General features: G+C 43.1%; 11 protein-coding genes and 2 long non-coding RNA genes across 18 annotated transcripts; 9 read left to right on the top strand and 4 right to left on the bottom strand.

Moving 5' to 3' along the window:
* Positions 1–8,776: 8,776 nt before the first annotated feature.
* LOC115404891 (Krueppel-like factor 2) lies at positions 8,777–11,235 on the top strand. The gene is made up of 3 exons (XM_030114246.1): positions 8,777–9,167; positions 9,359–10,274; positions 10,390–11,235. Exons 1-3 carry the CDS (start codon positions 9,096–9,098, stop codon positions 10,563–10,565), a joined length of 1,164 nt encoding a protein of 387 aa, XP_029970106.1. The 5' UTR covers positions 8,777–9,095; the 3' UTR covers positions 10,566–11,235.
* A 1,094-nt stretch (positions 11,236–12,329) lies between these two features.
* Positions 12,330–30,010, bottom strand: LOC115404881 (epidermal growth factor receptor substrate 15-like 1). 5 transcript variants are annotated; one of them, XM_030114227.1, is made up of 24 exons: positions 29,958–30,010; positions 28,908–28,949; positions 28,723–28,812; positions 28,587–28,634; positions 28,395–28,490; positions 28,146–28,211; positions 27,929–28,054; positions 27,773–27,832; positions 27,416–27,682; positions 25,287–25,444; positions 23,496–23,655; positions 23,225–23,287; positions 21,929–22,014; positions 21,515–21,587; positions 21,223–21,384; positions 20,842–21,039; positions 20,232–20,396; positions 20,011–20,119; positions 19,571–19,710; positions 19,202–19,256; positions 16,790–16,860; positions 16,448–16,511; positions 15,083–15,192; positions 12,330–13,982 (listed from the first exon to the last, which is right to left on the bottom strand). In XM_030114227.1, exons 1-24 carry the CDS (start codon positions 29,982–29,984, stop codon positions 13,836–13,838), a joined length of 2,583 nt encoding a protein of 860 aa, XP_029970087.1. In that variant the 5' UTR covers positions 29,985–30,010; the 3' UTR covers positions 12,330–13,835. The 5 variants fall into 5 exon arrangements, with proteins under 5 accessions (XP_029970087.1, XP_029970085.1, XP_029970088.1 ...); XM_030114225.1 differs by having other exon boundaries at positions 23,225–23,290; XM_030114229.1 differs by lacking the exon at positions 12,330–13,982 and adding an exon at positions 13,989–14,416 and having other exon boundaries at positions 23,225–23,290.
* A 3,345-nt stretch (positions 30,011–33,355) lies between these two features.
* Positions 33,356–37,062, bottom strand: LOC115404888 (calreticulin-like). The gene is made up of 9 exons (XM_030114244.1): positions 36,885–37,062; positions 36,402–36,503; positions 35,530–35,733; positions 35,342–35,436; positions 35,051–35,260; positions 34,837–34,950; positions 34,603–34,746; positions 34,425–34,517; positions 33,356–34,305 (listed from the first exon to the last, which is right to left on the bottom strand). The coding sequence occupies exons 1-9, from the start codon at positions 36,979–36,981 to the stop codon at positions 34,105–34,107; spliced, it is 1,260 nt and encodes a 419-aa protein (XP_029970104.1). The 5' UTR covers positions 36,982–37,062; the 3' UTR covers positions 33,356–34,104.
* Positions 37,063–39,832: 2,770 nt separating this feature from the next.
* On the top strand, positions 39,833–42,365 carry LOC115404890 (zinc finger protein 571-like). The gene is made up of 2 exons (XM_030114245.1): positions 39,833–40,220; positions 40,917–42,365. Exons 1-2 carry the CDS (start codon positions 40,004–40,006, stop codon positions 41,867–41,869), a joined length of 1,170 nt encoding a protein of 389 aa, XP_029970105.1. The 5' UTR covers positions 39,833–40,003; the 3' UTR covers positions 41,870–42,365.
* A 1,250-nt stretch (positions 42,366–43,615) lies between these two features.
* LOC115404882 (zinc finger protein 236-like) lies at positions 43,616–49,498 on the top strand. Of its 2 annotated transcripts, none has more exons than XM_030114231.1 (4): positions 43,616–44,123; positions 44,918–45,499; positions 46,105–46,860; positions 47,670–49,498. In XM_030114231.1, the coding sequence occupies exons 1-4, from the start codon at positions 43,889–43,891 to the stop codon at positions 48,470–48,472; spliced, it is 2,376 nt and encodes a 791-aa protein (XP_029970091.1). In that variant the 5' UTR covers positions 43,616–43,888; the 3' UTR covers positions 48,473–49,498. The 2 variants fall into 2 exon arrangements, with proteins under 2 accessions (XP_029970091.1, XP_029970092.1); XM_030114232.1 differs by having other exon boundaries at positions 46,108–46,860.
* Positions 49,499–50,177: 679 nt separating this feature from the next.
* LOC115404885 (zinc finger protein 658-like) lies at positions 50,178–52,762 on the top strand. Its single transcript, XM_030114241.1, has 4 exons — positions 50,178–50,526; positions 50,699–50,763; positions 51,365–51,458; positions 51,537–52,762. The coding sequence occupies exons 1-4, from the start codon at positions 50,325–50,327 to the stop codon at positions 52,586–52,588; spliced, it is 1,413 nt and encodes a 470-aa protein (XP_029970101.1). The 5' UTR covers positions 50,178–50,324; the 3' UTR covers positions 52,589–52,762.
* A 2,513-nt stretch (positions 52,763–55,275) lies between these two features.
* Positions 55,276–60,736, bottom strand: LOC115404897 (purine nucleoside phosphorylase-like). The gene is made up of 6 exons (XM_030114252.1): positions 60,617–60,736; positions 58,598–58,761; positions 58,361–58,464; positions 57,532–57,707; positions 56,627–56,817; positions 55,276–56,089 (listed from the first exon to the last, which is right to left on the bottom strand). The coding sequence occupies exons 1-6, from the start codon at positions 60,634–60,636 to the stop codon at positions 55,872–55,874; spliced, it is 873 nt and encodes a 290-aa protein (XP_029970112.1). The 5' UTR covers positions 60,637–60,736; the 3' UTR covers positions 55,276–55,871.
* A 6,979-nt stretch (positions 60,737–67,715) lies between these two features.
* Positions 67,716–75,556, top strand: LOC115404886 (ATP-sensitive inward rectifier potassium channel 10-like). The gene is made up of 6 exons (XM_030114242.1): positions 67,716–67,965; positions 73,100–73,445; positions 73,865–74,076; positions 74,591–74,722; positions 74,831–75,008; positions 75,097–75,556. The coding sequence occupies exons 2-6, from the start codon at positions 73,100–73,102 to the stop codon at positions 75,492–75,494; spliced, it is 1,266 nt and encodes a 421-aa protein (XP_029970102.1). The 5' UTR covers positions 67,716–67,965; the 3' UTR covers positions 75,495–75,556.
* Positions 75,557–77,703: 2,147 nt separating this feature from the next.
* On the top strand, positions 77,704–82,980 carry LOC115404896 (uncharacterized). Its single transcript, XM_030114251.1, has 6 exons — positions 77,704–77,907; positions 79,166–79,477; positions 79,573–79,845; positions 80,848–80,946; positions 81,953–81,993; positions 82,134–82,980. The coding sequence occupies exons 1-6, from the start codon at positions 77,850–77,852 to the stop codon at positions 82,326–82,328; spliced, it is 978 nt and encodes a 325-aa protein (XP_029970111.1). The 5' UTR covers positions 77,704–77,849; the 3' UTR covers positions 82,329–82,980.
* Positions 82,981–83,702: 722 nt separating this feature from the next.
* On the top strand, positions 83,703–91,640 carry LOC115404894 (SLAM family member 5-like). Its single transcript, XM_030114248.1, has 6 exons — positions 83,703–84,116; positions 84,887–85,198; positions 85,276–85,560; positions 86,683–86,796; positions 87,603–87,652; positions 90,140–91,640. Exons 1-6 carry the CDS (start codon positions 83,993–83,995, stop codon positions 90,317–90,319), a joined length of 1,065 nt encoding a protein of 354 aa, XP_029970108.1. The 5' UTR covers positions 83,703–83,992; the 3' UTR covers positions 90,320–91,640.
* A 2,120-nt stretch (positions 91,641–93,760) lies between these two features.
* LOC115404907 (uncharacterized) lies at positions 93,761–94,882 on the top strand. The gene is made up of 2 exons (XR_003933388.1): positions 93,761–93,816; positions 93,875–94,882. It is a non-coding gene; the product is annotated as an uncharacterized LOC115404907 (long non-coding RNA).
* A 5,475-nt stretch (positions 94,883–100,357) lies between these two features.
* On the top strand, positions 100,358–101,900 carry LOC115404904 (uncharacterized). Its single transcript, XR_003933385.1, has 3 exons — positions 100,358–100,454; positions 101,377–101,688; positions 101,763–101,900. It is a non-coding gene; the product is annotated as an uncharacterized LOC115404904 (long non-coding RNA).
* Positions 101,901–106,581: 4,681 nt separating this feature from the next.
* LOC115404900 (SLAM family member 5-like) lies at positions 106,582–108,942 on the bottom strand. The gene is made up of 4 exons (XM_030114258.1): positions 108,710–108,942; positions 108,006–108,317; positions 107,644–107,928; positions 106,582–107,482 (listed from the first exon to the last, which is right to left on the bottom strand). The coding sequence occupies exons 1-4, from the start codon at positions 108,753–108,755 to the stop codon at positions 107,352–107,354; spliced, it is 774 nt and encodes a 257-aa protein (XP_029970118.1). The 5' UTR covers positions 108,756–108,942; the 3' UTR covers positions 106,582–107,351.
* Positions 108,943–123,848: the final 14,906 nt, after the last annotated feature.

Here is a 123,848-nt window from a genome sequence, read left to right on the forward strand (position 1 = left end):
AAGATGAATGCAAACAAAACACTACATGAATGATAATGTTGCTCTGAACCCGGGGAAACTTTTTTTTTGTTTTTTGTTTTTAAGCATTTCCCTGCCATCCTGGATGTACTGGAGCTGTTTTCACAGACTGAGCAGCACTGCTGTAACAACGTGGGATGCGCATAAAGCAGTGAGTCGTCTACATATCGGGACATCTTTACGTTCGTCACGGAGGAATCGTGTCACGTTAAAAAAAAATAAAAAAATACTCCATCTGACTTTTTGACCCGTCGGATGAGGACACAACACTGCTTTGCGCTGGATTTCACACACAGTGACACATCAAACAGTTCGGTTTAACTTCCCTCCACGTCGTAGCCAACACCCGTTTCACTGAAAACCGCTCACCAATTAACTCCTGATCGCCTGGCTGAAAGAGTTTTGGCTTTTTTTTTTTTTTTTTTTTTTTAAGGGACTCGGGTTCTCAATGTCATCCATTTAGCAAAAACACAACACCATTCACACGTACAGGATCAATATCCTCCCTCTGAAAGAGCGCGGTTCTGTGAAAACAGACGAGTGCACTTAAGGAATGGTAACCAGGTGTAGGGGAGGAAATACCTGGAGCATTCCTCGCTCCAGGAATGTTTTTATTAGCTTTTTTTTTAACAAATGTCGCCATTTCGAGGTGTGTACACTATAAAGTGCACGGCATGGCTGGATCACTCAATCAAGCAGAGCGTGGCTTCAATGGGGAACCTGTGTCCAAGCCGGGGTTATGTTATTTGAACAGCTGGCACAGTTTAGTTCGGCATGTTCAAATGTGCACAGGTCTGAGGCCGCCGTAGCGCACGGGCCAAAAAAAAAAAAACAGAACTCCCCCAGTTTTCAGCGGCGGCGCAGACTGGACTTCATACCGTGTCATCACGCTCCGAGTGCTGATCACGCTGCTGACTTGACCTGTTGACACCAGGTGAGCTGGAAATCTGGGCCAGCAGAGCAGAAAATACAAAATAGCCTGAAATACTGACCTGAATGTGCACATTTATACACGACAGACGCAGTCGGTCCCTCTGAGGCCTCTAAGGACGCTTCAAGTGAAAACATGCTGCCTAAGAAAAGTTTTGCCTTTACACGGCAATGCCAGAAACGCTGGGAAAGATTGTCCGCTACTAGCGGATGCTGCTGTTTGTGATTTGTGACGTTTTGAAACGTTTTGCATTGTATTTAACATATTTGCAAAAGCTGTTCAAACCTGCTCAGGCTTTAGCAGAGATACTGCTGTTATTGTGGTGAGAGGCATTTCCTCTTCTGGCTCCCCACGACCCACATTATGACATATCTGTGTGGCGTACCCCATCTGTGGCTCCTCATTTTGACACAGCTTTGACGTTTCTTTTACAGATCAGCTCCTAGATTTTAATTTCTTTTCCAGCCATCATTCGATGATATTTTCTGATAGTTTTATCCACCAACGCCTCGAACATGGTCACATTTCATTTTGTGCTTGTGGAGGCCGAGCGCTCCACCCAGTCACGCCGCGCTCCACCCAATCAGTCCATGCTGAACTCATTTCACTGCGCTTGATGTCACTGATGACGTTATTCTTGTTATTCTTAGTTGATGCAAGTCGAATCTGCAATCTCTTTGTGTGAGCATGAGATCCAACACGCTTTATCCAGGAAATTAATGAATCACACCCTCGGACTTCAGCTCAGCTTTACAAACGTACATTTTTTTTACACACGAGTCATGTTCGTGAATCGAAAAAATTCTGTTCGTTTTAGTTCAAATTACAAAAACATAAACTGGATTACTGTAGCTATTCTTCTATATTTTAAATAATCACTGGTCTCTGTCGGCTCATCCATCCATCCATCTAAAGGGTTAATGGTACTCAAGCTGCTCGCTGGACGCAGGTCCATCACAGGACTAACGCATAGAGACAATCCCACCCACCGCAAATTTACAGTCGCAAATTAACCCAACGCTCATGTTTTTGGACTGTGGGGTGGAGCGAGACCACCCAGACGAAGCCCACATGCACACAGGGAGAACATGCACCCACAGCCCGGGGCCGTCTTCCTGTGAGGCGAGATAGCCGACCGCCATAACCGTATCTAATTCAACGCTTAGCAGAAATACCTATACTTTTGCAATAAAAAAAAAAAAAAAAAAAAAAAAAGTCTGAAGTGCTGTGAAACATTCCCCCAGTATTTCCTAACGTGCGTTGAGCCTGGCCTTTGTTTTGACTTGCCAATCGTCCCGAAGGTGGTCTGAAAACGTTCCAGCGCTTTCTGAGTGGTCCACTCCAGGTCCCTGAGAGGGTGCCTATTCTCATTCATCAAATAAAAAGCACCTTTCTTTGCACTTTGGAGAGAGAAAAAAAAAACAACGTTTTCACAGTCGGTGCAGCTATGTGCGTGCGTGTGTGTGTGTGTGTGTGTGTGTGGCGTGATGAGTGGGACTGGTATGATTCCTGGTGTTAACAGCTAATAAACGGGGGCCCATCCCCTCAGTGCTCTACTGGCTCAATTATATCCACATGTAGCCATTATGTTAGCATGGGTGAGCTGCGTATTTTTAAAAGGTGGGTTTCCATAACACTTGCTGAAAGCTGCACTGGTTGTCAGGACACATGTTTGGGCTCTGTGGAAGCCAGACGCTGGCTGTTTTAATGCAGAGGTGCTGGGGGACGCAGCGGGGGGGGAACCCATGCTCGCTCTTTGTTTTCAACAGTATTGCCTCTGTGAAGTGTGTGGAGGGCGATTTGCCGGCTTATTACCTGCACAGATTCTTTTTTTGAGTGAGCTATTCAGATATTTTAGCACTATTGTCTGCATGTCCTAAACACCCTGACTTACAAAGAAGTTCGTTAAAAACACCGAGCTGCTGCCGTTTGCTTGAATTCATTCACTAACGTTTTGTTGGAAGGTTCAGCTTCAGCTCGCACCGCTTAAAAGAGGTGTTGATTCTGTTTTGTGGGCATCTGTGGTGCTGGTACATGGCTTTATACTACTCTGAGTTATGTTTTTGACATCCAGGCTAACTTTGGAGCAAAGTCTTCAGTTTTGTCTGAGTTCCTGTCTTGAATTCTTGAAAAACAATGGCGGTTATGTTGCGATGGAGCGATAACAATCAGGAGGAGAAATGCATCCTCTCTGATCTCCAATAATGTAAACGGCAAGGCAGTGTCATGCAGCTCGGCATTCAAATTCAGCGCCTTTCATTCAGTCCTGACAGCTGTGTTTGGTGGCAGTTATCTCTGGCCGCGGCTCCCGGCTTCGGTTTAGTTATGCTAATTCCTGGCAGGAACCTTGGCGAGCGCGCGTGTCCGCGACTCTACCTGCGCTGGGTTCCTCTAAACAAAAGTTTGAGGTTTTTCCGAAACTGGAGCGGGACCAGAGCCAGCTCTGTGCCTGTCAAGCCGTTGGCGCGTGCCAGCCGGTTCTGCTAAACATACCTCTACGCCCCCCACCCCCCCTCCCGCCACCCTCTTGCCTGCCTCCCCCTTCTTTTTCCAGCGGGGAGGGAGGAGGGGATGGAGAGCCTCAATGCTATCTTTCTTTGATTCTGTTTGAAACTGGCTGCATGTGAGCAGGAAAAGGAGCCAAACGTGCTTCCTGAGTATTCTGAAGGGGGAAACGCTGTAATAAGCGAGGGGCGGGTGGTTAAAAATAACCGGGCTATATAAGCTGCGAGCAGGATCCCACTCACTCTCAAACTCTCCCTGACTCTCGCTCAGTCAGGACGTTCCGTGCAGGCCGGCCGCCGCCGCTCGCACGTACACACTGTTTTTCCATGTGAGCCGGCGGCGGCGGCGGCGGCGCATACGCCACACGAGGCAAAGCTCACACTTCCAAATCTTCACCGCAGTGATGAAGCACTTACAGATCTGACACAGCCATGATGCATGTCTGCATTAATGCCGCACGCTCCAACAGCGCAGTAACAAGTCCGGAGAGGCAACACGAGGTTGCATCATGGAAAACATGAGGCTTACATCTGTAGCATGAGACACTCGTCCCCTGACAGCCGATGTTTCAACAGAATTATTCAAACTTTAAGCATATTGGCTTTATTACAGACGGGTTGGACGTGGACTTATGGCTTTTAGAAGTAAGTAATCAAAAGAATGAAGCAAAAACACACTAATCACTTTGATTTACATGGACACTTCAAAACCAAGTCTCCCTTTTTTGCTTCATTTCAGATCAAATCAGTTTCTGCATGTGGGATCAATACTAAGAAAGAAAACCTGAAATGAAACTTGGACTTTAAGAAAAGCAGAAGAGAATACTTCAAATTCCCGACATCATTCATGAAGCCATCCATGGGAAAGTTGTCGTAAGGACAGGTGCATCAAGAAAACAGAATAGTGTAAAGAATTTCACGGCAAACAGCACGTCAACAGCTTCAGGACCTGCTAACAACTTGACAACTTGTTGATAAACAGGCAAACCAAAGCGAGCAGATAAGACAGCAGCACCAACAGCGAACACCTCACGGTTGTGAAACGACGCGCTTGTTGCCCAATGGTAAAACGATTGTGTAAATGGCGATTCAGGGAAGGAGATTTTGAAGATGCGTCTTTGGAAATCGTGCTAATCCACACACGCGCCGCTTGTTTCGTACGGCGAGTTTAGTGGTTCCTCTTCAAACACGCGGATTGTGAGTGGGACTAAGGTCAAGAGCATGGGCGAGACGGGGAGAGAAAAATGAGAATTGACACTGAGGACATATTTATTGGCTTCTTTGCAGTTCAGCTTCACGGGATCCTCCACTGAAATGTGTTTTTTCGCGGGCTCTTGCAGTCAGAACAGTGTCCCACCCATCATATGTAAGTCCCCAGAACATTTTCCCCTCACTGGGTATGTACACTTCTCCACAGGAAGTGACGGATCAGAGTGAAATACAAACCTGTCTCTTAAACGTCATGCGAATTACCGAGTGCTCCCACCAGACCTGCCAACTGCCTATTTTTTTTTTTTTTAGTTTTTTTCTGCCTTTCTTATGCCCTTGCAGAGCAGTCGACATGATTCTGGCCTCCTCCAGCAGAAATGTTTCAGTCATGTCTGACTGGCCGACATTTGATTCCACCAGGTGCAGAGTTGTTTACCGAAGGCTTTTTAAAGTTGGCTTTAAATTTTCCTGCTAACCAGGAAACGGTCGTATCATGATAGTCGATGGACAAACAAGACGGGCTGAAAATATGACAAGTTTCCACTGTCAGCGCTGTCGGCGGGGCAGGCATGTTTGGTTTGTAGTATTTCAGGGTCTTACAGCATGTTGGGATCAAGTTATTCAGGGTATTTCCAAAAAGAGGTTAGAAAGAAGACCAAAGAAGCTCTGGTTCTGTTTAGATCAACTGATGAGAAAAAAAAACCTTTCTGTTTGGAAATGCAGACACAGTAACACACTTTTTGTTTGCAGGTGAAGGTTCCTGGTTCAGTTTAGCTTGTTGCAGGGTCCAAAAACATGTGTGGGAACTGTTTGGTTATTGTAAACTTCATGTACATGTGAAAGCGAGTGTGTTTGTCCTGTGATGTACTGGTGACGTGCCCAGGGTGTAACCTGCCTGAGCTCATAGTCAGCTGGGATCGGCTCCGGCATCCCATGATTCCGAGTTTTATAGAAAGATATAAAAGACGGCTGGACTGATTGGTGCTGGAGAGTCAGACTTTCTCACATCAGGATCGATGCTGGATGCTTTTTTTTCCCTCAACTTCCAGTATCAGCAGAAGGTTAAAAACACCAGATCCTGTCTGTTCCTTCACACATGAGGCCCTTTAAGCTCTGGGAAATTCAAAAATCACATGAAGTTTGATTTTTATTGTCTTTATCACATCTGAAATGGTCACATGTTTCTCTTTACTGGCCGTTATTACATTACTGTTTGCGTCTAGCACCTTGGCTAGCAGAGCAACCAAAACTGGTGTTTCACAGTGGAAAAAAAAAGATGATTCATAAAAATATATAGTTTTAATTCACTGAATGACAAACTTAGGAAATGCAATCATGATTTCCAGACAAAGAATGGGAAAGAAAAGGTGTCACACAACAACAGCGGATCATAAAAATCCTATTGAAAACTGTTTTTTTATCAAAAGAAAATAAATTCCCCACCCTTCACGAAACACACTAATGTCAAGGAAAGAATATTTTTCTGATCAAATGATCAAAAGAAAATGTTTATATTTATTTATCAGAAGTTTTTCATCAAAGAAATGTGCATCTTGTCTGATGTCATTAACATACTGAGAGAAACAGTCAGTTGATCGCTTCCAAGATGGTGTCGAATATCACCAAAACCTTCCAAAATTAGGAAAAAACAGTGTTGCAGTAAATTATGAGGATATGACTGTCAGTGGGTTCAGCAGTGGACAAAGTTCCCTAAATTTCATCTTTGTCGCATTAGGAAGGCGTTGAAGGCAGCTGAGTAACAGGGGAAGTGAGACGGCGCTCACTCTCACTGCAGCAGCCGGGCCGAGCACAGCGCCGGGGTCACGGCCAGGGGTCAGCGGTTCGGACACCAGGCCCGGCTGCTCGCCGGCCGCTCCAAACACGTTTCCTCGCCGGCCGTGCCACTCTCCTACTGTGTGACGCACTTTCCACAGAACACACAGTGCCGATCAGAGATCAGGATGTGGAAAGCTCCCAGCTGCAGTCGGAGGGCTTTACTGGCGATGGGGGACGTGACAGCGTGATGAGCGGCGATGTGCCATGCCAACCCCTCCCCCGAAAAAAAAAAAAAAAAAAAGATTAACCAGGAACTGACCTGTTTTCACACGGCTCAGATCATCAACATCTTTTCACAGTGCCTGATGCAGAAAAGAGGAAGAGTTCCTATTTAGTGGTTTGAATTTGATCTCGAGATGCGTCAGTACAGTAATAGTGAAAAGTTTTTCTAACGGGCAAATATTGAGCACTTATAAAAACGTGAGAGTGTGTTGAGAGCTGGAGAATCAGATCGCAATCAGACGTTCTAGTTCAGACGAACAAAGAGAATCTTCAGGTCTGGGAAAACACTGACTAAATAAAAGTCTATAAAGTGAGTCATTGTTTTCGATACACGTCTGATAAGGAGCAAACTCAGAGAAGCAGACAGTCACCAAGTAACCTCAACCGCCTGTTTCCAAGAAGGAAAAACCCTCAGCAGGCCACAGGGAGAACATGGTACTCCCCCCTTTTGCTGGATCTTTCTCTGAATCCAAAGAGGAAACCAGTGAAACGGCCAGAAACCTGTTGAACGCCAGCGGCCTGTTATCAGTGTGGTCGTTTGAACCAAAACTACACCAGAAACTCAAATTGTGATCGAGCGCATCGACCACAAGGCTTTGTTAAAATAAAGGCAGAATAGAACTCAAATTTACATTGAAATACAGGGTGGCAATGATACTGAATAATTTCAGTTGCTTCCTGGTGCAAATGGGCTTAATTTACCCGTGAATCCCATAATTGACATCCAGGATGGCCCCAGCTCCCTGCAGCCTCACAGACAGACAGATGGATAGATGGTCCTCCTGTAGGGAGAAGGCTTGTTATTAATATCTCGACAAAATATGATGAATTTATTGTTTACAAGTCCACATACAGCTTTTGTGGCGAAATGGCTAAAGGAGCAGCGGTGGTAAAACTGGTCCGTCTGAAGCATCAATAACCACAACTCAAATAAAGATTATTCAGGACTGGAGAGCAGATAAAACAATGCATAACAGTAAGATATTCATCTTCAAAACTCAATTTCTTGATGTTTTTAGACATGTTTTTGCTTCTTCTTTTCTTTTAATCTTTTTAATTCTTTTCGAGTGATTTTATATATTTCCAGGAGCATAAAGTGGCTCAAAGTCCAGAGTGATACAGAAGCTCGGCTTCATGACCTCAGAGGAAATCCTCTGAAATGCTTTGCGAGCATTCCTGTCCAGAAAACAATGCAGCGCATCGACATGTCCGAAACCAGATCTCCCTACTGAAACCGCGACAAGCACTCGGCTCGACTTGTAATGTAAATGCGGCCCCCTGTTTACGCCCCCCCACCCACACCCCCCCTGCCCGCTATATGCATGTGAATGGGATGTTACCTTCAAGTCACGAGCGCCGGGGACGCACTAAAGAGCCGTGAGACTGTTTAAAGAAGACACCGGCGCCTGTTTGGACAAGCCTGCTGTGAGGGAATAAAACCTAAAATGTTCATTACAGGTAATAATGAGCCCCAGAGCGAAACGCAGCAAACAGGTGGATGCGGCACACGCTGCTGTCATTTTTACTCCATTAATCACTTCACATCAAAGTGAATAAAGACTTGGTTTGGGTTCGGAACACTGATTTATTATAAGGGATTCAAAAAAAATACTGTAACCACGAAGAGGAATGAGGGGGGGAGCAATGCCACATCAAAAAATCCAGTTGAATTTGATGTTTTTTTGGACATTTGGGATTCAGATTCTCTCAGATGTGTGTGCCACGAATCTCCTCTCATTAAATTCTTGTTTCTTTAACCCAGTGCTCCGAATCTAATTATATTTTATTACTATCCCTCATAAAAAAAAAAAGAAGACATATCTCTTTGGTGTCGCCGTGATTAAGAGCGGGGAGCTGCCGGAGCGGCTCGGCTTCCAGCAGTTTCTGTCATTAGACTTGTTCTTTTCAGTGAATTACGTAAGTACGGATGGTTGCTATTGCCCGTGTGTTTATTTGATTTTTTTTTTTTTTTGGGGGGGGCCGGGCTGAGCGTGGAGGGGAGTGTCCCGCGCTTAAAGGCTGCTGCGCGCTCCCCGGCCAGTCTGAGCTACACTGAGCCTGCGGACCTGAAGCAGTGGGCTTTATAAAGAGCTAAATTTACCAAATTTACGTTGTTTCCTGAGCTCTCACAATTGGTCAGGCGGGCCCGGGCTAGAGGGTTATAAGGTTTGGAGGACCTCCTACCCCTCTAAAAAGTTTGTTCATGTACTCGGGGCGCAGCTTGTGGAGAGAGGCGACAGTGAGCTGAGGCGCACGGACGGACTCGGCGCGGCTGCCGCTCGACACGACGCGACTTTGACGAGAGACGGTTGTGACATTTAAAAGAAAAAACAAAAAAACAAGCAAAAAAAAAAAAAAAAAAACAAACCAAAACGATGGCCTTAACTGGAGTGATGCTACCGTCTTTTTCGACATTCTCAAACCAAAGAGAAAAAACCTGGGAAAATGTAAGTTGTCCGATCCTGGCATTGTTTTCTGAAAAGTTTAATGGGAAACGTGATTTCTTGCATTTTCACTAGAAATGCACCACTTTTTCGCGCTGTTTTACCTGGAGTGCAAAATCAGTTGAGGAGAGTTTTGCGCATTGTTTTGTATCTTCATTCATGTCTTAATGTCTCGTGTCTCCTCACTCCTGCAGAGATGGAAAGGGGAGATGGACAAACTGGTTTCCACCAACTGCTCCATGCTTGAGATGGTACAGAACCTGGACAGTCACGGCAAAAAGGACGACGAGGATCTCAGTAATTACTTGGATCTGGATTTTATACTCTCGAACACGACCGGGTCGGACAGCGCGGCGGACTTCGTCGGCACCACCGATCCCAGCATGTACTCGACTGGAAACTCGGTGCCATCGTACCCGGCAGACGACCACCGCTCCCCGCCGCCCCCATACGGCGCCAGTCTTATGACAGAGCTCCTGCGCTCAGAAGGAACCTGCAACTATGGCATTACGCGCAACCCTGGCATTCAGGGGAGGTTTTATGTCAACACGGCGCCTTTCCCCCGCCCGGACAACATCAAAGTGGAGCCACCCATGGACAGTTACGGCCCGGTCATGGGCATGGTGCCACAGAGCTGCAGCAAGATCAAGCAGGAGGGCAACGTCTCGTGCATGATGTCCTTCGAGCAGCCGCGGGTGGCCATCTCCCCCCGGGCTGCCAGCAGCATGACCCCCCCGCTCAGCCCCGACGACCAGGGCGCGTCGGACTGCCAGACGCAGCTGTGCCAGCAGCCCATGAACTTCCAGCAGAAGTATCACGCGCCGGCGGCTTTCCAGCACCACCCTCAGGCTCACCAGATGCAGATGCCTTACCACGCTCCGCACCCGGGCTTCGGCATGTATGACGAGAGCCTCAGCCTGCAGCCGGGCGCGCAGCGCGTGATGCTCACGCCGCCCTCGTCGCCGCTCGAGCTGCTGGAGTCCAAACCAAAGAGGGGTCGGCGCACGTGGCCGCGGAAGCGCACGGCCACGCACACCTGCACCTTCGCCGGGTGCGGGAAGACGTACACCAAGAGCTCTCACCTGAAGGCACATCTCCGAACTCACACCGGTAAGTTTTCACCCACGGAAGCTGCCGCGGGCTCGTGCGTAATTACGCACGCTGTCTCCAGTCGCCTCGACTTTCTGCGCAAGCCGTTAACGAATTGCATGTGTTCTTCTTGCAGGCGAGAAGCCGTACCACTGCAGCTGGGAAGGCTGTGGATGGAAATTCGCCCGTTCGGACGAACTGACGCGCCATTTCCGAAAACACACCGGACACAGGCCCTTCCAGTGCCACCTGTGCGAGCGTGCCTTCTCCAGGTCTGACCACCTGGCGCTTCACATGAAGAGGCACATGTGAAGGAGCCCAAACAAGGACTTGGGGGTTTCATGGGTGGGGTTGTGTTATTTTTATTTCAATTCCATTGTATTTTTTTTTTTTTTATTTAAAATGTTCTCCAACATGACCAAAGTCTTTTTTTATATAATATTGAAAAAAAAGAAGTTTTAGTGTTATTTTTCTTAATAATGTAGCTGGTACTACTTTGGTTCTATGAAAGCTTTAGAAAAGCTTTGTTTGCTTTACAGCAGGCAGACCAAGAAGGGGCTGGCCCTGTATATACTACTCTTCCTTGACAGAACTGGAATGCTGTGTTTGACACAAAAGTGCCTTTCTATGACTGTGCTACTGTAAAACTCTTTGTGTGACAGAACTACGTGGCCAAAAAACTGTACATGTTCTTGTTGACAGGAGTGAAATGCACATACAGTTGCCTAACATGTGCAAAGACAATGTTTTATTTAAAACTGCCTCAGTGTCTGAACGGCCGTTTCCCAACTCTTTTGGACGCTTTCTCCCATTTGGAACTGTTATTTTCTCGGTGTGAAACTCTTGGATCCAGCCCCTCTGTACACTATCAGGGCTTGATGTCCTGTGCATTATTTTTTACTTAAATTTATATAAATAAGTACATGGATTTTATACTGTAAAATGTGTATTTATTGTAAATATTAAAAAGAATGGAACTCAACGCCGGGCGTGGGAAGTCATTTTCATGTGCTTAGTCATTTTAGGTACATGTTGTTCACACATTCAGCTTAATTGACCACATCCACCCAGCTGCAAGTTTCTTAACTGGGCTTTAAAAAAGAAAGGAAAAAAACCAAAACAAAAAAAAAAGAAGCAACGGTTGCAGCAGATCTGCACATCAGCTCCACTAAATATGTTATCCATCTCTCAAGTTTTATCCTCAGATTTTAAAACACTTGATTTCCACTGTGATGTTTTGCAGCTGCAAGACAGAGGAGGGCAGCCACTTGTGGGCTTAGCCTATAAATACAAACACTCCATTTCCATAATTACAGAGTGAGCCAGGAGACGTCTGGACAGAGGGGCACAGCAAACCCTCATCAGGGAGCCCTTAGACTCCATTTCTGATGGGTAGAAATTATAGTAGGACATCAAAGGGCCTTAATACTACAATTACACAGAGTCACTGTGCACTACAGTTTCAAAGTAGCCCAGTCCGTGCACATGATGCCTGCACGGTGTCACTGAGCATTTGTTTCTCCCGCATCAAAGGCTGCATTGAGCACACGTATCAAATCCAGATGGCATGTCAGAAAATACAGACAACCATTTTTTTCTTCATTTAACTTCAGAAAATTTGTAGTCCTCTTTATTTTCACCTCAAACTTTGAAAGTGTTGACAAAGGTTAAAAAAAAACAAAAAAAAACAGGAAGTGCACACCAGGTCAAAAATATCTTCCCTGGTAGATGCAAATGTATCACTCTCATTTCACCTTTTTTGTTCCAATATCTCTGCAGAACAGGGACAGACAAAAATAACCCATCCTGAACTCAGCTACCAAATATTCCCACACACAAAAAAAAGCTGAGAAATGGTATAAAAAATGCTATATTCATCTTTTTTTAAATCAGACATCTTGTATACCTGCTCAGTCCAAGACGTCGGAATGAAATTGGAGCTCATGCACAGGGAGAACATGCAAACTCCACACAGAAAGGCCTCGAGCACTGCTGAGATTATTCTGCAGTCAAACAAAAACACCGATTCACTTCTTTCTTTCTTTGTAACATTAAAGACAGGAGACTTACCATGTTCCAGGAATGTTAAAAAAACAAAAAAACACATTTTATTGAACTACAGCTTGTTAGTTTTTAGAGCACAAAACTCATGATTTTATTATAATCACATACATACTGTGCAGTGTAACATGTTACAGTATTGATATGTTGATAAATAAGTCGCCGTCATTCTGCACACGTCCAGGAAGCTCTGGAAAATAGAGTTCATATCATATGTGCCAAATAAACCTGATTAGTGTTGAACAATTACATAAATGCAATATTTTAAGGCGTGTGAAGAAATGCCCTCCGACTGGATCATAAGACAAAAGTCCACAGGAACTATATATTAAAAAAAAAAAAAGGAAAAAAGAAATAAGATCCAACAGTTGATTTAAGTTAAAAGAGGAAAAAGCTGGAAGCACACAGAGCTGTGCACCACTGGGAGAGTAAAAGAGGGGGGAGCAGAGTGTAACAGCACCAGTGTAAATGTAGGTTTACATGTTTTTCTCCATTTTTAGAGGCTTCACTTGTGCAACAGTCCAAGTGGGTGTTAAGAGAAGGCTACCAATCATGAAGCAAACACAAGCTGCTGACATCAGAGGGTGGTAAACGGCACCCTGGGAGGACGCAGCTCCAGCTCGGAGGGAGGAAGACCTGAATGATTATCGCGAGCAACGTCGGGCTTCCACTGTTGTCCGAAATCCCTTTCCATCCATGCACCGCAAACGGCAGAAACAGTACATAATAAGGCATAAACGTCAAAAGCACTTGTTACATTTTTTGAGATAAGAATCTAAATCATGCTACTGATGATCGGATCGCTGAGCTCCAGTCCTTTATGACAGGTTTGTTTCTACAGACAGGCTCCAAATCTCGTACGTTAAAACATCACCTAGAAATATCTACAGCGCGTGTTTGTTTAAAAAAAAAAAAAAAAAAAGACAAAAAAAAAACACAGACACATTTATTATGACACAAACTCAATCTTACGCCAACACAGTAGTTAGCCTGCGCAGTTGGACTTTCATTTTGTATTTCTGGGAGTAATTGAAGACTATATATAAAAAGTTTTGCAGTGCATTTTGCTCCATACACTCCTGACTCACTGCTCGTGTTTATAAATTAAACTGTAAAACATTCTTAAAAGTTCTCCACTCCAACAATCATGCTTTAGGATAAGGCAGGTTGATTAGATAACAAGTAGCTGGATAAAGGTTGCAGTAAAGTAAAGCCTGCAGGTTTGGGCTGCGCTGAATCACCATGTTCTTGCAGGATGAAGCGCAGGCTCAAATTAAGTGGCTCCGTATTGTCCTTGATTATAGTTGCCGTGTAGTTTTGGGAGCAATCAACCTTGACCGGTTGCTAAATGCGGAGTCGTGTGCCACGGGGTCCAGTCGGCGCTTTTCGGAGACGCCGCTCGCTTGACGCAAATTGGAAACAGGGGGCTGGCTGGTCGCGTCGGGGCCGGCGTGGTGAAGGGAGAGGACGGGAGGCTGCGTGCGGAGCGTTGGGGTGGGGGGGGGGGGGTGGCGGCCCGGCTCAGGCGTTGGGCATGTCGGCTCGGCTGAGAGCGATGGCCAGCTCCAGGTCCTGCTGCTCCTGGAGCCGCAGCCTCCTCAGCCTCTCCTGCTCCTCGCGCTCGCTCTCCCGCTTGGCCCACTCCAGCTGCTGACTCTCACTTCCAAACTGGAGCCGAGACACAAAACATCAGATGTGAACCGAGAAAAAAAAAATAGAGTGACAGTAAGAAAAACACGGCTTCCAATCACTGGGTGATGTGAAATCAAGAGTTTCTAATTAAAAAAGCTGAATTAAACAGGTGAAATGAGTTAAATTGAAAATACGGGTATCATCAGAAAACAGCTAAGAAAGCAAGAGCAGAAGTTTGGGGAAAAAAAAAAAAACGTAATCATGATACACATCAAGGCTCCAGTAGCATGAATTACTGGTCAAGTGTTTCCCCACATTGCTTGAATCGACGTCGCCGAGGGATCTTTAAGGAAAATAAGCATGCTCATGAATCACAGGATTGGGATTGTGCAGTGCGAGCGGCGTTTGTCACATGCAGGAGACTGACCACCACACCCCTCCGTACAGTCTTACCTCCACAGGTTCGGATCCTGGCAGAAAAACGAAAAATTACAACACGGGAGCTCGACACAGAGGACAATCACAAATCCGGTTTCACAGCACTCGCACTTGCACGAGGGCAACATTAAATTCAAAACCAAACGCACGGAAGCTGCCATGCATCACCTCTCCGCCGGAGAGCACACTCAGCCGGCGGCCTCGACGAGACGGCAGAGCGGCGGAAGACGGGAGACAAAGAGGCAGATTTACTCCGTGGTGTCCTGCTCGGAGGCATGTCACGCTCTGACAGCCAGTAAGCCTGGAGCTTACACCTGAGGGGTTGAGAAAGAGGCTGCCGGAGCGCTACCTGACCAGGCAGGCTCGCTAACTTACTAAATTGCCCGTAAATCCCCGCTTCCTGTCAAAAGCTGAAGCCAGAAATGACGGAACGCATGCAGAGCCCTTCATGAGGCGGACGGAGGCGACTACGACTGCGTAGAGACGGACACTGCGGGCGTCGGACATGCGGTCGAAAAAAGACCTCAGACAAGTTGTTAGTCTGCAGCGAGAGCGGACGGTCCGGCGGGTTGCCCGCGGACGCCGCCACCGTCTGAGAGCCGACGCCCGGAAGCCTTCAGCCCGGCGGCGAGAGCAGCAGCTCATGCACACAGAAGCTACTGGACCCGGCGAGAAAGCTGCCAGCGCGCTACACTTACAGAGCCAAAGTCTGCAAAACCCACAGGACAGTCTCTGGACGCTTTGGAAACAAAGGGGTCTGTGGAGCAGACGCTCTGGGGCGGCTCGGCTGCGCTCAAACCCGGCGCACCTAGTGGAGGACACGTGAATACGTCAATAAATCACCGGTTCCACTCCGGAGACAGGCGGCGTAAAGATGCTGACACCTAAAGAGTCTGATGGGAAAACAAGTTCACACTTCAAAAAGGCTCCAACGTGTATTGAGCGCCGCTAAATAGTCACAGGAAGCCGCCAGCTGTAGGCTGGTGTATGCAGAGCAGCCAGGCAGTGGAAAGCAATATTGGTTCAAAAAAAGGTGTCAACCGCATTTTTTGAGTAAAGCTCAGTGATGCATTGAAGCCTAAACATGCACAGGGTTGCTTTTTTTTTTCGAAGATGTAATTGTGGAGATGGTGATCCGCCCTTGACAGTAAGCTTTGAGTGCATTTCCCATCATGACGGCATCAGATATTTATCTCAATGCAGCAGAGAAAAAAACACTCCAACCTAGAAAGATAATTTACTCTACTAGTTTTATCTTAAAAAAAAAATAAAGACAAAGACAAGTGATAATCACTTAAAAATTTAACTAAACAGCACAAATCTAATATGCACCCCTGAAATGTAAAAGAATTGGGTTGTGCAACCATCCCTGTGAAGCAGATACTCAAAGACCAACCCATGACTTCTCACTTCCCCATCGCAGGCGAGGCATATCTCTAGAACGAGCGCGGCGGCCAACTGTGGCCACTCATCTCTACCCATTGTGTGTGGTAAAGCAAAGGGGAAGACCAACTTTCTCAGGCTGTGGCTTCTGCTAAAAAGGCTGAGAGCAAGTTCACAGCGGAAGGGCATGTGCTGGGCATGGTTCTTGGGAAACGTGTGACTTCACACACATGCACAAAACAACAGAAGAAAAAAAAAGAGAGAGAGAGCGAGAGAACACAAACAAGGCTCCATGTGAAGAAATGGAAAAAAAAAAAAAAAAAAGAAAAGTCTCATCGCACTGAAAACAGGTTTAACGTCTCCGTGCACCCATCAGGGTCTGTAGTACCACCCCGTCTGTTTACAACAAAAGAAGAAACTACTCTCTCTATATTCTCACAGCTTAATGGGGAAGTTGGGTTTTTTTCCCCCCTGAATGCCATTAAAGCATGAAATAAGACGTTCAGCTGTAATCACCTCCGTGTGTCATCTTGCTAAGTTCTAGAAAGTTGTGGTGACAACAATGGCACACTGATTAGCGCTGCTCTGAAGCTCGATTTCATGCCGATTACGAGCAATTAATGTCAAGTTGCAGGCAACAGACACACGTTCAAAGAAATGCACAGAAAATAAGAAGTTACCGTAGGGCGGCGCAGGCCGGTTAGGCACACTCTTCTTTGATGGAAGCGAAGGATTGTCCGACTTCTGTTCAACACACACACACACACACGAGGGAAAAGAACAGAAACCCTCTCAGCTATCAGGCAGAATGATGACCCAGGCATAAATGTCAGCCAGGATATAAAGCTTCTGGACCCACAAGAGAGGCCCCTTTTTCTGTAAATGTGATTGACTGTAAGAAAAATAAGAAGTCTCTCATGATGCGAGTGAAATTCACCGGCGCAGCTCCTCAATGGTTTATGTGGAAAATTATGCTTTATGGTGCAACTGATTCATAACTTTCGGGAGCCTCCGGGGCTTACCTTCGACATTTGACTGAAGTCAGCGAATCCGCCGCCCTTGCTTCCGAAGGGGTCCGCTTTCCCAAACAAATCTGCGACAGGAGGACACTGAATTGCGTTTGGAACATTTGAATGCGCCTTGCGGAAAAGAGCCAGAAGCTATAATTGATGTTCAGGCCCAAAACCGCACATTTACAGTCATCTCTGCATCTTGCTTGTTTCTGACAAAAAAAAAAAAAAAAAAAAAGGGCTGCATGCTATTTTCAGAGGAGGGAATGTGGAACGACTGTTCTATTTTCCCTGACATTTCGCAGGAGAAAAAAAAAAAAAAAACCCTGTAAAGCGGAGGTTTTGTTAAACGTGACGTATGCATCTGATGGGCTAATGAAAAGCGTCAGTCGGCGTACTGTGAACCAGAACTGTGCCGGGGCTGTTCGCGAAGCCCGGCGGCACGGCCGCTTAACGAAGAAAAACAGCAAAAACGTGCGGACGGTTACAGCGCAAAAACAAAACGCGGCAACACAATCTGTTTGTTGTGAGCCGCGCCGCCACAAAGGGGTCCATTCATGTGCGGCGCGCCGTGTTTTCCTTCACGCACAGTTACCGGGCTCAGGTCGACAGTCGCCTCTGTGTTCTTTCTTGAGCGCGTGTGTGACGCAGCGGAGCGATCGGCCAGCGGCCGGCCGCTAACTTAAACCAACTTCCGGCCCGAGAGCGAGCGAGCGAGGCTCGGCGGTTCAATGGCAAGCAGATATAAAGACGGGACAGAGGCAGGAGCTGCAGGGTTTTTGAAGGAGTGGCAGTGTGTTCTCGTGGAGAGGGCCCAGCAGTCACAGAGTTTCTGTTATGTTTGGCTCCTGCAGGCCTCCTGTTTTTCCAGGGTAAGGGGGGGCTGGGGGGGGGGGGGGGTATTTTTAGTTGGCCAGCAGTTAAATGCGTAGGTACTCGCCTAAAAATAGCTCCACGCCACAGGAAAAAGTGAAGCCGCGGCGAGTAAAAATTGTTTGCCCCTGATGCCCCTCGAAGTAAAACCTGGATCTCGCACACGTCACCTGCAGGAGGCGAGAGGGCCGCTTTCACACCGGGCTCAGAACTGGAGCTTCTCTCAGGCTCAGTTCTCTCTGATTGAGTCACCTTCTGGACGGAAACGAGACGAATTACGACTCTCTTCAAAGTGAGGTGGCACAATGTGTCAAATGGTTGCTAGTTCGAGTCCCGCTGCTGAGCCAGAGACTGTCAAGACTGTGGTGACCCCAGAAACCCGGCAAAACCACGATAAGACGATAAAAAAAAAAAAAAAAAGAGAGAAGATCTGTCAATCTGCTTCAACTCACTATGTTTGTTTTGCAAATGAGGAAATAATAATCTCGCTATTTTAAGACAGCAGCTGTGTCTTCAGCTCTTCTGTTTAGAATACCTTGACATTTGACATTAAATCTCGAAGGGTTAACAAATTCAGAAACGAAATTGTATTCTAGTGTTTCATCTTCAAGCTTCTTTACTGATCTGATATTTCTCTCTCCTTTAATGACTCACACTGGCTGGAATGATTCTTCAAGGCTTCAAGTGAGAGACGCTTTTTGTTGCCTTATTTTAACTGCAGTCTTTGTGTGTGCGTGCAGCTCTGTGGGGAATTACTGTCTTTTTTTTTTAATCTTATCATGTATTGCATGTTTTGGTACGCTGTATTTGCAAGAAAATTGCAAAGTGAACAAAGACAGTCTTTTTAAAAAAAATGATATACAATCATGAGAACAAAACCTAAAACATTCAAGTCTTCCCAAATGTCACTGCAGGACTGGCTTTCTTTAAAGTGAACGACGAAACCTAAAACTCTCCATTTATTGTGCTTTTCTGACTAAACATTGGCCATTGTTTCCAAAGTTCACTAAATACTGTGCAGAGTTTATGTTAATAGGGGAATTTACCAAATATAACGTGATCATAATCCTTGAAAATAAAAAGCATTGTTGAAAATTATGTCTGTATTCAAGATGTTTTAAAGCAAATAGCAGAGACGGGAACTGTTATTGTGGCTAGAAGACTTTCCTCAGTTGGCCCCTGCTGGTTTTATTATATTTTCTCTTATGTTCTTAAGTCTTGCCATCTTTTCTTCTACACTTCTTGATGTTTTCCCCCACTAAAGACGGATCTTCTTCTTTTTGCTGTGACTGCTGTTTGTTTACTCGCTCCACCGACACTTTTGGCTCCATGTTGTAAAAATGCCATTTTGTGGCCACTTAGCTCTTTATCCAATCTTTCCACTGCAGATTCACGTTGTAACGCATGCAAACCCCTCATTCAAATACTCATACAGTAGTTTATCATATTTTCATTCTGAATTGACCACCTGCTGACACGCACAAACACAAGCGTGCATCTCGCTGCTCTTTATGTGTAATCTCAGTGTATCAAAAACCCTTACAAACATACCTGAATTCTGTTTAGTGCTGTTGGATGAGAAAGGGTCACTGCTGAAGGCACTGGGCTGAGGGGAAGAAAAGGAGAGGGGGGGGAAAAAAAAGGACAAAAGTGGGCATTTCGAATAAAGACACGCATACAGCGGCCACGTCGGCGTAACCACAAGAAATGTGTGTTTGGTTTGCTCAGCCGGTTATATAGAACCATGAAGGCGTGTGAGGGCTCGTCTCTATCGGCACCAGCAACAATAAGTCGTTCAGCATTGAAAAGAGAAATTCATTTTAATGACAGCGCTTCGAACTCGCTCGCAGTCACAAAAGTAGCACGATTAGAATTCCGAACAAGTATCGGCGCTGCGCTGACAAAACAACGGCTTGATACCTTGACTGGCGGCGTGGGTTTTCTGCCAAAGGGGTCTGCGGATCCAAACAAGTCTGACTTGTCGGTCTTCTTATAGAAGTCTTCTGATGAGGTGCCTTTGAAGGGATCGCTTTCTTTGAAGGGGTCGCCTCCAAATGGATCTGCGGAGAGAGCGAGACCGACGGCTACACCACCAGACAAGAAAGACCTGCTCAGACGGACTCAGGCATCAGCTGACGCGGAGCCCCACGGCAGTACACAAGTATAACAAAAAGATAATGACAGCCGTTTTCACAGAGGTCGCCACAACAAGTACCGTCGCTGGCACCGTAGATTTGGCTGGTTTATACGTTAAATGCTTTTTCCACCACAACTGGGATTCGAACCCGGATTTCCCATCGTTGCGGGGAAGACTCGACCAATGTGGCGATGACGAATAAGAACCACGAGGGGAAACAAACCTTGGAACAGATCCGATTTGAAGGGGTCTTCTGTCTTGAAGGGGTCGACTGGAGCCTCCTTAACACTGTTGTTGTTAAACATGGCTATCCTTGATTTGAAAGAGTCATCCTGGAGAATCGCGCACACATAAGAACAACGCATTTAGCCACAGACAGACAAGTCATTAGCAGCTTTACTACGACGCCACACAGGTCACTGAAACATCGTAAACTGTCCTCACCGCAGCTCTGAAGCCTCCGTTCTCCTTATGAGCGAAGCCCTCACTTAAGTCTGGCAGGGCGCTGAAATTCCCCCCGTTCATGTCACTCAGAGCGTTGTTGTACTCCTCGATGGTTTTGCTCATCTCTTTTTGGCTGTCCTGGATCAGAGACAGCTTACCGCGAGCCTGAGGACACACGGCACCGTTTCCTGTAAAGTATTATTCTCAGCCGATAAAACACACCAACCAGACATGATTTAGTATTTTCTCTGTTGTTTTCAGAGTCAGGAAATTCCCCCACAGAGATTTATATCGGCTATCAGTAAAAAGAAGCTCCAATTATCAGGTGAAGAGTTCAGAACTGACCTGATATTTAACAATATAAACTGAATCACTTTAATGAATATTGGTAAAATAACCAAGGAGATGCTACAGCTTTATTTCTGTTTGACATCAGATCTGTATAACAAGCAGCTCCTCACTCAGCAATCAATAAAAAAATACATTTTGTTCTTGTTCTTATTGATAATCGTGCTGATTTAAATAATATGGAGAATGATAGAAACAGTGTCGGCATCGTGTGATCTCCAGCGGTTCATTTCATCCTCCTGTAAACCTGGCGTTCTCCCACCTGGTTGATCTCCTCCTGGGTGGTTTTGAGTGATTTAATGATGCTGTCCAGCTGGACGCGGCCCGAGAGCAGGCTCTGCTCCAGCTGGGCCTCCTCCTCCTGCAGCCGGCTCAGGTCGGCCTTGGTGCGGCTCAGGTCGTCTTCCTGGCTGCGGAGGTCGGTCTCCTGAGAGCGGATCTGGCTCTGAAGGGACGAGATCTGAAAAAAAAAAAGAGAAAAAAGCTCTATGTTTTATCTTTATGATTGCTCATTTAGAGCAGCAATACCTTAAAGTTTGCTCACAGGAAAACGTCACAACACTCCCTTTAAAGTCACATGAATTTTAAAGAAAAAAAATGATGAATCCGGACTCATGTTTGAGGTTATTCGTCACTCTCTCACCATCTGGGACTCCTCTTGGCACTTCTGCTTCACGTCGTTCAGCATTCCCTCCAGCTTGGAGCGCTGCTGGTCCATCTCCTCCAAACGCTCTTGGGCATCCTGCTTCTGTGACTCCAGGTCCTGCAGATTGCTGCTCTCCCTGTCCAAGTCATTCTGCATGTCCTGTGTGAGGCAGGGGGGGGCAACACGAGCACACGCGCACGTTTATTCCCTGGTTCGTGTCCCACTTGTGTCATTTGGCAATGGATTCCAAAAAACCAAATTCAAATGAAGGAATTTAGCTTCAACTTACCAGAACGTCGCTGTTTTTTTGTCTGATGGTTTCCTCCTTTTCCTTTATCTCCTGCTCGAGGATGAATTTCTCTCTGCAGGCAAACAATGTGGTCGAGGAGAAAAAAAGCAAGGATACAATCAATTATTGCATATTGAAAATGGAAATTCATGTTAAATTCAACATAATTCTTAAAAAAAACTAAATCAAACTGTCCTGTCGAGGTGAACTTATTTACCCAGTAATCCAAATAATGTCAGTTTGTTTGGAAGTTTCTTAACAGTGAGAATCAGAGTGACAGCTGCGATCTGTAAGTTTTGCAATATCTGGAAAACACTTTGATCCTGAACGCCACTTTGCTGTAACCTCCTCTCTCTTTTCTCGGAGGAAGGGAAACAAAGCCATCCTCCTGCGACTCGGGGAGTCAAGGCTCACCTCTGCAGCTGAGCTATTTCCTGGCTGAGGTCATCCAGCTCTTTGATGCCTGTCAGCTCCACCGACCCCGTGGAGCTGGTACTGTCCTGAGGCCAGACACAGAGAGGGGGGACGAGTGAGAGCGGGAGAAGGAGAGGGGGAGAGAGAGAGAGAGAGAGAGAGAGAGAGAGAGAGAGAGAGAGAGAGAGAGAGAGAGAGAGAAGCACGGGGCGATGGGAGTGAGGAGTGTCATCAACCGAGGATTCAGAAAGGGTGCATGAAAAGACACTGATCTAACGGACACACGAGAAGAGACGGAGGGGTGTGAGTGTTAGAGCGAGAGAGAGAGAGAGAGAGAGAGAAAGAAAGAGAGAGAGAGGGGTGCTCCCCGCTGCTGTGTCTGACAAAACAAAAAAGTCACAGGAAGGAAACAAAAACATCTCGCACAGCGAGGGGAAGGAGCACGGCGGCCAGACGTTGCGTGAATGACAAGAAACGCACGAAGACGAGACAAAAGGATCCAGCGGTACAGGAACATTTGGCTGGTGGCTCAGTTCATTCGACAGGCCTACAGCAGATCAGGAAGTCTCAGAGGATTATCAGCTTTCCATGTGTAAATACCCCGAGCAGCATCGAACCAATGATCCGCTCAACTTTCTCATGACTGCAGAAACTCAATAGTTTTGATATCCTTTGTTTTAGGAGTTTTGATTGTCTAGCCAAGTAGCTAACAATCTTTTCTTTTTCTTTTTTTTTCGCCTCAGAACTCATCCACATGACCCCGATAGCAGGCTGCGGACCCCCACTCCGGTCTCCGACTCTCTGAGTGAAGCCAGACGCTGGTGGACTCGCTTATTCCCACCGACACACAAAGGCAGGAGCTTTTGAAATAAAAGCAACGGGCCGTTTATTATGGTTTTCTTTGACGTGTGCAAATATTATTTTGACATCCTGAGAGCAGGCAAAGCCTCGGGCCTCCCCAACTTGATCGCTTCTACCCCTACGGCTCAGGTTGGGAACCACTGGTCTGATATAAAGCTCCCTTTAAAAGTGAAATATTTTCACCGATCTAAAATGAATAGATGAGACGGCGGGATTAGAAAGAGAAACACACGGTTTTAAGTAAACACACTGAAGATTATCGGCTGTGACCGGCCACAGATGATGAACATGCTGCATGCAGACACACACACACACACGCACACACACACTCTTGTTAAAAGTGCATGCTCCTTATTCTACCTTTTCAAACTGAGACAGTGAAGAGGAAGAAAAGAGCAACGGCGCCACCTTGTGGTGGAAATCACCACTACTCACTCTGCGTATATTAGCTAGTGCCACAAGTTCCGGTCTCACAGAAGACATGAGGCCGGCATAGTTCTGCTAGACGGAATATAAAGAAAAGAAGCTCAAACAGGCAAAGGGAAGAAAAACTGATTTGGAATAAACAAAAGCAAGAAAGCAGAATTTACCACATAAACTGGTATTGTAGAAAATAAACAAGAAACATTCTGGAAGAATTTCAATCAATAGTAAAGATATTGCAGGATGAACTGGGAGCTGCAGAGGGTAAACGCTACAAACTCACAAGCCCCGACGCTGCTGTCCTTTCTGATGGGGGGATCAGATCTGGAGGAAGGGTGGAGGGAGGGTCGATGCCTTTCTTGACCTTCTGCTGAATGAGATACATGGCCACAGAGAACTGCTCCCGGGACAGCTTCCCGGTCTGCTTGGTGTCAGCGAGGCCCCTGTGGAGACGAGCAGTGTTTTCGCCCATGATTGTGCAAATATTATCAAGTTCACTGGAAGAGGCAACAAGGTGTAGGTCCGAAATCCTGCTGTGACTTTATATGACAGCTAACAGGGCTTTGTTGCATCACTGTTGCAAGAGCCAATCCCTGAATACAGTTTTAATTATCAAAATAAGAATTTAAAGACATTGCATAAGAGTAGTTTAAAAGCATCGGCCATAAGAACCACTTCTAAGAAATACAAAGTATTTTTGAAGGGAAAAAAGAAAGTGAAATGGCATCCTTTCCACTCTTGTTAATGAAAAAAAATCAAACAAAATAAATATAATTTAAAAGTAGAGGACTACCTCACACATTGACAGCTATATAGTAAAATACAATCCCTTAAATTAATGGTATATTTTGTAATGAATCAGCATCCAAAACAGGTTCTTAGAAAGAGAAGGTGGATACAGTTTCCGGTGGAAACATAACCTTAAAGTCCAGTGTATGCGTACAACCCTGACGAGCCAATGTATCACCAGAAAAGGCGTGCACTTATGGAATGAATTAGACAACACCTTAAAAACATCTAGTAGTGAATCACGATTCAAAAAACTATACAAAATATATGTACTTAAAGAATATGCTAAAGAGAAATGAGTGAACTAATCCCCAAAATAAGTAAATCGATCCATGGACAGACACTTCTGCACTACAGTGTGTACGAGGCTGGGATGGAAATTGTGGGTTCTGGTTCTATGAGTAGGTTCATGTGCATGTAAAATGTAAATCTATTTTCAGTTGCAGTTCTCACGTAAGTCGTAGTACACGCAGCAGCACTATGAGACTGTAATGTCCGGGGTGGGCATATATAAGCAATAGCTTCAGCCTACTCCTTCTGAGTTATTTGACTTTTGAGTTATTTGACTTCTTTCTTGTTTTCTTTTCTTGTTTTCTACTTTTTGTATCTTATTTGTTTTAGATTGTACGAGTTGGTTTAACCAAATGTTCAAATGCTCAAATAAACCTAAACAAACAAACAAACAAACAAACAATTGTGCCTTCTTGACACCATTTTTACATGGTGACCAGATGTTTGGATACGATTTCACTTCAACGCTAAAATCAGAACATTCCCCCACAAAAAAAGGTCATCATTTTGAGTCACTGAAGTCCTGAATATCAACCAGATAATGTTAAATTAGTCTGAATATGGACTGAGGAATCCCGTTTCATCCCCTTTTCAACAAAGTAATTATCTCAAGTGTTCACTAGATGGTGCTAAAGAGCTTTGTGTACAAAGAATACAACAACAGCCTGCAAATATTGAGAGAGACACATTTAACTGATTTAATATAAAAGGTGATAGACTACAAAATGTATTCACTGCAATTAAATAAAAACACAAAAAACTAAAAAATATCTGAACAATTCTGAATTGTGCTGTGAAAGAACAGAAATACTGATGAGACAAGAATATTTCAACAATCCTGACTGGACTCAAGTCCAGCACTGTTTAATTTCTGGCTTGTTTCCCACTGAACAGGCTTTATGAATCTCCAGATGTACCTATTGTTTTGTATTTATGTCTCTGTATTTTAGGGGAATTGGGGACAAAGCGATTAAAAAGGAAATCGAGCTCTTACCATATCTGAGCGAGCATGGTCTGGCTGAGAGACGACTGCATGAAGATCTCGATGACCTCGCCGCCCGTGACGAGGCCGTCGTTGTCGCTGTCGGTTTTCCTGAAGATTTCGTCGTATCGCTCTCTGTCGGCCACCGGGACGGCCCAGTTCACCGAAGGCTAGAGGGAGCAATCCTCATGTTAGGATTTCAGAGGATGGATCATGCAACACAGCATAAGGAAGCCGTGTGTCTGGCTCGGGGAGACACGGCGCATGTTTTTGGACCGTAGGAGGAAATCTACACACACGAGGAGAACATGCAAACTCCACACAGAACACCACAAAGACAATTTGACTTTAAGGACACTGAATGGTATAATAAATAATTTGAAATGAAAGAACATCTTGATGCATCCTGACAGTCATGTCAGGTGATGAGAAGCATTGTTTCTCTCTTCCCTTACAGAGGAACCAGTTTTTCCAAGAGTCACAGGTGAAAAATCCCTGCAGCTATATCCCGGTAGAGAGCAGCCTCTGCACGACACTCAGAACAATGTGGTAAAACAAGTCCACCCACGAGCAAATGAAAGTCTTGAAAAGAAATGCTCCAGAGACTCACCCCTTGTGAAACTCACTTAGGGAGGAGGAAAGGGAAAAAACTGCTCAGATTCAAACCCAGGAAGTTTTTGTTGATGCGTTTGGGGGTTTAAAATGTATTCCTCATTTACATAAACATGTGTAAGGTGGATATTTTCTCCAAACTGCCTGTGTGTGCGTGTGAATGTGTGTGACTGTTCATGGTGAGATATGAGCTCCAGCTCCTCACAATCCTGAGATCAGTGCAGACAACTTGGATGCAGTTATTGTTCATATATTGTGGTATCATACTTTAATATCAGCGAGAAACACTTATTTTTCTAGTTGCGTGTGCAGCTAAATGAAAATAAAGTATCATCCGATTTCCATCAACTGTTTTCCCTTCAATCAACTAAAACTGACAGCTGAAAACTGCATAAATAAAGTTCTCTCATCAATCACAGCTGACATTTGTCCACCCACATGCTATGACCAATCAGCATTTAACAAGTAATTTTAAAAGCTGATTTCACTTCAAGAAGTGAGAAACTTCAGCTAACTGTCTGCAAGTTAGAGTTGAAGGTTCAGTCACATTATTTTAAGATTGTCCATTTTTAGCGGGCCAAGCTATAACTGATCATTTGTGATGCATCTTGAAAGCATTATGCTGCCACCACCATGCTTTGGGGTGGAGAAGGACTTGCATTTGAATACATATTTTTTAGTCAAATGGCTCAAAAGCCCCATTCTGATCCCATTAAATTAAAAATACCTTCTTTCAGTGGATCTTGAAATCTCCTGGATGCCTCAGAACAAGTTCGAGTACATTCATAACCCAGAATATCAGTGGCATAGTTCAGAAAACCCTTTAAACGATGCCATTTCAAACTGTTCACTATTAATTTGTCCAGAATCTTTTTTTTTTTTTTTTTTAATGTTGACTCAAAAGACTGCTCTTTTGGGTGAATACTTGCCAAATAAATAACATCGGTCATCACTTTTCAAATTAAAAAGTTACAAGTCCAAAAGGTGTAAAAATTAATTTATAGACACCTGAACCAATGTAGCTTTTATATTTCTAAATTGTGACACCATACTCGCAGCAACATATCAGGCCTGCATGTTTTCAAAAATCAATTCCAATCATGACAGCAGATGTATAAAACTTGAAATAAGGGAAAATAAAGGGACATTTTTCATCTGTTACAAAGTAACCAAGGATTCTGAGGACATTTGAAAACCAGAAGCAACTTCAGAGGATTTTTCTTTAAAGCATTTTGGGTAATGAACTCATGTTCACATTCAACAAGTTCAGACAGAACCATTTGTTAAATGTGTTCAGATTCTAAATCAAAGTTTCATAAAATTCTCTTCAGTATTAAAATAACACACAAAAAATTTCAAGGTTTTGGACATAAAGAATCTGTTGTCAGGTGTAATGTAAATAAGCAAATCAAGGCAGGTCAGTATACTGATTGTTCAATGTCAACCAGCCCAACAAAGGACACTTGGTCCCCTATGTACAGATCCTGATGCCATAACAACCAATAGCTAGAGAGAAAGGACATACATACCTGTGAGGGGGACTTGAAGGAGTGTTGTGGAGAAAGGCTGACAGCGCTGGGGATGAGGGGAGTGGTGCTACTCAGAGGAGGAGTGCTACGGAGGGTCTCTTTGAGCGGAGTCGAGCCCGGCGTAAGACCGGACAAGGCAGGGAGCACGGCCACGGCACCTGGAAGACCAACCGCAGACTTTTTCCTTTTGGAAGGGGGGATGAGGGATGTGGGTAAGGTGGTTGGGACAGGATCCTTCTCCATGGCGCGATAGACAAGATGCATGGCCTAGGAAACAAGAAATCAGATTTTAAAACATACCAGGACTGCTCTGGATCATCAGTAACATTTTTAAGTAGACTAAACGTCTCGTCTCACCACTATGAACTCCTCTTTGTCCAAGTATCCATCTTTGTCCACATCACTTAGGTCCCAAATCTACAAAAACATCAGGAGGAGGACAGAAATATGGGCTTGTGGTTTTGAAGTAACACAGGCTTTTTTGTGTGTGTGCGTTACAACATCCAACATTACCTTTCCTAATACATCCAGAGGTAGCTTGGAGTTGATCAAAACTGGCCTGACTTTTTCACCGGGGAGAAGGCCATTGACCGGAGACAGACTCTCAAAAATTCCCTCAAACTTTCCTTTTTCATCAGGCTGTGAAGGAATAAGACGAAAACAGATTTGGTGAGTTTAATGCGTTCAACACATATGTCTGAGAGAGTGCTTAAAAATAATATCTGCTCACCCGTATTGCCCATTGTGAGTCAGATGCTGGTGCTGAAACGGTTAATAATGGGCTGCTCGTATCTCTCTGTTCAAAAAACAAATAATGCATCAAACAGGTGTTAACAAGTAGATGGTCAATAAATGTGTATATAGATGAAAAACATGTCGAGCAATTTCTTAAGAAAGCTGACAAGCAGTTTTTATGCATATCAGCAGATTATCATACTGTTCCAAACCACGAACATCCCAGGAGTCACGTGAAACTTACAAATTTGGGCGCTGCTAAGTTTTGGTTGAGGTTATTAAGGCTGATGTCATTTCCACCCTGCGCTGAAGCAACCAGTCTCAAAGCTACGAAGAAACCCTGCAAAAGAGGAAGAGAGACGCATGAAATGCATGAAATCCAACGTCTTCTGCATACATCAGCACTGTGATTGATGGGAAAGACAGAATCTGTTACCCGTTTATCCAAGTAGCCTCTTCGTTCTGAATCTGCCAAATCCCAAATCTAAACAGAAAATGGGACATAAAGCACTTTAGATGGTATGGACAGAGAATACGCCTGATCTTTACATTCTGGTGTGTTTTTAACTCACCTTCCCCAGCGTGCTGTCAGACAAACCTGACCTCTTAAGGAACTGAGCTGCATCGCCAGCTGATATTTTTCCTGTGTTTCCTGGATCGAGCTACAAACAAACAATACATTACTGTCTTGCTCCAGCATTTTATTTTTTTGTGCATGCAGAAAATCAGAAAGATGCAGTCAAAATGTATAACTTACCTGCCTATACAAGTTTTCATATACTGGGTTTCCACTCGATAGCTAAAGGAAACAATAAATATTATACCAGTTAATGTATATGCCACATGTAGAGCATCCTCTAAAACTTTCTTCCTCAGATAACTCTAGGATTGAGTATGTTTAAAGCTACTGGTACAAGTATGTCGGTATCTGGTTTGAAAATAAACTTACATTTGAAACCCACAAAATTTTCTGCTCATGAGGGTAAAGAACTGCACTGCCTTTCTTTACTGAAACAAATCCTCCTTTACTTAAGGTGAGGGTCCAAAGCAATGTAATCGACAGATCGGCCTCAAAAACTCCCCTTCACAAGCTGGACGCTGTTTATCCTCTATATCTACAGTCTCTTATTCACAACACAAATTGCAATCTGCTCATACTCAAAGCCTGCACCACCAGTGGTCGCTCTTCATTTAATTTTTCTCCTGCAAATGACTGGAATCATCTGCAACAGACCTTTAAGCTTTCTGCATTGCTTTGTTGTTTTTCGTTGTGCTTCCTTGCTGCCTCTTGGCTAGGTCACCGTTAATAATTAGAACTGGCTCTCAATTGCCCTACCTGTTCAAATAAAGACGAAGAAAAATAGAAAATAAAAAATTGAATTAAACAAATAGTACAATTTTTTTTTACTATTTGTTTAGTTTAATTTTTTATTTAAAAAAAAAAACCGAGATAAGCTGGGCATCATACCCAGCCTTGTTCGTTATGTCACGCTCACTAATTTATTTCCTGTTCAAGTTATTAGCCAGTCACATTTTCAACGCAACAGCAACATTTTTAAGCTTCCGTCACAAAAAGGAGTTGGGAATATTCCGTAAAAATAAAGAGAAACTTCGCTATCCTCACTTAACCTAGCTAACCATGGGAAGTTTATGGGCAGCGAAAGCTCGTTAACGCGCTCCCCTGAGCGATGTCCACCACAGTTTATAACGCCGCCGATTAATGAACGAACGCGGCGACTGTCAGTGTCGCTGGAATACGACCCGTAATAAAAACAGACACTTTTCTCGGACGATTCTAAGTTGTTACCTGACTGAGCGTCATGAGCGCCGCCATATTTCCTGGTGTTGCGGGAGCGCGCACACGCCCGGAAAGCAGAGAGCGGGCACGAGCGGCGACAGAGCGGAGGGAAGCGTGGGGGGGTCCGGTGGGCGTGGCCTCCGGCTGTCAGTCATTACACAGGGACGGGTTACTGCTACCATAGAATAGAATAGAATAGAATAGAATAGAATAGAATAGAATAGAATAGAATAGAAAAGAATAGAAATATAAAGAGTACAAATGTGAAAGTATAAACAGGATTTCATCTGAGATGGATTTTTGATGATTTCATCTGAAGATTAAAACATCAATTACCATGTCAGAGATTATTTAATGATATGATGATTAAAAATAGTTTAATAATTTGGATGTTAGTGCCGTCACTGATCAGTAGATATCAGTTCAGACAGGTGTTTGAGCAGGGTATGATTGGTGTTTGAGGATGGCAGCGATCCATCTCAGGAATCTACAGCGCATGATTTTCTCCATTCAGGGCAGAGGTCAGCCGATGATTTTCTGACCTGTGTTTACTACCCTCTGGAGGGCATTCCCGTATCAATTCCACTAAAGTTTAACTTTCTGAATGAAAAAAAACAGAAGTTATGAGATTGAGGGAGACCAACTGCTTCACCGGTGCATAATGCAAAAACAAGGACATTGCAGGTAGTAATTCACACAAAACATGCAGTACTTTCCTTGTTTTATACACAGTCTGCATGCAGGAGTATCTAAGCTTTCATGGTGGCATGATCTGATTGGCCACCTGATGTTATCTTGCAAAGTATGATTGGTTTTTAGTATTGTCAATCATTACATGAAGTAGCCAACCATAATTTTAGGAGGAATGAACAGTCAACCACAGATTTGATTTGAGCAGAGATTGTAGAAGATGTGTTTCAATGAGATTACCTTGAAGAGAAATTTGTATTTTATATGTAATGAAACTAGTTAAAACACGTATTTGCATCTGTTGGAAAACAGATTAAAGTCAACAGTTGACCTCTATGTCAATCTATGTCATCAAGTATTTTATTTTCAATTAGATATTCCATTAAATTAGGGTTCCTATGAAACACTGATTTTCACTGCTATTTTCTTCCTAAACAAAACAAATTCAAACAGAAAAACTCAGAATAACATTAACAGTAACTATTCTGTTTTACTTACAGCCTCCATCACGACGACTAAATAGTGCAATGATTCACAAAACAGCTTTCACTGCATTTTAGGGCACGATCTCTATCATTTTTCCAGAATCCTCAACTGATGAATGAATTTAAATTTGAAACTGATACAGAAAGTTGTGGTGTTTGCACATTAATGCTGCTACTAACCCGAAGGATGCACAGATGTGTAGTGGTTAGCGTGCTGGTTTTGCAGTGTCCAGTTTGGGTCTGGTTTGGGGTTTGAGGGTTTTCCGTAGGGCGTTTGCATGTCATTTTGTCTGTGGGTTCTCAAAGGGTTGTCGAGTTGCATCTGAAGCCAATTTGTGGCTCTGAATTACCTGTCAGTGAGAACGGAGCGACTGTCTGCTGCGGACTTGCAACCTATCCAATGTGTCATGAATATTCATCTTGGATCGGTGCACCTGATCCATTAGAAATCGGACTCCATAGTGTAAAAGGTCAATCAATGATTGAAGCTGCAGCTGTTTTTATTTTTGAAGTGGGATGCCAAATGCAATCAATTCCTGCAAAGCAAATCAACCCACAGGTTCTGCTGAAGTAGCATTGCACGTTGAACCTGATGGTGAAACATATTTAACACACAGCATTTGTTTTGCAGAAACCTCTCAGTTTCAGGACGGACTACTTTCATCAACAAGCATCAAGGCTCTAACTTGAAAAGCATCCAACAGCTGGGTTTCACACCATGTTTCCAGAAATATTGCCCCCCCCCCCCCCCCCCTCAGCCTGTTGCAGTGAAGCTTCAGCAGAGCTTGTTGAATCATTTGAATAAGGTGTGTCAGAGAGCAGAAAGAAACCAAACCACCACACCAGGATGGACGAACATTATACACTCAGGTTCTCTGAATAATGAACCACATGCTGCAAACTGATGCACCACCTATTGAACACAGAAACTGTACTTTAACTCGTATTGCATTGTTTTCAGGTGCACATTCCTCAATGAAACATTTCTCTACAACTGCAAAATCACAAATACTGGTTGGTTTCAGGAAAAAATATAATTTCACACAGCTGATGTGTTTTTTTACATAACCTGATGTTCTTTAAGGGTTGCAACAGCGATAGATGGCACCACAAATACGTCACCCTTAGAGTAATCAAACAGAACATTTATTACAAATGGTATGAAACCGTTAAATCTGACAGCTCTCAGATCACACTTATGGTTCATCTTCTCATTATTCATATCTTTACTGCGTTGCACGTTGTTTATTCTCAGTGCGTCTGCTGTATTCATCTGCGACATTCATAAATGGAGTAAATATGAAAACATTCAATTCAAGAGGTTTGATTTTATGATGTGGAACATTATCTGAATTCCACTTAACAAAAGAGAGATTGAGTCCTTTGTGAAGTCTCAGAAATGTGGCACTGTGTTCAAACGCTGTACTGATTTTCATTTTGTTTGTCCAAAGTCACATCAGAAAACAACTAAAAATCACAAACCTCAGAGGAACGACTTGAATCCCTTCTAAACACACCACTTCTAGATTATTTCTAACATTTATGGAAAACGCTCAGTTAAAGATTGTATTAAAATGTCAGTCCCATCAAACCTTTTATGTGAAGACCAAAAATGAACCACATGAGCCTATTGTTTCATTTTACATGTGACAAATTATAATGGGCTAATAGAATATTCTATATTTTGCTGTAACTAATCCACTGAGCTCATTAAAAATATATACTTTTATGTTATATGACAAGCTTTTTTTGAAGTTGTGGAAATTTTTTTGTAGAGAATAAATGCACTTTACCCATCAGAATCTGAAAATTTTGAATAAACCCATTAAATGTACCATTACAAGACATTAGGTTTTTGCAATAAAAAAAACAAATCAGTGAAAAATGCTGTCACAACTCTGTGCTGCATCTCAATGTTTTTTTAGCTTGCTCCTTCCTGAGGATGTCTGGTCTGTAACGCACCTCTAAAATGAATTAAATATATGTAAAGCTCAGCGGAAACCTGATCACGATCCATTCCTGTGAAGCAACTGGATACTTTATAGCTCCACAATACAAGTAGAAGTTGTAAATGTTGATCCAGAGTTCTTGATCTTCCTCAGCTTGAAGTCCATATTAGTCAGTCATTTATATTTCACTCCCTGTATCACTGAGAACCCTGTAAAATACTCTGAACTGAAAAAAATGAAATCTCATTTCTAGGGTGAGTTCAGGCAGCACACAATATAACCACACGGTGGACTTATGTTTTTATTAAAAGTTTGGTATCAATATCACTCTGTCCAATTAAAATACCTGTGACCCTCTCGAATCACAACAGGGGTTCTCCAGATTTCTGATTGTATGGACAAGTCATTCGTGACTGAATCATTTCAGATATTCCTTTAAAGTGTATGGAAATGAAAAAAAAAAAAAAAAAAGTCAGTGCCACAGAAAACCAAAATAAGTTACATACATTAATCTGGATTTATGTCATTTTGATTCACATGTTTTGTGTTCAGGACCTTGAGGAAAAACTCTCAATCACAATCAATGGACTTAAAGCTGAATGGATATTCATCATTTCCCCCCCCATGTGTCATTTTTAGCATTAGCTTCAAAAGGTCTACCATCTAAACACTAACAGACAACCACTTTCCAAAGAGAAGCAGAAAAAATAGCACATGTGAAGAGAGAAAGGGGAAAAAACAAACAAACCAAAAAACAGCAGATGACAGCTGTGTAATTACAATATGAGGAATGAACTTTAGTCAGAGGAAAACTGCAGAATCAATCCAGTAGTTCTGGGGTAACAATGACCAAAATGAAAGACACCATGTCCACGAACACCCCCCTTTCCCCTAATTACTACATGAGATTCCCGTGTCGGGTCGTGTCCAGATCTCAGGGAAAGGATGCACAGCAGCCACAATACCCCTGGGAAGTGCAGGACAGAGTTTCTGAAGGTGGGGCAGGAAAGCAAACTCTCTGGCCACGCCTCCTCAAAGCTCATCTTTGGGTTTGTCTTCCTCCAAAGTTTGTGCTTCCTCAGTGTCTTCTTTCGCATCTTCCTCCTCTTCTTCTTCCTCCTCTTCCTCATCTAGATCTTCGTCTTCGTCACCTGTGTCCTGCTCTTTGTTCTTCTCCTCCTCCTCTTTTCGTTTCAAGTCGTCCTGCTCCTGTTTCATTTTCCTCTCTGGCTCCTGTAGGGGGAAGAGTCACATGACCACGGTATTGTAAAGCAGTATTTGACAGATGATGGGGTCATGGCCTTTTTCTAAATAATCGTCACGTGATTCACAGTAATGATTAATCAACACACCTTTGTCACACCCCAGGTCTCCTTTCCAACGTCTTCCGCTTCCTTCACATCGTCGGTAATCAGGAAGTTGTCAAAGATGGTGCCAGATTTCACCTGTGATAAAGTAACAACATTCTGTAAATGAAGAAGGGAAACTGCAGAAACACCACGGCTCAAAGAAGACAATTTTATCCCTCACCTGCCAGAGATCAAGACCCAAAACGCCAATGCTGTCGAACTTGTAGATGGTGGAATCGGCACTGTACTCGGGATTGTCAATCTCAGGATGCACCCACTGGCCCTTGTAGTTGGGGTTGTCGATCTGTTTAGGTTTCCACTCTCCCTGTAACACAGCAGGTAGCAATAAAGTCAAACAGTGCACAAATAAAGGGTTGATAACAGCTCTATGTGTGGCTGTCAAACTGTAGTTCACCTTGTACTCGGGGTTGGGGATCATCGGTGGCTCCCACTCTCCATCCATATCCTCATCCCAGTCTTCGGGCTTTTTGGCATCAGGATCTGGAATGTTTTCGGGCTTGTCCCAATCCTGAAGACGAACAAGAGTTTAAGTGAGTTTTCTACTAACTGTATTTCCAATGAACTACACAGAAATAGCAGCAGAATGTCAGTACTAAAAAGCTGTTCACCTCAGGCTTGGTGTCGGTAGCATCGTCGATTTTAGCGCGGTCGTCCCAGTCCTCTGGCTTTTTGGCTTCGGGGTCCTTGATTTTCTTAGGTGGCAGGAAATCCCAGTCATCCTCCAGACTGCCTGACTCAACCTTCTCGTTGTCAATCTTCACCTCATAGGTCTGGTCTGAATTCAGGATCAGCGTGTAGAGATGGGTCAGCTCATCATCCTAAAAGAGAATTAGATTTTTGGATTAAGCCTACAGAGAGGAAGAACTTAAGTTTATATTTAAGAATAGAAAAATAACTACCTTGCATTTGATTTCTTTCTTGATGAGGTGATTCTTGCCCTTGTAGTTAAAGATGACGTGAACCTTTTTGGTGCTGTAGCCACAAATGTCAGGGCCTGAGGGAAACAAGTTCAATTAATAGCTGTATTAAGAATCAGGGACCAGGTCTGGCTGCTAATGTCCTTTATTATCTGCACACCGTGACTCACCAAACATGATGTAGTAGCTGGATTCTCCATGCATGTTAGTCTGGTCCAACTCGGAGGGGAAGACTTTGACGTAGCCGCCGCCGCAGTCGATCTTCTGCTCGTGCTTGACTGTAAACTGAATGACCAAGGATTTCCCCTCATTGCTGAAAGGATCAAAACGAGCAGAGGTAGCGTAGAAACGAGCATCTTGGCTTGTCTGAAGACCTGAAGAGAAAGCACAAAATAGCTCTTTTTAGTTACCAGAGTTGGGGAAATCAAATACTACTTTCTTTTTTTTTTAGTATCATTTACAACAAAAGGGCTGAATAGGAGATGTTCCAATGAATGGACTGTTCTTTTATTTAAACTAAAGTACAAATTAACAGGAAGATGTCATAAATATATTTTAGTGCTCTGTTTTTATGAATGGAGAGTCCAAAATACTAGGCGAAACCAGCCAATCCTGCTTAGGGGAGGTCGCTGTTTTTTTTAAAACATTCTGACTTCCTTGTTATGAGGCAATGCAGTTGAACCTTCACTTCACACTCAAGCCCTCCTGGATATTTTTGCTTACGTGTTGATACAAGCGAATCTTTGGGCAATTTCTGCAAAATACTGGATTCTGATAGTTGAAGGGGCTCTTTTTTTTAAACTTAGAAACAGAAGATTTAAACTTTTATTCGGGGTGTTTTTGGCCGTGTGAATGCAGCGAGCTTGGTGATAGTTTCTCTTTCATTTTAACTTATCATTAAGAAGTCAAATGAGGAACTAACTTTTCAGGTCAAGTGCATTGAGAGTATTACCTTAAAGGATACAACTTGAATGTCTACCAGTATTGATCAATGTGTGTGATATTTACTCAGTGGCTACACAGGATTACTAGGAACATTTACCTTTATCTTTCTCAGCATCTCCATAGAAGTTCCCAGCAGTGAGTTTCCACTCTCCATAGTCAGACTTGTATTTGGAGGTCACCCAGCGACTTTTCCACGCATCTTTGAAAGAAAAAGATATGTTAAATTAGCAGGGAATTAACACAGTAACCACATTTATCCAAGTAGAACTGACAATCCTAACAATTCTACTAATAATATGTGCCAGATGAGAGTTAAATTCTTAGTTGAATTTTTTTTTTTTCATTTTTCTAGCAACTTGGGCCGCATCTTTACAAACTTCAAAGATGACCCGGATGTGTCACAAATTAGCTTGGAGGATAACAAGTTTATGACATGATAAGAGTGGCATCTATCGCCGAATGGCTCGTTTAAAAATGTGCACAAGTGAGGAGGAAAATGTCGAGCTAACAGTCAAATGAATCAAGGCTAACCTCGTGCTCTCTACAACGTTCCTGAGCCAACAAAAAAAAAGAAACTCACCGCCGTCAGTGAACTCCTCCCGAAAATAAACGGTGGCGTGCACGCGGCACACGGCCAGCGTCACCGCCAGCACGGCCAGAACCTGCATTTTTCCCATTTCCCACCTGGACGTCGCGGGGCTCACCGAGGTCGATGCTGTGCCGAGAAACGACTGCTATCAGGAGGAAGAGGGGCGATATTTCAGAGAGGCTCCGGCGAACAGATGTCTGCCTGCCATTGGCTGGACGGAGCGCGTGTCTGGACCAATCAGAGTGGACCACGAGACACTCGTCCGCTCCACACAGCCGTTTCCTCAAGTGCGGTTCTGCAGTCTGACCAGCAGGGGCCGCCAAAGCCACCGGGACCGAGCCCGCCCACACGTGTCCCTGGTTCAGCCCACCCATCTGACCCCTGTTCACCCAGACTTTCCCAGTTTTACCTCACTGTTTGGACTAACTAGGTCACGTGTAAACAGATAAACCATTTATATGTTTATTGCTCTCAGACAGAGTAGCTTAAAGCTATCGCCTTTGTTCAGGGTGACAGGATGACAGTATGACCAAGCCCAGCTGACCTGTTTGGTTGCTTTGATATGAATTCAGTTTGAAGAAACACGCATGGACTTTGTTTCAGGAACAACAGAAAACATTCAGTTGCTCCACCTGTAAGTGCAATATGTATTTCTAGCAATCTATAACAGTGATTCTCACATGGTGGGTTACTGGCCCAATTTCAGTGGCTCGTAGCCCTTTGCCTTGGCAATAAAAAAGTTTCCTTTTTTTTTTTTAAAGAGTTTAGATAAAAATTAATCTTCTGTCAATTGTTGGCGCTCCTTATCATCTGATGACATTGATAAGCTGTAATGAGCCATATGAAAACCCTCACCTAAACAAGCTATGATCTTATCATGTGTAAAATTTGGCTGAAAGCCGTCATATAGTTTTAAGATATTCAATGTCTTCTTTGTATAGGTGAAAGTTTTATAACTAAGTTATATCTGTATATAATCAAAGACACATTCAGACGGGCTTCACAGTGAATAAACATAATTTATGATGCTATAAAAACTCAAAATATATATGGTGTTAAATAAAGACAGATGACACTGTTCTCTTCAGCATAATTCAGTTCAACAATATCAGCTTCAGCTGTAGAAATGAAGAACATTTTGACCTTGTAAAACACATTTCTAGCACTTTTGATTAGTTATGATAGTACTAATCTGTTTATCCTTGTATTTCAAATCAGCTTAAAGACACCAAGAACGTAAAAGACAATGTGACAATAAAACACAGTAAGAAAATCCAATATCACTGGGAAAAGGTGGATCTTTAGCTTGAATATAAAACTGTCCACATAACAAATCTGAGACCTAAAAGTCAGATGGCTTAATACTCAACTACCAATCTTTCCTCTGACCTTTGAGATATTCAAATGTTAATACCCTGAGAGGGCAAAGTTACTATGAGTAGGCAGATCAGGGTTTAAACAGGAAGATGAGTGAGATAAGGAAGGCAATTATCCTAATGGAACATGCTTTCCCTTTTTTAATAGATAAAATCCAACAGAAATAAAAGTAGAAAAGATACATTTTCTGTTCAAATTGCTTTCAGGGTTGTTTTCTTTCTTTCTGTCTAATAAAATGAACCGTCACTTTACACAAGGATTAAGGTCACAAGAAACAATGCGACAACTGAAGAGGCAGCTAATCAGGTTATCTATCACACACCCCGACTCCTTTCTTTAAAAGGTAGCTATCTCCTTCTTGATACAGCCGGAGCTTTGTTGAAGTGGATCAGTGTGGCAAACGTCTTTTTTGGATCCTGCAGGTCTTTGATGTCGACCGCTGGAAAACCTCAGAGTGCAGCAGCAAGATCAGGAGGCTCTCCGGCTGACCAACACAAGCTTGGATAATCTCTTCTGAGTTTACTTCATTTGATGGGAGATGTTTGTTGTTCAGGTGAGGTTAGCTGGGATGTAGACACGGAAATCTGATCCCTGCATTGTTGCCCTGTATGCAAAGCAGAACAGTCAGTGTGCTCAATAAATAAACTGCCTATTTACAAGCTGTGCAGATCTTTTCTTCCACACAAAACACAAAGAAGAACACATGCATGCATCCATGCACAAAGTAACACCTAGATGAACAAACAAACAAATAAATAAATGTGACATTATTTTATGCTACATACTACTTATCAATAAAGAGGCAAACAATAAAACTCTAGATTGGACAGAGTAGTAGTGAAGATGGGATGATGTAATTTAAACTAAAATATAGATTATGAAGCTTTCAAAATACTGTACACACAACAAAGGAAGCACAAGAGGAAAAATAAGTCTTATAACAGAAAAGTGTCTTTCCAATAATAATAATAATAATAATAATAATAATAATAATAATAATAAACTGTGTATCTTAATTAGAATAAATAGCTTTTTTGGTGAACAAACAGGTGGACGTTTGAAATATGAATTGTGCTTCCTTTACTGCAAACATACTTCGACTTTATGGTGGAGTTGGGTGTTTGAAAACCATTCAAATTTGACAATCATTCTGACCTTAAAAAAATAATAATTGGCCTTGAACATAATTTTAATAACTGAAATACTCCATATACACAAAAATAGACAACAAAACTAATATTCACGCCTTTCTTGAGGAACTATGTCATTACTTAAATGAAAAAGATGTCTTTTAACTTCACAGGTAAAACAGACCCTTTTTTTTTATTTAATCTGAGAAGGACCATGCAGGAGGGTACTCTTGTGCTTTAGCTTCTATTTTTTGGTTTATTCTAGCCTTTTGTTTAAAAAAATCTATTAATCTTTTTAACTTGTGACAGCTGTGTGTGCTATTTATTTATTTATTTATTTATTACGTTTCAATTTCGTTCAATTGAAAAAAAAAACGTGTTTCCCATTTATTCGGAGTTTTACGGTTCGACGTCACTTCCGTTTGTTTTAACCTCTGTTTTTCCAAGCAGGTTGTTTATGATCAGGTGATCCCTTTAACAAACACGGTCTGGCTAAAATGTCCGCATTAAAAAAAGAATTTTTACAGCGTTGAATCACAATCCAGCAGCCCGCAGCCGCCGAGCCTCCAGCGGACCCCCGGACTCCCTCTCGGCGGACTCAGGATGTCTTTCCCCGGCTCGTTCGGCTCGCAGCTCGCTGCCATCATGGACGTCTTAGCCAAAGCCGCTGTGGCAGAGATCACCAAGCTGGTGGAGGACGGGGGGCTGGTGCTGAGGAAGGAGATCTGTCGGAGGGACGGCGAGATCCAGGAGCTCAGGAGGAGTCTGAAAGTGATGGAGGAGGAGCTGTGCAAAGCTCAGGAGGCCATCCTCCACAAAGGTGAGAGCCTGCAAAGTTCCTCCGGCAGTGGTTAGCACTGTCACCTCACTGTGAATGGGTACCAGGTTCCAATCTGGTGTTGATGGACTGCATTATGTGGGTGGGTGGGTGAGCTGAGCTCAGATCCCTTTTCCCATTTCTGACTTCAAACAAGCTGCCAGCATGGTATACATTCTTCCAGCAGAGTCTAAAAGCCTAATTTCCTATTTAGAATCAGTATCTGTTACTCTGATCTGAACAATCACTCCACATTAGAGGGGAAAAAGCAGCCTCCAATTCAGCCCAAGATTAGGAATTTTTTTGCTGTCAGTTTCATACTCAGTTAAATTTCCTTCACAATCAGTCTCTCAGTACACATTTGTCTCCATGTGTTGAGTAGAGCCAAAACCACCAGGACTGCCGTCTTCCTCGTGATTCATGCAAACAACACAAAGTTTTACTGGAACAAGATAGAAGCAACAGGGAGCTACAGTTGCATGTAATGAACATTAAGACATTAAAAAAGCAACCTCGGTCAGGAACTCTTCAGATCAGTAGAATACCTTGAAACCGGCGTCATCATTACAGTTCTGCTGTGGGTACAAGAATAAATTTTACAGGTGAACAGTAAAGAGTATGATAACAGCCATCTGGTTGATTGTCATTCCTAACTCTCACTGTGTGGAATTCAGTCTCTTGGTTTCCTCTCTGTTGCAGATAAAGTAGATCGGGAGACAAACACCATGTATTTCGAACAAAGAAGCGCTGATTCGCTGTGGCAGCCTCCGGATGGAGCAAACGAGAGCCTCAACATCCGGCTGGTGGTGAAACCTGAGCCCACAGATGAGGCCGCCGCCATGGAAACCAAAGACGACACAGCGACGGCGGCGGACTTCGGAGCAGCCCCGGAGGACCCGCTCTGGGCCGCTTCGGTAGCGATGCCGCAGCACGTTCAGATGTTCTCCTCTCACGCCGAGCAGTATCCTGCTCCCGCGACCGCAGACGGCTCCTTCGATCCTCAGGCGATCACGGCGCAGGAGATCATAGCCGACTGCTTAAGCGTGCCGGTGAAGCTGGAGGCGGAGGGTTCCTCCGCGTGCATGGAAGGCATCACTCCAGAGTCTGCCCAGAGCGAACAGTTCAGACACGTTTCTCATCCTCAGTACAGTCAGGACAAGTGCCTGCAGTCGGCTCTGCAGCAGGCCGGCCCGTCACCGGCGATGCCACACGAACAGAGACCCGCGCTGAGTTTACACACCGAGGATTACCGCCATCATAGGAACATCCTGCGGGCGAAACGGCCAACGAATGTGTGGCGATCCAGTCACAAACTCTTCATGTGCTCTGTGTGCAACAAGGGGTTCCTGCGCTTGTCTCAGCTGGAGGAGCACAAGGCCTCTCACCAGGCCGTCAAGCCTTTCAGGTGCCTCGAATGTGGGAAGTCTTTCACCCAGAAGACCCGGCTGAAGACGCATCAGAGCGTGCACACGGGGGAGAGGCCGTTCAGCTGCAAAATCTGCGGCAAGATGTTTTCCAGGCAGGACAACTGCTTGAGACACGAGCGGTTCCACAGCGGGACGAAGCCGTACAGCTGCAAGCAGTGCGGAAAAAGCTTCACCGTGCAGGGAAATCTGAAAATACATCAGGAGATTCACCTGCAGGGGTATTGAATCTCGAGTTACAGCTAAAGGAATAAAAGGCTTCCATACTTGTTGAGGAAAATATTGTTTGATCTGGTTGCCCTGAAACTTGTAAGCAAAAGTTTGCAGGTTTGATTCCTACTGTTGACGGGTCGTCACTGGGTCCTTGAGCAAAGCGTTCATCACTCAGGTTACATCAGGAAAGAGACCTTTGTCATTTTTGGCTTATTTTCCCCACATTAAACACAGATTTTAGGATACCTCTCTAAAGTGGAAGTGGGTGACGCATTATTGTGAATTCACACAGTAATCTTCGAGGTTTTGATCATTTAATGTATATGCTATTGTGTTCTTATTGCTTTCTAAAAATATATTCTGTTTTGTTCCAGCTAGCTGCAGTCCACTTCCTGATTATTTCGTTACACTTACAAGTTATTGTATGTTGATGGAGAAACAATCTTGGTATTTCCTTTTCTTTATATGGGAAACTAATAAATATGCTCATTATTTGCATCTTTGCACTTGTCTAGATGGACTTTGGATGTGTGTGATTGTTTCTGTGTTTGCCCTGCAAAGAAGGCTGTCCTGAGAGCACCCCACTTTCACCCATAGTCAGTTTGGATTAGTTCCAACTCGAAAATTTAAAAAGCATTATACATGGAGGAATGTTTAGCTTTTCCTCAGTTGGTTATTTTGTGTTTGTTTTCATACTGTAGCTCCCAAAACAAAAGACAAAAGTATAATCACTGCCCTGTGACACAGTACTTCTCTTCCATCTTCTGTGAAAACCACTGAGGATTTGTGTCTAATGCTGAAGATCTCTCTCTAAATTTAATTAAAATCTATTTGTAGATATTTGTTATTGGCGCTGAATGATGCTCATGTTTCTGCCTTCAGGGCTCTGCCTTGAATTTCATATTTGCCCTGAAGGATTTTTTTTCTTGTTTACATGTGAATTTCCTTACTTGCTGCAAGGCTCTTTATGTTAGATAAAATTAAATCAAGATCTTTTAGAAGTTAGGACAGAGATATTTGGTATAACAGTGATTCATTAAGAAGCTTCTGGATTGCAACTAAAGAGTTGATTATTTTCTATACACTGCAATGGCTTTTGGTTCTTTTAGGATGGTTTTACAACAAATAAAGTTTCCAACCGCATATGCTGCTGATAATCATCGGTAACGTTTATAGCTGAATAACTCAAACAACAAATCAAAACCACATGTGTGCTTCAAATTGCCCACTTGGGAAAAAAATAATGTGTTTTGAATTGAATATGTACTGATTAAAATATCCATAAAATTATATTAAACAATGGGATAGAACAAAAATACATAATGAAAACAGATAAAACCCAATAGACAGAAATGCAACAACATATGGAAAAATATGAAAGAATGTGTCAAGCTGATTCATAAAACTTTAGAATGGATCAGTATAGGATGGAATGTTTTTGTTAATAGCGGAATTTTTAAATGAGTCATGTTTAGATGAGGAACATTTGCTGGGAAGTGTGTCTTTTTGTCGTTTTCGTCTCAGGAAATTGTCGATTTTAAGACCGATGAAGGCTGAAGGTACTGTAGTGTTCATGCCAGGCCGCTAGATGGAGATGTTTTAGTGTTTTGGTGATGCAGAATCAGATCCACCTTTGTTGTTGTTGTTGGTCGTGTTGCGCATGCGCAAAATGCCACTCATCCAGTGAATGTACTGCGCATGCGCCAGAGTATACGGCCTGCGAGGCTACTGCGCATGTGCACAACTCTGATTCAGAAAAGTTGCGTCTTCCTGTTGATACGGAAACATCTCGAAAACCTTGCATGAATAAGGGCTCTTAAAAACAAAAAAAACGTCCTCGAATGTGCACAAGGCTGTGCGTTTGTACCGTGGTTTTCCTGCGGTTTGCACCATTAGCTGCGGCTCGCTAAACGCAGCTGCGGTTGAAATCAACACCTAGCAACCACACCTGGCCGCTTTCGGGGGTGCAGTCCGCGGTCCTCCGGCTCAGCTTCGTGCCGCTAACGGGGCTGGGGCCACTTCAGCTTTCCCACCATGTTGAGCAGCGTCGCCCTGCGAGCTCAGATCGCCTCCGTGATTGATGCCCTGTCCAAGGCAGCCGTGGCCGAGATCGCCCAGGTCGTGGAGGATGGCATGGTGGTGCTACGACTGGAAATGTGTCAGCGGGAGAACGAGATCAAGAAGCTGAAGAGCAACATCGAGGTGCTGCACGGCGAGCTGCGGGCGACACAGCACGCAGGGAGCCTGCGACCCCACCACGGGAGGGACGGTGAGTCAAAACACACCTCAAACTACAACACAACACTGCAAATCTACCCTGTTAACATGGCAACAAGCTGTAGCACACAGGGCGGCCATTCATTCATACACTGATGGAGGTGTCGTATCATTTCCCAGGTAAATAGATAAACAAATGGCAGTTTTCTGAAGGGATTATGTTAGGATTAAATGACCATTCAATACTGATTTTGAGGTCAGCTCTTACGCACACATGAGAAGGACGTCTGTGTTGCCAGGTTGTGATAGATCCTTCACCAGAGCGTCTCTGTGAGCCTTTTTCCAGCTCCTTTGGTGTATGAAAGCTGCAGCACTCCCCCGTTCTTAAAGTGCGTCCTGTGGCTGTGCAAAGTGTTGCAAATACTACAACTTTTTAGTTATTCCCAACCAGGACATTCAGTTCAGCAGTTTAACCAAGAAAAGTGAATAGATAGAAGCAGCAGCAGGTGCACAGCACATGTTCCAAGATGTTAAATAACAGCTGGAGGATGTTTAGTCAAATTGCAATCAGAGGAAAGGATGTGGTCCTTTTGGGATTCGGGAGGTGGGCTGGATCTTTTATAACAACCAATCAGAAAGATATATGAACTGTTTGCATTTTCTCAGACATCAGTGACTTGCAGATGCTGAAGGAACTTATGCTTGATTGCATAAAAACACCATCCTGAAATGGAATTTCTGTCCTCATTTGCTCGTGAAAATCCTCTGCAATGTAATTGTTGGGCCCCTCTGACAGGTTCATCAGCTTACTGCATTCAGTTACAGAAATGTGTTGTGTCTCCACAGAAATCCAGAGTTGCATGGGTGATGAGAGGAACCTGTTGGAGAATGTGCGTCCTGAGGAGGGGAACAGCAGCGTGCACGTGACCGACGTGCAGGTGAAATGCGAACCCGGCGAAGGGGGAAGTGAGGAGACCCCGAGGCCGGCCGACAAATTGGACGGAGGTCTCACCCTGTACGAGGCAGGTCAATGGACAGCGGCAGCAGCAAATGAGACTGCCGGCGGCAGCAGCATGGATTATTTGGGTCTCGGGGAGAGCTCGCTGTCCTGTCTCCCCGAGTCCTCTCTGGCCAACGGGCTGAGCGTGTCCGGCAGCGGCTCCGGCGGGCTCCAGCAGGGCCCCTTCAGCCGAGGCCTGCTGGGCTACAACCAGCACCGGAACATGGTGCGCAGGAGGACGGCGAAGAGGCTGATTTTCAGGAAGGGCTTCTTCTGTCCGTACTGCGGCAAATACTTCGAACGCATCGGGCACCTGGAGAGACACAAAAGGATCCACACGGGGGAGAAACCCTACCGCTGCGAGATCTGCGAGAAGCGCTTCAACCAGAAGTGCACTCTGAAGGAGCACATGAATATCCACAGAAGAAGTACGTAAAGCATGGTCCAAGCCAGAGGTTATGAAGGGTTGTATCATGTCTAGTTAAAGGATACATTAGGTTGCATTTTCACAACAACATTTTAGGTGAACATGCATGGTTTTTGCAGTTTCGTTTCATAAAAGTTTCATGTTTACGTACAAAATGTTGAAAATGACATCCTTTTACACCCACTCGAGATGAAATTGGACTGTATGAACTAAAACGTGTTTGAAACCTCCTCTTCAAAACCTCCCAGTAATGAGGTGAAGCTCTGGAGAGGCTTGTTGCTCTTTCAAAAGATAAAAAGAGAGCAGACTGCGAGCTAGCTCTCTATCAGGACCCTGTGTTTATATTTAACGGGGTGGCTTCATTCACACTGCTGTTTTCTTTTTTGGGGAGGAATCTGGGCTCGGTTCACAGTTGGGGGGGTCTCGGGCGCCATTCCTGAAAGCAGAAATAATGCGGTTTAGGTGGGACGACAGTGAGTGCTGGGGGAGTTAAAATGACTCATGAAGAGCAGGAAGTCAGGAAGATTTTAAGAGAAAGATTTAAATTGACCAAATGTGAACAAAATCCTGTTGTAAATACTGAATTTCTTTGCTTCTGTCCTTAAGCAGGCATTCAGTCCAGACCAGCCGAGCTCCAAGTGGCCGAACACAAGCAGGTCCCCGAGGCGACTCCCCGCACCAGTGCAGGCGTCCCGGAGCAGGAGAGCCAGGCCGAAGCCGATGACGGTGGTCCGGCCAAGAGGGACGACCCCCTCCCAGCACCTGTGCAGATCAAATCCGAGCCCACGGAGGAAAATGTAACACAGCCGCTGTTCCACGGAGGAAACGAGCAGGCGGGGGGAGCGGTCGGCAACCTGAGCGAGAATTTCTCGGCGTTTCAGAGAGACAACCAGCAGTGGATGTCACGGCTACAAAACAACCCGGAGCTGAGCAGCACGGACTTTCTCCAGAGCGGGACGTCGTATCCCGGGATCTCTCAGCTGCTCCCACCGCCAGTCGAGGCGTCCTGCAGCACCTTCCCTTTCCCAGGAAAGCCGTACGGCGAGCTGAAAAACAACGCGATCCCCCAAGCACCTTACAGAGCGCCGGACGCCCTGATGATGCCGGGCGAAGCGAGCCTGCACCGCGGCATCGGAGAGTCCTCACTGACTCACCCCCAGCAGAGAAGTTGGTCCTTCCCCCGGATCAAGCCAAAGAAATGCTTCGTTTGCTCGTACTGCAGCAAAGTGTTCGAGCGAGCCGGCCACCTGGAGAGACACTTACGGATTCACACGGGGGAGAAGCCGTACGGCTGCCACATCTGTGGGAAGTGCTTCAACCAGAAGAGCAGCCTGAAGAGCCACATGAAGACGCACAGGAACGGTGAGAGACGGAACGCAGATCCCAGAACTTCAGCGACAGACGGAGAAGAAACAGAATCAGCATGTTATCACAAAATCAGCATAGAAAAATCTGTCTTTAATCTTTGTCTTCAACGCTGTCTTTAATCACCAGCTTGTTGCACAGACTGTCTCTTGAGACACGAATGTGTGTGAAACCTTCTCTTTATTTCTAAAATCCTAGAGGAAGTTGTTGCAAATCAACTTTGTGTCTCTTTTTATAACACCGACCTATTTGAGTCTTTTCAGTCAGGTTTCAGAGCTCATCACAGCACAGAGACGGCTCTTTAAAAGTTACTAATGATCGTCTCACAGCCTCAGACAAAGGACTGGTCTCTGTTCTGGTCCTGTTTGATCTCCGTGCTGCATTCGACACTGTTGATCATGACATCCTACTGCAGAGACTAGAATATATTATTGGGATTAAAGGGACAGGTTCAATCATGAAGTGCTGAAGGGAGAGACGCGGCTATGAATGAATGAACTGAGGGAATGAGTGGACTCATTAATAGTGGCCATGAATGTAAACATAGTGATACCTGAGAACTGATGAAGGAAGACCGTTGAAAGTCACGTCTGACTGCGTGAGATTTGGAAGACTGAGCGTGAAGGAGCTGATTTCCGACTGGTGTGTGCTCTGCTCCGTAGAACAGTGCACACCACACACAATATGAGATCAGGAGAGGAAAATCTTGTGCGACCTGTCGTTTGTTGTGTTCAGTGTGTGGTCTCTGAACCTGGGAAGGCTGGAAAAATGTACTCTTATAATCCAGTTTTCTTTCTCTCTCTCAGGTGAAACCACAGATGTGCTGGATTCTCACCGCATGATGTTTACAATGCCGGACAATCAGCAGCCGGACCCCCTGTCGGCGCCCGCCAGCCGCCTGACGGCGCTGGAGGAACAGCTGCCGGGCCATTCGTTCCTGGAAGAACCGGTGGTGGTCAAACTGGAACCAAAGGAGGCTTTTCACGGCCAGGCGGCAGCCGAGGCCAACGTGGGAGGAGCCAACCAAAGCCAGCTGTGGACGACCGGGCCAGAGAAGAGCAACGGCGTCCCCGAACAGCCCGTCTGCATGCTTCTGCATGACGTCAAGTATCATCTCAGTCCCGGCGCTCCCGGCGAGCAGCTGGGATACATCTCGCCAAGCAAGGATCTGACCTTCGTGGACGAGAAGGAAACGGACGGGGATCAGTACTCGGTGGCGGGGATGCAGCCGAGCTCCTCCGACGTGACTCTGGCGCCCGAGCCACACGACCAAAACGTCCTCCGCGAGGCGGCGGTGGACGACTACGGCGCCCTGAGCGACACGGGTCACCACGGGGGCATCTTCAGCTTTAACATGTCGGAGGTCGGCGAGCACGAGGACAGCTGCGACGCCGACGCCGCCATGCACAACAGCTTCATCTGCGCCAACTGCGGCCAGAGCTTCGGTACGTTCGACATGTTTCAGAGGCACCACTGTGAGAAAGTGGCGGAGCAGTCGCTCAGCTGTGAGATATGCGGGAAGACCTTCAGCCAAATGGGCATCTTGAAGCTGCACCTTAAACTGCACATGGATAAAAACCCTTTGTATCATCCGCCGCAGGAGAAATGATCACTGACTGGGCTTCAGCACAATTTCCACGGTACATATGAAGACATACTGTTACCTCTTTCATTTGCGGAATTGGTTAAGATGTTTTTTTTTTTTTCTGTTTCCCATAAAAATAATTAATCAGACTTTTAGGTTCCAGACAGTGAAATGCTTTCCTGCTGCTTGAATCCACTCCATTTGCCACTTGAACACAATCCTTTTTGTTAAAACAGATTGAGCGTTGTTGCGTTGTTGACTGGGAGTGTTGTTTTGAAAGGCGCTCGATCGCGATCATAATCTTATTTGAACGGATTGTCTTTACAGTGATCATGGAAACAGATCACAAGTAATTTTTCTGAAGAATTTAGCGAACTCTTGCGTTTTCGGTGCGATCTCTACGTATAAGACCACTTTTAGGAAGACTATTAAAAATGTCAATCGAAGTGATTTTGGATGATGATGAAGTATGGAAATAATCCTGTACTGTGCCTCAGATTATTAAGTTATGTTACAATTTTCTTTAAAAGGCAGGTAAGTTGGGATTTCTTTATCGTGCCAGACATCGCTGAAATCCTTCAGGGGTGCCTTTGGACACAAGGTGACACAGTGGTGGGGAAAGAGTTAAGGACTGTTATTTATTTTAGTTGTTACAAGTTAGTTAAATCTGTCTTAGTTCACTGACAGGTAATAAGTGTGGAACTAAAGCCTCCATCCTGCTGAGTGAATGAAGCACTCTTAATCAAACTGTTCAGTATTTTATTGTCTCCTGCAGACTTGAAGGGTCAATTAAGATTCTCAGAAGAAAAAAAAAAAGCTTTGTGTTTTTTGGCTTGTAACTTTTTTCGATCTGATGTGAGTGCCTACATTTTTCTCATGGGAATGTTTTCCCAACAGCACCATCCAAAACTGTGTGAGAGAATTACTTCCTCAGTTGAGTTCTCATTCAGCTATTTTATACTTTCTGTTTTTTCAGTCTGATAGCCGCCATCAGTGTAGCAAGGTTTACTGTTATTGTATTTTCATTATGTTTGGAAATATGAAAAGAAATACGACTTTTTTTTTTATTATATATGTATTTTTTAAATTGAATAAACTCACATGAATGAGGTATGGGTCTGGCTTTGTGATGATTTGATGGATGAGTCCATTATTAATCCTGCAATGGGAAAATTTTACCGCAGCAGTTTTGAAATAGTGCAAAGTTTAAAAAAGAGCAGCACCCAATGTACAAGATTCGTAAGTTTCCGTTTCCTTCAAGAAGAAGTATAAAAAAAGGTGTGGAAAGTAGAATAATAATAAAAAAAAAATCAATGGTCAAACCATGTGAAATAAAATATTTTACAAAATCTGATGTTTTTTCCCTCTAGAATAGAAAATAATTGATCCTAGCAGGAAAGTTCCTTACAGTGCTGCTCCTTCTCATCGAAGACAATGTTAAATATTAAAATATTAATTAAATACACGGCTTAGCTTACATTGACGAGGTCTGAATACAAGCTGCTTAATTTTTGATTTTTCAAAAATTATTATCTTTATTTTATTGTATATATAATATATTTCTTCTTCTTCTTCTTCTTCTTCTTAATATTATTGTTATTATTATTATTATTATTATCATTATTATTATTATTATTATTATTATTGTTATCAATTCCCGGAGCGTCCGTCACGCGGCGGCTGGATTCTCGCTGCGCCTCTTCTCCTGTATTTACGGTAAAACCGTCCGCCACACGGAAGAAAGGCTCAGCTAGCTAGAAAACACGCAGAGATGCAAACCCTCTTTCTTCACACTGCGTCGGTTCCTCTCGCCTCGCTTTGAACCTTCACGTTAGAGGAGCTTTTATGAGTTTTCCCTTCTCCTGCTGGAGTCAACATGGCGACGTGCATCCCCTTCCAGACACAGCTATCCTCCATCATGGAGGTCCTGGTGAAGGCAGCCGTGGCTGAGATCTCCAAGCTGGTCGATGACAAATGTGCGTTTCTGCACCTGGAAATCTCCCGAAAGCAGAGCGAGAACGAGATGCTGAAGAGGAAGCTGCTGATGATGGAGAGGAGGAACGCTCAGCTGCAGCTGGGTGAGCTGCTGCTTCTGCTCATGTACCACTGCATCTGTGTGTGTGTGTGTGTGTGTGTGTGTGTGTGTGTGTGTGTGTGTGTGTGTGTGTGTGTGTAGCATCACCACCCTGCCCTGCTGCACACAAATCAGAAAAAAAAAAAATCATTGATCTGTGTTTGTTTTTCCTGTAGAAAACTACATGGATCGAGGAAGTGATGGAGGCAGCAGCTGTCCACATCCTGCAGGAGACATGAAGGTCTGTGTCCCTTCAGCAAAAACAAAAACTTAATCCAACTCCATCAGTGCACATGGACCATGTGTGTACCATTATAAACAACATCATCTTTACATGGTCAAAGCACAAACACATACAGACACACGATTACACCTTTACTACTTAGTATCCCCAATTAACCTCTAATGCAGAGGTGTCAAACACATTTTAGTTCAGTCGTCTCATACAGCCTAACCTTAACCTGCCCTTAATCTTAAAAGTTTTTCTTCATTGTGGTGCACAGTATATGTGATGAAAATGTCTATATTTTCACATAACCATACAATTACTATGGAAAATGGCTACAACCTCAACATAAAGCTAATTTAAATGAAACCTTCTGGTGTGAAATATAGTGCATAAGAAAACAAAAACAAAAAAACTTCTCCTGTTGCCGTTGCATTATGCAGGTTTTTACAAACTCACCCTGACTGCGTGTCTTTGAGCACCGATATCTCAGCTTGGATCTGGCATAAATGTGTTACTGGCTGGTTTTGGCCCACAGGCCTTATGTTTGACATCCCTGATTTATGTCCCCTCAGTCTTTGACCCCTCAAGACAAATAATAATGTTTTCGATCCAGTTCCCAGAGATCGAAGATGCCACTGTTTCCTTCACCATTAAAGAGGAGAGTCCAGATGAGGCCCTGTGGATCAGCGAATCTACTGGAGCGATCGGTGAGTCACAGAACTCATCTTTACATTTTGTTGATTTTGTATTCTAGCCTGAAGTCTGCTGACACCTCTCACTTGCAGGCGCCGCCATATCGTACCCGAATCCCGCCAGTGCTCCCGAGAGCCAGCAGTTCGAGGAGAACCAGCAGTTATCCCAGTCAGAGGCATCCAGACAGAAGGCTTCAGACTTCGCCGACTCTTTCGGCTCGTCTCAGCATGCGGTCGACATCAGTGGCCTTCAGTTCACCGTCAAGACGGAGAAGGAGGAGAGCCGGCTGGCCTTCGGACAGGACCGCTGCCAACACAGCGTGGGCAAGCACACTCAGCTGGCCGCCGACTTCTCCATGGACGAACGGGAGAATCAGCTGTGGTCGTCTATCATCGAAGGCAATGAGATCGAAAGCGGCTTTCCTGACTTTTCCAGTGTTGTGGAGGAGTATTCCAACTCCTTCGGGGACCATTCAGATGCAAATGCAGTTTCTAACACTACGAAATCGGCTGGCGTCCAGCAGTCGCCCGCTCAGAGGCTGTGCAATGGGGTTTACAGCGGCGACGCCCCGCAGCCGTCCTGCTTTCAGCCCAGGCAGCAGGACGCCCTCTCGCAGCGGGAAAAGATGAAGGAGCAAATCTACCCGCAGAGGAACCCTTCGCAGGTCGCTCATCTAGGGCAGCCGGACGTAGACCCCGAGAGGGACGTCACCGGCGACCGCCCGGCGGTCACTCACTCGCACGGCGCTCTAACGCCGAGCGGCTTCCACCATCTCAACCCCCACAAGCCCTTCTCCGGCGTGGCCCGGGGCTACGCCTGCTCGCAGTGCGGCAAGACGTTCGGCCGCCTGCACCAGTACAAGCTGCACCAGCAGAGCCACAAGAGGAAGCGGGCCTTCTGGTGCACGGTGTGCGGGAAGAGCTTCCAGTGCTCGTCCCACCTGAGCATCCACCACCGCACGCACACGGGCGAGAAGCCGTTCGGCTGCGGCCAGTGCGGGAAGCGCTTCACGCAGCAGAGCAGCCTGAGGGTCCACCAGCGCACGCACAGCGGCGAGCGGCCGTACAGCTGCTCGCAGTGCGGGAAGACCTTCATCCTCATGCACCATCTGAAACGCCACCGGATCATCCACACGTACAGCTGAGGGGCCCACGTGCGCGGAGGGACACGCTCGACACTCACGAACCAAACGGAAACAGCGACAAGCCGGCAGCTTTCTTTGGTTGCGATATTTATCCTGCTGCTGACCTTTGTAATTAATCCATATTTTCCTATGCAAAATCCATCTGGATGGATTTTACAATGTTTGCTTCTTTTTTTGGAAAACAGAAAAAAAGAAAAGAAAAGCTCAACATGTGACGTTCACTTGCGAAGTCATTCACACAAGTCTGTGCTCATGGGACACTTCCGACGCTAGAAATCCAAAACGAAAAGCAACCAAGGTATTCTTCAAACCGAGCCGTCCTGTGGCAGCGACCTGCTTCCATCCAGATCCACCCATCGACTGTCCGCCCGAGCCGTGTAGAAATGAGCCTTACTCCTTCTCAGTACTGAAACCATCGAAGCACAAAGTTCCCATGACCTCCCCCGCCTCAGCCCGGACAGTGACGCGAGGGGTTTCCATTCATCTTCATCAAAGTACCTCTCAGGTCCATGTTTTAATGTAAAAAATGAAAATCCTGCTTGACTTTTGCTTGTTAATATTTTTCATAAAAAATTCCACAAAACCTTGTTTTTCTTTTTTCTTTTTTTTTTTTACAGTCTTTATTTGCTCGCAGGTGATATTGGACTTTTATCTGGTCCAATATGTCCAAAAAAAAGAAAGAGGAAGAAGAAAAACTGACGATCCAGAACAGTTTAAAAAGTATGAATGAAAATATTCACTGCGTCATATTTTCAGGTAAGCGTGCACCAGAGGGCAGCGCCACGCAGCTTTTCCTCCCGTCGCAGAGCAGACAGAAGGGAAGCTTCACACTGTAACTGCCTCAGCAGAAAGAGGAAGTACGTTCACTGTACTTCCTCTTTAATTTAAGACATAATGATAACCACCTGGCTGTGAATTCCAGAAGTTTGACCGCCGTCAAAACACCAGTCTGACAAAGTAGAGAATGTGGGACTTTCAACACTTTACAATAATAATCATAATATATTTTGGATTTTGATGCTGTAGTGTTTAGCCTAAATATCTCTGAGCTCCTGGATTCACAGGTTTTTCAGGTTGTGAAATGTAAATTGACAGCTTGGGGAACTGTATGTCCTTTTCACGAGTGTTGACAGAACGGTCCCTCCTCACAGGCTCCAGCTCTGGATTTTGTAAGTCTGGGTGAAAGAGCGGCTGTCTGGTTGGAGCAGTTCTTTACACAGAGGCTTCTTTAATGAACATGTCAAGGTGGCAGAGTGTCAAACTTCAGGCAAACTGTGACGACCTTGTGATAAGAGTAAAACATTGATACAGATGAGGAAGCTAGTTTCATATCAAACAGTAACAGTGAACAGTCTGTGAAAGAGCTTCAACAAGAAGCCTTTAAAGCTCTGAAAGGAAATTATCAATTCCACAAGAATCTCTCCCTGGCTTTCCTCTTCTGTCCGCCGTTGCTCTTCACTGTTCATGTGATAATCTTCATAATTTATCCGATTGATCACAAGCAAGCAGCTTCTTTAAACTTTCTCAGGCTGTCAACTATCAGTAGACGTTGAAAATTAAAATCCCACATCTTACAAACTTAAATTGAGTTTTATTTCTTCCATTAAATCATTTTCCTCACTTTATGCCAGAAAACATTAGATTACATTCTTTCTTTTTGTTTTGTTGAACCAGTATTTAAAGTAAATGATCCTGTGTTTTATTACATTGTGCAGCTTTCGTATCCAGAACAGCCTCCACAGCGTCCAGCGACCCTGCTGCAGGATTTACAGTATTTGTATGAAGCGCTAATCAGGCTCTTGTGCGTCGCCTGCAGCCTCTGCCGACACCTGGACCTCCTCTTTCAAACTCGCCGCTAATAAAACCTCTCACGACCTTGTAAGGCTTCAGACGGTGGCAGCTGGACGTCATGGAAAAGAGTTTTTTCTTCTTCTTCTTAGTGTGGGAGGGGGAAGAGGACATGGCGGTGCATGTGTGTTGGGTTGGAGAATGAGAAGAGGCCAGAGTTGAGGGAAGTACCCATGAGAGAACGCTGATAGTGAGATTAGAGGAGAAACATGGCTGATACGGTGGAAATATCAACCGTCCCGATTCACCGCGGTTTTTCTCACAGAGACAAGACTGGAATTTTTCCCGATGGTGAACTCACATGAGGGGTGGTTCATGAACGCTCTAAACAACACACCACATCTGTAGACGTGCGTTCTCACGCCAGAGGGACTTATCGTCTTTGATAGCCTTCCTGGCCATTGAACAGGTTTTCAAGTTCAGACGTGCCGTAAGTTTCGAAAGTGGCGGCAGGAGTTCAGCTGAGTCTAAATGAAGGAATGTGAGTCAAAGAACACAATGAAATGGCAGTGTGTGTGTGTGTGTGTGTGTGTGTGTGTGTGTGTGTGTGTGTGTGTGTGTGTGTGTGTGTGGCATCGTTCTTCCATACTGTATTCGACACACACACTGATGTGTTTATTGTTTTGTTTTTTTTAAAGATAAATCCTTTTATCTGCTGGATGCGTTGTTCCAAACTTCTTCACGTCGTGTACGTCTCCCGGCAGTCTCAAGTCTAAACCTATAGCAGCTCCAGTAGAAAACGGTCCAGAGAGGCCTGAACTGTAAACCGTAGCTAAGAGACATACGTGCACTTTAAAATCCAGCACACAAACACTTCACTTTCAAGTGGCGCAGTTTAATGTGAAGGTTGTTTTTTTTTTTTTTAGTACAGTACCTCTGAAAGTACAGGCCGACGACCGCCCGGTCCGTGAGCTGTCACGATGATAAAACATGGCGAGCACATTTTCTCCAACTCTACATACTTTGGTAACAAGCGTCCCTTTCATTCCCCCGTTACCCTTATAAACACCTATCATTAAAACAAATAAAAACACTACTTAAATATATTCAGTATAAATATTTCACTTTTTTTACACCTCTTCGTCAAAATAGTCATTACTGGTGATGAATGCCCTTTTCTTTACACGTGCTGTGAGGTTGTGACTTGTTACTGGGGAATGTGAGAGAGCTGGGTTAATAAATAAAGGGATTTCAACACAGTGATGCTTCGCTGAAACATTAGACAGCTGGAAACGTAACAACGTACTACAGCAGGAAGAATATCATTCATCTGAACACCGCAAGAAATGTAAACAAAGCTGATCGAGGAGTGTATAAAAACAAAGGCCGTCCAGCTTCAAGGATCATAAGACTAGATTTAAAGTAACAGTTTAAAAAAAAAAAGAGAGAGAGAAGCTAATAGCCTTTCTCGCGTGGGTGAAGCAGCGGGAGTCCCTCAGAAGGAGTTGTTGTTCCGCTCCAGCCGAGCCACCATGGTGGACACCAGCTTCTCCAGCTGCTCCGCCCGCTGCCGCCCCGTCTCCAGCACCTCCTCGTGGTTGGCCTTCTCCTGGCTGTCGTAGTCCATCACCGCCCGGTTGCTGATCAGCGACAGGGCGAAGCAGCGCATGCCGGCGTGGCGCGCCACGATCACCTCGTGCGCCGTGCTCATCCCTGCGGCAAACGCAACACATCGCAGGATGTCAGCTTGTGAGAAATGTGAACTGGTTAATGCAGAAAAACTGGAATTTTCCAGAAGTTATGCAAATACATTTCTTGTGAACTCATGAACATATTGGCCACAATTTTCTGTATTCTCAAAGAAACTGCTTTGTTTTTCTTCACCTTTATTTTACTTTACTTTTCATTCAGTCAGTGTCTTCACAGGATTTAACAGAATTAAAGGTCGGTGGTGTATTCAGAGAATGAAGGACTCAGTATAATTTGATGGTAAAAATACAGTTTAGATGCATTTTGAAGATTGTTTGAAGAACTTAAAAACAGCGGACTCTCATTCACGTTTAGTTTCTCGTGTTATTTGGAGATTCTGACTCTGTCTCTGGCTTCAGGCCCCTTGACCTCACTTTGCTGCCCCCCTGATGTCTTTCACCTGTGCCTGAGTGTGTGAGTGTCTTCACCTGCTGGCTGGGGTGTAAATTGCGGCTTTCCCTGCGTGTGTCCTGTTCGCTGGCTCAGTGTTTGAAAACTCACCGACGGCGTCGGCTCCTAAGCTGTGCAGCATGCGGCACTCGGCGATGGTTTCGAACGAAGGCCCCCCGAGGACGCAGTACACCCCCTCCTGCATGAATTCACAGTAGCCCAGCTCTGCGGCCACGTCCAGCGCCAGCTGCCGGAGCTCGCGGTCGTACGCGTCAGACATGCAGGGGAAGCGGACGCCGAACCTGGAAGACAGACGGACATTAAGTGTCGATCGGGTTTTTAGTCGAAAGTTGGAATTCACAGCTGAGATTCAATGAAAACTCCAGGGACAATTTTTGGGATGAGGATTTTTGCGTTTTTGCAGTTTTGCACTCAAAAGGTTTCGGATCAAATATCAGCAACCAAGTGTCATGTGACTCCTCTAGCTTGCGGCCATCTCAAACAAAGGGGGTTTCTGTTGAACCTGACTTCCAACGCTTATTGTCGCTCTGAGGCAAGAGGAGGAGGAGGAGGCAGAAAAATGTAGAGAGATTACAGAACGGAGTGCGGCGGTGCAGAGGTCTGGACCGCCTGGGTCAGCCGCACTGTGGCAACACAACAATCGTTCACTTCAAAAAGTCACACAGTGATTATGTAATTTCATTTGAAACTGATGCAAGTAAAACGTCTTTTTTTTTAAACTTGAGTTTAGAAGTGAATATAGAACAGTGATGGATGGAAACTGGCTTTGACGAATGTACGTACAAAGATGCAGGATTATGATTAAAAAAGGAAATAACACAAATGCAAGAAACCCATTTTCCAACATTTTGCATCCTTTTGCAGCTCAGGAAAATTACACAGCGGCACAAACCTGGTGTTGAAACACACTGTGAGTCACTGGAAATTCAAAAGTCAGTTGATAGAAACTTGTGCACGGCTCTCTGTCTTTAGCCCCTCCTCTCGCCGACACCCACCTCTCGTCGTTGGGTCCGGCCAGCGGGTTGTTTCCAGCGAAGCCCGGCATGTTGATGTGGTCCTTAATGACCATCACGTCTCCCACTTTGTAGTCCTGGTTGAGGCCCCCGGCCGCGTTTGTCAGGAACACCGTTTCTACGCCCAGCAGCTTGAAGACGCGCATGGGCAGCGTGATCTGGAACCCCACAAGCGCACGTTGTAACACTGTAACATGTCGTCATAGTAACTGGGTTATACCTGATGTCCAAACTGCTGATGGATGAAATAAGTGTGAAGTGTTCCACGGAAAAACTGTATGAGACATTTAGAGATGTGAAATATTCTTATATGAACTCCTTCCTAAAAGAATTGCTTCAAAATCAATCTCTGACGAAAAATGATTTTTGATTTTCTGCTTCTGAGGGGGAAGAGAAACAGCTTTCACCCTGAGATTAACTGATCTTATGAATGGAACTGATCCATGTAGTTTGATAAACTTCTGCCATTGTTTGGCGTTCAGTTGCAGACTTTCATGGACGAGGTTCCTCTCTTGATAGTATGAGGTAAACTGGGTGTAGCTCAACAATCCAGCTTTTTTCAGAAGTGGTTTATCAATTTGAGGAACTGAAGCTGATCAACAGGCAGATGACTAAAAGTGAAGGCAGGGCCACCTAAATATATCCGGGATTACAGTTCAAAATATCACAGATGCTGATCATGAATGCTTTAGTTTGCTGAGAGATGTGACCTTTCATATTGATTTCTTACATTTTGTATATTCTACGATGGATTCTGCAGTAGAGCGAGTCATATTTTGAGTCGGTGTGTGTTCCGGTGCTGTCTGCTCACCTTCTGGATGGGGTAGCCTTCGTACAGGTGGAATCTTCCCTGCATGCAAACACACGGCTTCCCTTTAAGTGTCCCAAACACCAGCTGGCCAGCATGCCCATGCACTGCAACATACAGACACACACACACACACACACACACACACGTTTAGACGTGCAGAGCATCGAGTTAACTTCCACAAAACACGCAGAGGAACAGGTGTGTTTTCTCGGACCTCTGCAGGCTGAACGTTCATACCTGTACTCCGTGGAAAGTTGGGAATGTCAGCGTACTTAAAGACCTGAGGGTCCTTGAGCATCTTCGCCAGCCCCCCCAGACCAGAACCGCATACGATTCCCACTGTCGGCCGCACCGGCGTGTGGGACCGCAGCCAATCAGCCGCCTCACGGCACTCCTCGAAGCTGTCACGGGGAAAGAGAGGGAGGCGAGAAGGTCAGTCACGTGCATGCACATCAGCAACTTGTATTATGCTCTGTTTCAGCTCATCCTGAAGGCGTGGAGAGGAGACACGTGGCTGACGTGCAGCATTCAGTCCAGGAAATGAAAAAGGCATCTCTGAATAATCAGGGTTGAATTTTAACATCAGGAACATTCCGTTCACAAAGTTTTTCCCGACTTGAGTCACATTTACACAAACACATCACATCCTGTTCTGTGTCTGGAGTCACAGCAGTGTTGTTGTGCAAACACTGAGTCAGGTGAATAAACGTGAAACTAAACCACACCTTGACATTGAGTTCGCTCAAGTTTTTCTTAAAAAGACATACGCACAATTTTGGGTCCGATTTCATTTCACTTAAAAGCCTTTTTTTTCCCCCAAAATGTATCACTGCATGTCCAACCTGTAACCTTTATATTTAGTAGAAATAAATACAAACCAGTCAGATCTGAACACCTTAGCACTGAGGGAGAACTAACTCAACTTTCCTAAAACATCAACTACATCATTCTCCTATCAGAAGCATTTCAAAGCACTGAGTATTGAAGTGATAAATACTTGTTAATCACTCACAAAAGATGAAACAACACACCTGCGGTACTATTATGTATAAAAGATTAATTATTCTGTTGGCCACCCGTTAAAAGATACAAGTCAGCACAAGCTGAACCTCAGACCTGGCAACACTTCTCTCCAGATGCCACTTCTGTTACAGCCAGGAATCAAACTGGGCTCAGATATTAGATAGAAAGGAAAACACAAACATCATTTAATAGAACACATCCATCATGTTTTAACTGCCACAGGAGGTTGTAGCTCTAATCTCATGTTTCTCTTTTCACAGCCCACAGTGTCTCCGCCTGTCTGATATTGTATGAGCAGGATGAATACAGTGTAATCTGATTCCAACCTGAAACACAATTTAGTGGCACCATGGAACAGCTCGATCATTCACAATTCTGGAGTTATCAATCAGCCTAAGATGTGTCTTTCTGAACTGTGAGGGGAATCTAGAGCATCTGGAGAAGGCCTACTCTAACATGCTGAGAACATCTGCACGGCTTGATATCACTTGGATTGTTCATATTGGAAATATAAAGGCAGTTTATCACGATATTTCAAATTGATATTTGTGTCTGCACTGAATCTATTATTCAGTGTGTAATTATGGCGTTATAATCCATCACTACCTACTATAATAGTTTTCTTCAGCCTTTTTCCTGACTACGTGCCATTTGTCAGTGATCCGCCATGCGTAAAAGCGCGCTGATGGAACCGGGGACCACACGCACTGCGGGTGATTCCCACTCATGTCGCTTGGACCACACGTGGCAGGGGGGGGGGGGTTGCACATGAAAGAGTCCCATCCTCCCTCACCTCATCTCATCTCACCTCATCTCCCCCCCAAGCCCCAGTCTCTGTGAATATCCGAGTCAACTCGAGATGAATCATTCCCCCCCCCCCCCCCCCCCCCCCCGCTGGCGGCCACCTGGAGCGGGTCAAGGGGGGCGCTTTAACGTCATATACGGGTTTTGTCGTGCCATCACCGGGTACTACACACACACACACACACACACACACACACACACACGCTTTCCCGAGTGAAGAATGAGATTAATCGAGACATGTCTCCAGGCGAGAGACCCGACACACACACTCCCCTGGTTTCTGTTATTATCACCGTTAAATTAAATCGCCGCACTGTCCTACTGCAGGTGCCGGATGGAAAACGTGTATATTTTCAAGTATTTTCATTCATCCGTTTTATTCTTTAGCTTGACAGATATAATTAAAAAAAACAAAGACAGTAAACTCACCTAGAGACGGAGTCGGACATGGAGAGCGCGTTGTGATCGGATCCAACTGGAATTTCTGTGTGTTTTAATGAGTCTATCTGCGTTGTCCGGGTTTCCGGATGGAGGCTACCCTTTTTACCCGCCCCCCTCCCTCCCGCACGCACTCCCTCACTTCACTCGGCTGCGGCACGGCAGCCACCCCCTGACGTCACAGTCCAACGGAGGCTCTGATTGGTCAGGGCGAGGGTGTCGTTCGGATGAGCGTTTTGATGAGCCGGTTGTCGCGGCAACGAACGCTGCGTTCACGAGCATCCGGGCGCCCCACGAGGAAACCGGCACACATCGTGTGATTTTAAAGTTTTAAAGATTTAGCGTTTAAATGTTTAAAAGTCGTCTCCTTCAACTTAATGATTTATATCTGTCTCTTTGATTAAAAATAATAATAATAATAATAATTGAAAACAAGCAAAAAAAAAAAAGGAAACAATGGAAAGGATGAAGGAAACTGTTTTCATCTCCACTATGTCACCCATTCAATTCATACATTAAGTTTAATTATTTATTTACATTCATTTCATGTTTACAAGAACACTTGCATGCCCAAAATTAGATTACATATAACTTTTGCTGAGTAAAAAAAAATTACATCAGATATCACACAAATTACCTAGTGTGGATGACATGAAGACAAGATGTGTACATTTATGTATTTTCTTATTTTATATGTCGTATGGTTATAATTTCAAATCCTGAATGGTATATATAAAAAAACAAACAAAAAAAACTACCATAATATGTCAAATCTGACAACATTTTCCGCCACATTAGGTATATTTGCTTCAGTGCACAACTATAAAGCTAAAATCCAAAACTGTAAGAGCAAAATCTTTATCGATCCATATCGTGGTGATTTTTCTCAAACGATCACTGACTGGAAGTCATATTTTCCAACGTGCCTTGAAGGCAGCTCAGCCACCAATCTTCACAACGTGGTGCTGCTGGTGCTGATGCAATCTGCCTGCAGCACAGCACCAGCAGCACCATGTGGTGAACTTGAGTCGCTAAAATTAAAACCAGAACTGGACTGAATTTCTACAACTGCATGGTTTCCACCGAGGTTTCACATCCAGACGTTTTTTTTCCAAAAGTAGTGAACAATTATGAGCATTGAAAAAAATGTTTATGGTTGGGTCGAAATTAGCTTCTTACAAAAAGTGATGTGAAATCTGGGAAAAATATAGCGAAACCAGTTTATATATACTGAAATCTGGTTATCATGACTAACCTTCATGACTGCTATATTAGTGAAAATGTGAGTCTAGTCTACTCTATGAAAATGGAAGCAGTGTTCATCAGAATAGTTGCAGGATTCTTGCTGCAGAGAGATTTACCATACGTGCATGGATGTTGTGTCTGTGGTGAAATGCAGCTCTGTGTGTCTACCTGCTGCGACCACAGAGCGGCCAGTGTTCTGGTTACTGGCTGTTATGTAACAGCATCTGATTTGTATTCACACGGTTGTCGCTCTTTTCACTATGTGCTCCCCTCCCAGTCTATATGAGAGTCACCAGAGCTCTATATGTTTGCATAGCTAAAGCACAGAAGATCTAAATGTTTGTGTCATGGCTCGGTTTAATCTGAACATTACCTCAGGAGCTTGTTTCCTTTATGAATATCTTGATTTTCAATGATCACTTTGAGTGAGAATGTTTACTTTTAGCTCTGTTTTTTGTTTTTACTTCCTTCAATATCCAGTTTATTGTGCTTCCCTCTGAGAAAACATTTGTATTTCTGTGAAACACTGCCTTTATGTTGTTACATTTCAGCGTTACCAGAGGTTTTTCCACACTTTCTATCTGTGTCTCATTGTGTCTCAGGTGTGCTCACGTATGCCAAACCTTTTTGGCATAACCTGCTTAACAATGGAACAAAGAGGATCTGATTTTGCGCGCGCGCGTGTGTGAGTGTGTGTGTGCGTGTGAGCATTTGTGTGTTCTGCAGGTCTGGTGAGTTAGTTGGTCCTGTTTCTTCTGGAAGAATTGTGTGTGTGCGGCATCTTCACAAGTTTAGACATTCTGCAGGCTGAAGAAAGTCACACAACAATAAATACAATCTCATCTTTTCACCGGAGGACTCCACGCTGAGCTGTGTTGCTCTGTGGTTTTAACATTTACGGTTTTCACGGGGAGTCTTGAGAGCTTCAATTTACCATCACATGAAAAGGAAAGTGGTAATTTCCACAAAGCAGTTAGTGTTTAGTAACCCTGCTTCATGGATATCCCCTAATTCATGTAAGATTTGGAGCCTTTTCCAGTTTGATAAAGCTGGAAAGAAGAAAGCAAAGGAGCATTCAAAATTGAAATCAATCAATGAATAAAAAGGTTGATTTGTTGAAACTGAAAAGTAAAGTGTCCTTGTGGGTTAGGTTAGGTGAAGAGACGTGAAGAGCCAAATACGAGCCAAATACAAAATATAATCATTTTTGCCTGAAGGGGGCGCTGTTCTCTTATGAAGATTTTAACTCACTTTTCACCAGCTTCCATGCTGGGATTGCCCGGGGCATTTCTGTCCCTGAGTGCTTTGCAATAAAATCCTCACCACTGCAGCTGGAAACAGGATCATGCTGCAGGATATGAGGCGTGGCAGCAACAAGCGTGCTTGCATGTAAGTAAATGATGTATTTCCCCCTCTAATCTGGAACACAAATATCTCTCACTCCTGGGGAATCACTGAAATGTTTTTGGAACATTTCAACTCCATGCTGTGATATAAAGTATATTTCAAGTTAAACAAATCGTGAAGTCTGTTGATTTACTTTCAGGATGGAATAGAGTATGACAGAAATATTTTATTAAAGCCAGAGGTCAATTACTTGAAGCATTGCCCCACACAGAATCAAACACACGAAATACATAAAAAAGAAAATTAAATGTAAGACAGGATGAAAAGGAAATAAGTAAAAGAGCGACTGTGCCGAAGTTTCCTGGTGAGATTCAGATAAAAACTATCACTTATACTTGTAAGCATCATTTGTGTGGTCCACTAACATAATGTAAACAAAAAACGCAAAAAAACAATAAACCTAAACATGCATGCACTCTCAACAAAAAAAGTTTTCCAGATGATATATATATATATATATATATATATATATATATATATATATATATATATATATATATATACAATACAATACACAGCAATTTCCTGCATATGTACCTTTCACTATAAACTGATCATAGAGTGAATCTAACCATAGCCTGATTGACAAACATGTATTGTAATTAAAAAAAAAAAATAATAATAATAATATTAATAATAAAAATTGAGCTCACTGATGAGAATCCAAAGTCCAGTACACAATAGTGTTGAATGTCCCCACAAGCATAGAAGAACAAGAACATACACACGCATACACGCACACAAAAAACCCAAACACTGCTGTTTGTTGCCACCTGCTGGAGAAATCTGAACTTGCAATGATGGCAGAATTGACTTCTTCAGTCACAGTTTGCAGAAAATTCCCCAAAAAATACACCCAAATAAAAAACATTTCTCTGTGGTTGTATTGCAGACTGAAACATGTGAAACCCTTCATGTATTTTCTGTGCAGTTAGAGAATGAAAGAAATTCTGATTTAATAACTGCTTGACATTCTTCTTTGGTAAACAGTGCAAAATGGCGAATCAACAAAAGAAACAATGATAAGTCCTCGAACGGTGAAACAACCTCATCAGCATTTGATGGAAAGTCGCAGCAGGTGTCTCAACTCCCTTCGACCTTTTGTCAGTGTTTTCACCCCGAAAGGGACACAGAAACCAGCACAGGAAGGAAGTGAAGCCTCGAGCAAAGAAGCAAATAAATATGCAGGAGACAGAAAATAGCGAGCGGGACACAAAAGGCTGGAGCAAAAGAGCGAGAGAGAAAAGGGGGTTTCTCTAGGAGTGAATGAAACGGAGGCAAGTCCACCAACACCATCACAGACATGGGCCAAAAGGACTGACTGACCCCGACACGCACACGCACACACAAACAACATCTACTTCCACCCATTGGAAACTCCTGGATACTGGGTGGACGCATGAACCCCTATATAAACAGTGTTTATCACACAAACCTTCAATTTAACATCAGTCAAATTCTAATCTTCCGTCTTGCTTGATGGGAAACTAGAATCACACACACTCACACACCTGTTTCCTGTTCTGCTTTTGCACGTAACCAAGTGGTGAACAGTCACACATCAGACACCGTGTCAACGCAAGGCCGACCACATGCTGACGAATCATCTACAGCAGCTCATCACCTGACACAGTCAGACACGGTGATGTTTCCACATCACCAAAAAAGGAGGGGGGAAATCACACCAGAGTCACAGGTTGAAACAACCTCTCATGATGAAATGATTCCTTCAGCTTGCACATTTCTTCCAAACTAACAATAATCTCATAACAGCAGTCACAGAAGCCTACATGCTCACCGCACACAGTGTGTCATTCGTTTTATATATGGAACAGCTCAGCATGGAAAAAGATGTGACAATGAACCTGTTTTAGACTCTAGCAGGTCTTCCTCCATGATTTCCCTGTGTTTGGTTCAGTCCATGTTCCCATCAACTCTGAGCATCCGCACAGCATGATGCTGCCTCCACCGTGTTTCACAGTGTGTATGTTCAGGGTGAGATGCAGAGCTAGTTTCCTTCCATAGTGTTTAGAAATCAGTCTAAAAACTTCAGTCTTCACCTCCTTTGAGCAGAGCATCTTTTGAGTTTTTGGAAAACTGCAAACCTGACTTCTTCTGGTTGTGTTTCAGGCTGTGTTTCCCGCCTGAGCTGTGGATCTCTGTAGCTCCTCCTCAGTTTACATGAGCCTCTCGGCTCCTTCTCCAACCAATACCTGTCAGCTCAGGTTGAGGACAACGTGATGGTCGGTTTCCAGTTCCAGACTCTTTCCAGTGTTTGACGATGGGATCCATGAGATTACAAATTTTATTTTATTTTTTTCCATTTAACTGTGTTTTAAACTTCAGCACAATTTTCTCCTTGCTATGTTTGATGCATTTCCTGGCAATTAGATTACACCGCTGGACTCAGTTCACTAATCAGGAGACTTATTACGGTACTTGGTTGCATTGGGGGGGACAGAGATAAGGGGGATGAATATTTTTGCATTAGGTCCTTTCAGACTGGAGGGATCTCCATTTATGGAATATGACTGATAATATTGTGAAACTACAACTTTTTAACAGTGAATCAGCTTCATAAAATGAAGTCTCAGATGTGTTGTTGTACCCCGCATGAAGGAACTCACACAGATGCAGTATGATTAAAGCAGGATGTTCACTTTTGGGGGGGTTTAGCTGATTTAACAGCGTTCAGGTCGGGATATTTCTGCCTCTGCTGCCTAGGTTATGAACCTATGTGTTTTATATTTGTGTGTCACAAGAAGTAAAACTCCTGCAAAAGCTAAAACAAGCTGCGAGAGTTTCTGTTTGGTTCTGTCTGAAGGAGGAGCTCTTCATTTAAAACAGTTACGTGTGACATAGCATCAGTTTTTTTCCTTCCCCACAGACCACATGCTCACAAAAAACCCCTGAGAAGTTGTTCACACACATTTTATAATTAGAGACACAGACCATTAGATAACGTTTAACTGAGACAATCTATAACAGTTCTGGTGAAGGCAGGTTACACGTGGACGGGTTTACCGTCCATCAGGGTTAAAAAAGGGAAATGTTGTCTCTGACCGTTCTAACCACGCACTGTGGGGGCGTTGTTTTTTTTTTTAAAACATTCACACATACTTTACCACCAATGGAAATAACTGCAATGCAAGGGTTAGAGTCAAGCCGTTCTACAAACTGCACCACGGCTGCACTGGTTAGGTGCACAACCAAAGGAATAAATGAACACATGAAAAGTGAAGTGCCAACTTCTCTTCCTCTTCCTGTTAATTGGTCGGTATGATAGGTTCAGTTAAGTTCCTTATGCCCTCAGTGCATTCCAAAGTGTTCATTTTTCTCCTTTTCAGGCAAGTAGGCTTTTTTTTTTTACACACCTTTTTTGTTTTACACCAGCTGATATAAAGATCATCCACCACTTGGTGACTTTTCTGACAAAGACAGGAAGACACTGTTGAAATATGTCAAAAAGACGTGTTGAAAAAAGCCCGCTGGTCAGAACTGAAGCTGGTATGATGTGCCAACACCCGCACACGTGCACAGTCTCACAACCAGCCCCTTTCACATGCAGGGATACCATTCGTTGGCTGCTCTCAACTTCAGAATGGAGACAGATGTCAAGTCTTGATTCATCCTAAGTAGCAAGAAACATCGATCACAATGCGCTGTGACAACTTGAAGACCGTCCAAAAGAAGAGAAAAGATTCCCTGAACTCTGTACCAGGTGAACTCATGGGGTCCTCGTGGACTCTCCCCCTCTTTCAATTAATTACTGCTTTGTCACCCTCTCCTGGGGCAGAAGAATATGTTGTATTCGCCTCACGGACGTCCCTTTCTTAAGCGTCCGAGCCTCACAGGACGCTCAGTACGAACGCTCTTGGACACAGCAAACGCCGGCCACAGAAGTTATGAATAGGGGGCTCTGTGATTTCCCCGAAAAGAGTGGTTCTGTGTGTGTGTGTGTGTGTGTGTGTGTGTGTGTGTCTGTGTGTGTGTTCAGCAGGGGGTGGTTTGTTTGTGGCCTGCTGGTGTGTGTGCATGCATCTCTTGCATGTGAGGCCCAAACATGTGCACGTGTCTATTTGTGTGAATTTTATTTGTGCATTTAGTCTTGGACATTAAACAGAAGAAAATGAAATGTGTAAATAAAAACAACAACAACAACAACAACAACAAAAACATGAAGAACAACACCAGTGAAAAAAAAATCAATACTTTGAGTCCGATACGTTCACGGTTCCAATGAACGCTGTCTTCGTATTGTTTTTGAAGCCTGTTGTGTTTTGATTCCGAACTGAGACTGCAGCGTCGATCAATTACTGCAGCAATTACACAGACGTGAGCGGGGCACAAGAGAAATTCAGGGGTGAGGGCGAGTGGAAGTGAGGGAGAGGCCTTTTATAAAGCCAAGTCCGTGCCACTCGGGGAAGAATTTGCAGGCGGACGGAGCGGGCTTCGGATCACAGGAGGCTGGCGAGCCAATGACTGTCTCCATAACTCTCCTCAGTGGTGTATCAGTGTTGCGGGACGCAGCCCGCTGAGGTTACTCCTGCAGAATTACAGTCCCATTTGTGCGCCGGGCCTCGAGCATGCGTATGGCAACAAAGCAGACATGTGGTGGCAGGGCTGAGGGTCTGGTCTCTCAATTCCTCTCTGCACGAATCAATTAGGCTGCAGTCTGCGCTGGAAAGGTAAGCAAATTAATTTCTTGGGAAAATGCAACACTAAATACTCAGGAGACAAATTAAAAAATTAGGAATAGCAGAAAGAAACAAATTTGTTTGTGTCTATAGGATACTTTTTCAAACTTTGTTAGTCTATCATGTTAATTGTAACAAATCATGAAACATGTGTTTTTGAATGAATGTTGAAGCATTATCATAAACTTATGTGTTTTTTTCATTAACCTGAACTCTCCTTGAAGCTCACACTGTTTTCATTGTGGAGATGCTGATTATTTTCAGGCTCCTGCAGATCTGTGGAATACAAACACCTGGCAACAAGTGGCATCCAACAACTCTAACATGCACAAAAACAGCTACGAAAAACACCAACTTTTGTTTTACAGATTTTTCTTTTTGCAGTTTAAGGTGGAAGTTTGAGTTTGTAGTCCTTTTGAAACACCCGATCCTGAGTGTCAGACGATACACCTCCACACACACACTGCAGCGACACATGAAGGCTTGAGTCAGGATGAAAGCGAAAACTTTAATTTGAGGTTTTTTTTCCTGTTGAACATATGTAACATATGTATTTTCCAAAGAGTATTATCAAAACACAAAAAGTTAAGGAGGAAAAAAAGAAGGTAATAAAGAAGAAGATAATAAAAAGAGGTAAAAAGGATTTTGATTTCGGCAACATTTAAGAAAAACAACTGATGGAAGTTATATCGACGATCCCATCTGGGTGCTGAGTTACTTAAATCAGGGAGAAAAGGAACCGATGCCAAGATTGTTCTCCTGTTGTCTTAATGTTTCCTCTACATCTGCATCGTTACTAGAATCAAGTGCTTAACTGTGGAGTTTGTGAAAAGCAGCATTTTATTGGGGGGTTTAAATTTGCTGCCGGATTCGTACAAAGTGATTAAAGTCAGAAGCAGAAGAATTATCCCAAACAGACGGAAAGAAACAGAGAGGCAGGTGAAACAAAGTGAGAGGGGAGAGAAGGGAAACGTGTGTGTGGGTGAGTGAGGCGGAGGTGGAGGCGGATTACTCTTCACTCCAGAATACTAACGAGGGCCTTTTGTTACCGATCTTCTCCTCTTTTCCTCCCTCTCTTACACTCTTGTTTTCCCCTTCGTTCATTTCTACTTCTTTCTTACGGCTTTAGTTTTCCGCCACATCGATTTCGTTCTATTCTCATCATTTCGTTGCTGATCTGTCCTCATCCCACCCTGGAGCCGGACTTTGCTTTGTGGCCAGATGAACGCACCGACGTCCGCACAGTGTTAAACGTTACAGAAATACATTAAAATAACACATACATATACATGAAATCACACACAGACGGCCGCAATCACATAAAAAAAACATGTAATTGCAATCTCTCACACACATACACACGTGCACACACACACACACACACACATACACACACGGATGGGCACAGAGTCGTTTTTGTCAATGGTGCCTTTTGTTTCTTTTATCTCAGCTCTCAACAAAGCATTCCTGTGTACACAGAGTAGAGAGAGAGAGAGAGAGAGAGAGAGAAGGAAGGGGAGAGAAAGAGAGGAAAGTAGAAAGAGAGAGGGACAGAGAGGGTGGAGGAAGGGGGTGTCAGGAAAACATCCAGCGCTCCTTTTGTGCGCTGAAAGGAAAAGTTTTGATTCCCCTTTTGGACTACGGCTCACTGAGGCTGCAGGGCGGTACTGTAAAGTTGTGGGGTTGCCATGGAGATGGAGTACATCCTACTGGAGAGGTGGGTCAGAAATATTTCCGGCTTTTTACTCCAATTTACCCCCATTTGCTCTATTAGTTATCTGATACACCACTACAGTGGAATTTGTGTTGTTTTTCTCCCCTCTGGGACATTTGTGTGTGTGTGTGTGTGTGTGTGTGTGTGTGTGTGTGTGTGTGTGTGTGTGTGTGTGTGTGTGTGTGTGTGTGTGTGTGTGTGTGTGTGACTGGGTGAGATGCTGATACAGAACTGCAGACACTGACCTTTTCAATGCTGTCATTGTAATTATGGAGCTTTGGAGGGGCTCACTCTTGCATAATCACAAAAGTGTGATTTAATTAAAGCTGATTGGTTATATAATCCACGAGGAGCATCGCAGAAGAGCTATTTTAATGACCCTCAAATGGCCAAAATTATGTAGACAACATGCATTTTTTTTCCTTCTCTGCTTTTCACAGCTTGTATTATGTTTTTTAGATCCACAAACCAGAAATACAGACTGATAATTTTGTTTGAATGCAATTAATTTCCTCAAAATGGTGATTATTTATTGATTTTTATGATCACATTCAAAGCTGCAACCTCAGTGGACAGTGACAAAATTTCAATATCATGAAACATGCAGCAATTTCCTTGCCCGACTGTAACAGATCCGTCACTTTCAATTTGAAATATATCCCATAACATAGGCACGTATTTCCCCCCGCCCCCCTCCCACAAAATGCTTTCCTAGGAATCGTCCTTGTCTGAAACCCTGAACTCGGTCCTGCAACATTTACGGAAAGTTTCAGGAGTCTGCCCATTCCAACTTGCAAGTTCAAGTTCAATTCATTGCTCAGTGGCTTAAAGTGAGTGGATGAACTGAAATGAAAGGCCTCTGCAGGAAAAGAAAACATTAACTCTTTTAAAATTGACAGCACTTTACTCAAGCATTTGAGATTCTGACAACTTTTTACTGTTGAACGATTAAAGTTCTGACTTCGTTGTCAACAGTAAACACCCTCATGTTTGTTTGACCCTTCCTGACACACATGCATTTGACATATTTAGTTTACATATATAAAAAAAGATGAATTGAATTTAATTATTCGTTGTGATATATGAATGAAAAGAAAAATTTCAAAGTTCAAAATGAATGAAAAACTTGAAGTTTTTTTTTTTAATTAAGCTATCTGAGATCTTAACTCTGATGGCTGCTACATGATTGAAATTGAATGCTTTTGTTAATTTTTGTAATATTGTAAAATATTGAAAAACAGGCTTCAAATTACAGAATTTTATGTAACATTAACACCTTAAACTGGCGTCCACGTGGCTATGGCCTGAACTGCTCATAGCGTTTTACACGTGACGTATACTGATGTGTGAGAAAGTCACACAGAGAGACCTTGTGAGAATCCAGAGTATAAAGCTGTAAAAAAAAAAAAAAAAAAAAAAAAAAAAAAACACCTGAGAAAAAGATTGTAGGATCTGAGTGTCAGGCTGAAAAACGAGCAGCGCGCACAGGAAGCCAAATTGGCCCTCGGCTATCAGACTCTTACTGCCGTCTCCAGTTTCCAGTCAGAAGTTCACTCTTTGTCCACTAAAGGCCTCTCCGGTCAGATCAACACCACGCTTTAAATGGATATATATAAAAAAAAAACCTCTATCGAGATAAACGTCTGCGTTTCAGACAAAGATTTTTTACCTTAATTGACTCATTCAGCTCTGTCCTCTCTCTGTCCTCACAAACGAGTCTCTGTGTGGATGTTTGTTGGGTTAATGCACCTCCGTCCTAATTCAACTCGTCTTTCTTTTCTCTGTCCTCTCCCTTATCTCCCCCTCTCTTGTGGGCCATCCTGTCCTTTCCTTTGGCCTGCCTGATTTACCCAACGTAAGTGAGCGTGTCGAATTATGTGAGAAACACAGAAACAGCCTGTCCGTGTCGATCCGGGGATGGGGCTGCATCCAAATGTCCTGACAAGCGTTCACATGTGTAAAAGAATTAAAAGCATCAGTGTTTTTGACATTAGTGCAGCCAAAAGAGTTTGGTTATTTCAGGGGTTTTTTTGGTCAGACGTCACAGTTCTTATTGAAACTCTTTGATAACAAGGCAGCTGCTGTTCTGGTGCGCTCTGCTGTTTCCCCTTTCTGAAAATTCTACTCCGGGATTTTTTTTGTTTTTCTTTCCTTTGTTCTGTCAAAATGATAAAATTAGCTGAAACTACTCTATTTCCAGGTACTCCCCCTTTCACAGCATTGCATTACTGCTGTGAAGTCTGCATGACTCACAACATCAAGTGACACACACACACACACACACACACACACACACACACACACACACACACACACACACACACTTTTTAAAAGGTCATTCCTGATCAACACTTTACAAACACCTGGTAGAAAACAGTTCACATAACACAACTGTACCTATATGTAAATATTCATGAATCGCAAGACAAATGATGAGTAACACACACTCATTGTTACTTGTAGTATCGTCAGAATAAAATGTAGTTTTAATGTCAGGGATGTCCCCAGTTAGAATCACTCCATTACTGACAGTGACGGTCAGTTCTGTGTTGTGCTTGAAGTAATTTTCTTTCGTCAGTGTTCAGAACGGTTGACTCGAAATGGCATTTCAAGGGAAGTTCCATCACAGTGAGCGTTGTGTGGTTTCACTTTAGCAGGAAATCCAGATGTACAATCAGGTCATGGTGATAGTGGTTGTTTCGGCTGATTCTTCTTCTGAGAAAAGTTTCAGAACTTCTTAAATAAACCTGCATGAAGCGGCGTAATACTTATTAAATAGTGACTCCCAGATTCCAAAGTTGCCTGTCAGCAACACCGATCTGTCAACCCTCTGCTACATTGCTTTTTATTCTACAAGGTAAACAATAAAACATATATCTCCCAGAGTAATGACATGAAGAGTTGAATTATTCTTCTCTGTATGCACCAATTATGCATTCGAGTGGTAATATGCACATATAGGCTTACACATATAATTTTGAGCTTCTGACTGAATGTCTAAGCTGATTCTGAGGTCCACTTTTCCTTGTTGTTCTTTATCCTCAACTCCACCGTCCTCACCGTCTCATGGAATTACTCTAACTTGCTCCGTTTGGATCCTGCGGCTCTAAAAAGCAACTGAATCCATTTCCTATGATTGATAACAGACGGTGCCTCACAGGCATTGAGTATGCTGCTCTCTGTCCGGTCTAGTACATCAACAGACTTTTGTATCGTCATCCTTTGTCAAATTCAGCCTTGTTTTCTGAAATGTCCAAGCTCCGACAAAATTTCAAACCCAATCACAACCCTGATTTTCTAAATCAGGCCCATAAATGTGCTTTGTTGCTGGAGGGGAACCTTTTACTGATTTATCAAACAGTTGATGATAAAGTGAGGACCTGATGGTTTCCTTTGCTTGCTGTTTGCCAGATGACCTCGGCCACTCCGCCCTCCTCTCGTAGCTCATCGCCTCAGAAGGTTTGCCACTCCCAGACACAGACCGATGTCCTCAAACCTTTACTTGGAGGCGGGATATCCAGCATTGGGGGGACTCTGAGGAAGAGGAAACGGGTCCTGTCCAAAGATGGGCGAAGCAACGTGCGCATCGAGCACGTCAGCGGGAGAGGCGCTCTCTACATGCGGGATCTCTGGACGACGTTCCTGGACATGCAGTGGCGCTACAAGTTCTTCGTGTTCACGGCCACTTTTGCAGGGACCTGGTTCCTGTTCGGGGTGCTGTGGTACCTGGTGGCGCTGGTGCACGGAGACCTGCTGGGTGAGGGCGTGCCCACCACAATAAACCCTTAACACGTGATCATTTCCGCTCGGATGATTCACTTGCTTTCACACAAGATTTCACAGGAAGGATAGATACTTTCGGTGCAACGTTTTACGCTTCTCAGGCTGAAAAATGCAAATCATGAGTGGTAAATGTGGTGAGAGAAGACACGTTGACAAGTCATTAGGAAACTTTTTGTGTTGATATCTATAATCCCATATCTATAATCCCAATGAGAGTGTAAATTCTGGCGTAAATTATTCTCATTCTGACAAAATTTGCTATAAAACTGTTGTCCCTTCATTTGTTCGACACAATCACACAAAGAAATGACTCTGTTTCTGTACCTGCTATGCTAATATGTTCTGAAGTGCCTGAAATGAGCTTATCTTTCCTTCTCAACCTCGTTGCTCCAGAGTTTGATCCTCCTTCAAACCACACTCCCTGCGTGATGCAGATGCAGTCCCTGACGGGAGCCTTCCTCTTCTCCCTGGAGTCCCAGACCACCATTGGTTATGGCTTTCGCTGCATCACTGAGGAATGTCCTGCGGCGATAATCCTCCTCATAGTGCAACTGGTCATCACAATGATCATGGAAATCTTCATCACCGGGACCTTTTTGGCCAAGGTAGCTTACACACACACACACACACACACACACACACACACACACACACACACACACAAAATGAAGCTATTCAGATGTGATGTCATTTAGTATGAGAAGAGGTGATACGATATAACAGAAAAAATGTGGGATTTGTATTCTTTTTAAAGCAGTTTCAAATTAATCCATGATTTGCAGTCCATATTCTCCTGGACTTGGCAGTTTTAGTGAGAGTCACTACAATAACAATCTGACTTGATCCTCTGTTCATACGAATTTCTGCGTACTCCCATTGTTAATGTTTATAGTGTATTGTCTGTGTGTCTGGTTTTCTTCCAAAAACAAACAGCAGCACCAACTCGTGTGATGGCACGCTAACTACATCGTTTTCAGTGTTTCTGCCAATGCAGTGGAGACTTACATCGCTTTCAAAACTTCCCTGTGCAAGCACGAAACTGTTCTGAAACATGAACAACGTGCTTTCACTTGAAAAGTCGTTGTGTAAACGGGTTCTGATTGAGCTTCTCCTCGTCAGATTGCAAGGCCAAAGAAAAGAGGTGAGACGGTGAAGTTTAGCCAGCACGCTGTGGTGTCGACGCACGAGGGCCGACCCTGCCTGATGATCAGGGTGGCCAACATGCGCAAGAGTCTTCTGATCGGTTGTCAGGTAACTTTGCATGCTGCTATCAAGAAAAATAAGAAAAGAGGTAGTAAAACCTCTGCTCTGCGTCCATGTGCAGACTGGATAAAGCAGTTCATACATTGTTTTCTTCAGGTGACTGGAAAGCTGCTCCAGACATCGCTGACCAAGGAAGGCGAGACGGTTCGTCTGGATCAGAGAAATGTCCCTTTTGAAGTCGACGCTTCCAGCGACAGCCCGTTTCTCATACTGCCCCTCACCTACTACCACGTCATTGACGACAGCAGTCCTTTACGAGCCTGGGCAGCCAAGGGTGAGTTTGGCATGAAGCCACCACTCAACATAACCAGTGGTCAGAAATTCAGCATTCTTCTCCATGCGTTGTTGTTGACTGTCAGCAGGTGGCGGTTGGACAGATCCAGAACTGGCGGACTTTGAGCTGCTGGTGATCATGAGCGCCACGATAGAGCCAACCTCTGCCACTTGCCAAGTTCGCACCTCCTACCTGCCCGACGAGATCCTCTGGGGCTACGAGTTTCCCCCCGTCGTCTCCCTCTCTCCGTCAGGAAAGTATGTAGCGGACTTTGCCTTTTTTGACAAAGTGGCCAAGACCAAGACCACGCCCATCTTCAAACCGCCCAGTCCCCAGCACACGTGCCAGAGCAATGGGAGCGGGCCCGTGCCGGAGGTGTCTGATCCCGAGAAGATCCGACTGGAGCAGAGTTACAGGGAACAGAGAGGGGAGGATCGAGGTCGAGTCAGGGAAACGCCTCTCAGCGTTCGGATCAGCAACGTGTGAATCAACGGACAACTTCAGAAGGGAGATTTTTAAAGAACGCGACACAAGTTAAATCTCAATAACAAGTCAGTGAAACATAATATCAAAACCAATAAAAAACTGTCTTCTTTGACTGTTTCAAACTCACATCAGGATGTTGGGGGGTCAAATATGGAAGACTGTGGACTACTGTTTGGTCAAATTCAAGTTTTTGTTGTCATATGTTTGTTGGGACGTGCCCTGCTCTGACATGTATGCAAGTGATGTTATAACACATTTTCTAACTGCATCTATAGTGAATGTGGTGATAGTCTATTCATCTCACGTACACTGACATCCCATTTACAAAAACGTTTCAATTCAAAATGTTTTTGCATTTTTGTGCAGTTTTCAGAAATGCTTCACATTTACACAGCGACGTTTTGAAAACTATGCTTATTTGCACAGAAGTTTTCATGTTGAGCCACTAGTGGGAGCTGTTTTTCGTTTTTGTAATGCTGTAATCGTGGTGTGTGTGCGCGCAGCAGCGTTTCTGCTGTCTTCATGGAGAAAGAGCCTGAGCAATGTTATCCCCTTCACAAGCTGTTTTCAGCTGCTCTGAGCACGGTTGTTGTTGAAACAGACACCAATGAAAGTTTTGCGTTTTCACCTGCAGATCAGATTTATTCACATTGGAAACACAGTGGAGACGATGGGAACCTTAGTGAAACAACACCACTGTATATTTAAACATTTCCATGGTGGAGGAGAAGCAGGTTGGGGGGTGTGAATGGAGATCATGACTGGGTGAGCAGAGGACATCCACCCAGTTCACGATTCATGTAATATGACACATCCACACGAACTACCACTCTTGCTTTCCGCTATTAAACTGTTAAAAACTCTCAAGGCTGAGAGTTTTGGCAGTTCCTCAGCTGCTCAACCCCCCATGCTTAACTTCCTTTCAGCGGTTCGATAGCGGTTTACTTCTGCAACAGGAAACCGTCGGAGTGCGAATGACAATGCATCCGGAATGTTTCGTCTTAACTTTGGAAATACTGTCATGAATGTCATGTAGCACTCAGATATGAATGTAGACAAACTCCAGACTGAACACGGTCTTCCAGGAGTTTTATATGCTGTTTCTCTAAATGGTTTATATATGTTCGATTGCCCATTTCAGAACAAATTTTTCGCCCTTATGATGTAGAAATGGCACCTTGAACAAATTAGAAGCAAAAAAAAAACAAACATAAAACCATACACTGGAAATCATGTAACTTGAAGCTCGTTTCATTTGGGCTTTAAGTGAGCTGACAAATGAAATGATGCCTCTGGATAATCGAGACAGCTACTGTATATGCATGGACGTATAAGTCCATTCAGTCTTTTGCAGTTTGCACTTTTAAAGTGAGAAATAGAAGTTTTCTGTTTATATTTGAGGTACTAACACTGTTAACAGCACTTTTTTGTTTGTAAAAGCTTCATGAACTTTTTGTTAGGCTTGTGTCTAGACGACAGAGGTAGTGTAAGGTGTGTAAGATGTTTGCGGCTGAGGGGAGTGTACAGAGGTGGGAATGTGAAAGTAGGAAAGTGACGTTTGAAAAGTCACATGGAATGAAACAAGGCTGGCCGAGATGGATATGAATATGGTGGAGATGTAATGTATTTGTTTCTTTATTAACATGGAGATTCAGTAGTGTTATGGCAGCCAGAGAGTTGATTAAAAAACAAAAAAGTGCTTTAATAAAGCTGATTATTGAATGTCACATGGTATTTAATGGCTTTGTAAACTCTTTTTGTCCATGCTTGGTAAACAAAATGATCATTTTACCACAAACCAGAAAGCTTTAGATTAATTTAAGCCCTGCTTACTGTGCTGTGTTTAAAACCAGATCATGGCAGAAATGTGGTGAATCTGTGTTTAGTCCTTTTTTGGTCACAATACTTACTGGAAACATGCCCTGTACTGTTGGAAAGCTGTTTAAATGTTCACCACATTTGTAAACTAAATACTCTCTCCTCTCTTTTTAAAACCTCAGTTACAGTATTTCTCGACCTTCGAAGAAAACGCACTCAGCTGCAGAGGGAGGAGACAGATCAGAAGGGAAACAGCTACATGACAGTAAAACACATGACAAAAAGCGTGTTGTGTTTCTACCACAGTGACAAATACAGCCCTCCAAATGTCACTTCACATATACCAGTGACAGAATATCCTCCCTCACTGGAAATCGCAATGAGAATAAAATTAAGGGGCACAATGCCAAAAAACCCCACTGCAACAGATTTCTATTGAAAAAAAAAAAAAAAAAAAAAAAAGAGACATTGTAGGAAGTTTCAAGAGGCGAAGAAACTCTGACAACAACTTCCTCTTGTTTCGAGCTCAAATGAATCATGGAGGGTCACGTACTTCTTTTCATGGGTTTCCTGCTGAGAATCTGTCAATCTCAAGGTAAAATATAAAATATTACATTTTTCCTCCGCAGAAGTGCTCCACTGTGACACTCTGTCACTGTGTTATCAATGGAAATTAGAAAAAAATGAAACTGATGTCAGTTTGAGATGGAAATGTTTTGTTAGAGGGGCGACAGTAGCTCAGTTTGGGGCGACAGTAGCTCAGTTGGTAGAGCGGGTCGTCTTATAACCGGAAGGTTGGCAGTTCGATCCCCGCTCCCGCAGGCGTAAAACTGTCGTTGTGTCGTTAGGCAAGACACTTCACCGACCTTGCCTATTATGAAAGTTGTGAGAGTTGGTGGTTGGTGGTGGTTGGTGGTGGTCGGAGGGGCCGATGGCGCAGATTGGCAGCCTCGCTTCCGTCAGTCTGCCCCAGGACAGCTGTGGCTACAGCTTACCACCACCCAGTATGGAGAGAATGAATAATGCAATGTAAAGTGTCTTTGAGTGTCCTGAAAAGCGCTATATAAAACCAATGCATTATTATTATTATTATTTTCTCTCACCACGTAAACTCAATCTAAACACAGACAGTCACTTTGATTGTCAATGTAGAATTTTGTCCGAAATGTTTGCCCAAAACATCATAAAATTGAGATAGAGAATTTTCATGGAAAGCATTTTGGAGAAATAATTATGGCTGCAAAAATCATATCTGAGCTCAGATAAAAGTTTTTCTTTTTTTTTTTTACAAAGTTTTTAAAAACAGGTCTTGCGATATTTTACAATATGATGGGGCCACAGAGTGTTGTAATGGTTACATTTCTCACCTGAGAGTGAGATTGTTTCCGGTTTGATTGTCTGCATGTTCACGATGCTTGATCCAATCACTCCAACATCAGATGAACACAGGAATTCAATTCAGCTTCATTTACACAGCGCCAAATACAACACGGTCATTTCTGGGCATGTTAGGAATATTAGTGAGACAGCTCCTGTCAAATCATTCTCATGCAAACAAGGTCTCATTCTCCTGCAATTATTTCTACATAAATACATGCAAATGAATGAGGATGCAGTTCAGCATGTTTTATCTGGGATCTTATCAGGTTGAGCTGAAAGATACATGTAAGGAATGACCTGCAGGGTCAGAGGAGGCTGCACAAAGTTTGATTTCTTGATCTGTTCTAAATCCTACGGAGGTCAGATATTGTAACATTATGAATGAATCATTAAAGAAGAAATTGTCATGTTAATGTTAGTAAACAACTTTATTAACAGTGTTTTGCTTTAATTAATTTTTAATGCTCTTTCAGGATCTGAAGATAAATTTGTGAAACTTGGAGAAGACTTACTTCTGGATTTGAACACATCTGTTAAACTCAGCGAAAGCTTTGATTTCTTGTGGAAATTTAAAAACCATCAACTCGAGAAAGAAGTTAAAGTAGCAAAGGTTACTCATGATAATAAACCATTTTTATTTGGCAAGTTTAAGGAAAATTCAGAGATTTTCCAGAACTACTCACTGCTGTTGAGGAAAGTGAAACACAATAACACTGGAACCTACACTGGACTTGTGAGTGGAGAAGAGGACGACGCTGTTGCTGTTTACAACATTATAGTCCAAGGTAGGTGTTTGATGGATGAATGTTTTATTTCATTTGATGCAGCATAGAGACCTGATTCAGAATCCTTCACATGACGTTGTTTCCGCTCTCTCCAGATGAAGTGCCCAACATCACCCTGACGGTGAACGCCACCTCCGACCCCGACTGTAACCTCGCTGTGACCTGCAGTGCAGCGGACCCTCACATTCGCAGCACTTTCATATGTGACATGCAAAACTGCTCCGTCGTGGACGAACTGCAGCCAGGAGACAACAACATTCCCTCCATGAAAGTCTACCGGCTGCAACATTTCATCGTTTGTAATTATAGCAATCAAGTGAGCTCCAAACAGCACAAGCTGGACACCACATCCTACTGTGGAACAAAGGGTGAGAAGAAAATAAAAGATGTCTGGCACAATGAGAAGATATTGATATTTAAATTTAATGTGATGGTCACTGTAAAAGTCAGATTACCTTCACGTAAGCTGTGTTAAACATGACAATCACAGGGAATGAGTGTTTTTCACACAAACAGTAACAGCATGGCAAATGTGAACTCATTTTTCACCAGACAAAAATGAATAAAAGGAGTCAACAATGGTGACAGTGGAGAGGAAAAGATCCCTTTAAGATTCAGTATAACTGACAAAGAAGTTGACATGTGAAGGCTGAAAGGAACCAGAAACTTCACACTTTCATGACATTTTAAGGTCCTATATTATAGTTTTTCAACAATTTCAGTATCAGATGTCAAACAACACTGTATTCAAAATGTTTTGCCCCAAATCCAGCCCTCATCCTAAATTTCAGGTCATCTAATGTCCTCTGTACACTCAGTTGTGTCCGTCCACGCTTACACCGTGTGTGTTGCCCCCCAATAGAGGAAGTCGTTTCTGCTTCCTTTTTTCTTTGTTTATTCAGCTGTGTGCTTATGATGTGCTCTTTATTACACATATATAGTTTTATGGTTTTAACATGAGTTTCCACAGAGATGCTTGTGTTTGAGCTTGAGATCTGGCAGCCATGGCTTTTACTGGAGTTACCGGGCACTGATGTTTACAGTGGATTTATGGCTCTGGCTTGGAGTTAAGCTGTTGTTCAACCACAATCTGACCCAGAAGGAGACGTCAGCTGAAAGTATTCCGTGTCTGAATATGTTAGTTAGTCTGGTTACATGTGTTGTTACAGTAAGTACCAAATAACTAAGCTGCTGTTAACTGTAAGGAGAACTGTTATGGTTTTTCATATTATGAAGAATTTATTCAGTCTGTCAGTCCGGCGGCGCTCCACGAGGAGATGGAGCGGTTGTTTCCACGCATGACGTCATGAAGGGAAAATCTCTGAATCGCCTGTTAAGCACACGTTGACAATCTTTCCGTTTCATTACAGATTCAAATGGATCGATCACATTTGTGATCATTGGTGTCGTCTGTGCTGCCATCTGCATCTTGACAGGGGCTCTGACTGTTGCCCTCATTTGTAGAAAATGTAAGTCTTTCCATGAAATTACCATGATTTTTTCATTTGCAAATAATACATTTTCAAAAGGCTTCCCAGGAGTTTTCAGAGGAGGTTTAGACCCTGTTTACAAACAGAACTAACTGGTATCTGGTTCCGATGAAGTAAAGGTGAACTTCTTCCTCCAACAACAGGAAACGATTTAGTGATTTTTGATGATTGACTGACAATCAATAGGGGCAGAGGTTAAAGGTGGCCAACATACCACCGCCTACCTAAGTCTGGACTTCATTTTTCAATTTTTATCCTCTGTCATTTTTCGAATGAATACTAAGGATGCACTGTTGTTGTAGGAAATCATCAAATTTGCATGATTTTAAGTAAGTGGACAAAAAATCAAACAGAAAGTAAAATCATCTAATCTTCTTAATTTCACCAGATTGACATGTTGTAAACAAACCTCCATCTTCACAGCATTAGTCCATTTAATACAGAGTAACATATCTACTGATTAGCCTGAATCAATTTGTTTTTACACTTGTTACAACTTTGTTCAAATTATGTGCGTCTGCAATTTGGATCAATTCTTATTCATCGGACTCACATCTCAACACACACTGAAGTGTTGGACATCCTTGTTTTAACAAAATCCCAACCACTGGAGTGTTTCCTGTCTGTAAACATGACAAATATCTTCCCTTCATCGTGGACAAAGTTTAACAGAACATGAAAATCTGACTGCAAAGAAGAACTTTGCTGCTTTTCAAGGGTGTAGATCTACTGGATCAATGTGAAAGATACACAGTGGTTTTGAATAAGCCTCTCAAATAGTTATGCTTATCTACTATTTATAGGAATTAAAATATGCGGTTATATACAGCACAATAGGATATATAGACTGTAGCCTCCTGGTACAGAAATGGAATATGTAAAGTGCAAGTTTCTGAGTTTATTGCAAAAACTCTTTGAATACTTATATATTTCACATTTACCTTTGATGTAAATATATTCTGTCCTGTCTTTGATTGTCTCACAGGTCGAAGAGCAGCAGGTGTAACAGAATATACATTTCCTGAAGTAAGTCAGAAGAATATAATTTCAATGTATTTCTCAAAAAAAAAAAAAAAAAAAAAAACCCTTCCTACCCTCTATTTGCTTTTTGTTTTTTTTTTTTGTTTTTTTTTTTTTAATAACACGATTCTTTGATTTAATCCCAGGGTGTCAATCCTGGACAAAACTCTGGAGATGGAGCTTCAGGTTGCTCTCCAACATCCACCTACGCCACGGTGCAGTTTCCTCTGGCGCCGACCACGACCGACACGCCCAGAAACAAGTGCCAGCCAGAGACACTTTACGCTGAGGTTAACAGAGCACAGAAGAACATATCTGAAGCGAATGAAGCGACTGCTTGAACTGAGAAGGACGGTCACAGCAGGACACTGACATCTTCAGCTCAAGACTGAACACTGAACACTTTAACTTGAAGAACGGCACCTCAAGTCCTTGTTGCTTTTTCACTTTTGTGACTTTTATGGCTCCTCTTTTTGGAAAAGTGTAAAACTGATCAGTTTCAAGTGAAAAGAATCTCTAAATGCATAGATTTTTAAAGAGAAAAACTTTCTTGGACACTTTAATGTACTGTGAGCTGTGATATTTGCAAATAAGCGAAATTCAATGTGATGTTTAACTTATTCTCTTTTCCATATTTTAAGCGCAAGTTTTTTGTATTTCTCAGCCACGCTAGTCCAAAATAAAACAAAAAAAAAAAAAAGAAGTGTATCTGTTAATGACAAAAATTTGCCAAGTTTCTCAATGTATTTCACTTAATTTTATTCAACCAGATAATCCCATTGAGATTAAAATGAGTCTCTGGAGCAACCAAACAAAGATCCCTGCACTTTTAGAACCACTGCATTAAACTAAATGACACAGAAAATATGCAGGGAGATCCCGACTCTTCTGGAAAATAAGTGCAATTCCAGTTTAGTATATTTTAGAGTGTGAAAGTATCTAGCAAGTACAGGTGCTTTACTTTTTTTTTAATCGTAGTGAATAAAAAACATCTTAGACCAACAGGGTTTTTGGTATTCTTGTTTTCTTTTTTTTTTTTAAATAACAATCTTATTCTCTGAATTCTGTTAATCTTCTGATGTTATGGTGCAGTTTTTAAAGTTCTCGTTGTCTCTGGCTTCAGCCTTCTTGCCTTTCCCTCCTCATGTGTGGTTGCAGCTCCTGCACTGGTGTGTTTCACCTCTACCTGGTGACACTGGTGTGTTTCGGGTGTCTCCTGTGTCTTCTGGTTGACACTTCGTCCTGCATTTCTGTGTTTTTTACGGTGCTCTCAGCCTTCCTGAGTTTGTTGGTCAAATGAAAACATTGCCAGCACCGGTCTGACTAATGCACTGTGATGGACTGCTGACCTGTCCAGGTGAGTACTGCTCTTGTCCACTGTAAGATGGCTACGGCACCCCATGACCCCGTGACCCTGCACACGATGAAGATATAGAAGATTTACGGATGAACCGATAAATAAATAAATTAATTCAGTGGACATCACTGGACACTCATAGACCTTCATGTAGGTCTGTTTCTTATAATGCATGTTATTAAGAACCAAAGTGTAATATGTATATTTGAAAAAAAAATCACACATCATGTCTCATTTTCAGGTCAGTTTACTCCCTGGTTGTTCCTGTCTACTTTCAACTGACTCCTCCCCAGTGGGTGTCTCCCGTTTCTGAGTGAGAATAGACTCACTTCTTGTTGTTTTACCTTCATATGTAGACATCCAGTGTTCCTGTATTTTCCGGGTGACTCCTCATGTACCGACCATTTTTATTCACAGTGACTGGAGTTTTGGATTTACCCTTTGAATACTTTAACTTCAGAGCTCATTTTTTAAAATAATCAATGGAACTGGACTGTTTGTATTGGAGTCTATCGAGCATTTTAACTTCTCAACACCTCAAGGCTTTAATACTATTGCTGATAATAATGAAAGTTATTTTACCAGTGATTAAGTGATTTACCAGTGGTTGTTCTTGAATTTCACACCCCTTGATTTGGAACAGCAGTTATGTTGAGGCGGGGCCGAGGATATCGCTCTCTGTCTCTCACCCACAATGAGGAAACAATCTTCACAGTTGGAACATCTGTCACAATGCTGCAGGCTGCACTTTTCTGGCTTTTGTTGCTTCAAGGTAATGTCATTTCCGAAAACTTTTCAGGTTCTAAAAGTAGACAATAAGGACAGTTAGAAAATGTCAGTATCTCAGTTCTGGTCTCAGTTCAAAGCTAAAATATAATGAGAAAAGTTAATGATTAATTCTACAGCAGCAACCCGTGGCGGAGCCGCTGCCTATAGTCCCTGTAACATCTGTACATATTTGGACCTATGTCGCTGGCATTTCAGCTTTCTTGACCTTTCGAAGAAAGCTTGAGGTTGGCAACATGGTTTTGTTCATTTATTTGGTTGGTCTTGTCTTTTTTTTTTTAAGATAAAGTACTAATGGTTCATAAATTCATGGAGCAAAAGTTTCCCGCTTTAAATTGTTGAATATAGTCACAGTATTTTTTTCGTGATTACCACGGTTTAACTCTGTGATCGAGCTTTCTGTCTGGCGAGGTCTCAGGTTTTTAGATGGGTTATCCTGTAACTTTAGTACCTTCACACTAACCAGCCACGATATAAAGTACAGCTTTGTCGATCTTCCCCTTTCCTTCTGAACTCTTTTAATCTGTATTCTTCATGCCATGTATTAAACAAGGGACGAATTTCCCCATGTGGTCTTTACTGTCTGTTGAAACCATTTGGACTGAAACTCAAATGAAAGAAAAATCAACATGGTGTGCAGAGTGTGCCTTTGTCCTTTGATGGGTTGGTTAAAGAAACTAAATCAATTTCACAGAACTGGAATCAACAATATAACATGTTCAAAATTACCTGCAATCTTCATCTCCTGTTTTACAGTCCAGTCCAGTGTTCCTCCTGTGTTCGTCCAGAGAGGCAAAGACGTACTTCTGGATGTCGACAATGTGACTGAAGACTTTAATTTATTTGTATGGAAATTTGAGAAAGAGAATTCGATTTTAGTCACGTTTTATCCTGGCGGCAATTCAAAAATCTCTAAAGCTTACACTGGAAGGATTGATCACCCTGACAACAAGAAATACTCTGTGATACTGAAGAACCTACAAGAGACAGACAGTAGAGTTTATACTGGACGACTGACAACAGACGATGGCGACTCCACATTAGTCCAACACAACATCATAGTTCAGGGTGAGTTTTGTTACATTTCAGACACTGAACAAGAACATCTGCTTTCACATTTCTAACACTTCTCTCTGTCCCTCCAGATGTTGTGTCTCCCGTCCAGCTGGAGGTGAACTCTGTATCAAACAGCTCACACTCCTGTAACGTCACTCTGACCTGCAGCACGGCCGACTCTCACATCAGCAGCACTTTCAGATGTATCGATCAAAAATGTGATCAGGATGGAGGGAATCAATCAGAGATCACAAACTCCAGTTCTACTCTGCAAGTCTACTTGTGGAATGTTACAGTGATCTGTAAACACAGAAACCAGGTCAGCTCGACTGAGGACAGGACGGATTTTCAACATGTCTGCTCCCAACTGACCGGTAGGTCTGGAAGAGACAGCACCAAATGTGAACACACTGTTTGGATCTTGTGAAGTTTGAAGAAGGGAAAGTTTTTGTGAAAATAGACAAATTCTCAACTTTAAAGGAACAACACACTATAAACATTCACAGTGGGAGAACACAGACAATCATATGGACAGACCACCAAGTTGGAGTGCATAGTCTTGTTTCATGTTTCAATTAGCAGACGCTTTTGTCCAAAGCGACGTGCAACAGTGGGGGCATTTCAGGGTGCAGTGTCTTCCCCAAGGACACTTCGACATGCAGACAGGGGGGAGATTGGAATCGAACTCACAACCTCCCGATTGCAGGACGACTGCTCTCCCAAATGAACCACAGCCACCACTATGTTGTGTTATGTAGGGTATCAACTCAAAAAGCAGCAAGTCCTTTAGAATGTGGACTGGAAGTTATGTCGCTCTGGAGGCAGTGGTGTTGTTACTGTCCATCTACTTGTGCATGTGTGCAGAGGAACTATTAAATCAGAGCGTTTTCAAAAAGCTCTAACATGGAAACCGTTGTTAAAAAAAGTGCCTTTTCTTTGGATCTGAGCAGCATTGTCACGTAAACGGAGCTGTACCGATTAGGCTACTTAAAATTGAACTTGGACGCAGTTTATTATAATATGCTGAGAAAAAAAGAAAAAAAATTGCAAAATAAATATTCTCAATTTTGATTCTGATCAGAAGTCTTCATTTTGGTAATTTTAGTCCTTTTTTTAATAGACTCAACCATGCACAAATTGAAATCAATTTCTACTGAGATGTTCTTTATAAATGTGAGCGCAAATTCAGTTTTGACAGTTTCTTCCTCTCATGTGGCGACTCATCGCTGCACAAAACTCACTGAAGTTTCACACTGAACGAAGATACAAACTTTTTGTTTGGATGAAAAACGAATAAAAAATTCTAGTCTGCGGCCTGAACATGTCTGTGGAGAAGTATGCACTATAAATGTTGACAATTATGATTAAAAAATGTTAGTATTTGAATCTACATACTGGGACACCTGTTTTTTTTTTATCTCCACTGACATGGTATCAATGGAAATGTTTTATTAAAGTACGACTTTCCTCATTTGATGTTTGTTTTTTCTTAACAGATGCTGAACAGAACAGGAATCATGAGAACACTGGGATTGCTGTTGGAGTTTCTGTGCCTCTTTACATCGTAGCTGCTGTTGGATTTTTGGGAGCTTATTTGTATCGTAAGAGAAGTAAGTTCAAGCCTATCGTGTCAGCAGTTCAAGCAGCAATTCATTGTATTGATTCTAAAGCCTATATTTCAGGGAGTTTCCGTAAGCTGTGAAAACATATGAGTTTAAAAATTGTTGTCTATTTGTCCTATTATTTTTAATATCACATCTTAGCATTGTTAATATCAGACATTTTTCTCAAGTTTCTCCTCTATGAAGTTTGAACTGCTCAGACAGGTCAGAATAAAAAACACCAAGATGTTGATAGAAGATAACTTTGAAGGCAAGCTGAATTCTCGCGGTATTTGTTCTCACACACCACGAGAATCCATCTTGTACCGCTCGCGCCTATGTGCTCGGGATCGAACATTTTTCGGTCGGACCAATCACACGTCGTTTAGGGCGGGACATGAAGCTTTGACGGAGGCAGGAAGCGATGGACGGCTAATAATTTTAGCATGGCTAGCGAAAACAATGGATGTCCCGACAGCGATTAAATCTTTTTTTGGATGAATCCTCTATTGCGTCTTTGAAAATCGATCAGCAAGAGGTTTTTTCTTTGCAGTGATTGGCTGAAACCAAACATGGTTAGGCGGGTGCACTGTGTCCTTCAGTCCAATGAAATTCTACAGCAAGTCCCTCCTTCGCCGAATGGATTTGCGAGTGAAATCCCAGATTGACATGTGAAGCAATTCGTTGCTGCACATGTCAATCTGGCTTTTTCCAGGTCAGACAGAAGATGCAGAAATGCTATTGTGGGAATTAAAGGGTCAATAAAGTCAAACAAGAACTTTTTATAGTAACTCATCTTGTATGTCCTGTTTCAGCTGCAGATCATGGTGTGACTCAAGATAACACAGTCTACGCAGTTCCAATGGTAAGCTTCAGGTTTTTACAATCTAAACTACATTGCACTTGTCTTTGGGTGGCTTTTGAGCAAACCTTTTCAGCATTCCAGCAGCTGTGTTTGTCTCTGTTCTTTATTGCTGCTGTGTGCTCCTGCTGTCACTTCCTCATGTGCTGCTCATGCTGCTTGCCTGTGCTCAAACATCCTACTTTGGATTATTTCGGAATTTGGAACGTTATCAGAAAGTAGGTGTCCTGTCAATCTGCCTGTTGCTATGTGCCGCCTTATGGTGAGTTTGGCTTTTCAAGCTGTGTAATAATAATAATATAATAATAAACTTTATTTGTATAGCACCTTTCGCAGATAAAATCACAAAGTGCTTCACAGTGCAAAAAAATGTTTCTGCTTGTGATGTGCACACTGTAGTGCTCGATAGACAGGTAAGTTCACAGGTTCGAATCCCACAGCTGAAAGGTTACCAGTGTGGCTCGCTGAGCAAGGCACTACAGGTGCTGCACAACGGCAGCTCACCACTCCCAGAATCTTAGTTTTTTGTTAAATGTCAAATACAAACATTGAAAATGACTCCAGAGAGACTTTGTGTTTTTAAGCTGTAGAGAAGGACACAGGTAAGATCAGTTTAACCACTTAACCAAAGCCTCATGCAGAGGAAGTATAGTTATGGTTTGCAAAGAAAATGCGACAAACCTGCAGTCACTTTCAGCTGTGCTTGTGGAAGTCATGTTTTATATGTGGCACTTGTGTAAGGTTTGGTTCACTTGTGTGAAGATTAGGCAAATATGAACTAAGCAGGAATAGATAACCTGCAATTTGCCTTGCTTTTTCAAATGTGAAGACTGTGGAACAGGTTGTGTGTGTTTGTGGCTTTGCTGTCTGTGTTTCTGAAGTGGAAAACATACTCATGTTCTCTGTTGAGGTAAATGTTCAAATACTTGCCTTGAAAATGTTTCTACTAAATTATAATTTAAAGTCCGAGTTAACCAAAATCAGCCATTTTCTTCTAAACACCTTAAATAAGTCATAAATGTGTTTCTTTACAACATATAAAAGCCATTCCTCCATTTATGATTTAATTTTGCAGGTAGACTTCACAGACTTTTTTCACCGCTTCTGTGTTCAGGATTTAATGGGCGGGTCAGAAATGAGGGCCGCGTTACGTAACGCGGCACTCATTGGCATAAACCCGCCCCCCGGATGCTGAGGATATAAAAACATCTAGAGCATTAGCATCGGTGGTGTTCCCGCTAGCTTTCGAGTCTCGGATAGCATCTCGTACGACAGTTTGCAGCTAGCTAACCAGTCAGCGAGCCAGCTAACCAGGCATGTCACCTCCACGTCGCTCGTGCATCTTCCCTGCGTGCCACAGTGTGCAGGGTAACGATGCCGTGAGCTAAATACATCCGCACGGCCCGCCTCGCGGGTTGCCCTCGTCCCCGGGGGGCGTCGGCTCACCCCGGGCCGGGTCAGGGAGACCTTCTCCCCGGGGGTCGCGGGGGTTCCTCCGCGGCGCGGTGTCCGACGCCGCCGCGGAAGGCGGGTCGGTTTCGGAGGGGGTCGGGTCGGCGGCGGTGACTCTGGACGCGCGCCGGGCCCTTCCCGCGGATCTCCCCCGCCGCGGACCCACGGCTCCCCCGCCCGGAGCCGCGGGTCGACTCGGCTGGCACCTAGCAGCTGGCTTAGAACTGGTGCGGACCGGAGGAATCCCACTGGTTAATTAAAACAAATAAATGACCACTCTGATGGAGACTGTGAGGAACGAGGCTGAGCCCCTCAGCATCTGACTCAGAGTGAGCGTCACTGTGGGCGTCACTCCAGCGCTTCCAACTGACACGCCCCCAGCGTTTCACAGCAGAGAGAAGTGCTGGTTTTTACATGATTTTGAGACCTTATCTTATATACTTGGCAATTTTTTCAATCAATCAAATTTGGCTCAGTGGTTAATGACACATGTTTATGCAGTGTAACAAACTCATAACACAAATTTATTTCTGCTTAACTCGGACTTTAAAGCAGGTCCTGGAATTTATTATGAAACATTAATTGCATTTGAAACAGTCACAGGAAGTCTTGGTGTTCAGTCAACATTGATGCAAAGTGAGTTTTGACCTCTCCTGAACTGTTACCGTTCGCTGCTTTCATCATTTCACTGCAACTCAGAATCCTCATTTTGGAGGTTAGAAGAAGAATTAAGCCAGTTCTCAGAATAAGAGGGGGAGAAAATAGCCTCTGACGAATAAATACTCACGAAAACACACCTTAAAATCGTCATGAGTTTAGTAACAAAATACAAATACTTTATTACTTGCCCTGTCTTTAAAACCATGTCCCAAAGAACCAAAGAAAATTATTCATGTGTTAATTTGAGCCAGAAAGATTGTCTCAGTACACAGATGAACTGTTAACTACCCTGACATTTCGTGACACAACACATTGATCCAATGAATGATGCATGCAGAATATGAGGTGAAAATAACTTTTCCATTGTTTATATTCTAGGTTGAAACTCCAGAAAGTCCAGCTGCGGCTCCAGATACTGATGAGACTTCAGGTCTTTCTCCAGTTTCCACCTACAGTGAGGTGGGGCCTCACAGCGGGTCGTCAGCTGCTGCTGAGACCAACGGCAAGCCTGTTATTGAGAGTGTGTATGCACAGGTACAGAAGCATCCTGGACCATGAAAAATCTTCTATAGATATATTAGATTTTTATGAGTTGAGGGCAAACCACATTAACCCCACATGCACACTTCATGTTCAGTTTTAATGCACCACAGTTGGGGATTTATAGAGCAGTGGGGGGTTGGCAGCTGGAGGAGTGGGCGGACCCCCCCCCCCCCCCCCCCCCCCCCTCCAGGTGGGCCCCTCCCCCCTCTGATCTTGCAGGAGACTCAGGAGCTTGTCCTTGCCTCCTCCTGTCCCCTGAGTTCAGGAGATTTTGAAAATCTTCCTTCCACCTGAGGATGAGGTTAGAGGATGTCCTTCCTCGCTGAGCACAGCTCAGATCAGGTGAAACAACGACACAGTCGATGTTTGTTTTGGATGATGCATGTGAAGGACAGAAGTCTAACAACAACTCGCTGCTTGGCTTCAGATCGGTCCGGCCATTCCTCCTCATCACCCCCTCCCTGGTTCCGCAGTCGTTCGCAGAAGTTTTGTATCTGCTGGGAAACATTGATGGTTGTTTTTTTTTCTTTTTACTGTGCAAGAGTCCATATCAGGAAACTTCTACATCTCAGCCGTTTCTCTTCCTGTATCTAACTTAGAGTATAGAGAAGTGAAGTTGGACATTGAGGGGGGTGGAGCTTGTGTCAGCTTTCCGGAATATAAGAGAAGTTTAAAACCACTCCCCTTCACTCTTCTCACAGTAACAGAAAGAAACACCGTGTGCTGAAGCTGTCCCACATCTTATCTGATAAAATATGCACTGTGTAGAAATTCAAACATCAAGTTTTGAACATGCAGAATATGTTGTTTGAATTTTAATATACAACATTTCAACACAAAGGCAGCATGATTGTTACATTTTGGCCTGGCATTAACAACTGTTCAAAAAAAGGTGTGAATTATTCTCTAATAACAGAGAGTTAATTTGACAGCAGATGTCTTCAAAAAATGTTTTGTCAACTTAGTTTTTTTACATAATTATTTTGGAACTGCTTGTTATTTTTTAGTGAATGTGATTCTGAGTTTTTGTTTATTTCCTGCGTGTTTCTGCAGACGTGTCATGCTGTAGTTATGCAACGGGCTCCGTTATCGAAACAGACGATACAAGGCTTTAACCAATAAGAACACAAGTTTAACAACAACTTATAAATCTAACATTTATCCATCAGGGTCTCTGTGACTGAAACAGATAAAACCTCCACCAACCTTAGAGAAAATTAAAGCCGCAAGCGGCATTGGACGGGACCGAGCCCTCTGGCAAGGTGGCCTGACTGAGGTCGTCCTTGTACATTGATGACCGAAGTCCAGGTCACTGGGAACCTTGCTCCTCCATAGACTTCCAGCACCCTGTCACCGAACATGGAGTTGTTAGCATCTCCCATCCACTAACATGTAGCTGTTAGCATGTCTTTTCCACTAACATGCAGCAGTTAGCATCTCATATCCACTAACATGGAGTTGTTAGCATGTCCCATCCACTAACATATAGCTGTTAGCATCTGTCACCCACTAACATGGAGTTATTAGCATCTCCAATCCATTAACATGTAGATATTAGCATCTGTCATACACTAACATGAAGGTGTTAGCATCTCTCATCCGCTGACATGTAGCTGTTAGCATCTCTCATACACTAACATTTAGCTGTTAGCACTGAAGTCTCAGTCATTGGGAACCTTGCCAGTACATAAACATTCATTTTCATGACTTGACCTCATTTTCTGTTGTAATTGGGCTTTTAATTTAAAGGAATTTGGGGCTTTTATTTTGGAAAGGCAGTACACACTGTTGTAATAATGACTAACCCCTTGGTACTCCATAAACATACATGTTCATGACTCTACATCATTTTCTGTTGTAAACGGGATTTTTTTATAAAGGATTTTTTTGCTTTTATTTTGGAAAGGTAGTACATGCAACTCCGGTTTTTTGACACCTGGACATTATTTATAGGTGTGTACTAGGGCTGTCACGATATCAAATTTTCTCCTTACAATTATCATGGGCAAAAAATATCACGATAACGATATTATCACGATATCAGCAAAAATTTAACTAATAATGGTACAAACATTCAGATTCATATTTAATTTTATTTTTGTTTGTTTTCTCTCTTTTCCCAGATGAATTACATTCAGAATACCTGTCAAATGAGGTGTTGAAACAATATGAGAACAGTAACTGTACAGCTGCATACCAAAAGTGTAGTTACACTCAACTAATTAAAATGTGATGAACTGATTAACAGAGGATCCACAGCAGAGGCGTCATTTACGTCGGGTTGGTGGGTTCTGAAAACCCTCGGGCGCTGTTGGGGTGAAATCCTGTCCCACCACCACACTGCCGAGAATTGTTGTTTGTTTGTTTGTTTAAATCGGAGGCGGAATGAGCAGCAGCTGCTTCTCTCCAGCCAGAGGCGCCGCTACTGGCTAGGGCCCCGAGCTGAAGGGGGTCCTGAGGAACAGCTGACATCAGTCAATTTCAATGACAAATTTAAGGCACTACGCTAGACGCTGCAACGACAACGTGTCGAAAATCCCCCGCATGGGGCCCTTTTCCGAGTACTCACCGGTTAGTTGCTAGAAGGAGGCCGGCGGAGAAGACGGCGGATATCAGTGACACAACTTGAAACCCCCCGGACACATTACAATGACACGTCTGGAACCCACCTAATGGGGCCCCACTACTACCCGGCTAGCTTCAACGTGCAGTCAGTGTTGCTAAACACACTTTTTTTGGGTTGGATAGAGCGTCTCGCTGTCGCGGTCGGCCACCGCCAACATGTTTAGTTCACTCGTGACGCTCGCTAACTGGGAGCCATGCTAGGAGCTAGCTAGGACCACGCAGCTAGGAGCCGTGCCGCTACCGCTGCTGCTGTGTTTACATGTGAGGGGAGGGGGAGAGACTGGGTGGCTGCAGGAGGGAGACGGAGCAGGGCGGAAGAACAGGAGCGGATTTTGAAAATACACTTCAACACGTTTCAAGCGGCACTAGATCCTCTTTACGATATTATCATGTGCGCATTTTGAACACGATATTGAAATTTCATTTTTTAATATCACGATTATCGTCAATACCGGTTTACCGCGACAGCCCCAGTGTGTACATGCTCATTTATTCACTCAGACAAACATGGTGCAGCTCGGAGTCCTTCAGAAGTTATTTAGATCCAACCGATTCAGCAGGGGCCACAGCAATGGAGCTTCCCGCACTGCAGCTCCATTGCCGTGGCCCCCGCTGAATCGGTTGGACCTGAATAACTTCTGAAGGACTCCGAGAGTGACTTTATACATCGCTGAAACTCTGAAAGAAGGATGAATTTGTTGTAAAGAAGCTTGAATACTGTTTTAGGCCTTCAGAGACCTATATGACATGACTGAAAAATAGCATCATATGTACCCTTTAATGACAGCTGCTGTCGACTGCACTGCATGCCCATATATGGTCAGTAGTGGACTTCCTGTTGGATTTAGGTTTTTGGTGTCAATGGGTGATTTTCAGATCTCGATGAGGTGAACACATGAGCAATTGGTTTTATCTCTCTACGACATTCCTACGGGCTGCGATGAGACAAACGCATCCACATCAATTTGGTCTCTCTGCGACATTCCTAATGGTTGCAATGGCTATTTTACTGTTTCTAGGTGGCGCTAGAGAGCAGATGGCGTTATGGGGTTAATTTTTTTATTTTATCAAGTGGTCCACCGGTCCCGATGTCCGTGCCAAATTTGGTGAGTTTTTGTGCACGTTTAGGGGGTCAAATTAGTGCTCAAGTGCGTCAGTAAAATAATAATAGGGGAAACAAACGGACGAAGAACAATAGAGGCCTTGCCCTCGGGCAAGGTGGCCTCAGTTGAGGCCACCTCGCCCGCGGGCTCGGTCCCTAAATATTAGTTTAATCAAAACCAATTTTCAGGATGAGGGGACAGAGTTTAACCTGGGTGAGGCTTGAGAATGTGATGGAAACGAAAGCTGCTATGAATGTCCTTTAATATTTCAACTAGAAAATGCTTTAACTGTTCCTCTGGTGTCGTGCCGTGGTCCAGTCTCAGGAGTGAATCACTTCTTCATTTGGCCAGTGGTGCTCTGGAGGTTACAGAAATCCATTTGGAGGTTTACAGGTTCAAATGTGGCTTTTTGCTGCTTTTTGAGTTTCATTGACTTTTCATGACACAGTGAGGCCTGATGACTTTACGGAATGATTTCCATCACTGTGGATCGAAGGCAGTGTTCGGGGGGCGCATGGGGCGGGGCCAGGTTTCACCTTAGTGTCTCTCTGCTCAGCCGGAGTTGAGGAGAGAAAGAAATAAATAACATCAAACAGTCAAAGTGTTTCCAAACTCAACCAACATGAGTGTATATAGAATACAGAGGAATTCTTCACTTCGCTCCTCAGGTTTGCTGTTCTTATTGTAGAACTTTCTATTACTCCTGTCACTAATTTCTCTTTCAAAATGTGTGAAAGCAATGCTCTTGTCTGTGCAATCTATTTTCATACCGTTATTTAAGTTTTTTCTGCCAACGCTTCAACTCATTCATGATATTATTTGACACGGTAATAAAAAGGTTCTTTTCCAACCGAGTGTTTTTTTTTTCTGATGTAACACCAGAGATCCAAAGCATGAAATCATGACAAATGAGTAACAGTACATTATTTTAGGCTTAAAGGTGCTGTAGGCAGGATTTTGCTAGTCAATGCTAATATTTCTGTGTTTTCTTTGGATTAAATGTTAGAGTATCCATTGATAATCCTTTAGGGGTGTAGCATAATTGCACTACCGCGAAGGCGCAGCGTCTCCATCTGTCTCTGTTCTGAGCTGAAAAGGAATCTCGACAGCTCCAGGTATCTTTGACCAATCAGAAGAGCCCTGAGGCTCTAACTGTGATTGGTCGAGGGGCGTTCGTCGCACGTTCTTGTGGGAGGGGCTTAACTTGTGTAAGGATGTGATGTCTGAGAAAACAGGACAGGATTGGCTGTGCTGGGTTTCAAATTGCCATCTTAGATGGGTCAAATCGCGATGGCGGAAATGCGGAATCCTGCCTACAGCACCTTTAATTAGGCTTTATTGAAGTCAACAAAGTACAGGAATACATACTTATGAGGTGCATGTTTATTTTACAGGGTTTGGTGATTGTGGCTCATGCTTCTTTCGATAACAATAAAAAGAAGAAAAAAAAAACCTCAGACAATCTGATGAATTTTTCCATGAATGGCAACCATTCAGAAGAAAAGCAAACACACGACTACTCTTAGTGTAACATTCTTTGTTTTTCACTGTTTGAACTTTATCTTGGATCCTTTTTTGTTGTTAAATTCCATATTTTCATCATATTCTTCTCTTATTTTGTGTTTAGCTTTTTCACTTTATAATGTCCTTTTCACTGCAGTCACTCCGTAATTTTCCCTGCTGTGGGACGAATAAATGAAATCTGAATCTGAATTTTAGTTTCTCCAAGAGCAAATTCTTTGAACATAATTTTATCGGTTTAGTCAAGACTCAGACATTATCAGTGAAAATGCAATTAGTATTAGGATCAGTATTAGAAAGAGCACTACTCACAAAGATGCTTCCTTCTTAATAAAGCATTTGCAAAACAAAATTTATATCAAACTAGTATTTCCTAAGAAAAAGAAATCATTACTGGAACGGTCCTTTCATCAGTTCTGTGTTCTTCCACTGCAGTAGCATTGATTGTTAAAGCTGTATGCACAACTGAACAGCAAAGAAAAATGCTTATTTCTGCTTCTTGACTTTGAGAAAGAGATGCACACTGATGAGAGCAGAGACCATGAGGAAGAGACCGGCAGAGAACACCACTGTCTTCACCCGGCAGAAGGAAATGCCGTCAGAGACGATGTGTGAACCTGTGAAAAAACAGAACAATTGAATGTGTAGGTAGACTTGCAAACTAGAACTGGAGTTTGTGATCTTTGATTGATTCCCTCCATCCTGATCACATTTTTGATCGATACATCTGAAAGTGCTGCTGATGTGAGAGTCGGCCGTGCTGCAGGTCAGAGTGACGTTACAGGAGTGTGAGCTGTTTGATACAGAGTTCACCTCCAGCTGGACGGGAGACGCAACATCTGGAAGGACAGAGAGAAGTGTTAGAAATGTGAAAGCAGATGTTCTTGTTCAGTGTCTGAAATGTAACAAAACTCACCTTGAACTATGATGTTGTGTTGGACTAATGTGGAGTCGCCATCGTCTGTTGTCAGTCGTCCAGAATAAACTCTACTGTCTGTCTCTTGTAGGTTCTTCAGTATCACAGAGTATTTCTTGTTGTCAGGGATATCAATCCTTCCAGTGTAAGCTGGAAGGATTTCTGAATCGTGATAATGAAAAAATGTGACTAAAATCGAATTCTCTTTCTCAAATTTCCATACAAATAAAAAAAAGTCTTCAGGCACATTGTCGACATCCAGAAGTACATCTTTGCCTTTCTGGACGAACACAGGAGGAACACTGGACTGGACTGTAAAACAGGAGATGAAGATTGAAGATAATTTAAACATGCTGCCAAATCAGATATGTAGATATTTAAACTATGTGAATATCTTAAGGCAAATATCAAAGAAGGTTCTGGATACCTTCACGAAGAAGAAATAAATCGCTGCAACAAAATATAAAATTGTTCTGAGTTGCCTATTTGATAATTTTTCCTAAATTCATACTGCTTCAGTCAAATTAACAATTTAAAGAATCTGAGGTGTTATTTTTTAGGATCTGCATGTCTACCTGAGAATGTGAGCACTTTTTCCATTTCAGAACAATAATAACTACAGATCCAACATCACATGTTATCATTTCTCTCAGGTCAGCAGCATCACTGCTTTGCTTGTAACATTTAAGTATTGAAGTCCTACCTGACTCCACGCCACACCAAAGCACCAGTACCACAGAGAAAATCATTTCACAGAGCAACGCCAGCTCTACGGCAAGAGGTGGCAGAGCCCCCCTCAGCAAATGTCCTGTCCCTTTCAATCAAAGTTTTAGAAGTTGAGGGAAAAAAAACAATCAATTATCCAGTAGGAGCTGAAAAATCAGCAGGAAAAGACACGAACCAGATGACAGGTTTGCTCTTTGACTCCAAGCCCACCAAGCAGTGCTGTTTGTGTGCATGTTCACACAGGACTTAGCACTCCCCACCCCCCCCCCCCCCCCCCAACACACACACACACACACACACACACCCACACATGTAGCACGGATAGGCTTCAAGCTTGACTTGTACCATGTTGTGAAAATGGACACTTCCCCTTGAAGAAAATGAAGCCTCAGTCTGTTGAGTTAGGTCAGAGGTTCTCAATGTTTTTCTGTTACGCCCCCCCTAGCAAGAACAAAACTACCCCCCCCCCCTCCCAAGCAGGAACAAAACTATCCCCCCCCCCCCCCCCCCCCCCCCCCCAACTATAAATAATGGCATTTGTCTATAAAATTGTTCTAGGTCCAGGTACACCTCTGCATAACATCCTTGTTACACATTAAAGAAAACAAAAAAGAAGAGCTATAGTTCGACTTACAAGAGTGACTTTATTAACATTGTTTATTAGTCTGTAAAAGAAAAGATTTTAAGTGCATCAGTTTGCCTGAAATTCCAAAAATAATAATATCCTTGTTTAAACTGTAAACATTTTTGACAAACTTATTGCATCATTTGCTGCTGGAAAATAAAATGAAACAAAATCAATAAATAATAAATTCAAATTCACTTCAGCAACATCAACTCAGGAGCACAATATATAAAACACTTTAACCTACAAAAAAAAAAAAAAAGAACGAATAAAACAATTTGTGCTGATTTTTTTCCCCGTTTTGCAGTGCACAGCTTCTCAAAGGGAGGTTTGGCTTCACAAAGGTAAGATGTTGCAAAAGGAAGCAGAATGCCCACAGACCTCTGCTCTTAGAGCGGATACTGCCTCTCTACACTCAGCCAGAATTCTCTCTTGACTCACTGTCTTCGTCTCTCTCCGCCTTTCTTTTCATCCCTGTTAAAAATGTCTTCATGTTGTCTCAGGGTTTGTTTACTGCGCTTCACATCGCAGCTCGTTGCAAAAAAAACCTACACCGTAGAGCTGCGCAGTGGTGGAAGAAGTACTCATTTTGCTTACTTAAGTAAAAGTACAGGGCAAAAAATAATACTTAAGTAAAAGTCAAAGTACCCAAGGAATAATTTACTTTAGTAAAAGTATAAAAGTACTTGCTTTAAAATTTACTTTGCAAGTAAAAAGTAAAAGTATTTATTTCTGATGAAAAAATGCAAAAATGTAAAATATTGAACGTGAATTATGAATGTAGTAAATATTCAAAATAAGAACCAGGGAAAACACTGTCTGTTCAAATTTATACTGTGAATACTGTGCCTGTGCTGGTTCGGTAGGCATCTTGCTGCTTTGTACTTTCCTGGACGTTGCCTTCATGGAGGCAAAGAAGTCCTCATCATCTGATGATGGAGAGCTGCTGCCAAACCTTTGTGTTGGTACCTGGTCCAGATGTATCTTGATGGAATCCAAACCTATATACAAAAAACACACATTTGCAATGATTTAGTAACGTAGCATTTTGTAATAACTCATATTCAAGAAAGTGGCTGCATGGCAATTGTTTAAAAAAAAAAACAAAAACAAAAACCTGCTTTCAGCACATCCTCATTATTTGACCATGATGCTCGGAACTTTGGGAGCAGGACAGCAGCAGCGATCATTTCAGGATCAGCTAATATTTCTGAAAATCTCTGCTCAATCGAAGCCTGGAGTGCGTTGATCAGGGGCTGACAGGCTGAGTCACACGTTGCTCAAGCATCCTATAACTTCCTCACTTAGAAACCCACAGCACTAATCTGAAGCGACTGAAGCAACTGTTTGAACCGAGAAGGACAGTCCCAGCAGGACACGGACATCTTCAGCTCAAGACTGAACACTTGAACTTGAGGAAAGACACCTCAAGCCCTTGTTGCTTTTTCACTTTTGTGACTTTTATGGCTCCTCAGAGTGACTTTTTAGACCGCTGAAACTCCCAACAGGGGATGAATTTGGGGCGAACAAACTTAAATACTATGTTTTATTTGCTTCTGAGACCTATATGACGTGACTGAAAAATAGCATAACATGTCCCCTTTAAAGTTCTCGTCTCTGGCTTCAGGCTCCCTGCCTTTCCCTCCTCATGTCTGGTTGCAGCTCCTGCACTGGTGTGTTTCACCTCTACCTGGTGACACTGGTGTGTTTCGGGTGTCTCCTGTGTCTTCTGGTTGACACGTCATCCTGTGTTTCTGTGTTTATTCCAGTGCTCTCAGCCTTCCTGAGTTTGTTGGTCAAATGAAAACATTACTAGCACCGGTCCGACTAATGTACTGTGATGGACTGGTGGCCTGTCCAGGTGAATACTGCTCTTGTCCATTGTTTGCTGGGATGAGCTCCAGCGTCCTGTGACCCTGTGACCCTGCACAGGATGAAGCCCAACAGAAGATGGACAGATTAACCAATACAAAACACTTCAGATATCACTGGACGCTCATAGACCTTCATGTGGGTTTGTTATGTGTAATGCATGTTATTAAGAACCAAAGTGTAAAATGTATATTTGGAAAAAAAAAAATCACACATCATGTCTCTGTTTCAGGTCACTTTTCTCCCTGTTTGTTCCCGTCTACTTTCAACTGACTCCTCCCTAAAGGATGTCTCCCATTACTGAGTGAGAATAGACTCACTTCTTGTTGTTTTACCTTCATACATCCAGTGTTCCTGTATTGTCCCAGTGATTCCTCATGTACCGACCATTTTTATTCACCGTGACTGGAGTTTAACTCCAGAGCTTTTTTTTTAAAATAATCCATGGAACTCGACTGTTTGACTGACGTCAGTAGAGCATGTCAACTTCTCAACACCTCAAGGCTTTAATACGACAGCTGATAATACTGAAAGTTATTTTACCAGTGATTAAAGTTATTTTACAAACCTCAGTAAATGTTTCTTTGAGAACAGTGGTTGTTCTTGAATTTCATACCCCTTCATTTGGAACTGCAGTTATGTTGAGGCGGGGCCGAGGATATCGCTCGCTCTCTTTCACCCACTAAGAGGAAACAATCTTCACAGTTGGGCCATCTGTCACAATGCTGCAGGCTGTACTTTTCTGGCTTTTCCTGCTTCGAGGTAAAAATGTCATTTCTGCAATTTTTTCAGGTTCTAAAAGTAGACAATGAGTACAGTTAGAAAATGTCATCATCTCAGTTCTGGTCTCAGTTCAAAGCTAAAATATAATTAGAAAAGTTAAAGATTAATTCTACAGCAATAACCTGTAGTGGTGCCACTGCCTATAATCCCTGTCACTTTTGTACATATTTGGATATATGTCGCCGGCATTTCAGCTTTCTTAACCTTTGGAAACAAGCTTGAGGTTGGCAACATGAGAGATTTGTTCATTTATTTGGTTGGTCTTTTTTTTTTTTAAGATAAAGTACTAATGGTTCATAAATTCATGTAGCAAAAGTTTCCCGCTTTAATTTGTTTATTACAGTCCGTGTTTTTTAGTGATTAGCATGGTTTAACTCAGTTTGTGATGGAGCTTTCTGTCTGGTGAGGTCTCAGGTTTTTAGATGGTTTATCCTGTAACCTCAGTATCATCACACGAACCAGCCATGATGCAAAGTACAGCTTTGTGGTTCTCCCTGTTTCCTTCTGAACTTTTTTCTTTGACGTTTTCAACATCAGAAGTCGTGACTCAGCAGTTTTCTGCTTGATAACAGCAGTCAGACACACAGTTAGAGCTCCATGTGCTTCTCTTCATTAAAAAAATCAGAGTCTGAACTTATTTAATCTCAGTTCTTCATGCCATATATTAAACAAAGGCCACATTTCCCCATGTGGTCTTCACTGCCTGTTGAGATCATTTGGACTTGACTTTTTAGTCTGAACTGTGGTTGAAAGTCAAATGAAAGAAAAATCAACATGGTGTGTAGAGTGTGCCTTTGTCCTTTGATGGGTTGGTTAAAGAAACTAAATCAATTTCACAGAACTGGAATCAACAATATAACATGTTCAAAATTACCTGCAATCTTTATCTCCTGTTTTACAGTCCAGTCCAGTGTTCCTCCTGTGTTCGTCCAGAAAGGCAAAGATGTACTTCTGGATGTCGACAATGTGACTGAAGACTGTAATTTATTTGTATGGAGACTTGATGAAGAGAGTTTGAGTTTAGTCACTTTTTTCCCTGATGGCAAATCAAAAATCTCTCCAGCTTACACTGGAAGGATTGATCACCCTGACAACAAGAAATACTCTGTGATACTGAAGAACCTACAAGAGACAGACAGTAGAGTTTATTCTGCATGAGTGACAACAGACGATGGCGACTCCACATTAGTCCAACACAACATCATAGTTCAAGGTGAGTTTTGTTACATTTCAGACACTGAACAAGAACATCTGCTTTTACATTTCCAAAACTCTCTCTCCTTCCAGATGTTGTGTCTCCCGTCCAGCTGGAGGTGAACTCTGTATCAAGCAGCTCACACTCCTGTAACGTCACTCTGACCTGCAGCACGGCCGACTCTCACATCAGCAGCACTTTCAGATGTATCGATCAAAAATGTGATCAGGATGGAGGGAATCAATCAGAGATCACAAACTCCAGTTCTACTCTGCAAGTCTACTTGTGGGATGTTACAGTGATCTGTAAACACAGAAACCAGGTCAGCTCGACTGAGGACAGGACGGATATTCAACATGTCTGCCCCAACCTGACCGGTCGGTCTGAAAGAGTCAACACCAAATGTAAACACACAGTTTGGATCTTGTGAAGTTTGAAGAAGTGAAAATTTTTGTGAAAATACAAAAATTCTCAACTTTAAGAGAACAACACACTATAAACATTCACAGTGGGAGAACACGGTCAATCATATGGACAGACCACCAAGTTGGACTGGTGTTATGTAGGGTATCAACTCAAAAAGCAGCAAGTCCTTTAGAATCTGGACTGGACGTTATGTCGCTCTGGAGGCAGCGTTGTTGTTACTGTCCAGCTACTTGTGCATGTGTGCAGAAGAACTATTAAATCAGAGCGTTTTCAAAAAGCTCTAACATGGAAACCGTTGTTAAAAAAAGTGCCTTTTCTTTGGATCTGAGCAGCATTGTCACGGAAACAGAGCCCAACTGATCAGACTGCATTAAATTGAAATTGGATATGTACCAAGACAAAAAGAAAACAAATTGCATGATAAATAATCTCAATTTTGATTATGACCAGAAGTCTTCAGTTTGGTCCTTTTAGTCCTTTTTTTATAGACTCAACCATGCACAAATTGAAATCAATTTCTACTGAGATGTTCTTTTAAAATGTGGCCGCAAATTCAGTTCTGACAGCTTCTTCCTCTCATGTGCCGACTCCTCGCTGCACCAAACACACTGAAGTTTCAGAACGAAGATACAAACTTTTTGTTTGAATGAAAAAAAAAATTTTTTCAGTCTTCGGCCTGAACATGTATGTGGAGAAGAATGCACTATAAATGTTAACATCCATCCATCCATCCATCCATCTTCTTCCGCTTATCCAGGACCGGGTCGCGGGGGCAGCAGTCTCAGCAGGGATGCCCGGACCTCCCTGTCCCCAGACACTTCCTCCAGCTCTAAACCAACATCAATTGTGACAATTGTGATTAAAAAACTATGAGCATTTGAATCTAAATACCAGGATGCCTGTTTTTTGTTTGTTTTTATACAAAATCGTCACTGACATGGTATCAATGGAAATATTTTATTAAAGCACACTTTCTTCATTTGATATTTGTTTTTTTTTTACCAGTTGATAAACCGCCTCGGAAACATGACAAGATTTGGATTGCACAACGGCAGCTCACCACTCCCAGAATCTTAGTTTTTTGTTAAATGTCAAATACAAACATTGAAAATGACTCCAGAGAGACTTTGTGTTTTTAAGCTGTAGAGAAAGACACAGGAAAGATCAGTTTAACCACTTAACCAAAGCCTCATGCAGAGGAAGTATAGTTATAGTTTGCAAAGAAAATGCAACGAACCTGCAGTCACTTTCAGCTGTGCTTGTGGAAGTCATGCTTTATATGCGACAGTTGTGTGAAGACTCGGCAAATATGAACTAATCAGGAATAGATAACCTGCAATTTGCCTTGCTTTTTCAAATGTGAAGACAGTGGAACAGGTTGTGTGTGTTTGTGGCTTTGCTGTCTGTGTTTCTGAAGTGGAAAACATACTCATGTTCTCTGTTGAGGTAAATGTTCAAATACTTGCCTTGAAAATGTTTCTAAATTATAATTTAAAGCAGGTCCTGGAATTTATTATGAAACATTAATTCCATTTGAAACAGTAACAGGAAGTCTTGGTGTTCAGTCAACATTGATGCAAAGTGAGTTTTGACCTCTCCTGAACTGTTACCGTTCGCTGCTTTCATCATTTCACTGCAACTCAGAATCCTCATTTTGGAGGTTAGAAGAAGAATTGAGCCAGTTGTCAGAATAAGAGGGGGAGAAAATGGCCTCTGACGAATAAATACTCACGTAAACACATCTTAAAATCATCATGAGTTTAGTAACAAAACACAAATACTTAATTACTTGCTCTTTCTTTAAAACCATGTCCCAAAAAACCAAAGAAAATGATTCTTGTGTTAATTTGAGGCACAAAGATTGTCTCAGTACACAGATGAGCTGTTGTTCACTATCCTGACATTTCGTGACACAACACATTGATCGAATGAATGATGCATGCAGAATATGAGGTGAAAATAACTTTTCCATTGTTTATATTCTAGGTTGAAACTCCAAAAAGTCCAGCTGAGGCTCCAGATACTGATGAGACTTCAGGTCTTTCTCCAGTTTCCACCTACAGTGAGGTGGGGCCTCACAGCGGGTCGTCAGCTGCTGCTGAGACCAACGGCAAGACTGTAATTGAGAGTGTGTATGCACAGGTACAGAAGCATCCTGGACCATGAAAAACCTTCAAAAGATATATGAGATTTTTATGAGTTGAGGGCAAACCACATTAACCCCACATGCACACTTCATGTTCAGTTTTAATGCACCACAGTTGAGGATTTGCAGGGCAGTGGGAGTTTGGCAGCTGGAGGAGTGGATGGACCCCCCCCCCCCTCCAGGTGGGCCCCTCCCCCCTCTGATCTTGCAGGAGACTCAGGAGCTTGTCCTTGCCTCCTCCTGTCCCATGGGTTCAGGAGATTTTGAAAATCTTCCTTCCACCTGAGGATGAGGTTAGAGGATGTCCTTCCTCGCTGAGCACAGCTCAGATCAGGTGAAACAACGACACAGTCGATGTTTGACTTGAGACCAAAGCAGCTCTGCTCCCATGAACACTCACGAGCATCCCTGTGTTCAAGCAGGATGTTTGTTTTGGATGATGCATGTGAAGGACAGAAGTCCAACAACAATTCGCTGCTTGGCTTCAGATCGGTCCGGCCATTCCTCCTCATCACCCCCTCCCTGGTTCTGCAGTCGTTCGCAGAAGTTTTGTATCTGCTGGGAAACATTGATGGTTGTTTTTTTTTTCTTTTTACTGTGCAAGAGTCCATATCAGGAAACTTCTACATCTCAGCCGTTTCTCTTCCTGTATCTAACTTAGAGTATAGAGAAGTGAAGTTGGACATTTGGGGAGGTGGAGCTTGTGTCAGCTTTCCGGAATGTAAGAGAAGTTTAAAACCACTTCCCCTTCACTCTTATCACAGTAACAGAAAGAAACACCGTGTGCTGAAGCTTTCCTACATCTTATCTGATAAAATATGCACTGTGTAGAATATGTTGTTTGAATTTTAACATCCAACATTTCAACACAAAGACAGCATGATTGTTACATTTTGGCCTGGCATTAACAACTGTTAAAAAATGGTGTGAAATATTCTGTAATAACAGTGAGTTAATTTGACAGCAAATGTCTTCAAAAATGTTTTGTCAACTTAGTTTTTTTACATAATTATTTTGGAACTGCTTGTTATTTTTTAGTGAATGTGATTCTGAGTTTTTATTAATTTTTTTCCTGCGTGTTTCTGCAGACGTGTCATGCTGTAGTTATGCAACAGGCTCCGTTATAGAAACAGACGATACAAGGCTTTAACCAATAAGAACACAAGTTTAACAACAACTTATAAATCTAACATTTATCCATCAGGGTCTCTGTGACTGAAACAGATAAAACCTCCACCAACCTTGGAGAAAAGTATTAGTTGAATCAAAACTAATTTTTAGGACGAGGGGACAGAGTTTAACCTGGGTGAGGCTTGAGAATGTGATGGAAATGAAAGCTGCTATGAATGTCCTTTAATATTTCAACTAGAAAATACTTTATCTGTTCCTCTGGTGTCGTGCCGTGGTCCAGTCTCAGGAGTGTATCACTTCTTCATTTGGCCAGTGGTGCTCTGGAGGTTACAGAAATCCATTTGGAGGTTTACAGGTTCAAATGTGGCTTTTTGCTGCTTTTTGAGTTTCATTGACTTTTCATGACACAGTGAGGCCTGATGACTTTACGGAATGATTTCCATCACTGTGGATCGAAGGCAGTGTTGGGGGGCGCATGGGGCGGGGCCAGGTTTCACCTTAGTGTCTCTCTGCTCAGCCGGAGTTGAGGAGAGAAAGAAATAAATAACATCAAACAGTCAAAGTGTTTCCAAACTCAACCAACATGAGTGTATATAGAATGCAGAGGAATTCTTCACTTCGCTCCTCAGGTTTGCTGTTCTTATTGTAGAACTTTCTGTTGCTCCTGTTACTAATTTCTCTTTCAAAATGTGTGAAAGCAATGCTCTTGTTTGTGAAATCTATTTTCATACCGTTATTTAAGTTTTTTTCTGCCAATGCTTCAACTCATTCACAATATTATTTGACACAGTAATAAAAAGGTTCTTTTCCAACCGAGTGTTTTTTTTTCTGATGTAACACCAGAGATCCAAAGCATGAAATCATGACAAACGAGTAACAGTACATTATTTTAGGCTTAAAGGTGCTGTAGGCAGGATTTTGCTAGTCAATGCTAATATTTCTGTGTTTTCTTTGGTTTAAATGTTAGAGTATCCATTGATAATCCTTTAGGGGTGTAGCACAACTGCACTACCGCGAGGGCGCAGCGTCTCCATCTGTCTCTGTTCTGAGCTGAAAAGGAATCTCGACAGCTCCAGGTATCTTTGACCAATCAGAAGAGCCCATGAGGCTCTAACTGTGATTGGTCGAGGGGCCTTCGTTGCACGTTCTTGTGGGAGGGGCTTAACTTGCGTAAGGGCGTGATGTCAGAGAAAACAGGACAGGATTGGCTGTACTGGGTTTCAAATCGCCATCTTGCTAAGATAACCCTAAGCAAGATGGCAGAGATGCAGAATCCTACCTACAGCACCTTTAATTAGGCTTTATTGAAGTCAACAAAGTACAGGAATACATACTTATGAGGTGCATGTTTATTTTACAGGGGGTTTGGTGATTGTGGCTCATGCTGAATTCCACTTTTTTAGATAACAATAAAAAGAAGAAAAAAAAACCTCATACAATCTGATGAATTTTTCCATGAATGGCAACCATTCAGAAGAAAAGCAAACACACTACTACTCTCAGTGTAACATTCTTTGTTTTTCACTGTTTGAACTTTATCTTGGATCCTTTTTTGTTGTTAAATTCCATATTTTCATCATATTCTTCTCTTATTTTGTGTTTAGCTTTTTCACTTTATAATGTCCTTTTCACTGCAGTCACTCCGTAATTTTCCCTGCTGTGGGACGAATAAATGAAATCTGAATCTGAATTTTAGTTTCTCCAAGAGCAAATTCTTTGAACATAATTTTATCCGTTTAGTCAAGACTCAGACATTATCAGTGAAAATGCAAGAATGATCAGTATTAGAAAGAGCACTACTCACAAAGACGTTTCCTTCTTAATAAAGCATTTGCAAAACAAAATTTATATCAAACTAATATTTCCTGAGAAAAAGAAATCATTACTGGAACGGTCCTTTCATCAGTTCTGTGTTCTTCCACTGCAGAAGCGTTGATTGTTAAAGCTGTATGCACAACTGAACAGCAAAGAAAAATGCTTATTTCTGCTTCTTGAGTTTGAGAAAGAGATGCACACTGATGAGAGCAGAGACCATGAGGAAGAGACCGGCAGAGAACACCACTGTCTTCACCTGGCAGAAGGAAATGCCGTCAGAGACGATGTGTGAACCTGTGAAAAAACAGAACAATTGAATGTGTGAGTGACACTACAATACAACCAGAGATGAGACAACAAACAGACAATTCCTATTATTAGATAGATAACATTATATTCAGTCATTTCCTTGATTATCTTTGTTTTTCATCAGAATTAATCATTTTCAGACCTACCAATCAGCTGGGAGCAGACATGTTGAATATCCGTCCTGTCCTCAGTCGAGCTGACCTGGTTTCTGTGTTTACAGATCACTGTAACATCCAGCAGGTAGACTTGCAAACTGGAACTGGAGTTTGTGATCTTTGATTGATTCCCTCCATCCTGATCACATTTTTGATCGATACATCTGAAAGTGCTGCTGATGTGAGAGTCGGCCGTGCTGCAGGTCAGAGTGACGTTACAGGAGTGTGAGCTGTTTGATACAGAGTTCACCTCCAGCTGGACGGGAGACACAACATCTGGAAGGACAGAGAGAAGTGTTAGAAATGTGAAAGCAGATGTTCTTGTTCAGTGTCTGAAATGTAACAAAACTCACCTTGAACTATGATGTTGTGTTGGACTAATGTGGAGTCGCCATCGTCTGTTGTCACTCGTCCAGTATAAACTCTACTGTCTGTCTCTTGTAGGTTCTTCAGTATCACAGAGTATTTCTTTTTTTCAGGGTGATCAATCCTTCCAGTGTAAGCTTTAGAGATTTTTGAATTGCCACCAGGATATAACGTGACTAAAATCGAATTCTCTTTCTCAAGTTTCCATACAAATAAAGAAAAGTCTTCAGGCACATTGTCGACATCCAGAAGTACATCTTTGCCTTTCTGGACGAACACAGGAGGAACACTGGACTGGACTGTAAAACAGGAGATGCCGATTGTGGGTAATTTAAACATGCTCCCAAATATGGAGATACTTAAATTATGTGAATATCATATGGCAAATATCATAGAAGCTTCTGGATAACTTCACGAAGAAGAAATAAATCGCTGCAACAAAATATAAAATTGTTCTGAGTTGCCTATTTGATAATTTTTCCTAAATTCATACTGCTTCAGTCAAATTAACAATTTAAATGTAAAGAATCTGAGGTGTTACTTTTTAGGATCTGCGTGTCTACCTGAGAATGTGAGCACTTTTTCCATTTCAGAACAATAATAACTACAGATCCAACATCACTTGTTATCATTTCTCTCAGGTCAGCAGCATCACTGCTTTGCTTGTAACATTTAAGTATTAAAGTCCTACCTGACTCCACGCCACACCAAAGCACCAGTACCACAGAGAAAATCATTTCACAGAGCAACGCCAGCTCTGCGCTGGGGCAAGAGGTGGCAGAGCCCTCCTCAGCAAATGTCCTGTCCCTTTCAATCAAACTTTTATAAGTTGAGGGAAAAAAACCCCCAGTAAATTATCCAGTAGTAGCTGAAAAATCAGCAGGAAAACCCACGAACCAGATGACAGGTTTGCTCTTTGACTCCAAGCACACCAAGCAGTGCTGTTTGTGTGCATGTTCACACAGGATTTAGCACCCCCCCGCCCCCACCACACACACACACACACACACACACACACACACACATAGCAGAGATGGGGACTCGAACTGTCGTCACACTTAGGTCGCACAGAGAGACTTCAAGCTTGACTTGTATCATGTTGTGAAAATGGACACTTCCCCTTTAAGAAAATGAAGCCTCAGTCTGTTGGGTTCGGCGTTAGCAGGAGTCACTTTGAACAGAATGCATTGTGCAACAGAGTTATCGTTTATTAAATGTTCATTAAACAGTGATAAAAAAAACCCCCAAAGTTGTGAGGACATCACGTTTCTACAACTTGGACTTGTGGTGAAAAGACCTCAGACTCGACTCAGACACATGTTTTGGGACTCGACACAATGTTATTTTCCTATTTTCTTCCTTTTTTTTTTTAATGTTTAAGCCCGACTGTCCCGATATCCAGCAGCTGTATGCACCAGTTCAAGATTTGTAAAAAGTTTCAAAAGCGCTGTGGGGATGCTTGTTTTTCAAACAAAAAGTCACTTATGCCACTATTTGATCACTACCAGTGCACTGTGACATTCAGGAATTTGTTTCAGGGCTGGGCGATATGACCTGAAATTCATATCACAGTATCTCTTGGGCTGAATACCATTTCTCCACTTCGCCCTTCCCCTTGGCCCTTCCCTTCGTTTTGCGCGTTCACGTGGAGGGGTGGGATTGTCCCAGTTGTCATTATGACGTAGGGGTAGGGCCAAGAAGGAGGGCCAGTCACCGCTCCAAAAGGAGATTCCTGAGAGGCACACATCAAACGAAGGGGTATGATCCAGTGACGGCCGATGGCGAGGGGCGCTTGTTCTGTCAGCCTCGACCAGGGGTGTCAAACATACGGCCCGCGGGCCGGAACGGGCCCCCAAGAAGGTTTGATCAGGCCCGCAGGATAATTTGAAAGTGAAAAAAATACATAAAAGACATGGATTTAATTTTTTTAATTAGCTGCAATTCATGGACTATCCGCTAGGGGGCACACTGTTTTGATCAGACCGAACACGAGTGATGGGAATTCCGGCTCTTTTTAGAGAACCAGCTCTTTCGGCTCGGCTCACCACAAAGAGCCGGCTCTTTCGGCTCCCAAACGGCTCTTCAGATTTTTTTTTGTTGCTTTAATCTTTATATTACCAATAATAATGTAACGTTATGCACAAAATGAATTAACAATTAATAAAAACAAAATGTATTATCCTTCTATATTATAATAGCTTTTATTTTTTCACTCTACAGTGAACTTCAAACTAATTTAAACTTTTAACTTTTTTATACTAAGCAACTTTAAAGTCAAGCAACACATAATCCCTGAAAAACACACAACACAACAAAATGTAAATTACAAATATTTACTTCTCAGTGCAACAACAAATAAACTATGAAATACAAGAATAAACTTTTAGCTTTTTTATACGTAACCAATTTAAAGTGAAACACAGGATCCCCGAAAAACACACGAAATATAAATTAAAATATTTACAGATCTACAAAAAATAAATTATAAAATACAAAACAATTTTAGCTTTTTATGCACTCAACAAATTTAAAGTCAAACAACAATACAGAATCTCTGAAAAAACTGCAATACAACAAAATCTAAATTGAAAATATTAACTCCAGTGCTATAAATAAACTATAAAATACAAGAACTTTTAACTATTTGCAATTCAACTTTTAACCAATTTAGACTGAAACAACACAGAACCCCTGAAAAACACGTGTTGTGGAAATTCTATTAATAAATGCACCAACGATGAGTTCCTTATTGGTTCCTTTATTTCCAGTTGCAACAGGAGAGAAGTCACCACTGCTCAGTCAGTGTGAGTTCTGAAGTTCTGAGACACAGACTGATATTTATACCCCGCCCTGAACCCCTGTGGCCAGGGGCAGACATGTTAATGTCATTAACATGTCTTAGAGGCTGCCCTGAGATAGGAAGGGACACATATTTAACATATGAAGTGACAAAGGAACAAACTCCAACCACCCAACCTACTTCAACCCCCTGTGGCTGCCGATGCATCAGAGAAGAACAGCATACAGACCACAGATACCATTTGGAGATTACACCCGGTCAGGGGGAGACACATCTGCTTAAAATGCAACAGGGCAAACAGGAAAGAACCCCCATTTGGGTTTCTTGGTGTCAGGAGTCCAAGGGGGCCGTCTGCTAAGGAGTCTACTTAAAGTTGATAACCATCACTTGCATCAAATACATAAAATTTCCATTACAGTTTCCCCCTTTTGATTAAATCAAATACATTTCAATCATCATTATTGAATGGAAAATTTTACTCAAACATATGCAACTTTAAATCTTCAGCAGCAGCATAGTCAGGGTTCTACCACAGTTCCTCAATAAGAGCGCAAAACCCCTCCTTTCTTGACAAGAAGGAAATTCAAAGCCGCTCTGTTCCGCAGGCTCATGACACGCATGGTTTTCTGTTCGTCTGTGAGAGTCAAAACGATACAGCTGGAATTACGAAGTTCTCGTGCTCCTGTGTGGACTGTTTTCCCCCATCGGTTGTCCTGAGGTCCCACGAGGTCTGCCATGTGTCTGTGCTGAGGTGAAGGTGCTGTTGTCGTATGAGGCAACAGCTTCATCAGGAACAGGAACATCTTCATCGTTGCCTCGTGGAGAGTGGACTACCTCACACGGGAGATGATCTCAGGGATTATTCTGCCCTGTGGCTGGGAGATCAACTTAACAGCAGTGTTGGCTTGTCTTCCAATGTTTCCTTCAGCAGTCCTTTACCAGGACCCGATCTCCTGGTTTCAGCTGATGACGAAGTCCTTCAGCAGGGCGAGGGAGAGCTTCTTTCACTGTCTGTCGGTCATGGAGACTCTGTCTTCTCGGAGTTGCATCCTCCAGTGTCTGTCGAGTGGCAGCTGCTTCCTCCTGGGTTGACCTCTTGTTCTGTGCCTTCAAAGGATGATCTGGAACTCTTTCCATGCACATCCTGTGACCGTCTGTCCCCATTGGAGATGAAGCGTTGTTGAACTGCAGTCATGGCATCTGAAAGGAAGAAGAGAAACAGAGACAGACCATCCTACCCTAACTTTGAACTAACCCAAATCTTTAAACACATAAACACAATTATTCGTTTAATCTAATGTTCCCTGACATAACATGACCATTAAAAATTCTTTGAAAACCTAGAAGTCAGTTACTGCTTCATTGTAAAAACCTTGACTCATTAGTTTCAACCTGAACCTTCGTTGATGCTAAATCACCATTGCAAATTGCCAAATTAATCCTTGACCTTGTATAACCTAAAGAAGTCCTAAAGCATAATGCAAGAATTTAGTGTCAAATTCAACATTATATCCCAGATAAAATGTTAGAATTGATCAGCCAATTTCTTCCCTCTGACATGCTGGAACTTCTGAAATGAGAGAAAACAAAGTTAGGCAATAATTCCATCATCCATATTCATCATATGATGGTATTGATGGAGGTGTTGGGTTCCAGGATCTCTGTCACCTGTTGGAAAAACTGTGAGTCTGGTTTAGAGTTAGTGGATTATTTCTGTTAGTTTAAGTGTTAGTCATATCATGCTTGAGACATGCCAGTTCAGTTAGAAACAAGCAAACAAACAACAAACAAACAAAACATTTAACATCCTATCAGGAGCTGATTGAACATCCCTCCATAAAGCTGGATGCTGAGCGGAGCGCATCACAGCAGCACATACACCCATTTGGTGAGTGTGTCAACCCCCACCATGTGATAGTTCTTCCCATCCACAGGGGTCAGTTCATCAGATGATCAAAGGAAAGTCTGGTGAGGATGAGGATGAGCAGCTCTCCACAGGCTCGACCCGGCCTGCATTGTGAGCAGCACACCCCAAACATTTTTTACAACGCTGTTCCACGACTATTCCACGAGAATCCTTTAGTGGACTGCAGTGATGTAATCTGTTGAACCGTTCCCCCTTTTTGACACATGGTCAGAACCAGGTGCAACTCTGCAGTTTGATCAGAGCAGTGAGCAGGGAGGGAACCAGAGGTCAAAGTTTCATAATCTGAACAGACAGTGAACCCAACCCGGTTCTTCCTCTGCCTCGAGGGTCCATGGAACCGGTTCCCCAGCTGCGAAAATGCGACTGTAGATATCTCTGTTTAGAGGACACTTGTGACTTTACCCAAAGAGATGCTGCAACAATGTCAGGGTGTCAACTTGACACTAGGCCTCTGTAGGTGAGCAGACCAGAAGATCATCTACATACTGCAAGAGGAAGAGCAAAAGATAAGAGAGGAGGACACGCAGCACTGAATTGTAAATAACCTTGCCACAGCCATGTGAAGGTGTTGGTTTCCCTTGGAATTCAAATGCAAACCAGCACATCTGGGTGAGCTGGGGCAGAGAAGAATGCATTTGAAAAGGTCCACCACAGAGAAGAACGCTGCTGTTGGTTCTCTTGCTCTGTGTCCTGACCTCCTGCAGTGTGAAAAACGCATCTCTGCAGACTTAAACTCCAAATTAATTTAAAATTACTGAATGTGCTGTGCAACCACCGTCTACATAAAATCTCAGCACTGGTCAAAAATTAAGGTCTTAAGATTATTGATCACAAAAAACTTTTACACATCACAGAAAAGTTGACCAGAAAATGTTAATTCTCCCCCTTTAAACTGGTGTTTCCTCATCATGCAAGCACCAGTTTAAAATATATCTGTGATCAATGGTGGCATTTAAAAACAGTTGACTTGTAACAGAATGATTTTTCACCATGAAAATACCATTCTACTGCATTCTCTTCATATCACTTACTCTTCTCGTTCTTTACACTTTCCCTTCACCATCTTATCACTTTCATCATCTCCTCCTCTTAACCTGCTTTTCTCTGACTACAAATCTGTATTTTACCTGATTTCTTTTTTCCATTTAAACTTTATATTTTCCCAAACTCTACCTTTTGGGAAAAAGGCACTTCATTTAACTGGAACCTTCCACTTTGCTGCAAAGCAGCCACACATTCAGTAATCCTTCTAGTCTACATGAACCCATCATGCTCTTCTCTCACTTGCAGTATCACATCAACCATGCTCTCATGACGATTTGCCGACAGTGCCGGACTTACAAATGAGCCACTGAATAATTATTTGCCCAAAACATAAAACATAAACCATACACATATTTCAGACCTCACCATGTACTCACTCACATCCAAGACACTTCCTGGATGTGGAAAATCACACCTTTCTTCCAAAACCCAAACTACACCCCACAGATTGAAACTGGTGCAGTAGGTGTCCACTGAGTACAAAGCCAGAGCTCTAACACACCAAAAAGATCAACACCATGTATTCAAGGCCTTCAGATCACTCAAACTTCCACATTCATACTCAAAACATCGATGTTTTTTCCACTGAATACTTTCACACTCACACAGGTACATTTGGGTTTCCCGTAAAAACAACTAATTTAGATTATTTAAAAGTTTCTAATTTTTCATTTTGGTATATTTTGAAGTCAATTTATTACAGTTCAGAGTCGGCCTGACTTTCCCAACTCTCCCCACAGCCTCTGCAGCAGCTGTGGGCAGGGATTGTGAAACTGCCCCTCCTCTTTCTTAAAATCCTATTTCGCTTCCATTCTTATTGTCTATTTGCAGTTTACTCTTCTTTTTTTTTTCTCTCTCTTGTTAAGTTTATTGATTTTGTTTTTATTTTCTTTAGAGCTTGAAAATATACTAACACGTCAGCTGCACAGTGCGCTGGGCAGGAAAGACATTTGAAGCAAAGATCCTTCACCCCCCCCTCACAGAGTGAACTGTGAAGGAGTGAGGGAGACCACAGTCCCACACCAAGTGTGAAACATCAAGTTTGTCATTTTGTCATGTGTCTCTCTGAACAGCTGTTTTTCATAACTTTCATCTAGACCACCATAGCAGGAACAGGACGTACAGTGCAAATCTGCTGCTTCCATATCAACTAAGGAAGACACCACTCGATCATAAATCTTTTCACCCAATGCAAATTAGTTGGTTGTTGACCAAGTCTACACTGATACACACAGCTGGGTGTCAGTGGACAATCTTTCACCATTGTGAATTTGCTCATATTGTCCTCCACAGGGACAACTGGGGCCCAGCCCCTCAGGTCCTGACACAACCGCGAGCCTGAGTTTACTATTAGATCTCTACCCAGTAGATTGATTGGGCATAATTTTGATAGAAGAAATTTGTGAGTGAACTGTGGTCCTGGAGAGGGTGAACAGGCTACTGGTGCTGTAAACCACTCTCTCTGCTGATGCTCAGATATGGCTGGAGTTTATGGAATCCTCACTCAGTCTTAGACCTGGAGTGAGGAAGCCATGCTGTATGACTGAATGGGTGGCTCCTCTGTCCACCACAACTACAATGTGACTTCTTGTATCGCTAAGTGTCTATATATGCACGTGTGTGATGTCTCGCATATGCTTGTGTGTCTGTCATGTCTCACTTCCCTTTTCTGTCGCTGTTGAAATCTCATCAGTGGAATCCACGATCCTGGAGTCGCCTCCCCCCTCTCACACCATCAGTCTGCTTGCTCTTGGTTGTTATCCTGGTGGCGAAACTGTCCCATGGAACTTTCTCTGGCCCAATGTCCATGTTGTCCACACACGAATCAGCAACCAAAATCCCTTCTGTGTTGACCTCCTCGTCCACAACCTCTTTCGCGGCCACATCTTCTCTGATTTCCTTGGACAGGTGCAGATCCGGAGCACATGGTTAGAGCCGCCTTATGAAGTGCAGCATCTCACTTGGCAGTTTGTGCAGCGGCCTTTTCCCTGAGCCTGTGTCGGGCATGGCTGCAGAGCCTCCTCAGCAGAGACGGATCTCAGGTCTCAGTCTCATGTAGAGGTGGCTCACATGAGCTGCTGTGTTGGAAGACAGTCCATCCATGATTGTAGCACACAGAAGCCTTTCCCAGGAACCCGCGTCGTTCCCCAGTGTTGTAGGACACTGCAGACCAGAGTGAGACTGAAGATGTCTTCTGCACGATGCATGAAATTCTCCACCATTTTCTGAGGGCCCTGCTTCAAGGTTCTCAGGGCTGTAAAGGCCATGCGATGTGAGGCATTGTCTGCATGGTCCCAGTCCAGGTCTCTCATGTGGCTCCATCTCCTGCTGGGTTGCCTGCTGAGGGTGACGGTGCCTGGTGTTGCTGCTGGTGGCGAGGGCTTTTCTCATCTCTGCTCCAGTGGGTCTGAATTCTTTGCAGAATGCTTGAAACTCCTGTCCAAATGCCTGTCCATTTTCTATAATGGTGGACTCTGCCCCCCGATGGGATCTGGTGGACACAGAACGCTGCCGTTGGTGAGTGTGTGGCAGAGGTCTCACAGGACTGCGACCTCGACATCTGCTCGCAGCAGAATCTGAATCAGCGTTTCCTCTGGCTTGATCGTCTGCCGGTGCTGATGGCGGTGGCGAGGGGGATGCGAGTCCAGGTCAGGGTCCACTTTCAGCGCAGTTAGTGCCTGTATAGCAGGAGCAAAAGGCCAAGAAAGTGAAGCACCACTGTGTGTATTAATGTACGGCGGGGGCCGTGTGAGACGGCTTGAAAGTTGTTTCCTTTCTGTTTCCTACATCTAAACTCACATCCAAATCTCCTGCCATTTTACACTTAGTTGCTTTCTTATCTTCTCTTTTTTTTTTTTTTCTTAAGTTTTCTGGTTCACACTCAAACTCAAACTTCCCCCTTTGGGGAGGCCAAACTTCTCACACCATTCTCTCACTCACTTCACACACTTGGGCCCATATTTCTTAGACATGTCATTACATATCGGACTGTCTGGAGGACTTTCTACTTTAACAGATCTGTTACCCATCCTCAGTTGGAACGTCTTCCACTGGCCTTTGCCTTCGTGACCCCGTCACAGGGTGCAATAGTGCTAAAAACCCCCTTCCCTTAATGTAACCCAGTTACTGTGGCCCTGCCACTTAAGGAAATGTTCTTTGTGACCCAGGCACTGTGGTCCTGCCACTTAGATATCTGGTCACTGTGGCCCAGCCACTTAGATAGGAAATGCTCTAGGTGGTCCAGCCACCCTTCCTATCTCAGTCCCCCAAACAACCCGATATGAAAGGAACTCACCGGGTGCCTGATGAATTTCCTCTGAGGAGAAAAAAAAATCTGTTCATGGATCCTATCGGTGTCCCGGACGGTGGGCTCAGACCCAGTCCCCTTCTGGTCCAGCAAATGCAGTGGGGGCTGCAGTAATTTGTCTGCAGGATGATCAGTCACCAGGTCGTCGTCCTCCGCCGGGGTTCACTCGTAGGATCCTGCCGACAACGCCAAACTGTTGTGGAAATTCTATTAATAAATGCACCAACGATGAGTTCCTTATTGGTTCCTTTATTTCCAGTTGCAACAGGAGAGAAGTCACCACTGCTCAGTCAGTGTGAGTTCTGAAGTTCTGAGACACAGACTGATATTTATACCCCGCCCTGAACCCCTGTGGCCAGGGGCAGACATGTTAATGTCATTAACATGTCTTAGAGGCTGCCCTGAGATAGGAAGGGACACATATTTAACATATGAAGTGACAAAGGAACAAACTCCAACCACCCAACCTACTTCAACCCCCTGTGGCTGCCGATGCATCAGAGAAGAACAGCATACAGACCACAGATACCATTTGGAGATTACACCCGGTCAGGGGGAGACACATCTGCTTAAAATGCAACAGGGCAAACAGGAAAGAACCCCCATTTGGGTTTCTTGGTGTCAGGAGTCCAAGGGGGCCGTCTGCTAAGGAGTCTACTTAAAGTTGATAACCATCACTTGCATCAAATACATAAAATTTCCATTACACACGCAAAAAATATAAATTAAAATGTGTAAAACAAAAAGAAAAAGATCAGCAGTCTTTACTGAAGTTCGGCATTTAGAAACTCCAAGTGCCTCAGCTTTGAGGGACTGATTCGGCTTCTTCTGTCAGTGATTATCTGACCTGCTTTCGAGTAGATTCTTTCAGAGGGGACTGACGTTGCAACAATGCACAGTCTCCGTGTCATCACATGTGTGAGGCGTGGGTAGACTGAAGACTTGCTTTCCTACCAGCTTAGTGGGTCAGCACTTCTCGGGAAAAGGGGCTCCTCAAGGGAGGATCTCACCTCCACCATTTAATCTGCTGAAGGATTCCTTCTTGTAGAGTCCCCAGTTACTCGTTCTTCGAAGAACCTCCAAACAGCAGATTCTTGTGGCCTCTCTAGCTCATCTTCTCGTCCCTCTTGGCCCCTTGGCAGTGGAGTTGGCTGGCTGAACCTTGCTGCTGCAGTAGTTATTCTCTGAATACCTTCATCAAATGCTTTAGTGTCATTGAAGGCCAGCTTCTTGAATCGCGGATCAAGAATGGTGGTTTCTGACAGAACAGTGTTGTATTCCATTCGATGGAACTTTCTGTCCATGGTTGCACAGAGAGTATCCACAAGCTCTTTCACATTTGCTGTGGTTACGCTGGTCTGGTTCTCAGCTGTCACTCTCTGCAGACCCCTGCACAGGATTAACATTTTGGAGGCTATAACATAGCTGAAAAAGAATAAATGGGTGTTAATATTATGCTCTGTTTTATTTGGAGGTGTATATCATTATCTATGGTGATGTCTAATATACTTCTTATTCCAATAATTCCACAACAACACCAAATAATAATAATAATAATAATAATAATAATAATAATAATAATAATGTGATAACATCTGTATACTGCACCTGAGAGACAGATATGATATTATATGTCAAACCGCAAGATTTATGGCCCCCCAATAAACCGTTTCCCCTCGCCATTTGTGCACCATTTGTCCACTGCGCATTTGTCCACCCCCCCCCCCCCCCCCCCCCCCAAAAAAAAAAAAAACTTCCTTCCTTCTGAGGTCTTTTGAAGTTTTTACGACGGGTTAGGTGTTGACACATCTGAAGGGATGAGTAGGAGCCAGACAGACGGTTAGAGGGGGGTGAATTTATATTGTACCTAGAGATGGTGGAGAAACGTGTCATGAAGAGGTTATATTACAAGCCGAGTCATCCTGGTAGTTTCGGTGGGGTAGAGCGGCTTCATAAAGCGGTTCAAGATGAGACGGGAAAGAAAGTCAGGGTGGAAGATGTGAAAGACTTTTTATCATCTCAAGTAGGGCTGTCGCGGTAAACCGGTATTGACGATAATCGTGGTATTAAAAAAATGAAATTTCAATATCGTGTTCAAAATGCGCCTATGATAATATCGTAAAGAGGACCTACTGCCACTTGAAACGTGTTGAAGTGTATTTTCAAAATCCGCTCCTGTTCTTCCGCCCTGCCTCGTCTCCCTCCTGCAGCACCCCAGCGTCTCCCCCTCCCCTCGCATATAAACACAGCAGGAGCAGCGGTAGCGGCATGGCTCCTAGCTAGCGTCGCTCCCAGTTAGCGAGCGTCCCGAGTGAACTAAACATGTCGGCGGTGGCCGACAACGACAGCGAGACGCTCTATCCTCACCCGAAAAAAGTGTGTTTAGCAACAAGGACTGCACGTTGAAGCTAGCCGGGTAATAGTGGGGCCCCATTAGGTAGGTTCAAGACGTGTCATTGTAATGTGTCCGGGGGGTTTCAAGTTGTGTCGCTGATATCCGCCATCTTCTCCGCCGGCCCCCTTCTAGCAACTAACCAGTGAGTACTCGGAAAAGGGCCCCATGCGAGGGATTTTCGACACGTTGTCGTTGCAGCGTCTAGTGTAGCGCCTTAAATTTGTCATTGAAATTGACTGATGTCAGCCGTCCCTCGGGGCCCCCTTCAGCTCGGGACCCTAGCCAGTAGCGGCGCCTCTGGCTGGAGAGAAGCAGCTGCTGCTCATTCCGCCTCCGATTTAAACAAACAAACAAACAAACAAAAATTCTGGGCAGTGTGGTGGTGGTACAGGATTTCACCCCAAAAGGGCCCGTGGGTTTTCATAACCCACCAACCCGACGTAAATGACGCCTCTGCTGTGGATCCTCTGTTAATCAGTTCATCAGATTTTAATTAGTTGAGTGTAACTACACTTTTGGTTTGCAGTTGTACAGTTACTGTTCTCATATTGTTTCAACACATCATTTGACAGGTATTCTCAATTTAATTCATCTGGGAAAAGAAAGAAAACAAACAAAAATAAAATTAAAGATGAATCTGAATGTTTGTACCATTATTAGTTACATTTTTGCTGATATCGTGATAATATCGTTATCGTGATATTTTTTGCCCATGATAATCGTGAAGAGAAAATTTGATATCGTGACAGCCCTAATCTCAAGACACCTATACTCTGCATAAACCGGCTGGGATACATTTTCCAAGGAACAGAGTTTTTGTTACAAGACCTCTACAACAATTTCAGGCAGACCTTTGCGATATGCGCGCGTTAGCGGACGAAAATGATGGGTATAGTTATTTACTCACGGTCATCGATGTGTTTTCCAAATTAGCGTACGTGCGAGCTTTGAGAAAGAAGACTGCGGCTGAGGTGGTGTCTGCCTTTGAATCCGTCTTTCGCGAGAGCCAGACGCCTGAAAACTACAGACTGATGCGGGAAGAGAATTTTTCAACAAAAGTTTTAAGATTCTGATGAGGAAACACAACATCATACATTTTGCTACAGCTAGTGATCTAAAAGCCTGCGTGGTTGAAAGATTTAACCGAACGTTAAAGACCAGAATGTGGAGATATTTCACTGCTAAGAACACTAGACGGTACGTGGAAGTCCTACCAGACTTAGTAAAAAGCTATAATAACACTTACCACAGCAGTATAAAAATGCGCCCGGCTGATGTGACTAAGTGTTTCACAATCTGTACGGTACGCCTACACCACGAGACAAGAGAAAAAAAATTAAAGGTAGGATTTAAGGTGGGCGATGTTGTCAGAATATTCAAGTTGCGAGGGGTCTTCGATAAAAAAAAAATAGAGTTTCACGGATGAAGTATTGGCAGTGTCAGAATGCATTCTGCGTACTCCGACGGTATACAAACTCAAAGATTATGACGGCAAAGTGATCGAAGGTTCATTCTGTGAGCCGGAGCTGCAGAAAGTGAAAAAAGACTCATTAACATTTTTCAATCATACAATTTTCAAACAGTCTGTTAGATATTACATTTACGACAAACAGATACGTCTGGATGTCTGTAGCACTTTAGGTGGTTGTATGACCTTTCTAAAGCTCTCCAGAGGTGAACCTAAAATTATGATCCAAACAAAAAACTCAGGTTTCATCTTAACATAGAAAGCAAATACTCAAAAGTGTTTCTATTTGTGACCTGAAGATAACCAAATTTGCTCCTAACTTGAAATTTTAAGTTACAGCTCTCAAAACTTTGAAACATGTCGTGTCCTTTGTGATGAGCATCATGAAATTTTCTCAAAAGAAGGGAAGGTTTTTAAAAAGTGTATAAAATACAAAAAGTATAAATGAATAGTAAAATCATTCAAAGACATAGTCTCATTCTAAAATATTCAAAATAAAGCCACACAAAGTTAATCAGGAAGCGTAGACACGCGCTTGAATAAAAAACAGAATAACTGGTTGATAATTTTCACAAACTCAAATTCAATTTTCTGTATAAGAGACAATAATGATGATGTTGTCGATGTACACCAAACAAAACCGAGTCACCAGGTCATGTCAGCTTTGAAAGCTGCTGTCTCACAGCTGCAGCGTAGATGGTTGGACTGTCCGAAAAAAAACAAACAACGTTAATCTTGTAAAGCGATATTGTTGGTCACAGAAGGTGAAACTTAACAAATCCAATGTATTCCTGTGTACAGCAGAATACAAATACACAACTGTGTACCGTTTCGCTCTGGCTGCTATTGATACTAAGATAGCATTAACATCTGGTACAACCGGAGTTAAAGGAATGACGCTGCAATTTATTTATTTTTCCCCCTCGGATCCTGTGCAAATCTGCACTTCTCTGTTCCTGGTTTCAAAACGGGATTTATTGGTGTGGTGTTTGGAGACAGACATGGCACTCCTTGTTTCAGCAATGATTGAACCACTGGTCTGATCCCCATTTCTTTCTCCTTTGATAAGGGATACTGTTTAACACAAACACTATATTTCGCATAGTTAATTGTTGCTTGATAAGGTTCCACAGCCAGCAATCCTACATGATTTGCAAATACAGATTTTCTTCCCCTTTCTAACAAATCCACAGAAACATTACCAAAGAACAAAATATGACAACCCCTTGTAAGAGCAGCATTATATAAGAACGAAGAAAGAACGAAATAAAGTGCTTCGTTTAAAAAACAAATACAATCATCAGCTTTACATACCTTTTCCTGTAGCAATTTCTTTTCTGAACAGTCTCAACCAGCTGCACAAGAAAACAGAATTTCAACTCAATATACATGTTCTCACTCTTTTTCTACTCTGACAGACAGTAATTACTCCGTACTGCAGTTTGCGCCGCTGTTTTAGGTGGCGTAAAGATTTGTTGTGCTTCCACTCTTGCCTGTATCTTGTTTATAGCACTCCCTACATATAACGTGACTCTGTTGCTCGTCTGATACTTTAAAACTGAACCATCTCCGAATTACTGAGCCACTGTTTCTTTTTTTCTTTTACTGAATGGGATTTTTATTGAGGTGTTGTTTGGAGACACACAATGACTGTCCCTGAAGCCCGGTAGTGCTGCGGGCTTCAGGGACCGTCTACAACTTACAAGACGCTGCAACAGTGAAGACAAATACCATATCCAATAAATTTGATAGGAGACAAATGAAGGTTGTAGCGATTATGGTGACACTGTAGTAAATCCCAGTGGTGGTATTACGCTTTTTTTTTGTTATTGTTGTTTTAGTTGTTGGGTTTTTTTTTTTGTTTTTTTTTTTTTTTTGAGCTATTTGTCTTCACTGTTGCTGCGTCTTGTAAATTGTAGACGGTCCCTGAAGCCCGCAGCACTACCAGGTGCTGATTGAAATCAATATTGTTTCTGCTGCTTGATACACAGATATTTTTAATAAAAATGAGCTTGCAGCATATCGTCCACCTCACAACGATGGGATGCAGGCGCCCTTTGTATGTTACTGACATTTTGTTAAAGAGTTATTGAGACTGAAAGTCTGTATCTGTCAATATGCTGCCAACTTTACTGAACTGTTCAGTATATGAATGATATAACTAATTCGTGGGAACGAATTAGTAATTCGTGGCCACAATTAAATTTTTTGTTTTACCATGTCATGTCCGGGGCTCCGTAGGTAATGGCATGTATCATTGAGGTTTCTTCGCCCTTGTCAGTTTTTGATCATTAGTATTATTATAATAACCTCAGCCCCTAAATTGTCGTTGATTTGGTCTCATCCTGTCTCATCCTCATCCTCTGTATCAACACAACCTGGCTTCAAACGGTCTATACTCTCCCAGAGTTGTGCATTGTACAGCATGAATCTTAGCGTTTTTTTTTTTTTTTTTTTTTTGATTTGCAAACAATCCAGTTACATCTAATTCTCTAGTCCTTTTTTAGTAATTCCACAGGACTCAATGAAAACACGTCAGGGGTTGCTAATTCTTTAAAGTATCAGCATCCTATGTTCCCAGTCCATTAATGATCATTGACACAAAGAAGGGTTCAGCTTTATGTGACACTTTTAATTTTACCTTTTCTTTCCAACATTTAAGAAATCTTTCTGCATATTCAGACACCTGTTCATCAGTCCGTTCTTACAGTGAAGTACCCATGTTATCACATCTGCTAAATGGACAAGTCAGTGCATATTGGCTGTCATGTATCATTCACCATAAAGTCCATTCATTTGAGAACAGGAATTCCAGAGTAGTTTTTCAGCATAATCTATTTGCACGGGGGGGGGGGGGGGGGGGGGGGGGGGGGGGGGGGGGGGGGGGGG

Source organism: Salarias fasciatus, chromosome 18, assembly GCF_902148845.1.
Source record: "Salarias fasciatus chromosome 18, fSalaFa1.1, whole genome shotgun sequence".
NCBI classification, from domain to species: domain Eukaryota; kingdom Metazoa; phylum Chordata; class Actinopteri; order Blenniiformes; family Blenniidae; genus Salarias; species Salarias fasciatus.

Coding starts and splice junctions, on each gene's coding strand:
- LOC115404897 (XM_030114252.1), bottom strand. CDS start 60,636: ATGTCCGACTCCGTCTCTAG. Junction 58,465..58,597: donor CAACTTTCCACGGAGTACAG/GTATGAACGTTC, acceptor TGTATGTTGCAG/TGCATGGGCATGCTGGCCAG. Junction 56,090..56,626: donor CTTAGGAGCCGACGCCGTCG/GTGAGTTTTCAA, acceptor CGTTTGCCGCAG/GGATGAGCACGGCGCACGAG.
- LOC115404890 (XM_030114245.1), top strand. CDS start 40,004: ATGTCTTTCCCCGGCTCGTTCGGCTCGCAGCTCGCTGCCATCATGGAC. Junction 40,221..40,916: donor GGAGGCCATCCTCCACAAAG/GTGAGAGCCTGC, acceptor TCTCTGTTGCAG/ATAAAGTAGATCGGGAGACA.
- LOC115404888 (XM_030114244.1), bottom strand. CDS start 36,981: ATGGGAAAAATGCAGGTTCTGGCCGTGCTGGCGGTGACGCTGGCCGTG. Junction 35,261..35,341: donor AGAAAGAAATCAAATGCAAG/GTAGTTATTTTT, acceptor ATTCTCTTTTAG/GATGATGAGCTGACCCATCT. Junction 34,518..34,602: donor TGGGTCTTGATCTCTGGCAG/GTGAGGGATAAA, acceptor ACTTTATCACAG/GTGAAATCTGGCACCATCTT.
- LOC115404881 (XM_030114225.1), bottom strand. CDS start 29,984: ATGGCGGCGCTCATGACGCTCAGTCAG. Junction 28,055..28,145: donor ACTCACAATGGGCAATACGG/GTGAGCAGATAT, acceptor ATTCCTTCACAG/CCTGATGAAAAAGGAAAGTT. Junction 27,683..27,772: donor ACAAAGAGGAGTTCATAGTG/GTGAGACGAGAC, acceptor CTTGTTTCCTAG/GCCATGCATCTTGTCTATCG.
- LOC115404886 (XM_030114242.1), top strand. CDS start 73,100: ATGACCTCGGCCACTCCGCCCTCCTCTCGTAGCTCATCGCCTCAGAAG. Junction 74,723..74,830: donor GTCTTCTGATCGGTTGTCAG/GTAACTTTGCAT, acceptor TGTTTTCTTCAG/GTGACTGGAAAGCTGCTCCA. Junction 75,009..75,096: donor ACGAGCCTGGGCAGCCAAGG/GTGAGTTTGGCA, acceptor GACTGTCAGCAG/GTGGCGGTTGGACAGATCCA.
- LOC115404885 (XM_030114241.1), top strand. CDS start 50,325: ATGGCGACGTGCATCCCCTTCCAGACACAGCTATCCTCCATCATGGAG. Junction 50,527..50,698: donor GAACGCTCAGCTGCAGCTGG/GTGAGCTGCTGC, acceptor TTTTTCCTGTAG/AAAACTACATGGATCGAGGA. Junction 50,764..51,364: donor ATCCTGCAGGAGACATGAAG/GTCTGTGTCCCT, acceptor TTTTCGATCCAG/TTCCCAGAGATCGAAGATGC.
- LOC115404894 (XM_030114248.1), top strand. CDS start 83,993: ATGTTGAGGCGGGGCCGAGGATATCGCTCTCTGTCTCTCACCCACAAT. Junction 84,117..84,886: donor CTGGCTTTTGTTGCTTCAAG/GTAATGTCATTT, acceptor CCTGTTTTACAG/TCCAGTCCAGTGTTCCTCCT. Junction 85,561..86,682: donor TGTCTGCTCCCAACTGACCG/GTAGGTCTGGAA, acceptor TTTTCTTAACAG/ATGCTGAACAGAACAGGAAT.
- LOC115404882 (XM_030114231.1), top strand. CDS start 43,889: ATGTTGAGCAGCGTCGCCCTGCGAGCTCAGATCGCCTCCGTGATTGAT. Junction 45,500..46,104: donor CATGAATATCCACAGAAGAA/GTACGTAAAGCA, acceptor TCTGTCCTTAAG/CAGGCATTCAGTCCAGACCA. Junction 46,861..47,669: donor CATGAAGACGCACAGGAACG/GTGAGAGACGGA, acceptor TCTCTCTCTCAG/GTGAAACCACAGATGTGCTG.
- LOC115404900 (XM_030114258.1), bottom strand. CDS start 108,755: ATGATTTTCTCTGTGGTACTGGTGCTTTGGTGTGGCGTGGAGTCAG. Junction 108,318..108,709: donor TTGGTGTGGCGTGGAGTCAG/GTAGGACTTTAA, acceptor CCTGTTTTACAG/TCCAGTCCAGTGTTCCTCCT. Junction 107,929..108,005: donor ACACAACATCATAGTTCAAG/GTGAGTTTTGTT, acceptor CTGTCCTTCCAG/ATGTTGTGTCTCCCGTCCAG.
- LOC115404896 (XM_030114251.1), top strand. CDS start 77,850: ATGGAGGGTCACGTACTTCTTTTCATGGGTTTCCTGCTGAGAATCTGT. Junction 79,478..79,572: donor TTACAACATTATAGTCCAAG/GTAGGTGTTTGA, acceptor CGCTCTCTCCAG/ATGAAGTGCCCAACATCACC. Junction 80,947..81,952: donor TGCCCTCATTTGTAGAAAAT/GTAAGTCTTTCC, acceptor ATTGTCTCACAG/GTCGAAGAGCAGCAGGTGTA.
- LOC115404891 (XM_030114246.1), top strand. CDS start 9,096: ATGGCCTTAACTGGAGTGATGCTACCGTCTTTTTCGACATTCTCAAAC. Junction 9,168..9,358: donor GAGAAAAAACCTGGGAAAAT/GTAAGTTGTCCG, acceptor TCACTCCTGCAG/AGATGGAAAGGGGAGATGGA. Junction 10,275..10,389: donor ACATCTCCGAACTCACACCG/GTAAGTTTTCAC, acceptor TTCTTCTTGCAG/GCGAGAAGCCGTACCACTGC.